General features: G+C 43.2%; 2 protein-coding genes across 2 annotated transcripts in view; one reads left to right on the top strand and one right to left on the bottom strand.

Moving 5' to 3' along the window:
• Positions 1 to 4,256: 4,256 nt before the first annotated feature.
• Positions 4,257 to 81,752, top strand: LOC100371834 (ankyrin repeat and EF-hand domain-containing protein 1-like). The gene is made up of 7 exons (XM_085495805.1): positions 4,257 to 5,013; positions 8,395 to 8,594; positions 17,710 to 17,983; positions 79,013 to 79,847; positions 80,059 to 80,285; positions 80,564 to 80,775; positions 81,307 to 81,752. Exons 1-7 carry the CDS (start codon positions 4,668 to 4,670, stop codon positions 81,583 to 81,585), a joined length of 2,373 nt encoding a protein of 790 aa, XP_085351931.1. The 5' UTR covers positions 4,257 to 4,667; the 3' UTR covers positions 81,586 to 81,752.
• A 32,789-nt stretch (positions 81,753 to 114,541) lies between these two features.
• The window catches only part of LOC144349284 (menin-like), a 59,155-nt gene continuing 51,306 nt past the window's right edge, over positions 114,542 to 122,390 (bottom strand). Inside the window, exons 6-7 of the mRNA XM_085507632.1 lie at positions 116,667 to 117,594; positions 114,542 to 115,250 (exon numbers count right to left, since the gene is read on the bottom strand). Coding sequence (XP_085363758.1) covers positions 116,676 to 117,594 — 919 coding nt within the window. The 3' untranslated portion in view covers positions 114,542 to 115,250; positions 116,667 to 116,675. The remainder of the gene's footprint in view (positions 115,251 to 116,666; positions 117,595 to 122,390) is intronic.

Below are 122,390 nucleotides of genomic sequence, written 5' to 3'. Positions count from 1 at the left end.
TTACAATTTTATACCCACAACAGTTAAGTTTATATCGGTAATTGTAAAAACACAAAAGTATACAACTATTGACTTGTACCGCAAGAAACCAAATAAAAAGTAAAATTTTGGTTACATCTCTCACATGACCGACCAGTACATAATTTATCAAAAGGTTTTTTAGGGATGCTTTGTCGTGTGCTCATTAATTCAGCACCATTGAAAAAATTACTTGATTATGTAAATTGTTCATGAATAATGAACCAAATCTCCAATAGCTTATTAGTCCCCTGTTTGGACGAAGTCCGAAAACGGGGACTTATAATTCGGTCTCTGTGAGTCGGTGCGTCAGTCCATTCGAAGTCATATCTCAGAATCCCTTGGACCGATTCCGTTCATTCTTTGCATGTGCCTAGTAATTTATGTGGGACATATGCACATGCAGTGGTTTAGCGATTTAATTTAAAATGGCCGACTGGCAGCCATCTTGTTTTTTAGCTCCGCTGTCGACTTTGTCGAGCGGAGCTTATCATACGAGTGATTGTCCGGCGTCGTCCGGCGTCCATGTCAATGTTTTACTTTTTCGACATCTTCTTGAAAGCTACAAGCCTGAATGCTTTGATACTTAGTGTATATGTACCTTGGGTAGACCTCTCTCAGATTTGTTCATTTCATGATCATATCTTCAATTCTCTAATTTTGGTGAATATTTTTGTAATTTTTGGTAAAAAGTGATATTTTCGACTTCTTGTTAAAAACTGCAAGTCCAATTGCTTTGATATTACATATATAGGTACTATATATGGATCTCTCATATTTGTTCATTTTGTAATGATATCTTTAGTTCTCTAATTTTGGTGAATATTTTTGGTAAAAAGTGATATTTTCGACTTCTTGTTAAAAACCGCAAGTCCGATTGCTTTGATACTACATATATAGGTACTACATGTGGATCTCTCTCAGATTTGTTCATTTTGTAATGATATCTTTAATTCTCTAATTTTGGTGAATATTTTTGTCATTTTTGGTAAAAAGTGATATTTTCTTCCTGTTAAAAACCACAATCATTTATGGTTAAAAATTATATTTTTAAATTCTTGTTGAAAACAGCAAATCCCATAGCATTGATACTATGCATATTGTTCATTTTCTAATGATATCTTCTGTTCTTTAATTGAAATGTGCATTGCTAACAGCGGAGCTATCTCAGCCGAGAGGCTGCTTGTTTAAATATGTTGTTTTTTGGACATGCTTTGTCAGTTTTCATTCAAACTTGGTACATAGATTATACATGTTAGGATACATGTCCTTGACGATTTATTTCGCAATTGGATCAAAGATGGTCGACTGGCAGGCATCTTGTTTTTTTTTTATGCGGTATCTTGCATGTCCATGACAATTTGTTTCAAAATCTGGTCAAGGATGGTCGATTGACAGCCATCTGACTTTTTGGCCTTACTACTATATTTCCACAATTTATGTACCATTTTCATTTGTATTTGGCACATACATCATACATATCAGTGTGTTTCATAATCAGATCAAAGATGGCAGAATAACGGCTGTTTTTATTTTTGGCCATATTACTACTACACGGAACATGTGTTTTGATGTAAATGAACAATCTGTTGTATACGCCACTTGGAACTCAAGTTTCAAGGACACACTCAGAACAACCCCTCCGCTTTAATATGACGAGCACAAAGGGAACTTTCAGAAATTTAACGGGGACTGTGTCATATTCAATGACTTGTAAATTAGATGCTCACCTGCTGTTGTTGCTATTGTGAGTTTGAATCCTAATCTCATTTACTAGTTACAATTACACCTCTGTTAAAGTTTCAGTCTTAAACAATGTCTTGTCTATACAAGTGTGATTTACTGTAGCAGTCTACAATCTTCATATAAATAGTGTGAGCAGAGTTACAGAAAAAAAATTGTATTTTTTTTGCTGTGTACTTCAGTTTTACCAAAAACAATAGAATTTATTTCAGTAAATCTCTGAATACGAGTATGTTTACTATATTTTATAAATTGCGGGTGTTTTACTAGCTTTTATAGTCAGGAAAATGATTACAGCTTGGCTGATAAGAAGAAACGTGGTTTGCCACAAGTCATTGGTCTTGCCACTGGAAAAAAATGTTTCTTTCAAATAATAAGAAATAAGTTGCACTTGTGTGCACGTGTTCATGATGAGAGAACAACTTTGAACTTATCGGTTCTTATTACCCAGTTAATGTGAGCAGTTTTGCAACAAAGAAACTTTTGGATTTACTAGTAGTCAAAACGTTTTGAAAAAGAAACTATTCAATTTATGAGTAAATCAGACATTTAATTCTGGGAAAACTCTGTTATGGAAAATAAACGGCATATTTAGAACAATAGCATCAAGGCAAACAATAGTACAATAAACATATGGCCAGAACAAAAGTGGTATAAGGTTTATTTCTAAATGAGTTGATGTGTGATTCTAGTGTGTGTATGTGAACTATAAAACATGGCCTGTGAAACCTACATGTGTGATATCAATGATCACTAATTTAACAAAGTTTTATACAGTACTGAGGTAATGGTAGAGGATAGTTTTGATTGAATCAAAGTGGTATCGAATGCAAATCACAAAGCTATCCCTCAATGCACTAAAATTAGGAATTGCGATATAGTCTCATAAAGTGAGTGCAAATTGCTCAAGCCTAAGTTGCTATCTGATACAATGTTACTACTACTGCTAGTATGGTTATCTGATCTGAAAAGACTTTGGTACTTGGCAATGTCTGATGGTTGGCTGTGCTCATCTATGCTAATGAAGGTTATTGTTCCAAAATGATCTACATGTACTTACTATTATGCAAATTAGATCTACTGTTATGTGTGGGAGCCATCACGCTGTCCAACATGACTGGCAATGCAGTGCCTTGAGTGTTTGAATTTTGTGTAAACAATGTATTTTGCATGTGTTGTTTATGTTGCTGTGGGACATGTATCGTGCACGATGAGGCGCAACGTCCACTGGTGTTTAATGTTGGTGGATGCAGTGTTTGGTTATTGGTGAAAATAGGCTCCATGGTTAGAAGCGTGGCAAATGCAACAGATGTTCTGAGTTTAAATTGTCTAAGGTAAGATCTTGTATACTATACACACTGTGAGAAAGTTCCTTTCATCGTATACCGACTTGTTTCAAGTAGACAAATTCTATTTTTTATTTTAATTAGATCATTGTAATAAAATAAAACAATGATTTGATTTGCTAAAGAAATCATAAAGAAATACCCATGATTCTTTGCAGGTTTTCTTCAATTATTTGCTACCATACATGCAAAAGAAAGTGTAGGTGGGCAGTATGTATCTACTATTGTGCGGTGTGATTGGTTGTTTCAAACATTCATGCCTTTATGAAACAGTGTATAATGATTTATAAATTCATGGGGAAATAAAATAATTGCCTAACACATGAGCAAGACTTGTTTTGTTTTTGTGAAGTACCGTAGTACAATAACAATGTACAGTGTAAGCATGAGATTTGATAATTCACTATTAAATTTACTCTGTTCACACTCGCAGATTATAAAGTTGATCATTAAAGAGCAGTGTTCAGCGTGCCGCGCATGTGCAACATTTTTGTTGATAAACATTGATTTTCCCACAATCCAGTGCACTCTTTTAATGGGAATCATCAGTATGTGTTTTGATGAAGGCTAGTGTCTTCTTCGATAACTTCCAATCACTAAAGAAATGACATAGTTGAAACTTAGTAAAGTTTCAGTTTATACTTATTTGTCTGCGCAAAAGTCAAAGTCGCCATCACCCTTTAAGATTTGCAATGAAATAAGGAATGTTCGATTATCCAGTAATCAAAAATATATCTAAACCATGAACAAAAACGGTAATATTTATGTGGGAAGATGCTGTTTTCTTAGTTCAAAATAATTATTTAAATGCTATCCAAGAGGGATTGAACTATTCTTGTTTTAAAGTGCGGTAGTCTCGCACAGCGCGTGTTCGTATTTCATGTAAATAAACAATGTATTTTACACACGTTGTATACGTCGCTATGAGTCCTATATCGAACAAGACGCGGCACGACGACTGCCGCCATTTAAATAACAACAAATAAATTTGTATAAATTTTAATCGCGGTGACGGTAGCATCGAATATGTGGCACATAATTTGGCCGTTAGAGGGCGTGATGTTTATGAGCATGGCGATCAGTGAAAGAATAATAATTAACCCGATCACCACCATTGATAGTCAAATCATCTTGTAGTGTACGGCGACCATAGTAACAAGCACCCATTGCTCCATGTCTATTTCCGTGAGGTCCTAAATGCAAACTTCTAACTTCTATCTGTTTTTCACATCTGAACTTGAGTTTTACCTTCCTAGTATATCGATGCTACAGCATTGAAAGCCAGGAAACAGTTATTGGCGAAATTACCGGCCGTGAAATGGCGATAGGAAGTAACTATTTCTAGTTGTACGCTTCATTTGTTGTGTCGACTTGTGCCAACACCTCTGACGGCAATTTTGGCAGCCAAGTGTGAACATCGTGGATTATATAAACGTATCACAACGGAAATACGCAGATCCGTGGATGACGTTTTTTGACGAATTTAGTCGGAACCAGACGTTTGGGTAAATAGAAACGTCGTGATCACACAGGTGGTTGTAGTGACCAGTGGCAGTGACAATGCCGATTGCCGAGTCTAGACTCGAAATTCTCCAGGTACATAAACTTTTGCAATGTGTCCGACACGAGGACAAGGAACAAATCGAGAAACTCTGTTCCAATGGTGTTCCACACTTAGTAAATTATAGCGAACCCACAAATGGAGAGACGGCCTTGCATTTGGCGGCGATCAATAACAACGAAGACATGGTGCGTTATTTGCTAGATTTGGGAGCTCATCCTAATGTAGTGGATTTGAAAGGTCGAACTGCAGCCATGAAGGCGACAGAATATGGACACGTACAGACTCTAGAAGTACTTGCAACTAGTGGTTCTGATATGAAATTAAGAGACACGGAAGGCAAAGGTAAGGCGTAATTTTAATCGTAATAATATACAAAGAGGTATCAACACAAATTACTTCAAACAATAGTCTTTATATATGTCTGTATTCATTTAGTGTGTTTACTCGGCTTGCCAACCAATCTACTTAGACTGATGGGGTTCCATGTTAAGGGAGTATCTGGGATGGTGGTAGGGCTGTGGGTGTCTGCCTTCTTACCAAAGTTTGATTTTCAATGTGAACTGTATAATTTATCACCATAAAGAAAAATTCCATTCATTTTTTTGGCTATATAAATGAGAATAATATTTTTGTTGATGTATATTAATAAAAAAAAATGCACAAAAATAATGTTGATCACACTGCATTCGGTTGAATTTGAGTGCTTCACAAAATGTCTGGTTGGTTATGAGAATCTATATAATCAGTGCATCACCTACCCCATCCCATGCATGAAATTGAGGCAATGTGTTCATATGCTACCCATCAGAAAAACTGAAAGGAAAAAAAGCCTTACATATTTAAACCATTACAACATATGATAGTCATACGATATATATAAAATGTAAGGTGCCTAACACAACTACCTTCTTTATCAAATTTGTTTTTGGTTGTTGACAAATAAAAGTTAATAGTTGATCAAAGTAGTCAGTTTATGGATATTCTGAGTTGTTCATAATATGCCATAACCAGGTATAACCATGACAATTCCGCTAACTGTGGTATGAACCAGATATCCTAGGATTATTACAAACTGTTGTCTATATCGTCCTTGAACTTTGTTAGTCTCCATATAAGCCATAATAATCATGTTGCCATGGTGAATTACACAAGTGTGGTTTAATATTATCCTTTAGATTGAAAAGAGCAGATGAAATGTATGCTTATAGCTGGCAGACAGGGTTAGTGAGGTCACGTAAAGTGAGAACACATCAATTGTGTTTGGATTGCAGTCTTTGCAACCTTGTAGAAATTAGCTGAAACCTTAAGTACCTGACTCAAAGGCAAAAGCTATTATTTAGTGACATATGTCATAGTTAATAGTACAGAGAATGGAATTAAATTATTGGGTCATTATATGATATGTTTGATGTGGAAAATGAAGTGAAAAAGTATGTTTTGTTGGTTTTAAGGGCATTTTATATTCATTTTCAATAGCAAGGACTTACATATCTCAAAATAATGCTCTACACAGGCTAGATAGATGAGTTACTTATTAAGGTCACAAGGTTATTAAAAAGACATTCTATTTATATTGAAATAGACATTAAATTGTCACTGGTATATACACCCATATGAAAAACACACAAGTACGGAATAACAGCACATTGTCAAATAAATATTTTGGTTTCTGATGGGGGTATAGCAAATAATAACTTATGTTGCAGTAAAAATGAAATGCAACAATCAAGTACAAGCCATATTCAAATGTAGTATCTATTGAGCATGTTTTGAGAAAATGTACATTGCATTTTGATAACAAATTTCCATAGAATATAAAACACTACATTAATTAAATTTCTGAAACTTTGTTAGAATACTAAGATTTGTATCAGTTATATTCAGTGACTGGGTTGGTGGGTGTGTGCACGTGCGCTCGCGCGTGTGTTTTATTTAAATGATCTAATATAGATTTAGATGTGCTTCTATTGGAGATAATAAAACAAATACATTATTTCAGTCTCTGTATCTCATAATATAAACCCAATTATTAGAATTATGAAGATTGTTACACTATACATCAAACCTGTATAAATTTTCACAAATCTGTCAGAACATTTTAAAATGACACTCTTATTGATTAGCTGGTTGTATTTAACTGCCATTGAAATTTATAAATATTTATAAAGATGGAGGGAATGGGTTAGTTGTGCTGAGAGTACTGGTAGTGTCTTTCATATTAGTATATTAATAAATTCACTAATCATGCATTGCACATATTGACTAAATATTTCATTTATTTAACGAATAATATGTGAGAATTGTCGAACTATAAGTGAAGAATTGTATGTCGGGCAATAACTGTGTTTATTATTGAATAATAGTCACAGACATGTATCAATAGAAAGTTGAATTCTATTATTTCATGTAGACATCTCTAAATATAGTACAGTAATGTAGTGTAAAAGTACACAAGCCTTAAATGACAGAGGAAATATTTGTAAATCAATTATACATATTGAGACGACCTAGAAAAAAATGCATTGGATTTAGCGTAAGCAACATTGTTGCTATTGAAAGGCACTAGTGCACGTAGTTGCTTAGCAACATAACATTATATTCCATTGACTGCGTCATTTATTGTCTATTTCAATCATAGGTCACTGTGAACAGCAGCATATACAGCATACATTTCCTTCAACTAGGAAAATTACCGTGACAGTAATTTAAATAAAATTGGAATGAAAATATATCTAATGAGTTTTTTATTATTTAGTTTCCACTTTTAATAACACCTTATTAATGTTATATTAAACTATTGTGACTATCATGAATTAACCAATTTTTTTCTTGGTTATAGTGTGAAAGAGAATATTTCCTACTTTGTTTTTTTACTAATATTCATAAGTGATATTGTGGCAGCTATTCATGCAAGCAGTGTTTAATAATTTGATGTATCTGGTTCCACATGACATAGAATACATTGTTTTCTTTGTTTCTAGCTGTGTTGTATAAACAACATAGAGGCAGTCTACCCTGCAGCAATATTAACTCATGTGTATGTAATTGCACCATGTAATAGAAAAAACAATCTCAGTATTTAGCTGGTGCTGAATTCAGAGTAGTCTATGCAACAAATACTTGGAGGGAGTAAAATATGGGATTTCAAAATATAATTGTTAAATTGACCTTTGACAATTGTTAGTAACACAAAGGACTGACTTGGGACGAGACACAGCATACTGCATAAGACGAGTCTTGGTAGAAGTATAATATGCCTCACAGGTAATGAAGAGCAGTAGTAGTACCGGTAGTATTAACACAAGACACAATGTGTCAGCCACTGCATATTTAAAAATGAAATCACTATTGCCATTTTAATGACTTTGTTTTTTAATTGTATTTTAAATGTAACTTTTAATAGTGATAATTTACCCAAACCTTACAGTGATACTCCAATGGTAGCTTTTACTTATCTGTACAAATATAGACAATAATGTCTATGTAAAAATACTTTTTTTTTCACTCAAAAAATAAGAAACTACTCCTTCTCTTTAACCATGGAAGTTAACATATGGTTCAATTTACATTATAGTATAGCGATATACACTTGAGATCTGATCATATTCTTTGCTGCAATCACCTATATACTAGTATGGGTGAACACCATACGTGTTTAATACAAAACCAAAAATATGCTGTTTTATAATTTTCTAATTTTTTCTAATTTATTGTTTTTTGTAGATATATTGTTTTACTGTTTGACGCCCACCAGTAGGCATAGTAAATGTGCTAGTATTGTCTTGGAATGTGGAGCTGATAGCAACAATAAGAACATTAATGGTGACCCAGTATTTCTAGTTGCTTGTGAAACTGCTGCTGAAAACGAAAACATATGTTTATCACTGTTGGAGAAGGGAGCCGATGCAAACAGTAAAAATATGGTACGTTCCTTAATGTAAATATAGTAAATGCTCTACTATATACTTTATAGCACCAAAATTCACTATGTGAACACTGTATGTCACGACCATATTGTACATCATATTGTGCTATATGAACACCATACATTAACCACTATAAGAACATCACATCTTATCACTACGTAAACACCACATCTTATCACTATGTGAACATCACATCTTATCACTATGTGAACATCACATCTTATAATTATGTGAACATCACATCTTATCACTATGTGAACATCACATCTTATCTTATCACTATGTGAACATCACATCTTATCACTATGTGAACATCACATCTTATCACTATGTGAACATCACATCTTATAATTATGTGAACATCACATCTTATAACTATGTGAACATCACATCTTATCACTATGTGAACACCACATCTTATCACTATGTGAACACCACATCTTATCACTATGTGAACACATCTTTTCACTATATAAACACCACTTTTATCAGTATGTGAACATCACTTCTTATCACTATGTGAACACTACATCTTATCACTATGTGAACATCACATCTTATCACTATGTGAACATCACATCTTATCACTATGTAAACATCACGACTTATCCCCATGTAAACGCCACATCGTATCACCATGTTAACGCCACATCTGATCACTATGTGAACACCACATCTTATCACTATGTGAACACCACATCTTATCACTATGTGAACACTACATCTTATCACTATGTGAACACCACATCTTATCACTATGTGAACACCACATCTTATCACTATGTGAACACCACATCTTATCACTGTGTGAACATCACATCTTATCACTGTGTGAACACCACATCTTATCACTGTGTGAACACCACATCTTATCACTATGTGAACACCACTTTTATCAGTATGTGAACATCACATCTTATCACTATGAACACTACATCTTATCACTATGTGAACATCACATCTTATCACTATGTGAACATCACATCTTATCACTATGTGAACATCACATCTTATCACTATGTGAACATCACATCTTATCACTATGTAAACATCACGACTTATCCCCATGTAAACGCCACATCTTATCACCATGTTAACGCCACATCTGATCACTGTGAACACCACATCTTATCACTATTCGAACATCACATCTTATCACTATGTGAACACCACATCTTATCACTATGTGAACACCACATCTTATCGCTATGTAAACACCACATCTTATCACTATGTGAACACCACATCTTATCACTTTGTGAACATCACATCTTATCACTGTGTGAACATCACATCTTATCACTGTGTGAACACCACATCTTATCACTGTGTGAACACCACATCTTATCACTATGTGAACACCACTTTTATCAGTATGTGAACATCACATCTTATCACTATGAACACTACATCTTATCACTATGTGAACATCACATCTTATCACTATGTGAACATCACATCTTATCACTATGTGAACATCACATCTTATCACTATGTGAACATCACATCTTATCACTATGTAAACATCACGACTTATCCCCATGTAAACGCCACATCTTATCACCATGTTAACGCCACATCTGATCACTGTGAACACCACATCTTATCACTATTCGAACATCACATCTTATCACTATGTGAACACCACATCTTATCACTATGTGAACACCACATCTTATCACTATGTAAACACCACATCTTATCACTATATAAACACCACTTTTATCAGTATGTGAACATCACTTCTTATCACTATGTGAACATCACATCTTATCACTATGTGAACACTACATCTTATCACTATGTGAACACTACATCTTATCACTATGTGAACACCACATCTTATCACTATTCGAACATCACATCTTATCACCATTCGAACATCACATCTTATCACTATGTGAACACCACATCTTATCACTATGTGAACACCACATCTTATCACTATGTAAACACCACATCTTATCACTATGTAAACACCACATCTTATCACTATGTAAACACCACATCTTATCACTATGTAACACCACATCTTATCACTATGTGAACACCACATCTTATCACTATGTAAACACCACTTCTTATCACTATGTGAACATCACATCTTATCACTATGTGAACACTACATCTTATCACTATGTGAACACTACATCTTATCACTATGTGAACACTACATCTTATCACTATGTGAACACTACATCTTATCACTATGTAAACAACACATCTTATCACTATGTGAACACCACATCTTATCGCTATGCGAACACCACATCTTATCACTATGTAAACACCACATCTTATCACTTTGTGAACATCACATCTTATCATTATGTGAACACCACATCTTATCACTATGTGAACACCACATCTTATCACTATGTGAACACCACATCTTATCACTGTGTGAACATCACATCTTATCACTGTGTGAACACCACATCTTATCACTGTGTGAACACCACATCTTATCACTATGTGAACACTACTTTTATCACTATGTGAACATCACATCTTATCACTATGAACACTACATCTTATCACTATGTGAACATCACATCTTATCACTATGTGAACATCACATCTTATCACTATGTGAACATCACATCTTATCACTATGTGAACATCACATCTTATCACTATGTAAACATCACGACTTATCCCCATGTAAACGCCACATCTTATCACCATGTTAACGCCACATCTGATCACTGTGAACACCACATCTTATCACTGTGAACACCACATCTTATCACTATTCGAACATCACATCTTATCACTATGTGAACACCACATCTTATCACTATGTGAACACCACATCTTATCGCTATGTAAACACCACATCTTATCACTGTGTGAACACCACATCTTATCACTTTGTGAACATCACATCTTATCACTTTGTGAACATCACATCTTATCACTATGTGAACACCACATCTTATCACTATGTGAACATCACATCTTATCACTATGTAAACACCACATCTTATCACTATGTAAACACCACATCTTATCACTATGTAAACACCACATCTTATCACTATGTAAACACCACATCTTATCACTATGTAAACACCACATAGTGATAAGATGTTCACAAAGTGATAAGATGTGGTGTTTACATAGTGATAAGATGTGGTGTTCGCATAGTGATAAGATGTGGTGTTTACATAGTGATAAGATGTGGTGTTTACATAGTGATAAGATGTGGTGTTCACATAGTGATAAGGTGTGGTGTTCACATAGTGATAAGGTGTGGTGTTCACATAGTGATAAGATGTGGTGTTCACACAGTGATAAGATGTGATGTTCACGCAGTGATAAGATGCGGTGTTCACATAGTGATAAGATGTGGTGTTCACATAGTGATAAGATGTGGTGATCACATAGTGATAAGATGTGGTGTTCACACAGTGATAAGATGTGATGTTCACACAGTGATAAGATGTGGTGTTCACATAGTGATAAGATGTGGTGTTCACATAGTGATAAGATGTGGTGTTCACATAGTGATAAGATGTGGTGTTCACACAGTGATAAGATGTGGTGTTCACACAGTGATAAGATGCGGTGTTCACATAGTGATAAGATGTGGTGTTCACATAGTGATAAGATATGGTGTTCACATAGTGATAAGATGTGGTGTTCACATAGTGATAAGATGTGGTGATCACATAGTGATAAGATGTGATGTTCACAAAGTGATAAGATGTGGTGTTCACATAGTGATACGATGTGGTGTTTACATAGTGATACGATGTGGTGTTTACATAGTGATAAGATGTGGTGTTTACATAGTGATAAGATGTGGTGTTTACATAGTGATAAGATGTGGTGTTCACATAGTGATAAGATGTGGTGTTCACAAAGTGATAAGATGTGGTGTTCACATAGTGATAAGATGTGGTGTTCACATAGTGATAAGATGTGGTGTTCACATAGTGATAAGATGTAGTGTTCACATAGTGATAAGATGTGATGTTCACATAGTGATAAGATGTGATGTTCACATAGTGATAAGATGTGATGTTCACATAGTGATAAGAAGTGGTGTTTACATAGTGATAAGATGTGGTGTTTACATAGTGATAAGATGTGGTGTTCACATAGTGATAAGATGTAGTGTCACATAGTGATAAGATGTGGTGTTTACATAGTGATAAGATGTGGTGTTTACATAGTGATAAGATGTGGTGTTTACATAGTGATAAGATGTGGTGTTTACATAGTGATAAAATGTGGTGTTCACATAGTGATAAGATGTGGTGTTCACATAGTGATAAGGTGTGATGTTCACAAAGTGATAAGATGTGGTGTTCACATAGCGATAAGATGTGGTGTTTACATAGCGATAAGATGTGGTGTTCACATAGTGATAAGATGTGGTGTTCACATAGTGATAAGATGTGATGTTCGAATAGTGATAAGATGTGGTGTTCACAGTGATCAGATGTGGCGTTAACATGGTGATAAGATGTGGCGTTTACATGGGGATAAGTCGTGATGTTTACATAGTGATAAGATGTGATGTTCACATAGTGATAAGATGTGATGTTCACATAGTGATAAGATGTGATGTTCACATAGTGATAAGATGTAGTGTTCACATAGTGATAAGATGTGATGTTCACATAGTGATAAGAAGTGATGTTCACATAGTGATAAGAAGTGATGTTCACATACTGATAAAAGTGGTGTTTATATAGTGATAAGATGTGGTGTTCACATAGTGATAAGATGTGGTCTTCACATAGTGATAAGATGTGGTGTTCACATAGTGATAAGATGTAGTGTTCACATAGTGATAAGATGTAGTGTTCACATAGTGATAAGATGTAGTGTTCACATAGTGATAAGATGTAGTGTTCACATAGTGATAAGATGTAGTGTTCACATAGTGATAAGATGTGATGTTCACATAGTGATAAGATGTGATGTTCACATAGTGATAAGAAGTGGTGTTTACATAGTGATAAGATGTGCTGTTTACATAGTGATAAGATGTGGTGTTTACATAGTGATAAGATGTGGTGTTCACATAGTGATAAGATGTAGTGTCACATAGTGATAAGATGTGGTGTTTATATAGTGATAAGATGTGGTGTTTACATAGTGATAAGATGTGGTGTTTACATAGTGATAAGATGTGGTGTTTACATAGTGATAAGATGTGGTGTTTACATAGTGATAAGATGTGGTGTTTACATAGTGATAAGATGTGGTGTTTACATAGTGATAAGATGTGGTGTTCACATAGTGATAAGATGTGGTGTTCGAATAGTGATAAGATGTGATGTTCGAATAGTGATAAGATGTGGTGTTCCCATGGTGATCAGATGTGGCGTTAACATGGTGATACGATGTGGCGTTTACATGGGGATAAGTCGTGATGATTACATAGTGATAAGATGTGATGTTCACATAGTGATAAGATGTAGTGTTCACATAGTGATAAGATGTGATGTTCACATAGTGATAAGAAGTGATGTTCACATACTGATAAAAGTGGTGTTTATATAGTGATAAGATGTGGTGTTCACATAGTGATAAGATGTGGTGTTCACATAGTGATAAGATGTGGTGTTCACATAGAGATAAGATGTGGTGTTCACATAGTGATAAGATGTGATGTTCACACAGTGATAAGATGTGGTGTTCACATAGTGATAAGATGTGGTGTTCACATAGTGATAAGATGTGATGTTCACATAGTGATAAGATGTGGTGTTTACATAGTGATAAGATGTGGTGTTTACATAGTGATAAGATGTGGTGTTTACATAGTGATAAGATGTGGTGTTTACATAGTGATAAGATGTGGTGTTCACATAGTGATAAGATGTGGTGTTCACATAGTGATAAGATGTGATGTTCGAATAGTGATAAGATGTGATGTTCGAATAGTGATAAGATGTGGTGTTCCCATGGTGATCAGATGTGGCGTTAACATGGTGATACGATGTGGCGTTTACATGGGGATAAGTCGTGATGATTACATAGTGATAAGATGTGATGTTCACATAGTGATAAGATGTAGTGTTCACATAGTGATAAGATGTGATGTTCACATAGTGATAAGAAGTGATGTTCACATACTGATAAAAGTGGTGTTTATATAGTGATAAGATGTGGTGTTTATATAGTGATAAGATGTGGTGTTCACATAGTGATAAGATGTGGTGTTCACATAGTGATAAGATGTGGTGTTCACATAGTGATAAGATGTGATGTTCACACAGTGATAAGATGTGGTGTTCACATAGTGATAAGATGTGGTGTTCACATAGTGATAAGATGTGATGTTCACATAGTGATAAGATGTGGTGTTCACACAGTGATAAGATGTGATGTTCACATAGTGATAAGATGTAGTGTTCACACAGTGATAAGATGTAGTGTTCACACAGTGATAAGATGTAGTGTTCACATAGTGATAAGATGTGATGTTCACATAGTGATAAGAAGTGATGTTCACATACAGATAAAAGTGGTGTTTATATAGTGATAAGATGTGGTGTTCACATAGTGATAAGATGTGGTCTTCACATAGTGATAAGATGTGGTGTTCACATAGTGATAAGATGTGATGTTCACACAGTGATAAGATGTGGTGTTCACATAGTGATAAGATGTGGTGTTCACATAGTGATAAGATGTGGTGTTCACATAGTGATAAGATGTGGTGTTCACATAGTGATAAGATGTGGTGTTCACATAGTGATAAGATGTTGTGATCACATAGTGATAAGATGTGATGTTCACAAAGTGATAAGATGTGGTGTTCACATAGTGATAAGATGTGGTGTTTACATGGTGATGAGATGTGGTGTTTACATAGTGATAATATGTGGTGTTTACATAGTGATAAGATGTGGTGTTTACATAGTGATAAGATGTGGTGTTCACATAGTGATAAGATGTGGTGTTTACATAGTGATAAGATATGATGTTCACAAAGTGATAAGATGTGGTGTTCACATAGCGATAAGATGTGGTGTTTACATAGCGATAAGATGTGGTGTTCACATAGTGATAAGATGTGGTGTTCACATAGTGATAAGATGTGATGTTCACATAGTGTTAAGAAGTGGTGTTTACATAGTGATAAGATGTGGTGTTTACATAGTGATAAGATGTAGTGTTCACATAGTGATAAGATGTAGTGTCACATAGTGATAAGATGTGGTGTTTACATCTTATCACCACATCTTATCACTGTGTGAACACCACATCTTATCACTGTGTGAACATCACATCTTATCACTGTGTGAACATCACATCTTATCACTGTGTGGACACCACATCTTATCACTGTGTGAACACCACATCTTATCACTATGTAAACACCACATCTTATCACTATGTGAACACCACTTTTATCAGTATGTGAACATCACATCTTATCACTATGAACACTACATCTTATCACTATGTGAACATCACATCTTATCACTATGTGAACATCACATCTTATCACTATGTGAACATCACATCTTATCACTATGTGAACATCACATCTTATCACTATGTAAACATCACGACTTATCCCCATGTAAACGCCACATCTTATCACCATGTTAACGCCACATCTGATCACTGTGAACTCCACATCTTATCACTATTCGAACATCACATCTTATCACTATGTGAACACCACATCTTATCACTATGTGAACACCACATCTTATCACTATGTGAACACCACATCTTATCACTTTGTGAACATCACATCTTATCACTATGTGAACACCACATATTATCACTATGTAAACATCACGACTTATCCCCATGTAAACGCCACATCTTATCACCATGTTAACGCCACATCTGATCACTATGTGAACACCACATCTTATCACTATTCGAACATCACATCTTATCACTATGTGAACACCACATCTTATCAATCTGTAAACACCACATCTTATCACTATGTGAACACCACATCCTATCACTATGTGAACACCACATACTATCACTATGTGAACACTACATCTTATCACTATGTGAACACTACATCTCATCACTATGTGAACACAACATCTCATCACTATGCAAACACCACATCTTACCACTATGTAAACACCACATCTTATCACTATGTGAACACCACATCTTATCACTATGTAAACACCACTTTTATCAGTATGTGAACATCACTTCTTATCACTATGTGAACATCACATCTTATCACTATGTGAACACTACATCTTATCACTATGTGAACATCACATCTTATCACTATGTGAACATCACATCTTATCACTATGTGAACATCACATCTTATCACTATGTAGACACCACATACATCTTATCACTATGTAAACACCACATACATCTTATCACTGTGAACACCACAAATCTTATCACTGTGTAAACACTACATACATCTTATCACTGTGTGAATATCGCATCTTATCACTATGTGAGCACCATGTACATCTTATCACTGTGAACACCACATCTTATCACTATGTAAACACCACATACATCTTATCACTATGTGAACACCACATCTTATCACTATGTAAACACCACATACATCTTATCACTGTGTGAACACCACATCTTATCACTATGTAAACACCACATACATCTTATCACTGTGTGAACACCACATCTTATTACTATGTAAACACCACATACATCTTATCACTGTGTGAACACCACATCTGATCACTATGTAAACACCACATACATCTTATCACTGTGTGAACACCACATCTTATCATTATGTGAGCACCACATCTTATCACTATGTGAGCACCACATATAGCCTTTCACTATGTGAACACATATTACTGTAGTTTGTGGACTACAGACATTGCTACTATGTGAACCCTATACACCACTGTGCCATGTGCACATGTATCATGTGGACTCTACTGCAACAAGTATGTGAATACTACATGGTACTTCTACTTTTGATTCACTGGTGCATTAGCTGATAGTGCTGATGAATATTTTCCTAATTACAATGTACAATATTGATATCATGATATAATGTGATTTGGTAACCATGTCAGTACCTAGGTAAACACGTTGGTGCTTTGGTAACCATGTTAGTGCCTAGTATTGTAATTATTGATTGATTTGTACCTTTGTTATACAGAATACAAAGAGGACTGCTTTAATATCTGCTGCTGGTAGTGGAAGTGTGGTTGTAGTTCGTGCAATACTGCAGGCAGGAGGTCAAGTTGATGCCGAAGACAGAGAGAAATTAACAGCAGTACATCTTGCAGCAGGTGGTGGCCATTTTGAAGTGTTGAAAGTACTTGCTTCTTATGGTGCAAATTTTGATGTTTTATCTGTTATTGGTAACACACCAGTACATCAGGCAGCTAAAGGTGGACATGCAATGTGTTGTAAATATTTAGGACAGAGAGGTCAGTTAAATTAATTATCACATATATGTACATGCATACAATTCTCATATTAAAATAGTTCCTGTTTTTTTCACACTGACATTGCATAAATAAAATGAAATGCATTGGTACTTTTGTTTCAGATATTATGAACTTGACTTGATGATTGATCTTAGTGTTCTAACAGTTTAAGGTTAATTGATTTGTGTCAGATGTTGTTCAATAAATGAGTCTATATAGTTTTTGCAGTATTAGTTTATTCCCATCAAAGCAATTATTGTAAGAGATGAAGTACACAGCTGTAATGTGTGATAACTTGTACCCAATGTTTACATTACAACCAGTGTATTGTGTACTGCTAGTAAATGCAAATGCACCAAAAATATTGTGAAGATAATGGACTGACAGATCACCCTAGCCTAAGACTATCAGATCACCCTAGCCTAAGACTGTCAGATCACCCTAGCCTAAGACTATCAGATCACCCTAGCCTAAGACTGACAGATCACCCTGGCTTATGACTGTCAGATCACCCTAGCCTGAGACTGTCAAATCACCCTTACCTAAGACTGTCAGATCACCCTAGCCTGAGACTGTCAGATCACCCTAGCCTAAGACTGTCAGATCATCCTAACCTGAGACTGTCAGATCACCCTAGCCTAAGACTGTAAGATCATCCTAATCTAAGACTGTCGGCTCACCCAGGTCTAAGACTGTCATATCACCCTAGCCTGAGACTGTCAGATCACCCTAGCCTGAGACTGTCAAATCACCCTTGCCTAAGACTGTCAGATCACCCTAGCCTAAGACTGTCAGATCACCCTAGCCTAAGACTGTCAGATCATAATAATCAAAGACCGTCAGGTCACCCTAGCCTGAGACTGTCAGATCACCCTAGCCTAAGACTGTCAGATCTCCCTAGCCTGAAACTATCAGATCACCCTAGCCTGAGACTGTCAGATCACCCTAGCCTATGACTGTCAGATCACCCTAGCCTAAGACTGTCAGACCACCCTAGCCTAAGACTGTCAGATCACCTTAGCCTGAGACTGTCAGATCACCCTAGCCTAAGACTGTCAGATCACCCTAGCCTAAGAATGTCAGATCACCCTAGCCTAAGACTGTCGGATCATCCCAACCTGAGACTGTCAGATCACCCTAATCTAAGAATGTCAGATCACCCTAGCTTGAGACTGTCAGATCACCCTAGCCTAAGACTGTCAGATCACCCTAGCCTAAGAATGTCAGATCACCCTAGCCTAAGACTGTCGGATCATCCCAACCTGAGACTGTCAGATCACCCTAATCTAAGAATGTCAGATCACCCTAGCTTGAGACTGTCAGATTACCCTAGCCTAAGACTGTCAGATCACCCTAGCCTAAGAATGTCAGATCACCCTAGCCTAAGACTGTCGGATCATCCCAACCTGAGACTGTCAGATCACCCTAATCTAAGAATGTCAGATCACCCTAGCTTGAGACTGTCAGATCACCCTAGCCTAAGACTGTCAGATCACCCTAGCCTAAGAATGTCAGATCACCCTAGCCTAAGACTGTCGGATCATCCCAACCTGAGACTGTCAGATCACCCTAATCTAAGAATGTCAGATCACCCTAGCTTGAGACTGTCAGATTACCCTAGCCTAAGACTGTCAGATCACCCTAGCCTAAGACTGTCAGATTACCCTAGCCTAAGACTGTCACATCACCCTAGCCTAAGACTGTCACATCACCCTAGCCTAAGACTGTCACATCACCCTAGCCTAAGACTGTCAGGTCACCCTAGCCTAAGACTATCAGGTCACCCTAGCCTAAGACTGTCAGATCACCGTAGTCTAAGACTGTCAGATCACCCTAGCCTAAGACTGTCAGATCACCCTAGCCCAAGACTGTCAGATCACCCTAGCCCAAGACTGTCAGATCACCCTAGCCCAAGACTGTCAGATCACCCTAGCCTAAGACTGTAAGATCATTCTAATCTAAGACTGTCAGATCACCCAGGTCTAAGACCGTCAGGTCACCCTAGCCTGAGACTGTCAGATCACCCTGGCCTAAGACTGTAAGATCTCCCTAGCCTAATACTGTCAGATCACCCCACCTCAGACTGCCAGATCACCCTAGCGTGAGACTGATCACCCTAGCCTAAGACTGTCAGATCACCCTAGCCTAAGAATGTCAGATCACCCTAGCCTAAGACTGTCGGATCATCCCAACCTGAGACTGTCAGATCACCCTAATCTAAGACCGTCAGATCAATCTAACCTAAGACTGTCAGGTCACCCTAGCCTAAGACTGTGAGATCACCCTAGCCTAAGACTGTGAGATCACCCTAGCCTAAGACTGTGAGATCACCCTAGCCTAAGACTGTCAGATCATAATAATCAAAGACCGTCAGGTCACCCTAGCCTGAGACTGTCAGATCACCCTAGCCTAAGACTGTCAGATCTCCCTAGCCTGAAACTATCAGATCACCCTAGCCTGAGACTGTCAGATCACCCTAGCCTATGACTGTCAGATCACCCTAGCCTAAGACTGTCAGACCACCCTAGCCTAAGACTTTCAGATCACCTTAGCCTGAGACTGTCAGATCACCCTAGCCTAAGACTGTCAGATCACCCTAGCCTAAGACTGTAAGATCATCCTAATCTAAGACTGTCGGGTCACCCAGGTCTAAGACTGTCATATCACCCTAGCCTGAGACTGTCAGATCACCCTAGCCTGAGACTGTCAGATCCCCCTAGCCTAAGACTGTCAGATCACCCTAGCCCAAGACTGTCAGATCACCCTAGCCCAAGACTGTCAGATCACCCTAGCCTGAGACTGTCAGATCACCCTAGCCTAAGACTGTCAGATTACCCTAGCCTAAGACTGTCAGATTACCCTAGCCTAAGACTGTCAGATCACCCTAGCCTGAGACTGTCAGATCACCCTAGCCTAAGACTGTCAGATTACCCTAGCCTAAGACTGTCAGATTACCCTAGCCTAAGACTGTCAGATCAACCTAGCCCGAGACTGTCAGATCACCCTAGCCCGAGACTGTCAGATCACCCTAGCCTAAGACTGTCAGATTACCCTAGCCTAAGACTGTCACATCACCCTAGCCTAAGACTGTCACATCACCCTAGCCTAAGACTGTGAGATCACCCTAGCCTAAGACTGTCAGGTCACCCTAGCCTAAGACTATCAGATCACCGTAGTCTAAGACTGTCAGATCACCGTAGTCTAAGACTGTCAGATCACCCTAGCCCAAGACTGTCAGATCACCCTAGCCCAAGACTGTCAGATCACCCTAGCCTAAGACTGTCAGATCACCCAGGTCTAAGACCGTCAGGTCACCCTAGCCTGAGACTGTCAGATCACCCTGGCCTAAGACTGTAAGATCTCCCTAGCCTAATACTGTCAGATCACCCCACCTCAGACTGCCAGATCACCCTAGCCCAAGACTGTCAGATCACCCTAGCCCAAGACTGTCAGATCACCCTAGCCTAAGACTGTAAGATCATTCTAATCTAAGACTGTCAGATCACCCAGGTCTAAGACCGTCAGGTCACCCTAGCCTGAGACTGTCAGATCACCCTGGCCTAAGACTGTAAGATCTCCCTAGCCTAATACTGTCAGATCACCCCACCTCAGACTGCCAGATCACCCTAGCCTGAGACTGTCTGATCACCCTAGCCTAAGACTGTCAGATCACCCTAGCCTAAGAATGTTAGATCACCCTAGCCTAAGACTGTCGGATCATCCCAACCTGAGACTGTCAGATCACCCTAATCTAAGACTGTCAGATCACCATAGCCTGAGACTGTCAGATCACCCTAGCCTAAGACTGTCAGATTACCCTAGCCTAAGACTGTCAGATTACCCTAGCCTAAGACTGTCACATCACCCTAGCCTAAGACTGTCACATCACCCTAGCCTAAGACTGTCACATCACCCTAGCCTAAGACTGTCAGGTCACCCTAGCCTAAGACTATCAGGTCACCCTAGCCTAAGACTGTCAGATCACCGTAGTCTAAGACTGTCAGATCACCCTAGCCCAAGACTGTCAGATCACCCTAGCCCAAGACTGTCAGATCACCCTAGCCCAAGACTGTCAGATCACCCTAGCCCAAGACTGTCAGATCACCCTAGCCCAAGACTGTCAGATCACCCTAGCCCAAGACTGTCAGATCACCCTAGCCCAAGACTGTAAGATCATTCTAATCTAAGACTGTCAGATCACCCAGGTCTAAGACCGTCAGGTCTCCCTAGCCTAATACTGTCAGATCACCCCACCTCAGACTGCCAGATCACCCTAGCCTGAGACTGTCTGATCACCCTAGCCTAAGACTGTCAGATCACCCTAGCCTAAGAATGTCAGATCACCCTAGCTTAAGACTGTCAGATCATCCCAAACTGAGACTGTCAGATCACCCTAATCTAAGACCGTCAGATCAATCTAACCTAAGACTGTCAGGTCACCTTAGCCTAAGACTGTGAGATCACCCTAGCCTAAGACTGTGAGATCACCCTAGCCTAAGACTGTGAGATCACCCTAGCCTAAGACTGTCAGATCACCCTAGCCCGAGACGTCAGGTCACCCTAGCCTGAGACTGTCAGATCACGCTAGCCTAAGACTGTCAGATCACCCTAGCCTAAGACTGTCAGATCACCCTAGTCTAAGACTGTCAGGTCACCCTAGCCTAAGACTGTCAAGTCACCCTAGCCTAAGACTGTCAGGTCACCCTAGCCTAAGATCGTCAGATCACCCTAGCCTAAGACCGTCAGGTCACCCTAGCCTGATACTGTCAGATCACCCTAGCCTAAGACTGTCAGATCACCCTAGCCTAAGACTGTGAGATCACCCTAGCCTTAGACTGTCAGATGACCCTAGCCCGAGACGTCAGGTCACCCTAGCCTGAGACTGTCAGATCACCCTAGCCTGATACTGTCAGATCACCCTAGCCTAAGACTGTCAGGTCACCCTAGCCTAAGACCCTCAGATCACCCTAGACTAAGACTGTCAGGTCACCCTAGCCTGATACTGTCAGATCACCCTAGTCTAAGACTGTCACATCACCCTAGCCTAAGACTGTCGGATCATCCCAACCTGAGACTGTCAGATCACCCTAATCTAAGACCGTCAGATCAATCTAACCTAAGACTGTCAGGTCACCCTAGCCTAAGACTGTGAGATCACCCTAGCCTAAGACTGTGAGATCACCCTAGCCTAAGACTGTGAGATCACCCTAGCCTAAGACTGTGAGATCACCCTAGCCTAAGACTGTCAGATCACCCTAGCCCGAGACGTCAGGTCACCCTAGCCTGAGTCTGTCAGATCACGCTAGCCTAAGACTGTCAGATCACCCTAGCCTAAGACTGTCAGATCACCCTAGTCTAAGACTGTCAGGTCACCCTAGCCTAAGACTGTCAAGTCACCCTAGCCTAAGACTGTCAGGTCACCCTAGCCTAAGATCGTCAGATCACCCTAGCCTAAGACCGTCAAGTCACCCTAGCCTGATACTGTCAGATCACCCTAGCCTAAGACTGTCAGATCACCCTAGCCTAAGACTGTGAGATCACCCTAGCCTTAGACTGTCAGATGACCCTAGCCCGAGACGTCAGGTCACCCTAGCCTGAGACTGTCAGATCACGCTAGCCTAAGACTGTCAGATCACCCTAGTCTAAGACTGTCAGGTCACCCTAGCCTAAGACTGTCACGTCACCCTAGCCTAAGACTGTCAGGTCACCCTAGCCTAAGACCCTCAGATCACCCTAGCCTAAGACTGTCAGGTCACCCTAGCCTGATACTGTCAGATCACCCTAGTCTATGACTGTCAGGTCACCCTAGCCTAAGACTATCAGATCACTCTCGCCTAAGACTGACAGATCACCCTGGCTTATGACTGTCAGATCACCCTAGCCCGAGACTGTCAAATCACCCTTACCTAAGACTGTCAGATCACCCTAGCCTAAGACTGTAAGATCATCCTAATCTAAGACTGTCGGGTCACCCAGGTCTAAGACTGTCATATCACCCTAGCCTGAGACTGTCAGATCACCCTAGCCTGAGACTGTCAGATCCCCCTAGCCTAAGACTGTCAGATCACCCCAGCCCAAGACTGTCAGATCACCCCAGCCCGAGACTGTCAGATCACCCTAGCCTGAGACTGTCAGATCACCCTAGCCTAAGACTGTCAGATTACCCTAGCCTAAGACTGTCAGATTACCCTAGCCTAAGACTGTCAGATCATCCTAACCTGAGACTGTCAGATCACCCTAGCCTAAGACTGTCAGATCACCCTAGCCTAAGACTGTAAGATCATCCTAATCTAAGACTGTCGGCTCACCCAGGTCTAAGACTGTCGGCTCACCCAGGTCTAAGACTGTCATATCACCCTAGCCTGAGACTGTCAGATCACCCTAGCCTGAGACTGTCAAATCACCCTAGCCTGAGACTGTCAAATCACCCTTGCCTAAGACTGTCAGATCACCCTAGCCTAAGACTGTCAGATCACCCTAGCCTAAGACTGTCAGATCATAATAATCAAAGACCGTCAGGTCACCCTAGCCTGAGACTGTCAGATCACCCTAGCCTAAGACTGTCAGATCTCCCTAGCCTGAAACTATCAGATCACCCTAGCCTGAGACTGTCAGATCACCCTAGCCTATGACTGTCAGATCACCCTAGCCTAAGACTGTCAGACCACCCTAGCCTAAGACTGTCAGATCACCTTAGCCTGAGACTGTCAGATCACCCTAGCCTAAGACTGTCAGATCACCCTAGCCTAAGACTGTAAGATCATCCTAATCTAAGACTGTCGGGTCACCCAGGTCTAAGACTGTCATATCACCCTAGCCTGAGACTGTCAGATCACCCTAGCCTGAGACTGTCAGATCACCCTAGCCTAAGACTGTCAGATCACCCTAGCCCGAGACTGTCAGATCACCCTAGCCTGAGACTGTCAGATCACCCTAGCCTAAGACTGTCAGATCACCCTAGCCCAAGACTGTCAGATCACCCTAGCCCGACTGTCAGATCACCCTAGCCCGAGACTGTCAGATCACCCTAGCCTAAGACTGTCAGATTACCCTAGCCTAAGACTGTCAGATTACCCTAGCCTAAGACTGTCACATCACCCTAGCCTAAGACTGTCAGGTCACCCTAGTCTAAGACTATCAGGTCACCCTAGCCTAAGACTGTCAGATCACCGTAGTCTAAGACTGTCAGATCACCCTAGCCTAAGACTGTCAGATCACCCTAGTCCAAGACTGTCAGATCACCCTAGCCCAAGACTGTCAGATCACCCTAGCCTAAGACTGTAAGATCATTCTAATCTAAGACTGTCAGATCACCCAGGTCTAAGACCGTCAGGTCACCCTAGCCTGAGACTGTCAGATCACCCTGGCCTAAGACTGTAAGATCTCCCTAGCCTAAGACTATCAGATCACCCTAGCCCAAGACTGTCAGATCACCCTAGCCTAAGACTATCAGATCACCCTAGCCTAGGACTGACAGATCACCCTGGCTTATGACTGTCAGATCACCCTAGCCTGAGACTGTCAAATCACCCTTACCTAAGACTGTCAGATCTCCCTAGCCTCAGACTGTCAGATCACCCTAGCCTAAGACTGTCAGATCATCCTAACCTGAGACTGTCAGATCACCCTAGCCTAAGACTGTCAGATCACCCTAGCCTAAGACTGTAAGATCATCCTAATCTAAGACTGTCGGCTCACCCAGGTCTAAGACTGTCATATCACCCTAGCCTGAGACTGTCAGATCACCCTAGCCTGAGACTGTCAAATCACCCTTGCCTAAGACTGTCAGATCACCCTAGCCTAAGACTGTCAGATCACCCTAGCCTAAGACTGTCAGATCATAATAATCAAAGACCGTCAGGTCACCCTAGCCTGAGACTGTCAGATCACCCTAGCCTAAGACTGTCAGATCTCCCTAGCCTGAAACTATCAGATCACCCTAGCCTGAGACTGTCAGATCACCCTAGCCTATGACTGTCAGATCACCCTAGCCTAAGACTGTCAGACCACCCTAGCCTAAGACTGTCAGATCACCCTAGCCCAAGACTGTCAGATCACCCTAGCCTGAGACTGTCAGATCACCCTAGCCTGAGACTGTCAGATCACCCCACCTCAGACTGCCAGATCACCCTAGCCTGAGACTGTCTGATCACCCTAGCCTAAGACTGTCAGATCACCCTAGCCTAAGAATGTCAGATCACCCTAGCCTAAGACTGTCGGATCATCCCAACCTGAGACTGTCAGATCACCCTAATCTAAAACTGTCAGATCACCCTAGCCTGAGACTGTCAGATCACCCTAGCCTGAGACAGTCAGATTACCCTAGCCTAAGACTGTCAGATTACCCTAGCCTAAGACTGTCACATCACCCTAGCCCAAGACTGTCACATCACCCTAGCCTAAGACTGTCAGATCACCCAGGTCTAAGACCGTCAGGTCACCCTAGCCTGAGACTGTCAGATCACCCTGGCCTAAGACTGTAAGATCTCCCTAGCCTAATACTGTCAGATCACCCCACCTCAGACTGCCAGATCACCCTAGCCCAAGACTGTCAGATCACCCTAGCCCAAGACTGTCAGATCACCCTAGCCTAAGACTGTAAGATCATTCTAATCTAAGACTGTCAGATCACCCAGGTCTAAGACCGTCAGGTCACCCTAGCCTGAGACTGTCAGATCACCCTGGCCTAAGACTGTAAGATCTCCCTAGCCTAATACTGTCAGATCACCCCACCTCAGACTGCCAGATCACCCTAGCCTGAGACTGTCTGATCACCCTAGCCTAAGACTGTCAGATCACCCTAGCCTAAGAATGTCAGATCACCCTAGCCTAAGACTGTCGGATCATCCCAACCTGAGACTGTCAGATCACCCTAATCTAAGACTGTCAGATCACCATAGCCTGAGACTGTCAGATCACCCTAGCCTAAGACTGTCAGATTACCCTAGCCTAAGACTGTCAGATTACCCTAGCCTAAGACTGTCACATCACCCTAGCCTAAGACTGTCACATCACCCTAGCCTAAGACTGTCACATCACCCTAGCCTAAGACTGTCAGGTCACCCTAGCCTAAGACTATCAGGTCACCCTAGCCTAAGACTGTCAGATCACCGTAGTCTAAGACTGTCAGATCACCCTAGCCCAAGACTGTCAGATCACCCTAGCCCAAGACTGTCAGATCACCCTAGCCCAAGACTGTCAGATCACCCTAGCCCAAGACTGTCAGATCACCCTAGCCCAAGACTGTCAGATCACCCTAGCCCAAGACTGTCAGATCACCCTAGCCCAAGACTGTAAGATCATTCTAATCTAAGACTGTCAGATCACCCAGGTCTAAGACCGTCAGGTCTCCCTAGCCTAATACTGTCAGATCACCCCACCTCAGACTGCCAGATCACCCTAGCCTGAGACTGTCTGATCACCCTAGCCTAAGACTGTCAGATCACCCTAGCCTAAGAATGTCAGATCACCCTAGCTTAAGACTGTCAGATCATCCCAAACTGAGACTGTCAGATCACCCTAATCTAAGACCGTCAGATCAATCTAACCTAAGACTGTCAGGTCACCCTAGCCTAAGACTGTGAGATCACCCTAGCCTAAGACTGTGAGATCACCCTAGCCTAAGACTGTGAGATCACCCTAGCCTAAGACTGTCAGATCACCCTAGCCCGAGACGTCAGGTCACCCTAGCCTGAGACTGTCAGATCACGCTAGCCTAAGACTGTCAGATCACCCTAGCCTAAGACTGTAAGATCATCCTAATCTAAGACTGTCGGGTCACCCAGGTCTAAGACTGTCATATCACCCTAGCCTGAGACTGTCAGATCACCCTAGCCTGAGACTGTCAGATCCCCCTAGCCTAAGACTGTCAGATCACCCCAGCCCAAGACTGTCAGATCACCCCAGCCCGAGACTGTCAGATCACCCTAGCCTGAGACTGTCAGATCACCCTAGCCTAAGACTGTCAGATTACCCTAGCCTAAGACTGTCAGATTACCCTAGCCTAAGACTGTCAGATCATCCTAACCTGAGACTGTCAGATCACCCTAGCCTAAGACTGTAAGATCATCCTAATCTAAGACTGTCGGCTCACCCAGGTCTAAGACTGTCGGCTCACCCAGGTCTAAGACTGTCATATCACCCTAGCCTGAGACTGTCAGATCACCCTAGCCTGAGACTGTCAAATCACCCTAGCCTGAGACTGTCAAATCACCCTTGCCTAAGACTGTCAGATCACCCTAGCCTAAGACTGTCAGATCACCCTAGCCTAAGACTGTCAGATCATAATAATCAAAGACCGTCAGGTCACCCTAGCCTGAGACTGTCAGATCACCCTAGCCTAAGACTGTCAGATCTCCCTAGCCTGAAACTATCAGATCACCCTAGCCTGAGACTGTCAGATCACCCTAGCCTATGACTGTCAGATCACCCTAGCCTAAGACTGTCAGACCACCCTAGCCTAAGACTGTCAGATCACCTTAGCCTGAGACTGTCAGATCACCCTAGCCTAAGACTGTCAGATCACCCTAGCCTAAGACTGTAAGATCATCCTAATCTAAGACTGTCGGGTCACCCAGGTCTAAGACTGTCATATCACCCTAGCCTGAGACTGTCAGATCACCCTAGCCTGAGACTGTCAGATCACCCTAGCCTAAGACTGTCAGATCACCCTAGCCCGAGACTGTCAGATCACCCTAGCCTGAGACTGTCAGATCACCCTAGCCTAAGACTGTCAGATCACCCTAGCCCAAGACTGTCAGATCACCCTAGCCCGACTGTCAGATCACCCTAGCCCGAGACTGTCAGATCACCCTAGCCTAAGACTGTCAGATTACCCTAGCCTAAGACTGTCAGATTACCCTAGCCTAAGACTGTCACATCACCCTAGCCTAAGACTGTCAGGTCACCCTAGTCTAAGACTATCAGGTCACCCTAGCCTAAGACTGTCAGATCACCGTAGTCTAAGACTGTCAGATCACCCTAGCCTAAGACTGTCAGATCACCCTAGTCCAAGACTGTCAGATCACCCTAGCCCAAGACTGTCAGATCACCCTAGCCTAAGACTGTAAGATCATTCTAATCTAAGACTGTCAGATCACCCAGGTCTAAGACCGTCAGGTCACCCTAGCCTGAGACTGTCAGATCACCCTGGCCTAAGACTGTAAGATCTCCCTAGCCTAAGACTATCAGATCACCCTAGCCCAAGACTGTCAGATCACCCTAGCCTAAGACTATCAGATCACCCTAGCCTAGGACTGACAGATCACCCTGGCTTATGACTGTCAGATCACCCTAGCCTGAGACTGTCAAATCACCCTTACCTAAGACTGTCAGATCTCCCTAGCCTCAGACTGTCAGATCACCCTAGCCTAAGACTGTCAGATCATCCTAACCTGAGACTGTCAGATCACCCTAGCCTAAGACTGTCAGATCACCCTAGCCTAAGACTGTAAGATCATCCTAATCTAAGACTGTCGGCTCACCCAGGTCTAAGACTGTCATATCACCCTAGCCTGAGACTGTCAGATCACCCTAGCCTGAGACTGTCAAATCACCCTTGCCTAAGACTGTCAGATCACCCTAGCCTAAGACTGTCAGATCACCCTAGCCTAAGACTGTCAGATCATAATAATCAAAGACCGTCAGGTCACCCTAGCCTGAGACTGTCAGATCACCCTAGCCTAAGACTGTCAGATCTCCCTAGCCTGAAACTATCAGATCACCCTAGCCTGAGACTGTCAGATCACCCTAGCCTATGACTGTCAGATCACCCTAGCCTAAGACTGTCAGACCACCCTAGCCTAAGACTGTCAGATCACCCTAGCCCAAGACTGTCAGATCACCCTAGCCTGAGACTGTCAGATCACCCTAGCCTGAGACTGTCAGATCACCCCACCTCAGACTGCCAGATCACCCTAGCCTGAGACTGTCTGATCACCCTAGCCTAAGACTGTCAGATCACCCTAGCCTAAGAATGTCAGATCACCCTAGCCTAAGACTGTCGGATCATCCCAACCTGAGACTGTCAGATCACCCTAATCTAAAACTGTCAGATCACCCTAGCCTGAGACTGTCAGATCACCCTAGCCTGAGACAGTCAGATTACCCTAGCCTAAGACTGTCAGATTACCCTAGCCTAAGACTGTCACATCACCCTAGCCCAAGACTGTCACATCACCCTAGCCTAAGACTGTCAGATCACCCAGGTCTAAGACCGTCAGGTCACCCTAGCCTGAGACTGTCAGATCACCCTGGCCTAAGACTGTAAGATCTCCCTAGCCTAATACTGTCAGATCACCCCACCTCAGACTGCCAGATCACCCTAGCCCAAGACTGTCAGATCACCCTAGCCCAAGACTGTCAGATCACCCTAGCCTAAGACTGTAAGATCATTCTAATCTAAGACTGTCAGATCACCCAGGTCTAAGACCGTCAGGTCACCCTAGCCTGAGACTGTCAGATCACCCTGGCCTAAGACTAAGATATCCCTAGCCTAATACTGTCAGATCACCCCACCTCAGACTGCCAGATCACCCTAGCCTGAGACTGTCTGATCACCCTAGCCTAAGACTGTCAGATCACCCTAGCCTAAGAATGTCAGATCACCCTAGCCTAAGACTGTCGGATCATCCCAACCTGAGACTGTCAGATCACCCTAATCTAAGACTGTCAGATCACCATAGCCTGAGACTGTCAGATCACCCTAGCCTAAGACTGTCAGATTACCCTAGCCTAAGACTGTCAGATTACCCTAGCCTAAGACTGTCACATCACCCTAGCCTAAGACTGTCACATCACCCTAGCCTAAGACTGTCACATCACCCTAGCCTAAGACTGTCAGGTCACCCTAGCCTAAGACTATCAGGTCACCCTAGCCTAAGACTGTCAGATCACCGTAGTCTAAGACTGTCAGATCACCCTAGCCCAAGACTGTCAGATCACCCTAGCCCAAGACTGTCAGATCACCCTAGCCCAAGACTGTCAGATCACCCTAGCCCAAGACTGTCAGATCACCCTAGCCCAAGACTGTCAGATCACCCTAGCCCAAGACTGTCAGATCACCCTAGCCCAAGACTGTAAGATCATTCTAATCTAAGACTGTCAGATCACCCAGGTCTAAGACCGTCAGGTCTCCCTAGCCTAATACTGTCAGATCACCCCACCTCAGACTGCCAGATCACCCTAGCCTGAGACTGTCTGATCACCCTAGCCTAAGACTGTCAGATCACCCTAGCCTAAGAATGTCAGATCACCCTAGCTTAAGACTGTCAGATCATCCCAAACTGAGACTGTCAGATCACCCTAATCTAAGACCGTCAGATCAATCTAACCTAAGACTGTCAGGTCACCCTAGCCTAAGACTGTGAGATCACCCTAGCCTAAGACTGTGAGATCACCCTAGCCTAAGACTGTGAGATCACCCTAGCCTAAGACTGTCAGATCACCCTAGCCCGAGACGTCAGGTCACCCTAGCCTGAGACTGTCAGATCACGCTAGCCTAAGACTGTCAGATCACCCTAGCCTAAGACTGTCAGATCACCCTAGTCTAAGACTGTCAGGTCACCCTAGCCTAAGACTGTCAAGTCACCCTAGCCTAAGACTGTCAGGTCACCCTAGCCTAAGATCGTCAGATCACCCTAGCCTAAGACCGTCAGGTCACCCTAGCCTGATACTGTCAGATCACCCTAGCCTAAGACTGTCAGATCACCCTAGCCTAAGACTGTGAGATCACCCTAGCCTTAGACTGTCAGATGACCCTAGCCCGAGACGTCAGGTCACCCTAGCCTGAGACTGTCAGATCACCCTAGCCTGATACTGTCAGATCACCCTAGCCTAAGACTGTCAGGTCACCCTAGCCTAAGACCCTCAGATCACCCTAGACTAAGACTGTCAGGTCACCCTAGCCTGATACTGTCAGATCACCCTAGTCTAAGACTGTCACATCACCCTAGCCTAAGACTGTCGGATCATCCCAACCTGAGACTGTCAGATCACCCTAATCTAAGACCGTCAGATCAATCTAACCTAAGACTGTCAGGTCACCCTAGCCTAAGACTGTGAGATCACCCTAGCCTAAGACTGTGAGATCACCCCAGCCTAAGACTGTGAGATCACCCTAGCCTAAGACTGTGAGATCACCCTAGCCTAAGACTGTCAGATCACCCTAGCCCGAGACGTCAGGTCACCCTAGCCTGAGTCTGTCAGATCACGCTAGCCTAAGACTGTCAGATCACCCTAGCCTAAGACTGTCAGATCACCCTAGTCTAAGACTGTCAGGTCACCCTAGCCTAAGACTGTCAAGTCACCCTAGCCTAAGACTGTCAGGTCACCCTAGCCTAAGATCGTCAGATCACCCTAGCCTAAGACCGTCAGGTCACCCTAGCCTGATACTGTCAGATCACCCTAGCCTAAGACTGTCAGATCACCCTAGCCTAAGACTGTGAGATCACCCTAGCCTTAGACTGTCAGATGACCCTAGCCCGAGACGTCAGGTCACCCTAGCCTGAGACTGTCAGATCACGCTAGCCTAAGACTGTCAGATCACCCTAGTCTAAGACTGTCAGGTCACCCTAGCCTAAGACTGTCACGTCACCCTAGCCTAAGACTGTCAGGTCACCCTAGCCTAAGACCCTCAGATCACCCTAGCCTAAGACTGTCAGGTCACCCTAGCCTGATACTGTCAGATCACCCTAGTCTATGACTGTCAGGTCACCCTAGCCTAAGACTATCAGATCACTCTCGCCTAAGACTGACAGATCACCCTGGCTTATGACTGTCAGATCACCCTAGCCCGAGACTGTCAAATCACCCTTACCTAAGACTGTCAGATCACCCTAGCCTAAGACTGTAAGATCATCCTAATCTAAGACTGTCGGGTCACCCAGGTCTAAGACTGTCATATCACCCTAGCCTGAGACTGTCAGATCACCCTAGCCTGAGACTGTCAGATCCCCCTAGCCTAAGACTGTCAGATCACCCCAGCCCAAGACTGTCAGATCACCCTAGCCTGAGACTGTCAGATCACCCTAGCCTAAGACTGTCAGATTACCCTAGCCTAAGACTGTCAGATTACCCTAGCCTAAGACTGTCAGATCATCCTAACCTGAGACTGTCAGATCACCCTAGCCTAAGACTGTCAGATCACCCTAGCCTAAGACTGTAAGATCATCCTAATCTAAGACTGTCGGCTCACCCAGGTCTAAGACTGTCGGCTCACCCAGGTCTAAGACTGTCATATCACCCTAGCCTGAGACTGTCAGATCACCCTAGCCTGAGACTGTCAAATCACCCTTGCCTAAGACTGTCAGATCACCCTAGCCTAAGACTGTCAGATCACCCTAGCCTAAGACTGTCAGATCATAATAATCAAAGACCGTCAGGTCACCCTAGCCTGAGACTGTCAGATCACCCTAGCCTAAGACTGTCAGATCTCCCTAGCCTGAAACTATCAGATCACCCTAGCCTGAGACTGTCAGATCACCCTAGCCTATGACTGTCAGATCACCCTAGCCTAAGACTGTCAGACCACCCTAGCCTAAGACTGTCAGATCACCTTAGCCTGAGACTGTCAGATCACCCTAGCCTAAGACTGTCAGATCACCCTAGCCTAAGACTGTAAGATCATCCTAATCTAAGACTGTCGGGTCACCCAGGTCTAAGACTGTCATATCACCCTAGCCTGAGACTGTCAGATCACCCTAGCCTAAGACTGTAAGATCATCCTAATCTAAGACTGTCGGGTCACCCAGGTCTAAGACTGTCATATCACCCTAGCCTGAGACTGTCAGATCACCCTAGCCTGAGACTGTCAGATCACCCTAGCCCAAGACTGTCAGATCACCCTAGCCCGACTGTCAGATCACCCTAGCCCGAGACTGTCAGATCACCCTAGCCTAAGACTGTCAGATTACCCTAGCCTAAGACTGTCAGATTACCCTAGCCTAAGACTGTCACATCACCCTAGCCTAAGACTGTCAGGTCACCCTAGTCTAAGACTATCAGGTCACCCTAGCCTAAGACTGTCAGATCACCGTAGTCTAAGACTGTCAGATCACCCTAGCCTAAGACTGTCAGATCACCCTAGTCCAAGACTGTCAGATCACCCTAGCCCAAGACTGTCAGATCACCCTAGCCTAAGACTGTAAGATCATTCTAATCTAAGACTGTCAGATCACCCAGGTCTAAGACCGTCAGGTCACCCTAGCCTGAGACTGTCAGATCACCCTGGCCTAAGACTGTAAGATCTCCCTAGCCTAAGACTATCAGATCACCCTAGCCCAAGACTGTCAGATCACCCTAGCCTAAGACTATCAGATCACCCTAGCCTAGGACTGACAGATCACCCTGGCTTATGACTGTCAGATCACCCTAGCCTGAGACTGTCAAATCACCCTTACCTAAGACTGTCAGATCTCCCTAGCCTCAGACTGTCAGATCACCCTAGCCTAAGACTGTCAGATCATCCTAACCTGAGACTGTCAGATCACCCTAGCCTAAGACTGTCAGATCACCCTAGCCTAAGACTGTAAGATCATCCTAATCTAAGACTGTCGGCTCACCCAGGTCTAAGACTGTCATATCACCCTAGCCTGAGACTGTCAGATCACCCTAGCCTGAGACTGTCAAATCACCCTTGCCTAAGACTGTCAGATCACCCTAGCCTAAGACTGTCAGATCACCCTAGCCTAAGACTGTCAGATCATAATAATCAAAGACCGTCAGGTCACCCTAGCCTGAGACTGTCAGATCACCCTAGCCTAAGACTGTCAGATCTCCCTAGCCTGAAACTATCAGATCACCCTAGCCTGAGACTGTCAGATCACCCTAGCCTATGACTGTCAGATCACCCTAGCCTAAGACTGTCAGACCACCCTAGCCTAAGACTGTCAGATCACCCTAGCCCAAGACTGTCAGATCACCCTAGCCTGAGACTGTCAGATCACCCTAGCCTGAGACTGTCAGATCACCCTAGCCTAAGACTGTCAGATTACCCTAGCCTAAGACTGTCAGATTACCCTAGCCTAAGACTGTCACATCACCCTAACCTAAGACTGTCACATCACCCTAGCCTAAGACTGTCACATCAACCTAGCCTAATACTGTCAGGTCACCCTAGCCTAAGACTATCAGGTCACCCTAGCCTAAGACTGTCAGATCACCGTAGTCTAAGACTGTCAGATCACCCTAGCCCAAGACTGTCAGATCACCCTAGCCCAAGACTGTCAGATCACCCTAGCCCAAGACTGTCAGATCACCCTAGCCTAAGACTGTAAGATCATTCTAATCTAAGACTGTCAGATCACCCAGGTCTAAGACCGTCAGGTCACCCTGGCCTAAGACTGTAAGATCTCCCTAGCCTAATACTGTCAGATCACCCCACCTCAGACTGCCAGATCACCCTAGCCCAAGACTGTCAGATCACCCTAGCCCAAGACTGTCAGATCACCCTAGCCTAAGACTGTAAGATCATTCTAATCTAAGACTGTCAGATCACCCAGGTCTAAGACCGTCAGGTCACCCTAGCCTGAGACTGTCAGATCACCCTGGCCTAAGACTGTAAGATCTCCCTAGCCTAATACTGTCAGATCACCCCACCTCAGACTGCCAGATCACCCTAGCCTGAGACTGTCTGATCACCCTAGCCTAAGACTGTCAGATCACCCTAGCCTAAGAATGTCAGATCACCCTAGCCTAAGACTGTCGGATCATCCCAACCTGAGACTGTCAGATCACCCTAATCTAAAACTGTCAGATCACCCTAGCCTGAGACTGTCAGATCACCCTAGCCTGAGACAGTCAGATTACCCTAGCCTAAGACTGTCAGATTACCCTAGCCTAAGACTGTCACATCACCCTAGCCCAAGACTGTCACATCACCCTAGCCTAAGACTGTCACATCACCCTAGCCTAAGACTGTCAGGTCACCCTAGCCTAAGACTATCAGGTCACCCTAGCCTAAGACTGTCAGATCACCGTAGTCTAAGACTGTCAGATCACCCTAGCCTAAGACTGTCAGATCACCCTAGCCCAAGACTGTCAGATCACCCTAGCCCAAGACTGTCAGATCACCCTAGCCTAAGACTGTAAGATCATTCTAATCTAAGATTGTCAGATCACCCAGGTCTAAGACCGTCAGGTCACCCTAGCCTGAGACTGTCAGATCACCCTGGCCTAAGACTGTAAGATCTCCCTAGCCTAATACTGTCAGATCACCCCACCTCAGACTGCCAGATCACCCTAGCCTGAGACTGTCTGATCACCCTAGCCTAAGACTGTCAGATCACCCTAGCCTAAGAATGTCAGATCACCCTAGCCTAAGACTGTCGGATCATCCCAACCTGAGACTGTCAGATCACCCTAATCTAAGACCGTCAGATCAATCTAACCTAAGACTGTCAGGTCACCCTAGCCTAAGACTGTGAGATCACCCTAGCCTAAGACTGTGAGATCACCCTAGCCTAAGACTGTGAGATCACCCTAGCCTAAGACTGTCAGATCACCCTAGCCCGAGACGTCAGGTCACCCTAGCCTGAGACTGTCAGATCACGCTAGCCTAAGACTGTCAGATCACCCTAGCCTAAGACTGTCAGATCACCCTAGTCTAAGACTGTCAGGTCACCCTAGCCTAAGACTGTCAGGTCACCCTAGCCTAAGACTGTCAGGTCACCCTAGCCTAAGATCGTCAGATCACCCTAGCCTAAGACCGTCAGATCACCCTAGCCTAAGACCGTCAGGTCACCCTAGCCTGATACTGTCAGATCACCCTAGCCTAAGACTGTCAGATCACCCTAGCCTAAGACTGTGAGATCACCCTAGCCTTAGACTGTCAGATGACCCTAGCCCGAGACGTCAGGTCACCCTAGCCTGAGACTGTCAGATCACGCTAGCCTAAGACTGTCAGATCACCCTAGTCTAAGACTGTCAGGTCACCCTAGCCTAAGACTGTCAGGTCACCCTAGCCTACGACTGTCAGGTCACCCTAGCCTAAGACCCTCAGATCACCCTAGCCTAAGACTGTCAGGTCACTCTAGCCTGATACTGTCAGATCACCCTAGTCTAAGACTGTCAGGTCACCCTAGCCTAAGACTATCAGATCACCCTAGCCTAAGACCGACAGATCACCCTGGCTTATGACTGTCAGATCACCCTAGCCCGAGACTGTCAAATCACCCTTACCTAAGACTGTCAGATCACCCTAGCCTAGGACTGTCAGATCACCCTAGCCTAAGACTGTCAGATCATCCTAACCTGAGACTGTCAGATCACCCCACCTCAGACTGCCAGATCACCCTAGCCCAAGACTGTCAGATCACCCTAGCCCAAGACTGTCAGATCACCCTAGCCTAAGACTGTAAGATCATTCTAATCTAAGACTGTCAGATCACCCAGGTCTAAGACCGTCAGGTCACCCTAGCCTGAGACTGTCAGATCACCCTGGCCTAAGACTGTAAGATCTCCCTAGCCTAATACTGTCAGATCACCCCACCTCAGACTGCCAGATCACCCTAGCCTGAGACTGTCTGATCACCCTAGCCTAAGACTGTCAGATCACCCTAGCCTAAGAATGTCAGATCACCCTAGCCTAAGACTGTCGGATCATCCCAACCTGAGACTGTCAGATCACCCTAATCTAAGACTGTCAGATCACCATAGCCTGAGACTGTCAGATCACCCTAGCCTAAGACTGTCAGATTACCCTAGCCTAAGACTGTCAGATTACCCTAGCCTAAGACTGTCACATCACCCTAGCCTAAGACTGTCACATCACCCTAGCCTAAGACTGTCACATCACCCTAGCCTAAGACTGTCAGGTCACCCTAGCCTAAGACTATCAGGTCACCCTAGCCTAAGACTGTCAGATCACCGTAGTCTAAGACTGTCAGATCACCCTAGCCCAAGACTGTCAGATCACCCTAGCCCAAGACTGTCAGATCACCCTAGCCCAAGACTGTCAGATCACCCTAGCCCAAGACTGTCAGATCACCCTAGCCCAAGACTGTCAGATCACCCTAGCCCAAGACTGTCAGATCACCCTAGCCCAAGACTGTAAGATCATTCTAATCTAAGACTGTCAGATCACCCAGGTCTAAGACCGTCAGGTCTCCCTAGCCTAATACTGTCAGATCACCCCACCTCAGACTGCCAGATCACCCTAGCCTGAGACTGTCTGATCACCCTAGCCTAAGACTGTCAGATCACCCTAGCCTAAGAATGTCAGATCACCCTAGCTTAAGACTGTCAGATCATCCCAAACTGAGACTGTCAGATCACCCTAATCTAAGACCGTCAGATCAATCTAACCTAAGACTGTCAGGTCACCCTAGCCTAAGACTGTGAGATCACCCTAGCCTAAGACTGTGAGATCACCCTAGCCTAAGACTGTGAGATCACCCTAGCCTAAGACTGTCAGATCACCCTAGCCCGAGACGTCAGGTCACCCTAGCCTGAGACTGTCAGATCACGCTAGCCTAAGACTGTCAGATCACCCTAGCCTAAGACTGTCAGATCACCCTAGTCTAAGACTGTCAGGTCACCCTAGCCTAAGACTGTCAAGTCACCCTAGCCTAAGACTGTCAGGTCACCCTAGCCTAAGATCGTCAGATCACCCTAGCCTAAGACCGTCAGGTCACCCTAGCCTGATACTGTCAGATCACCCTAGCCTAAGACTGTCAGATCACCCTAGCCTAAGACTGTGAGATCACCCTAGCCTTAGACTGTCAGATGACCCTAGCCCGAGACGTCAGGTCACCCTAGCCTGAGACTGTCAGATCACCCTAGCCTGATACTGTCAGATCACCCTAGCCTAAGACTGTCAGGTCACCCTAGCCTAAGACCCTCAGATCACCCTAGACTAAGACTGTCAGGTCACCCTAGCCTGATACTGTCAGATCACCGTAGTCTAAGACTGTCACATCACCCTAGCCTAAGACTGTCGGATCATCCCAACCTGAGACTGTCAGATCACCCTAATCTAAGACCGTCAGATCAATCTAACCTAAGACTGTCAGGTCACCCTAGCCTAAGACTGTGAGATCACCCTAGCCTAAGACTGTGAGATCACCCTAGCCTAAGACTGTGAGATCACCCTAGCCTAAGACTGTGAGATCACCCTAGCCTAAGACTGTCAGATCACCCTAGCCCGAGACGTCAGGTCACCCTAGCCTGAGTCTGTCAGATCACGCTAGCCTAAGACTGTCAGATCACCCTAGCCTAAGACTGTCAGATCACCCTAGTCTAAGACTGTCAGGTCACCCTAGCCTAAGACTGTCAAGTCACCCTAGCCTAAGACTGTCAGGTCACCCTAGCCTAAGATCGTCAGATCACCCTAGCCTAAGACCGTCAGGTCACCCTAGCCTGATACTGTCAGATCACCCTAGCCTAAGACTGTCAGATCACCCTAGCCTAAGACTGTGAGATCACCCTAGCCTTAGACTGTCAGATGACCCTAGCCCGAGACGTCAGGTCACCCTAGCCTGAGACTGTCAGATCACGCTAGCCTAAGACTGTCAGATCACCCTAGTCTAAGACTGTCAGGTCACCCTAGCCTAAGACTGTCACGTCACCCTAGCCTAAGACTGTCAGGTCACCCTAGCCTAAGACCCTCAGATCACCCTAGCCTAAGACTGTCAGGTCACCCTAGCCTGATACTGTCAGATCACCCTAGTCTATGACTGTCAGGTCACCCTAGCATAAGACTATCAGATCACTCTCGCCTAAGACTGACAGATCACCCTGGCTTATGACTGTCAGATCACCCTAGCCCGAGACTGTCAAATCACCCTTACCTAAGACTGTCAGATCACCCTAGCCTAAGACTGTAAGATCATCCTAATCTAAGACTGTCGGGTCACCCAGGTCTAAGACTGTCATATCACCCTAGCCTGAGACTGTCAGATCACCCTAGCCTGAGACTGTCAGATCCCCCTAGCCTAAGACTGTCAGATCACCCTAGCCCAAGACTGTCAGATCACCCTAGCCTGAGACTGTCAGATCACCCTAGCCTAAGACTGTCAGATTACCCTAGCCTAAGACTGTCAGATTACCCTAGCCTAAGACTGTCAGATCATCCTAACCTGAGACTGTCAGATCACCCTAGCCTAAGACTGTCAGATCACCCTAGCCTAAGACTGTAAGATCATCCTAATCTAAGACTGTCGGCTCACCCAGGTCTAAGACTGTCGGCTCACCCAGGTCTAAGACTGTCATATCACCCTAGCCTGAGACTGTCAGATCACCCTAGCCTGAGACTGTCAAATCACCCTTGCCTAAGACTGTCAGATCACCCTAGCCTAAGACTGTCAGATCACCCTAGCCTAAGACTGTCAGATCATAATAATCAAAGACCGTCAGGTCACCCTAGCCTGAGACTGTCAGATCACCCTAGCCTAAGACTGTCAGATCTCCCTAGCCTGAAACTATCAGATCACCCTAGCCTGAGACTGTCAGATCACCCTAGCCTATGACTGTCAGATCACCCTAGCCTAAGACTGTCAGACCACCCTAGCCTAAGACTGTCAGATCACCTTAGCCTGAGACTGTCAGATCACCCTAGCCTAAGACTGTCAGATCACCCTAGCCTAAGACTGTAAGATCATCCTAATCTAAGACTGTCGGGTCACCCAGGTCTAAGACTGTCATATCACCCTAGCCTGAGACTGTCAGATCACCCTAGCCTGAGACTGTCAGATCACCCTAGCCTAAGACTGTCAGATCACCCTAGCCTAAGACTGTCAGATCACCCTAGCCCAAGACTGTCAGATCACCCTAGCCCGACTGTCAGATCACCCTAGCCCGAGACTGTCAGATCACCCTAGCCTAAGACTGTCAGATTACCCTAGCCTAAGACTGTCAGATTACCCTAGCCTAAGACTGTCACATCACCCTAGCCTAAGACTGTCAGGTCACCCTAGTCTAAGACTATCAGGTCACCCTAGCCTAAGACTGTCAGATCACCGTAGTCTAAGACTGTCAGATCACCCTAGCCTAAGACTGTCAGATCACCCTAGTCCAAGACTGTCAGATCACCCTAGCCCAAGACTGTCAGATCACCCTAGCCTAAGACTGTAAGATCATTCTAATCTAAGACTGTCAGATCACCCAGGTCTAAGACCGTCAGGTCACCCTAGCCTGAGACTGTCAGATCACCCTGGCCTAAGACTGTAAGATCTCCCTAGCCTAAGACTATCAGATCACCCTAGCCCAAGACTGTCAGATCACCCTAGCCTAAGACTATCAGATCACCCTAGCCTAGGACTGACAGATCACCCTGGCTTATGACTGTCAGATCACCCTAGCCTGAGACTGTCAAATCACCCTTACCTAAGACTGTCAGATCTCCCTAGCCTCAGACTGTCAGATCACCCTAGCCTAAGACTGTCAGATCATCCTAACCTGAGACTGTCAGATCACCCTAGCCTAAGACTGTCAGATCACCCTAGCCTAAGACTGTAAGATCATCCTAATCTAAGACTGTCGGCTCACCCAGGTCTAAGACTGTCATATCACCCTAGCCTGAAACTATCAGATCACCCTAGCCTGAGACTGTCAGATCACCCTAGCCTATGACTGTCAAATCACCCTTACCTAAGACTGTCAGATCTCCCTAGCCTCAGACTGTCAGATCTCCCTAGCCTGAAACTATCAGATCACCCTAGCCTGAGACTGTCAGATCACCCTAGCCTATGACTGTCAAATCACCCTTACCTAAGACTGTCAGATCTCCCTAGCCTCAGACTGTCAGATCACCCTAGCCTAAGACTGTCAGATTACCCTAGCCTAAGACTGTCAGATTACCCTAGCCTAAGACTGTCACATCACCCTAACCTAAGACTGTCACATCACCCTAGCCTAAGACTGTCACATCAACCTAGCCTAATACTGTCAGGTCACCCTAGCCTAAGACTATCAGGTCACCCTAGCCTAAGACTGTCAGATCACCGTAGTCTAAGACTGTCAGATCACCCTAGCCCAAGACTGTCAGATCACCCTAGCCCAAGACTGTCAGATCACCCTAGCCCAAGACTGTCAGATCACCCTAGCCTAAGACTGTAAGATCATTCTAATCTAAGACTGTCAGATCACCCAGGTCTAAGACCGTCAGGTCACCCTGGCCTAAGACTGTAAGATCTCCCTAGCCTAATACTGTCAGATCACCCCACCTCAGACTGCCAGATCACCCTAGCCCAAGACTGTCAGATCACCCTAGCCCAAGACTGTCAGATCACCCTAGCCTAAGACTGTAAGATCATTCTAATCTAAGACTGTCAGATCACCCAGGTCTAAGACCGTCAGGTCACCCTAGCCTGAGACTGTCAGATCACCCTGGCCTAAGACTGTAAGATCTCCCTAGCCTAATACTGTCAGATCACCCCACCTCAGACTGCCAGATCACCCTAGCCTGAGACTGTCTGATCACCCTAGCCTAAGACTGTCAGATCACCCTAGCCTAAGAATGTCAGATCACCCTAGCCTAAGACTGTCGGATCATCCCAACCTGAGACTGTCAGATCACCCTAATCTAAAACTGTCAGATCACCCTAGCCTGAGACTGTCAGATCACCCTAGCCTGAGACAGTCAGATTACCCTAGCCTAAGACTGTCAGATTACCCTAGCCTAAGACTGTCACATCACCCTAGCCCAAGACTGTCACATCACCCTAGCCTAAGACTGTCACATCACCCTAGCCTAAGACTGTCAGGTCACCCTAGCCTAAGACTATCAGGTCACCCTAGCCTAAGACTGTCAGATCACCGTAGTCTAAGACTGTCAGATCACCCTAGCCTAAGACTGTCAGATCACCCTAGCCCAAGACTGTCAGATCACCCTAGCCCAAGACTGTCAGATCACCCTAGCCTAAGACTGTAAGATCATTCTAATCTAAGATTGTCAGATCACCCAGGTCTAAGACCGTCAGGTCACCCTAGCCTGAGACTGTCAGATCACCCTGGCCTAAGACTGTAAGATCTCCCTAGCCTAATACTGTCAGATCACCCCACCTCAGACTGCCAGATCACCCTAGCCTGAGACTGTCTGATCACCCTAGCCTAAGACTGTCAGATCACCCTAGCCTAAGAATGTCAGATCACCCTAGCCTAAGACTGTCGGATCATCCCAACCTGAGACTGTCAGATCACCCTAATCTAAGACCGTCAGATCAATCTCACCTAAGACTGTCAGGTCACCCTAGCCTAAGACTGTGAGATCACCCTAGCCTAAGACTGTGAGATCACCCTAGCCTAAGACTGTGAGATCACCCTAGCCTAAGACTGTCAGATCACCCTAGCCCGAGACGTCAGGTCACCCTAGCCTGAGACTGTCAGATCACGCTAGCCTAAGACTGTCAGATCACCCTAGCCTAAGACTGTCAGATCACCCTAGTCTAAGACTGTCAGGTCACCCTAGCCTAAGACTGTCAGGTCACCCTAGCCTAAGACTGTCAGGTCACCCTAGCCTAAGATCGTCAGATCACCCTAGCCTAAGACCGTCAGATCACCCTAGCCTAAGACCGTCAGGTCACCCTAGCCTGATACTGTCAGATCACCCTAGCCTAAGACTGTCAGATCACCCTAGCCTAAGACTGTGAGATCACCCTAGCCTTAGACTGTCAGATGACCCTAGCCCGAGACGTCAGGTCACCCTAGCCTGAGACTGTCAGATCACGCTAGCCTAAGACTGTCAGATCACCCTAGTCTAAGACTGTCAGGTCACCCTAGCCTAAGACTGTCAGGTCACCCTAGCCTAAGACCCTCAGATCACCCTAGCCTAAGACTGTCAGGTCACTCTAGCCTGATACTGTCAGATCACCCTAGTCTAAGACTGTCAGGTCACCCTTGCCTAAGACTATCAGATCACCCTAGCCTAAGACCGACAGATCACCCTGGCTTATGACTGTCAGATCACCCTAGCCCGAGACTGTCAAATCACCCTTACCTAAGACTGTCAGATCACCCTAGCCTAGGACTGTCAGATCACCCTAGCCTAAGACTGTCAGATCATCCTAACCTGAGACTGTCAGATCACCCTAGCCTGAGACTGTCAGATCATAATAATCAAAGACCGTCAGGTCACCCTAGCCTGAGACTGTCAGATCACCCTAGCCTGAGACTGTCAGATCACCCTAGCCTATGACTGTCAGATCACCCTAGCCTAAGACTGTCAGATCACCCTAGCCTAAGACTGTCAGATCATCCTAATCTAAGACTGTCGAGTCACCCAGGTCTAAGACTGTCATATCACCCTAGCCTGAGACTGTCAGATCACCCTAGCCTGAGACTGTCAGATCACCCTAGCCTAAGACTGTCAGATCACCCTAGCCCAAGACTGTCAGATCACCCTAGCCTGAGACTGTCAGATCACCCTAGCCTGAGACTGTCAGATCACCCTGGCCTAAGACTGTCAGATTACCCTAGCCTAAGACTGTCAGATTACCCTAGCCTAAGACTGTCACATCACCCTAACCTAAGACTGTCACATCACCCTAGCCTAAGACTGTCACATCAACCTAGCCTAAGACTGTCAGGTCACCCTAGCCTAAGACTATCAGGTCACCCTAGCCTAAGACTGTCAGATCACCGTAGTCTAAGACTGTCAGATCACCCTAGCCTAAGACTGTCAGATCACCCTAGCCCAAGACTGTCAGATCACCCTAGCCCAAGACTGTCAGATCACCCTAGCCTAAGACTGTAAGATCATTCTAATCTAAGACTGTCAGATCACCCAGGTCTAAGACCGTCAGGTCACCCTAGCCTGAGACTGTCAGATCACCCTGGCCTAAGACTGTAAGATCTCCCTAGCCTAATACTGTCAGATCACCCCACCTCAGACTGCCAGATCACCCTAGCCCAAGACTGTCAGATCACCCTAGCCCAAGACTGTCAGATCACCCTAGCCTAAGACTGTCAGATCACCCTAGCCTAAGACTGTAAGATCATTCTAATCTAAGACTGTCAGATCACCCAGGTCTAAGACCGTCAGGTCACCCTAGCCTAATACTGTCAGATCACCCCACCTCAGACTGCCAGATCACCCTAGCCTGAGACTGTCTGATCACCCTAGCCTAAGACTGTCAGATCACCCTAGCCTAAGAATGTCAGATCACCCTAGCCTAAGACTGTCAGATCATCCCAACCTGAGACTGTCAGATCACCCTAATCTAAAACTGTCAGATCACCCTAGCCTGAGACTGTCAGATCACCCTAGCCTGAGACTGTCAGATTACCCTAGCCTAAGACTGTCAGATTACCCTAGCCTAAGACTGTCACATCACCCTAGCCCAAGACTGTCACATCACCCTAGCCTAAGACTGTCACATCACCCTAGCCTAAGACTGTCAGGTCACCCTAGCCTAAGACTATCAGGTCACCCTAGCCTAAGACTGTCAGATCACCGTAGTCTAAGACTGTCAGATCACCCTAGCCTAAGACTGTCAGAGCACCCTAGCCCAAGACTGTCAGATCACCCTAGCCCAAGACTGTCAGATCACCCTAGCCTAAGACTGTAAGATCATTCTAATCTAAGACTGTCAGATCACCCAGGTCTAAGACCGTCAGGTCACCCTAGCCTGAGACTGTCAGATCACCCTGGCCTAAGACTGTAAGATCTCCCTAGCCTAATACTGTCAGATCACCCCACCTCAGACTGCCAGATCACCCTAGCCTAAGACTGTCATATCACCCTAGCCCAAGACTGTCAGATCACCCTAGCCTGAGACTGTCAGATCACCGTAGTCTAAGACTGTCAGATCACCCTAGCCCAAGACTGTCAGATCACCCTAGCCCAAGACTGTCAGATCACCCTAGCCCAAGACTGTCAGATCACCCTAGCCCAAGACTGTCAGATCACCCTAGCCTAAGACTATCAGGTCACCCTAGCCTAAGACTGTCAGATCACCGTAGTCTAAGACTGTCAGATCACCCTAGCCTAAGACTGTAAGATCATTCTAATCTAAGACTGTCAGATCACCCAGGTCTAAGACCGTCAGGTCACCCTAGCCTGAGACTGTCAGATCACCCTGGCCTAAGACTGTAAGATCTCCCTAGCCTAATACTGTCAGATCACCCCACCTCAGACTGCCAGATCACCCTAGCCTGAGACTGTCTGATCACCCTAGCCTAAGACTGTCAGATCACCCTAGCCTAAGAATGTCAGATCACCCTAGCCTAAGACTGTCGGATCATCCCAACCTGAGACTGTCAGATCACCCTAATCTAAGACCGTCAGATCAATCTAACCTAAGACTGTCAGGTCACCCTAGCCTAAGACTGTGAGATCACCCTAGCCTAAGACTGTGAGATCACCCTAGCCTAAGACTGTGAGATCACCCTAGCCTAAGACTGTCAGATCACCCTAGCCCGAGACGTCAGGTCACCCTAGCCTGAGACTGTCAGATCACGCTAGCCTAAGACTGTCAGATCACCCTAGCCTAAGACTGTCAGATCACCCTAGTCTAAGACTGTCAGGTCACCCTAGCCTAAGACTGTCAGGTCACCCTAGCCTAAGACTGTCAGGTCACCCTAGCCTAAGATCGTCAGATCACCCTAGCCTAAGACCGTCAGATCACCCTAGCCTAAGACCGTCAGGTCACCCTAGCCTGATACTGTCAGATCACCCTAGCCTAAGACTGTCAGATCACCCTAGCCTAAGACTGTGAGATCACCCTAGCCTTAGACTGTCAGATGACCCTAGCCCGAGACGTCAGGTCACCCTAGCCTGAGACTGTCAGATCACGCTAGCCTAAGACTGTCAGATCACCCTAGTCTAAGACTGTCAGGTCACCCTAGCCTAAGACTGTCAGGTCACCCTAGCCTACGACTGTCAGGTCACCCTAGCCTAAGACCCTCAGATCACCCTAGCCTAAGACTGTCAGGTCACTCTAGCCTGATACTGTCAGATCACCCTAGTCTAAGACTGTCAGGTCACCCTAGCCTAAGACTATCAGATCACCCTAGCCTAAGACCGACAGATCACCCTGGCTTATGACTGTCAGATCACCCTAGCCCGAGACTGTCAAATCACCCTTACCTAAGACTGTCAGATCACCCTAGCCTAGGACTGTCAGATCACCCTAGCCTAAGACTGTCAGATCATCCTAACCTGAGACTGTCAGATCACCCTAGCCTAAGACTGTCAGATCACCCTAGCCTAAGACTGTAAGATCATCCTAATCTAAGACTGTCGGGTCACCCAGGTCTAAGACTGTCATATCACCCTAGCCTGAGACTGTCAGATCACCCTAGCCTGAGACTGTCAAATCACCCTCGCCTAAGACTGTCAGATCACCCTAGCCTAAGACTGTCAGATCACCCTAGCCTAAGACTGTCAGATCATAATAATCAAAGACCGTCAGGTCACCCTAGCCTGAGACTGTCAGATCACCCTAGCCTGAGACTGTCAGATCACCCTAGCCTATGACTGTCAGATCACCCTAGCCTAAGACTGTCAGATCACCCTAGCCTAAGACTGTCAGATCATCCTAATCTAAGACTGTCAGATCATCCTAGCCTGAGACTGTCAGATCACCCTAGCCTAAGACTGTCAGATTACCCTAGCCTAAGACTGTCAGATTACCCTAGCCTAAGACTGTCAGATCACCCTAGCCTAAGACTGTCAGATCATCCTAATCTAAGACTGTCGAGTCACCCAGGTCTAAGACTGTCATATCACCCTAGCCTGAGACTGTCAGATCACCCTAGCCTGAGACTGTCAGATCACCCTAGCCTAAGACTGTCAGATCACCCTAGCCCAAGACTGTCAGATCACCCTAGCCCAAGACTGTCAGATCACCCTAGCCTGAGACTGTCAGATCACCCTAGCCTGAGACTGTCAGATCACCCTAGCCTGAGACTGTCAGATCACCCTAGCCTAAGACTGTCAGATTACCCTAGCCTAAGACTGTCAGATTACCCTAGCCTAAGACTGTCACATCAACCTAACCTAAGACTGTCACATCACCCTAGCCTAAGACTGTCACATCAACCTAGCCTAAGACTGTCAGGTCACCCTAGCCTAAGACTATCAGGTCACCCTAGCCTAAGACTGTCAGATCACCGTAGTCTAAGACTGTCAGATCACCCTAGCCTAAGACTGTCAGATCACCCTAGCCCAAGACTGTCAGATCACCCTAGCCCAAGACTGTCAGATCACCCTAGCCTAAGACTGTAAGATCATTCTAATCTAAGACTGTCAGATCACCCAGGTCTAAGACCGTCAGGTCACCCTAGCCTGAGACTGTCAGATCACCCTGGCCTAAGACTGTAAGATCTCCCTAGCCTAATACTGTCAGATCACCCCACCTCAGACTGCCAGATCACCCTAGCCCAAGACTGTCAGATCACCCTAGCCCAAGACTGTCAGATCACCCTAGCCTAAGACTGTCAGATCACCCTAGCCTAAGACTGTAAGATCATTCTAATCTAAGACTGTCAGATCACCCAGGTCTAAGACCGTCAGGTCACCCTAGCCTGAGACTGTCAGATCACCCTGGCCTAAGACTGTAAGATCTCCCTAGCCTAATACTGTCAGATCACCCCACCTCAGACTGCCAGATCACCCTAGCCTGAGACTGTCTGATCACCCTAGCCTAAGACTGTCAGATCACCCTAGCCTAAGAATGTCAGATCACCCTAGCCTAAGACTGTCGGATCATCCCAACCTGAGACTGTCAGATCACCCTAATCTAAAACTGTCAGATCACCCTAGCCTGAGACTGTCAGATCACCCTAGCCTGAGACTGTCAGATTACCCTAGCCTAAGACTGTCAGATTACCCTAGCCTAAGTCTGTCACATCACCCTAGCCCAAGACTGTCACATCACCCTAGCCTAAGACTGTCACATCACCCTAGCCTAAGACTGTCAGGTCACCCTAGCCTAAGACTATCAGGTCACCCTAGCCTAAGACTGTCAGATCACCGTAGTCTAAGACTGTCAGATCACCCTAGCCTAAGACTGTCAGATCACCCTAGCCCAAGACTGTCAGATCACCCTAGCCCAAGACTGTCAGATCACCCTAGCCTAAGACTGTAAGATCATTCTAATCTAAGACTGTCAGATCACCCAGGTCTAAGACCGTCAGGTCACCCTAGCCTGAGACTGTCAGATCACCCTGGCCTAAGACTGTAAGATCTCCCTAGCCTAATACTGTCAGATCACCCCACCTCAGACTGCCAGATCACCCTAGCCTAAGACTGTCAGATCACCCTAGCCCAAGACTGTCAGATCACCCTAGCCTGAGACTGTCAGATCACCCTAGCCTGAGACTGTCAGATCACCCTAGCCTAAGTCTGTCAGATTACCCTAGCCTAAGACTGTCAGATTACCCTAGCCTAAGACTGTCACATCACCCTAACCTAAGACTGTCACATCACCCTAGCCTAAGACTGTCACATCAACCTAGCCTAAGACTGTCAGGTCACCCTAGCCTAAGACTATCAGGTCACCCTAGCCTAAGACTGTCAGATCACCGTAGTCTAAGACTGTCAGATCACCCTAGCCCAAGACTGTCAGATCACCCTAGCCCAAGACTGTCAGATCACCCTAGCCCAAGACTGTCAGATCACCCTAGCCTAAGACTGTAAGATCATTCTAATCTAAGACTGTCAGATCACCCAGGTCTAAGACCGTCAGGTCACCCTAGCCTGAGACTGTCAGATCACCCTGGCCTAAGACTGTAAGATCTCCCTAGCCTAATACTGTCAGAGCACCCCACCTCAGACTGCCAGATCACCCTAGCCCAAGACTGTCAGATCACCCTAGCCCAAGACTGTCAGATCACCCTAGCCTAAGACTGTCAGATCACCCTAGCCTAAGACTGTAAGATCATTCTAATCTAAGACTGTCAGATCACCCAGGTCTAAGACCGTCAGGTCACCCTAGCCTGAGACTGTCAGATCACCCTGGCCTAAGACTGTAAGATCTCCCTAGCCTAATACTGTCAGATCACCCCACCTCAGACTGCCAGATCACCCTAGCCTGAGACTGTCTGATCACCCTAGCCTAAGACTGTCAGATCACCCTAGCCTAAGAATGTCAGATCACCCTAGCCTAAGACTGTCGGATCATCCCAACCTGAGACTGTCAGATCACCCTAATCTAAAACTGTCAGATCACCCTAGCCTGAGACTGTCAGATCACCCTAGCCTGAGACTGTCAGATTACCCTAGCCTAAGACTGTCAGATTACCCTAGCCTAAGACTGTCACATCACCCTAGCCCAAGACTGTCACATCACCCTAGCCTAAGACTGTCACATCACCCTAGCCTAAGACTGTCAGGTCACCCTAGCCTAAGACTATCAGGTCACCCTAGCCTAAGACTGTCAGATCACCCTAGCCTAAGACTGTCAGATCACCCTAGTCCAAGACTGTCAGATCACCCTAGCCCAAGACTGTCAGATCACCCTAGCCCAAGACTGTCAGATCACCCTAGCCTAAGACTGTAAGATCATTCTAATCTAAGACTGTCAGATCACCCAGGTCTAAGACCGTCAGGTCACCCTAGCCTGAGACTGTCAGATCACCCTGGCCTAAGACTGTAAGATCTCCCTAGCCTAATACTGTCAGATCACCCCACCTCAGACTGCCAGATCACCCTAGCCTGAGACTGTCTGATCACCCTAGCCTAAGACTGTCAGATCACCCTAGCCTAAGAATGTCAGATCACCCTAGCCTAAGACTGTCGGATCATCCCAACCTGAGACTGTCAGATCACCCTAATCTAAGACCGTCAGATCAATCTAACCTAAGACTGTCAGGTCACCCTAGCCTAAGACTGTGAGATCACCCTAGCCTAAGACTGTGAGATCACCCTAGCCTAAGACTGTGAGATCACCCTAGCCTAAGACTGTCAGATCACCCTAGCCCGAGACGTCAGGTCACCCTAGCCTGAGACTGTCAGATCACGCTAGCCTAAGACTGTCAGGTCACCCTAGCATGATACTGTCAGATCACCCTAGTCTAAGACTGTCAGGTCACCCTAGCCTAAGACTATCAGATCACCCTAGCCTAAGACCGACAGATCACCCTGGCTTATGACTGTCAGATCACCCTAGCCCGAGACTGTCAAATCACCCTTACCTAAGACTGTCAGATCACCCTAGCCTAGGACTGTCAGATCACCCTAGCCTAAGACTGTCAGATCATCCTAACCTGAGACTGTCAGATCACCCTAGCCTAAGACTGTCAGATCACCCTAGCCTAAGACTGTAAGATCATCCTAATCTAAGACTGTCGGGTCACCCAGGTCTAAGACTGTCATATCACCCTAGCCTGAGACTGTCAGATCACCCTAGCCTGAGACTGTCAAATCACCCTCGCCTAAGACTGTCAGATCACCCTAGCCTAAGACTGTCAGATCACCCTAGCCTAAGACTGTCAGATCATAATAATCAAAGACCGTCAGGTCACCCTAGCCTGAGACTGTCAGATCACCCTAGCCTGAGACTGTCAGATCACCCTAGCCTATGACTGTCAGATCACCCTAGCCTAAGACTGTCAGATCACCCTAGCCTAAGACTGTCAGATCATCCTAATCTAAGACTGTCGAGTCACCCAGGTCTAAGACTGTCATATCAGCCAAGCCTGAGACTATCAGATCACCCTAGCCTGAGACTGTCAGATCACCCTAGCCTAAGACTGTCAGATCACCCTAGCCCAAGACTGTCAGATCACCCTAGCCTGAGACTGTCAGATCACCCTAGCCTGAGACTGTCAGATCACCCTAGCCTAAGACTGTCAGATTACCCTAGCCTAAGACTGTCAGATTACCCTAGCCTAAGACTGTCACATCACCCTAACCTAAGACTGTCACATCACCCTAGCCTAAGACTGTCACATCAACCTAGCCTAAGACTGTCAGGTCACCCTAGCCTAAGACTATCAGGTCACCCTAGCCTAAGACTGTCAGATCACCGTAGTCTAAGACTGTCAGATCACCCTAGCCTAAGACTGTCAGATCACCCTAGCCCAAGACTGTCAGATCACCCTAGCCCAAGACTGTCAGATCACCCTAGCCCAAGACTGTCAGATCACCCTAGCCCAAGACTGTCAGATCACCCTAGCCTAAGACTGTAAGATCATTCTAATCTAAGACTGTCAGATCACCCAGGTCTAAGACCGTCAGGTCACCCTAGCCTGAGACTGTCAGATCACCCTGGCCTAAGACTGTAAGATCTCCCTAGCCTAATACTGTCAGATCACCCCACCTCAGACTGCCAGATCACCCTAGCCCAAGACTGTCAGATCACCCTAGCCCAAGACTGTCAGATCACCCTAGCCTAAGACTGTCAGATCACCCTAGCCTAAGACTGTAAGATCATTCTAATCTAAGACTGTCAGATCACCCAGGTCTAAGACCGTCAGGTCACCCTAGCCTGAGACTGTCAGATCACCCTGGCCTAAGACTGTAAGATCTCCCTAGCCTAATACTGTCAGATCACCCCACCTCAGACTGCCAGATCACCCTAGCCTGAGACTGTCTGATCACCCTAGCCTAAGACTGTCAGATCACCCTAGCCTAAGAATGTCAGATCACCCTAGCCTAAGACTGTCGGATCATCCCAACCTGAGACTGTCAGATCACCCTAATCTAAAACTGTCAGATCACCCTAGCCTGAGACTGTCAGATCACCCTAGCCTGAGACTGTCAGATTACCCTAGCCTAAGACTGTCAGATTACCCTAGCCTAAGACTGTCACATCACCCTAGCCCAAGACTGTCACATCACCCTAGCCTAAGACTGTCACATCACCCTAGCCTAAGACTGTCAGGTCACCCTAGCCTAAGACTATCAGGTCACCCTAGCCTAAGACTGTCAGATCACCGTAGTCTAAGACTGTCAGATCACCCTAGCCTAAGACTGTCAGATCACCCTAGCCCAAGACTGTCAGATCACCCTAGCCCAAGACTGTCAGATCACCCTAGCCTAAGACTGTAAGATCATTCTAATCTAAGACTGTCAGATCACCCAGGTCTAAGACCGTCAGGTCACCCTAGCCTGAGACTGTCAGATCACCCTGGCCTAAGACTGTAAGATCTCCCTAGCCTAATACTGTCAGATCACCCCACCTCAGACTGCCAGATCACCCTAGCCTAAGACTGTCAGATCACCCTAGCCCAAGACTGTCAGATCACCCTAGCCTGAGACTGTCAGATCACCCTAGCCTGAGACTGTCAGATCACCCTAGCCTGAGACTGTCAGATTACCCTAGCCTAAGACTGTCAGATTACCCTAGCCTAAGACTGTCACATCACCCTAGCCCAAGACTGTCACATCACCCTAGCCTAAGACTGTCACATCACCCTAGCCTAAGACTGTCAGGTCACCCTAGCCTAAGACTATCAGGTCACCCTAGCCTAAGACTGTCAGATCACCGTAGTCTAAGACTGTCAGATCACCCTAGCCTAAGACTGTCAGATCACCCTAGCCCAAGACTGTCAGATCACCCTAGCCCAAGACTGTCAGATCACCCTAGCCTAAGACTGTAAGATCATTCTAATCTAAGACTGTCAGATCACCCAGGTCTAAGACCGTCAGGTCACCCTAGCCTGAGACTGTCAGATCACCCTGGCCTAAGACTGTAAGATCTCCCTAGCCTAATACTGTCAGATCACCCCACCTCAGACTGCCAGATCACCCTAGCCTAAGACTGTCAGATCACCCTAGCCCAAGACTGTCAGATCACCCTAGCCTGAGACTGTCAGATCACCCTAGCCTGAGACTGTCAGATCACCCTAGCCTAAGACTGTCAGATTACCCTAGCCTAAGACTGTCAGATTACCCTAGCCTAAGACTGTCACATCACCCTAACCTAAGACTGTCACATCACCCTAGCCTAAGACTGTCACATCAACCTAGCCTAAGACTGTCAGGTCACCCTAGCCTAAGACTATCAGGTCACCCTAGCCTAAGACTGTCAGATCACCGTAGTCTAAGACTGTCAGATCACCCTAGCCTAAGACTGTCAGATCACCCTAGCCCAAGACTGTCAGATCACCCTAGACCAAGACTGTCAGATCACCCTAGCCTAAGACTGTAAGATCATTCTAATCTAAGACTGTCAGATCACCCAGGTCTAAGACTGTAAGATCTCCCTAGCCTAATACTGTCAGATCACCCCACCTCAGACTGCCAGATCACCCTAGCCTGAGACTGTCAGATCACCCTGGCCTAAGACTGTAAGATCTCCCTAGCCTAATACTGTCAGATCACCCCACCTCAGACTGCCAGATCACCCTAGCCTGAGACTGTCTGATCACCCTAGCCTAAGACTGTCAGATCACCCTAGCCTAAGAATGTCAGATCACCCTAGCCTAAGACTGTCGGATCATCCCAACCTGAGACTGTCAGATCACCCTAATCTAAGACCGTCAGATCAATCTAACCTAAGACTGTCAGGTCACCCTAGCCTAAGACTGTGAGATCACCCTAGCCTAAGACTGTGAGATCACCCTAGCCTAAGACTGTGAGATCACCCTAGCCTAAGACTGTGAGATCACCCTAGCCTAAGACTGTGAGATCACCCTAGCCCGAGACGTCAGGTCACCCTAGCCTGAGACTGTCAGATCACGCTAGCCTAAGACTGTCAGATCACCCTAGTCTAAGACTGTCAGGTCACCCTAGCCTAAGACTGTCAGGTCACCCTAGCCTACGACTGTCAGGTCACCCTAGCCTAAGACCCTCAGATCACCCTAGCCTAAGACTGTCAGGTCACCCTAGCCTGATACTGTCAGATCACCCTAGTCTAAGACTGTCATGTCACCCTAGCCTAAGACTATCAGATCACCCTAGCCTAAGACCGACAGATCACCCTGGCTTATGACTGTCAGATCACCCTAGCCCGAGACTGTCAAATCACCCTTACCTAAGACTGTCAGATCACCCTAGCCTAGGACTGTAAGATCTCCCTAGCCTAATACTGTCAGAGCACCCCACCTCAGACTGCCAGATCACCCTAGCCCAAGACTGTCAGATCACCCTAGCCCAAGACTGTCAGATCACCCTAGCCTAAGACTGTCAGATCACCCTAGCCTAAGACTGTAAGATCATTCTAATCTAAGACTGTCAGATCACCCAGGTCTAAGACCGTCAGGTCACCCTAGCCTGAGACTGTCAGATCACCCTGGCCTAAGACTGTAAGATCTCCCTAGCCTAATACTGTCAGATCACCCCACCTCAGACTGCCAGATCACCCTAGCCTGAGACTGTCTGATCACCCTAGCCTAAGACTGTCAGATCACCCTAGCCTAAGAATGTCAGATCACCCTAGCCTAAGACTGTCGGATCATCCCAACCTGAGACTGTCAGATCACCCTAATCTAAAACTGTCAGATCACCCTAGCCTGAGACTGTCAGATCACCCTAGCCTGAGACTGTCAGATTACCCTAGCCTAAGACTGTCAGATTACCCTAGCCTAAGACTGTCACATCACCCTAGCCCAAGACTGTCACATCACCCTAGCCTAAGACTGTCACATCACCCTAGCCTAAGACTGTCAGGTCACCCTAGCCTAAGACTATCAGGTCACCCTAGCCTAAGACTGTCAGATCACCCTAGCCTAAGACTGTCAGATCACCCTAGTCCAAGACTGTCAGATCACCCTAGCCCAAGACTGTCAGATCACCCTAGCCCAAGACTGTCAGATCACCCTAGCCTAAGACTGTAAGATCATTCTAATCTAAGACTGTCAGATCACCCAGGTCTAAGACCGTCAGGTCACCCTAGCCTGAGACTGTCAGATCACCCTGGCCTAAGACTGTAAGATCTCCCTAGCCTAATACTGTCAGATCACCCCACCTCAGACTGCCAGATCACCCTAGCCTGAGACTGTCTGATCACCCTAGCCTAAGACTGTCAGATCACCCTAGCCTAAGAATGTCAGATCACCCTAGCCTAAGACTGTCGGATCATCCCAACCTGAGACTGTCAGATCACCCTAATCTAAGACCGTCAGATCAATCTAACCTAAGACTGTCAGGTCACCCTAGCCTAAGACTGTGAGATCACCCTAGCCTAAGACTGTGAGATCACCCTAGCCTAAGACTGTGAGATCACCCTAGCCTAAGACTGTCAGATCACCCTAGCCCGAGACGTCAGGTCACCCTAGCCTGAGACTGTCAGATCACGCTAGCCTAAGACTGTCAGGTCACCCTAGCATGATACTGTCAGATCACCCTAGTCTAAGACTGTCAGGTCACCCTAGCCTAAGACTATCAGATCACCCTAGCCTAAGACCGACAGATCACCCTGGCTTATGACTGTCAGATCACCCTAGCCCGAGACTGTCAAATCACCCTTACCTAAGACTGTCAGATCACCCTAGCCTAGGACTGTCAGATCACCCTAGCCTAAGACTGTCAGATCATCCTAACCTGAGACTGTCAGATCACCCTAGCCTAAGACTGTCAGATCACCCTAGCCTAAGACTGTAAGATCATCCTAATCTAAGACTGTCGGGTCACCCAGGTCTAAGACTGTCATATCACCCTAGCCTGAGACTGTCAGATCACCCTAGCCTGAGACTGTCAAATCACCCTCGCCTAAGACTGTCAGATCACCCTAGCCTAAGACTGTCAGATCACCCTAGCCTAAGACTGTCAGATCATAATAATCAAAGACCGTCAGGTCACCCTAGCCTGAGACTGTCAGATCACCCTAGCCTGAGACTGTCAGATCACCCTAGCCTATGACTGTCAGATCACCCTAGCCTAAGACTGTCAGATCACCCTAGCCTAAGACTGTCAGATCATCCTAATCTAAGACTGTCGAGTCACCCAGGTCTAAGACTGTCATATCAGCCAAGCCTGAGACTATCAGATCACCCTAGCCTGAGACTGTCAGATCACCCTAGCCTAAGACTGTCAGATCACCCTAGCCCAAGACTGTCAGATCACCCTAGCCTGAGACTGTCAGATCACCCTAGCCTGAGACTGTCAGATCACCCTAGCCTAAGACTGTCAGATTACCCTAGCCTAAGACTGTCAGATTACCCTAGCCTAAGACTGTCACATCACCCTAACCTAAGACTGTCACATCACCCTAGCCTAAGACTGTCACATCAACCTAGCCTAAGACTGTCAGGTCACCCTAGCCTAAGACTATCAGGTCACCCTAGCCTAAGACTGTCAGATCACCGTAGTCTAAGACTATCAGGTCACCCTAGCCTAAGACTGTCAGATCACCCTAGCCTAAGACTGTCAGATCACCCTAGTCCAAGACTGTCAGATCACCCTAGCCCAGGACTGTCAGATCACCCTAGCCCAAGACTGTCAGATCACCCTAGCCTAAGACTGTAAGATCATTCTAATCTAAGACTGTCAGATCACCCAGGTCTAAGACCGTCAGGTCACCCTAGCCTGAGACTGTCAGATCACCCTGGCCTAAGACTGTAAGATCTCCCTAGCCTAATACTGTCAGATCACCCCACCTCAGACTGCCAGATCACCCTAGCCTGAGACTGTCTGATCACCCTAGCCTAAGACTGTCAGATCACCCTAGCCTAAGAATGTCAGATCACCCTAGCCTAAGACTGTCGGATCATCCCAACCTGAGACTGTCAGATCACCCTAATCTAAGACCGTCAGATCAATCTAACCTAAGACTGTCAGGTCACCCTAGCCTAAGACTGTGAGATCACCCTAGCCTAAGACTGTGAGATCACCCTAGCCTAAGACTGTGAGATCACCCTAGCCTAAGACTGTCAGATCACCCTAGCCCGAGACGTCAGGTCACCCTAGCCTGAGACTGTCAGATCACGCTAGCCTAAGACTGTCAGGTCACCCTAGCATGATACTGTCAGATCACCCTAGTCTAAGACTGTCAGGTCACCCTAGCCTAAGACTATCAGATCACCCTAGCCTAAGACCGACAGATCACCCTGGCTTATGACTGTCAGATCACCCTAGCCCGAGACTGTCAAATCACCCTTACCTAAGACTGTCAGATCACCCTAGCCTAGGACTGTCAGATCACCCTAGCCTAAGACTGTCAGATCATCCTAACCTGAGACTGTCAGATCACCCTAGCCTAAGACTGTCAGATCACCCTAGCCTAAGACTGTAAGATCATCCTAATCTAAGACTGTCGGGTCACCCAGGTCTAAGACTGTCATATCACCCTAGCCTGAGACTGTCAGATCACCCTAGCCTGAGACTGTCAAATCACCCTCGCCTAAGACTGTCAGATCACCCTAGCCTAAGACTGTCAGATCACCCTAGCCTAAGACTGTCAGATCATAATAATCAAAGACCGTCAGGTCACCCTAGCCTGAGACTGTCAGATCACCCTAGCCTGAGACTGTCAGATCACCCTAGCCTATGACTGTCAGATCACCCTAGCCTAAGACTGTCAGATCACCCTAGCCTAAGACTGTCAGATCATCCTAATCTAAGACTGTCGAGTCACCCAGGTCTAAGACTGTCATATCAGCCAAGCCTGAGACTATCAGATCACCCTAGCCTGAGACTGTCAGATCACCCTAGCCTAAGACTGTCAGATCACCCTAGCCCAAGACTGTCAGATCACCCTAGCCTGAGACTGTCAGATCACCCTAGCCTGAGACTGTCAGATCACCCTAGCCTAAGACTGTCAGATTACCCTAGCCTAAGACTGTCAGATTACCCTAGCCTAAGACTGTCACATCACCCTAACCTAAGACTGTCACATCACCCTAGCCTAAGACTGTCACATCAACCTAGCCTAAGACTGTCAGGTCACCCTAGCCTAAGACTATCAGGTCACCCTAGCCTAAGACTGTCAGATCACCGTAGTCTAAGACTGTCAGATCACCCTAGCCTAAGACTGTCAGATCACCCTAGCCCAAGACTGTCAGATCACCCTAGCCCAAGACTGTCAGATCACCCTAGCCCAAGACTGTCAGATCACCCTAGCCCAAGACTGTCAGATCACCCTAGCCTAAGACTGTAAGATCATTCTAATCTAAGACTGTCAGATCACCCAGGTCTAAGACCGTCAGGTCACCCTAGCCTGAGACTGTCAGATCACCCTGGCCTAAGACTGTAAGATCTCCCTAGCCTAATACTGTCAGATCACCCCACCTCAGACTGCCAGATCACCCTAGCCCAAGACTGTCAGATCACCCTAGCCCAAGACTGTCAGATCACCCTAGCCTAAGACTGTCAGATCACCCTAGCCTAAGACTGTAAGATCATTCTAATCTAAGACTGTCAGATCACCCAGGTCTAAGACCGTCAGGTCACCCTAGCCTGAGACTGTCAGATCACCCTGGCCTAAGACTGTAAGATCTCCCTAGCCTAATACTGTCAGATCACCCCACCTCAGACTGCCAGATCACCCTAGCCTGAGACTGTCTGATCACCCTAGCCTAAGACTGTCAGATCACCCTAGCCTAAGAATGTCAGATCACCCTAGCCTAAGACTGTCGGATCATCCCAACCTGAGACTGTCAGATCACCCTAATCTAAAACTGTCAGATCACCCTAGCCTGAGACTGTCAGATCACCCTAGCCTGAGACTGTCAGATTACCCTAGCCTAAGACTGTCAGATTACCCTAGCCTAAGACTGTCACATCACCCTAGCCCAAGACTGTCACATCACCCTAGCCTAAGACTGTCACATCACCCTAGCCTAAGACTGTCAGGTCACCCTAGCCTAAGACTATCAGGTCACCCTAGCCTAAGACTGTCAGATCACCGTAGTCTAAGACTGTCAGATCACCCTAGCCTAAGACTGTCAGATCACCCTAGCCCAAGACTGTCAGATCACCCTAGCCCAAGACTGTCAGATCACCCTAGCCTAAGACTGTAAGATCATTCTAATCTAAGACTGTCAGATCACCCAGGTCTAAGACCGTCAGGTCACCCTAGCCTGAGACTGTCAGATCACCCTGGCCTAAGACTGTAAGATCTCCCTAGCCTAATACTGTCAGATCACCCCACCTCAGACTGCCAGATCACCCTAGCCTAAGACTGTCAGATCACCCTAGCCCAAGACTGTCAGATCACCCTAGCCTGAGACTGTCAGATCACCCTAGCCTGAGACTGTCAGATCACCCTAGCCTGAGACTGTCAGATTACCCTAGCCTAAGACTGTCAGATTACCCTAGCCTAAGACTGTCACATCACCCTAGCCCAAGACTGTCACATCACCCTAGCCTAAGACTGTCACATCACCCTAGCCTAAGACTGTCAGGTCACCCTAGCCTAAGACTATCAGGTCACCCTAGCCTAAGACTGTCAGATCACCGTAGTCTAAGACTGTCAGATCACCCTAGCCTAAGACTGTCAGATCACCCTAGCCCAAGACTGTCAGATCACCCTAGCCCAAGACTGTCAGATCACCCTAGCCTAAGACTGTAAGATCATTCTAATCTAAGACTGTCAGATCACCCAGGTCTAAGACCGTCAGGTCACCCTAGCCTGAGACTGTCAGATCACCCTGGCCTAAGACTGTAAGATCTCCCTAGCCTAATACTGTCAGATCACCCCACCTCAGACTGCCAGATCACCCTAGCCTAAGACTGTCAGATCACCCTAGCCCAAGACTGTCAGATCACCCTAGCCTGAGACTGTCAGATCACCCTAGCCTGAGACTGTCAGATCACCCTAGCCTAAGACTGTCAGATTACCCTAGCCTAAGACTGTCAGATTACCCTAGCCTAAGACTGTCACATCACCCTAACCTAAGACTGTCACATCACCCTAGCCTAAGACTGTCACATCAACCTAGCCTAAGACTGTCAGGTCACCCTAGCCTAAGACTATCAGGTCACCCTAGCCTAAGACTGTCAGATCACCGTAGTCTAAGACTGTCAGATCACCCTAGCCTAAGACTGTCAGATCACCCTAGCCCAAGACTGTCAGATCACCCTAGACCAAGACTGTCAGATCACCCTAGCCTAAGACTGTAAGATCATTCTAATCTAAGACTGTCAGATCACCCAGGTCTAAGACCGTCAGGTCACCCTAGCCTGAGACTGTCAGATCACCCTGGCCTAAGACTGTAAGATCTCCCTAGCCTAATACTGTCAGATCACCCCACCTCAGACTGCCAGATCACCCTAGCCTGAGACTGTCTGATCACCCTAGCCTAAGACTGTCAGATCACCCTAGCCTAAGAATGTCAGATCACCCTAGCCTAAGACTGTCGGATCATCCCAACCTGAGACTGTCAGATCACCCTAATCTAAGACCGTCAGATCAATCTAACCTAAGACTGTCAGGTCACCCTAGCCTAAGACTGTGAGATCACCCTAGCCTAAGACTGTGAGATCACCCTAGCCTAAGACTGTGAGATCACCCTAGCCTAAGACTGTGAGATCACCCTAGCCTAAGACTGTGAGATCACCCTAGCCCGAGACGTCAGGTCACCCTAGCCTGAGACTGTCAGATCACGCTAGCCTAAGACTGTCAGATCACCCTAGTCTAAGACTGTCAGGTCACCCTAGCCTAAGACTGTCAGGTCACCCTAGCCTACGACTGTCAGGTCACCCTAGCCTAAGACCCTCAGATCACCCTAGCCTAAGACTGTCAGGTCACCCTAGCCTGATACTGTCAGATCACCCTAGTCTAAGACTGTCATGTCACCCTAGCCTAAGACTATCAGATCACCCTAGCCTAAGACCGACAGATCACCCTGGCTTATGACTGTCAGATCACCCTAGCCCGAGACTGTCAAATCACCCTTACCTAAGACTGTCAGATCACCCTAGCCTAGGACTGTCAGATCACCCTAGCCTAAGACTGTCAGATCATCCTAACCTGAGACTGTCAGATCACCCTAGCCTAAGACTGTCAGATCACCCTAGCCTAAGACTGTAAGATCATCCTAATCTAAGACTGTCGGGTCACCCAGGTCTAAGACTGTCATATCACCCTAGCCTGAGACTGTCAGATCACCCTAGCCTGAGACTGTCAAATCACCCTCGCCTAAGACTGTCAGATCACCCTAGCCTAAGACTGTCAGATCACCCTAGCCTAAGACTGTCAGATCATAATAATCAAAGACCGTCAGGTCACCCTAGCCTGAGACTGTCAGATCACCCTAGCCTGAGACTGTCAGATCACCCTAGCCTATGACTGTCAGATCACCCTAGCCTAAGACTGTCAGATCACCCTAGCCTAAGACTGTCAGATCATCCTAATCTAAGACTGTCGAGTCACCCAGGTCTAAGACTGTCATATCACCCTAGCCTGAGACTGTCAGATCACCCTAGCCTGAGACTGTCAGATCACCCTAGCCTAAGACTGTCAGATCACCCTAGCCCAAGACTGTCAGATCACCCTAGCCTGAGACTGTCAGATCACCCTAGCCTGAGACTGTCAGATCACCCTAGCCTAAGACTGTCAGATTACCCTAGCCTAAGACTGTCAGATTACCCTAGCCTAAGACTGTCACATCACCCTAACCTAAGACTGTCACATCACCCTAGCCTAAGACTGTCACATCAACCTAGCCTAAGACTGTCAGGTCACCCTAGCCTAAGACTATCAGGTCACCCTAGCCTAAGACTGTCAGATCACCGTAGTCTAAGACTGTCAGATCACCCTAGCCTAAGACTGTCAGATCACCCTAGCCCAAGACTGTCAGATCACCCTAGCCCAAGACTGTCAGATCACCCTAGCCTAAGACTGTAAGATCATTCTAATCTAAGACTGTCAGATCACCCAGGTCTAAGACCGTCAGGTCACCCTAGCCTGAGACTGTCAGATCACCCTGGCCTAAGACTGTAAGATCTCCCTAGCCTAATACTGTCAGATCACCCCACCTCAGACTGCCAGATCACCCTAGCCCAAGACTGTCAGATCACCCTAGCCCAAGACTGTCAGATCACCCTAGCCTAAGACTGTCAGATCACCCTAGCCTAAGACTGTAAGATCATTCTAATCTAAGACTGTCAGATCACCCAGGTCTAAGACCGTCAGGTCACCCTAGCCTGAGACTGTCAGATCACCCTGGCCTAAGACTGTAAGATCTCCCTAGCCTAATACTGTCAGATCACCCCACCTCAGACTGCCAGATCACCCTAGCCTGAGACTGTCTGATCACCCTAGCCTAAGACTGTCAGATCACCCTAGCCTAAGAATGTCAGATCACCCTAGCCTAAGACTGTCGGATCATCCCAACCTGAGACTGTCAGATCACCCTAATCTAAAACTGTCAGATCACCCTAGCCTGAGACTGTCAGATCACCCTAGCCTGAGACTGTCAGATTACCCTAGCCTAAGACTGTCAGATTACCCTAGCCTAAGACTGTCACATCACCCTAGCCCAAGACTGTCACATCACCCTAGCCTAAGACTGTCACATCACCCTAGCCTAAGACTGTCAGGTCACCCTAGCCTAAGACTATCAGGTCACCCTAGCCTAAGACTGTCAGATCACCGTAGTCTAAGACTGTCAGATCACCCTAGCCTAAGACTGTCAGATCACCCTAGCCCAAGACTGTCAGATCACCCTAGCCCAAGACTGTCAGATCACCCTAGCCTAAGACTGTAAGATCATTCTAATCTAAGACTGTCAGATCACCCAGGTCTAAGACCGTCAGGTCACCCTAGCCTGAGACTGTCAGATCACCCTGGCCTAAGACTGTAAGATCTCCCTAGCCTAATACTGTCAGATCACCCCACCTCAGACTGCCAGATCACCCTAGCCTAAGACTGTCAGATCACCCTAGCCCAAGACTGTCAGATCACCCTAGCCTGAGACTGTCAGATCACCCTAGCCTGAGACTGTCAGATCACCCTAGCCTGAGACTGTCAGATTACCCTAGCCTAAGACTGTCAGATTACCCTAGCCTAAGACTGTCACATCACCCTAGCCCAAGACTGTCACATCACCCTAGCCTAAGACTGTCACATCACCCTAGCCTAAGACTGTCAGGTCACCCTAGCCTAAGACTATCAGGTCACCCTAGCCTAAGACTGTCAGATCACCGTAGTCTAAGACTGTCAGATCACCCTAGCCTAAGACTGTCAGATCACCCTAGCCCAAGACTGTCAGATCACCCTAGCCCAAGACTGTCAGATCACCCTAGCCTAAGACTGTAAGATCATTCTAATCTAAGACTGTCAGATCACCCAGGTCTAAGACCGTCAGGTCACCCTAGCCTGAGACTGTCAGATCACCCTGGCCTAAGACTGTAAGATCTCCCTAGCCTAATACTGTCAGATCACCCCACCTCAGACTGCCAGATCACCCTAGCCTAAGACTGTCAGATCACCCTAGCCCAAGACTGTCAGATCACCCTAGCCTGAGACTGTCAGATCACCCTAGCCTGAGACTGTCAGATCACCCTAGCCTAAGACTGTCAGATTACCCTAGCCTAAGACTGTCAGATTACCCTAGCCTAAGACTGTCACATCACCCTAACCTAAGACTGTCACATTACCCTAGCCTAAGACTGTCACATCAACCTAGCCTAAGACTGTCAGGTCACCCTAGCCTAAGACTATCAGGTCACCCTAGCCTAAGACTGTCAGATCACCGTAGTCTAAGACTGTCAGATCACCCTAGCCTAAGACTGTCAGATCACCCTAGCCCAAGACTGTCAGATCACCCTAGCCCAAGACTGTCAGATCACCCTAGCCTAAGACTGTAAGATCATTCTAATCTAAGACTGTCAGATCACCCAGGTCTAAGACCGTCAGGTCACCCTAGCCTGAGACTGTCAGATCACCCTGGCCTAAGACTGTAAGATCTCCCTAGCCTAATACTGTCAGATCACCCCACCTCAGACTGCCAGATCACCCTAGCCCAAGACTGTCAGATCACCCTAGCCCAAGACTGTCAGATCACCCTAGCCTAAGACTGTCAGATCACCCTAGCCTAAGACTGTAAGATCATTCTAATCTAAGACTGTCAGATCACCCAGGTCTAAGACCGTCAGGTCACCCTAGCCTGAGACTGTCAGATCACCCTGGCCTAAGACTGTAAGATCTCCCTAGCCTAATACTGTCAGATCACCCCACCTCAGACTGCCAGATCACCCTAGCCTGAGACTGTCTGATCACCCTAGCCTAAGACTGTCAGATCACCCTAGCCTAAGAATGTCAGATCACCCTAGCCTAAGACTGTCGGATCATCCCAACCTGAGACTGTCAGATCACCCTAATCTAAAACTGTCAGATCACCCTAGCCTGAGACTGTCAGATCACCCTAGCCTGAGACTGTCAGATTACCCTAGCCTAAGACTGTCAGATTACCCTAGCCTAAGACTGTCAGATCACCCTAGCCCAAGACTGTCAGATCACCCTAGCCCAAGACTGTCAGATCACCCTAGCCCAAGACTGTCAGATCACCCTAGCCCAAGACTGTCAGATCACCCTAGCCTAAGACTGTAAGATCATTCTAATCTAAGACTGTCAGATCACCCAGGTCTAAGACCGTCAGGTCACCCTAGCCTGAGACTGTCAGATCACCCTGGCCTAAGACTGTAAGATCTCCCTAGCCTAATACTGTCAGATCACCCCACCTCAGACTGCCAGATCACCCTAGCCTGAGACTGTCTGATCACCCTAGCCTAAGACTGTCAGATCACCCTAGCCTAAGAATGTCAGATCACCCTAGCCTAAGACTGTCGGATCATCCCAACCTGAGACTGTCAGATCACCCTAATCTAAGACCGTCAGATCAATCTAACCTAAGACTGTCAGGTCACCCTAGCCTAAGACTGTGAGATCACCCTAGCCTAAGACTGTGAGATCACCCTAGCCTAAGACTGTGAGATCACCCTAGCCTAAGACTGTCAGATCACCCTAGCCCGAGACGTCAGGTCACCCTAGCCTGAGACTGTCAGATCACGCTAGCCTAAGACTGTCAGATCACCCTAGCCTAAGACTGTCAGGTCACCCTAGCCTGATACTGTCAGATCACCCTAGTCTAAGACTGTCAGGTCACCCTAGCCTAAGACTATCAGATCACCCTAGCCTAAGACCGACAGATCACCCTGGCTTATGACTGTCAGATCACCCTAGCCCGAGACTGTCAAATCACCCTTACCTAAGACTGTCAGATCACCCTAGCCTAGGACTGTCAGATCACCCTAGCCTAAGACTGTCAGATCATCCTAACCTGAGACTGTCAGATCACCCTAGCCTAAGACTGTCAGATCACCCTAGCCTAAGACTGTAAGATCATCCTAATCTAAGACTGTCGGGTCACCCAGGTCTAAGACTGTCATATCACCCTAGCCTGAGACTGTCAGATCACCCTAGCCTGAGACTGTCAAATCACCCTCGCCTAAGACTGTCAGATCACCCTAGCCTAAGACTGTCAGATCACCCTAGCCTAAGACTGTCAGATCATAATAATCAAAGACCGTCAGGTCACCCTAGCCTGAGACTGTCAGATCACCCTAGCCTGAGACTGTCAGATCACCCTAGCCTATGACTGTCAGATCACCCTAGCCTAAGACTGTCAGATCATCCTAATCTAAGACTGTCGAGTCACCCAGGTCTAAGACTGTCATATCACCCTAGCCTGAGACTGTCAGATCACCCTAGCCTGAGACTGTCAGATCACCCTAGCCTAAGACTGTCAGATCACCCTAGCCCAAGACTGTCAGATCACCCTAGCCCGAGACTGTCAGATCACCCTAGCCTGAGACTGTCAGATCACCCTAGCCTAAGACTGTCAGATTACCCTAGCCTAAGACTGTCAGATTACCCTAGCCTAAGACTGTCACATCACCCTAACCTAAGACTGTCACATCACCCTAGCCTAAGACTGTCAGGTCACCCTAGCCTAAGACTATCAGGTCACCCTAGCCTAAGACTGTCAGATCACCGTAGTCTAAGACTGTCAGATCACCCTAGCCTAAGACTGTCAGATCACCCTAGCCCAAGACTGTCAGATCACCCTAGCCCAAGACTGTCAGATCACCCTAGCCTAAGACTGTAAGATCATTCTAATCTAAGACTGTCAGATCATCCAGGTCTAAGACTGTCAGATCATCCAGGTCTAAGACCGTCAGGTCACCCTAGCCTGAGACTGTCAGATCACCCTGGCCTAAGACTGTAAGATCTCCCTAGCCTAATACTGTCAGATCACCCCACCTCAGACTGCCAGATCACCCTAGCCCAAGACTGTCAGATCACCCTAGCCCAAGACTGTCAGATCACCCTAGCCTAAGACTGTCAGATCACCCTAGCCTAAGACTGTAAGATCATTCTAATCTAAGACTGTCAGATCACCCAGGTCTAAGACCGTCAGGTCACCCTAGCCTGAGACTGTCAGATCACCCTGGCCTAAGACTGTAAGATCTCCCTAGCCTAATACTGTCAGATCACCCCACCTCAGACTGCCAGATCACCCTAGCCTGAGACTGTCTGATCACCCTAGCCTAAGACTGTCAGATCACCCTAGCCTAAGAATGTCAGATCACCCTAGCCTAAGACTGTCGGATCATCCCAACCTGAGACTGTCAGATCACCCTAATCTAAAACTGTCAGATCACCCTAGCCTGAGACTGTCAGATCACCCTAGCCTGAGACTGTCAGATTACCCTAGCCTAAGACTGTCAGATTACCCTAGCCTAAGACTGTCACATCACCCTAGCCCAAGACTGTCACATCACCCTAGCCTAAGACTGTCACATCACCCTAGCCTAAGACTGTCAGGTCACCCTAGCCTAAGACTATCAGGTCACCCTAGCCTAAGACTGTCAGATCACCGTAGTCTAAGACTGTCAGATCACCCTAGCCTAAGACTGTCAGATCACCCTAGCCCAAGACTGTCAGATCACCCTAGCCCAAGACTGTCAGATCACCCTAGCCTAAGACTGTAAGATCATTCTAATCTAAGACTGTCAGATCACCCAGGTCTAAGACCGTCAGGTCACCCTAGCCTGAGACTGTCAGATCACCCTGGCCTAAGACTGTAAGATCTCCCTAGCCTAATACTGTCAGATCACCCCACCTCAGACTGCCAGATCACCCTAGCCTAAGACTGTCAGATCACCCTATCCCAAGACTGTCAGATCACCCTAGCCTGAGACTGTCAGATCACCCTAGCCTGAGACTGTCAGATCACCCTAGCCTAAGACTGTCAGATTACCCTAGCCTAAGACTGTCAGATTACCCTAGCCTAAGACTGTCACATCACCCTAACCTAAGACTGTCACATCACCCTAGCCTAAGACTGTCACATCAACCTAGCCTAAGACTGTCAGGTCACCCTAGCCTAAGACTATCAGGTCACCCTAGCCTAAGACTGTCAGATGACCGTAGTCTAAGACTGTCAGATCACCCTAGCCTAAGACTGTCAGATCACCCTAGCCCAAGACTGTCAGATCACCCTAGCCCAAGACTGTCAGATCACCCTAGCCTAAGACTGTAAGATCATTCTAATCTAAGACTGTCAGATCACCCAGGTCTAAGACCGTCAGGTCACCCTAGCCTGAGACTGTCAGATCACCCTGGCCTAAGACTGTAAGATCTCCCTAGCCTAATACTGTCAGATCACCCCACCTCAGACTGCCAGATCACCCTAGCCCAAGACTGTCAGATCACCCTAGCCCAAGACTGTCAGATCACCCTAGCCTAAGACTGTCAGATCACCCTAGCCTAAGACTGTAAGATCATTCTAATCTAAGACTGTCAGATCACCCAGGTCTAAGACCGTCAGGTCACCCTAGCCTGAGACTGTCAGATCACCCTGGCCTAAGACTGTAAGATCTCCCTAGCCTAATACTGTCAGATCACCCCACCTCAGACTGCCAGATCACCCTAGCCTGAGACTGTCTGATCACCCTAGCCTAAGACTGTCAGATCACCCTAGCCTAAGAATGTCAGATCACCCTAGCCTAAGACTGTCGGATCATCCCAACCTGAGACTGTCAGATCACCCTAATCTAAAACTGTCAGATCACCCTAGCCTGAGACTGTCAGATCACCCTAGCCTGAGACTGTCAGATTACCCTAGCCTAAGACTGTCAGATTACCCTAGCCTAAGACTGTCACATCACCCTAGCCCAAGACTGTCACATCACCCTAGCCTAAGACTGTCACATCACCCTAGCCTAAGACTGTCAGGTCACCCTAGCCTAAGACTATCAGGTCACCCTAGCCTAAGACTGTCAGATCACCGTAGTCTAAGACTGTCAGATCACCCTAGCCTAAGACTGTCAGATCACCCTAGCCCAAGACTGTCAGATCACCCTAGCCCAAGACTGTCAGATCACCCTAGCCCAAGACTGTCAGATCACCCTAGCCCAAGACTGTCAGATCACCCTAGCCTAAGACTGTAAGATCATTCTAATCTAAGACTGTCAGATCACCCAGGTCTAAGACCGTCAGGTCACCCTAGCCTGAGACTGTCAGATCACCCTGGCCTAAGACTGTAAGATCTCCCTAGCCTAATACTGTCAGATCACCCCACCTCAGACTGCCAGATCACCCTAGCCTGAGACTGTCTGATCACCCTAGCCTAAGACTGTCAGATCACCCTAGCCTAAGAATGTCAGATCACCCTAGCCTAAGACTGTCGGATCATCCCAACCTGAGACTGTCAGATCACCCTAATCTAAGACCGTCAGATCAATCTAACCTAAGACTGTCAGGTCACCCTAGCCTGAGACTGTGAGATCACCCTAGCCTAAGACTGTGAGATCACCCTAGCCTAAGACTGTGAGATCACCCTAGCCTAAGACTGTCAGATCACCCTAGCCCGAGACGTCAGGTCACCCTAGCCTGAGACTGTCAGATCACGCTAGCCTAAGACTGTCAGATCACCCTAGCCTAAGACTGTCAGATCACCCTAGTCTAAGACTGTCAGGTCACCCTAGCCTAAGACTGTCAGGTCACCCTAGCCTAAGACTGTCAGGTCACCCTAGCCTAAGATCGTCAGATCACCCTAGCCTAAGACCGTCAGATCACCCTAGCCTAAGACCGTCAGGTCACCCTAGCCTGATACTGTCAGATCACCCTAGCCTAAGACTGTCAGATCACCCTAGCCTAAGACTGTGAGATCACCCTAGCCTTAGACTGTCAGATGACCCTAGCCCGAGACGTCAGGTCACCCTAGCCTGAGACTGTCAGATCACGCTAGCCTAAGACTGTCAGATCACCCTAGTCTAAGACTGTCAGGTCACCCTAGCCTACGACTGTCAGGTCACCCTAGCCTAAGACCCTCAGATCACCCTAGCCTAAGACTGTCAGGTCACCCTAGCCTGATACTGTCAGATCACCCTAGTCTAAGACTGTCAGGTCACCCTAGCCTAAGACTATCAGATCACCCTAGCCTAAGACCGACAGATCACCCTGGCTTATGACTGTCAGATCACCCTAGCCCGAGACTGTCAAATCACCCTTACCTAAGACTGTCAGATCACCCTAGTCTAGGACTGTCAGATCACCCTAGCCTAAGACTGTCAGATCATCCTAACCTGAGACTGTCAGATCACCCTAGCCTAAGACTGTCAGATCACCCTAGCCTAAGACTGTAAGATCATCCTAATCTAAGACTGTCGGGTCACCCAGGTCTAAGACTGTCATATCACCCTAGCCTGAGACTGTCAGATCACCCTAGCCTGAGACTGTCAAATCACCCTCGCCTAAGACTGTCAGATCACCCTAGCCTAAGACTGTCAGATCACCCTAGCCTAAGACTGTCAGATCATAATAATCAAAGACCGTCAGGTCACCCTAGCCTGAGACTGTCAGATCACCCTAGCCTGAGACTGTCAGATCACCCTAGCCTATGACTGTCAGATCACCCTAGCCTAAGACTGTCAGATCACCCTAGCCTAAGACTGTCAGATCACCCTAGCCTAAGACTGTCAGGTCACCCTAGCCTAAGACTGTCAGGTCACCCTAGCCTAAGACTGTCAGATTACCCTAGCCTAAGACTGTCAGGTCACCCTAGCCTAAGACTGTCAGATTACCCTAGCCTAAGACTGTCACATCACCCTAGCCTAAGACTGTCAGGTCACCCTAGCCTAAGACTATCAGGTCGCCCTAGCCTAAGACTGTCAGATCACCGTAGTCTAAGACTGACAGATCACCCTGGCTTATGACTGTCAGATCACCCTAGCCTGAGACTGTCAAATCACCCTTACCTAAGACTGTCAGATCACCCTAGCCTAAGACTGTCAGATCACCCTAGCCTAAGACTGTAAGATCATCCTAATCTAAGACTGTCGGCTCACCCAGGTCTAAGACTGTCATATCACCCTAGCCTGAGACTGTCAGATCACCCTAGCCTGAGACTGTCAAATCACCCTTGCCTAAGACTGTCAGATCACCCTAGCCTAAGACTGTCAGATCATAATAATCAAAGACCGTCAGGTCACCCTAGCCTGAGACTGTCAGATCACCCTAGCCTAAGACTGTCAGATCTCCCTAGCCTGAAACTATCAGATCACCCTAGCCTGAGACTGTCAGATCACCCTAGCCTATGACTGTCAGATCACCCTAGCCTAAGACTGTCAGACCACCCTAGCCTAAGACTGTCAGATCACCTTAGCCTGAGACTGTCAGATCACCCTAGCCTAAGACTGTCAGATCACTCTAGCCTAAGACTGTAAGATCATCCTAATCTAAGACTGTCGAGTCACCCAGGTCTAAGACTGTCATATCACCCTAGCCTGAGACTGTCAGATCACCCTAGCCTGAGACTGTCAGATCACCCTAGCCTAAGACTGTCAGATCACCCTAGCCCAAGACTGTCAGATCACCCTAGCCTGAGACTGTCAGATCACCCTAGCCTGAGACTGTCAGATCACCCTAGCCTAAGACTGTCAGATTACCCTAGCCTAAGACTGTCAGATTACCCTAGCCTAAGACTGTCACATCACCCTAGCCTAAGACTGTCACATCACCCTAGCCTAAGACTGTCACATCACCCTAGCCTAAGACTGTCAGGTCACCCTAGCCTAAGACTATCAGGTCACCCTAGCCTAAGACTGTCAGATCACCCTAGCCTAAGACTGTCAGATCACCCTAGCCCAAGACTGTCAGATCACCCTAGCCCAAGACTGTCAGATCACCCTAGCCCAAGACTGTCAGATCACCCTAGCCTAAGACTGTAAGATCATTCTAATCTAAGACTGTCAGATCACCCAGGTCTAAGACCGTCAGGTCACCCTAGCCTAAGACTGTAAGATCTCCCTAGCCTAATACTGTCAGATCACCCCACCTCAGACTGCCAGATCACCCTAGCCCAAGACTGTCAGATCACCCTAGCCCAAGACTGTCAGATCACCCTAGCCTAAGACTGTAAGATCATTCTAATCTAAGACTGTCAGATCACCCAGGTCTAAGACCGTCAGGTCACCTTAGCCTGAGACTGTCAGATCACCCTGGCCTAAGACTGTAAGATCTCCCTAGCCTAATACTGTCAGATCACCCCACCTCAGACTGCCAGATCACCCTAGCCTGAGACTGTCTGATCACCCTAGCCTAAGACTGTCAGATCACCCTAGCCTAAGAATGTCAGATCACCCTAGCCTAAGAATGTCGGATCATCCCAACCTGAGACTGTCAGATCACCCTAATCTAAAACTGTCAGATCACCCTAGCCTGAGACTGTCAGATCACCCTAGCCTGAGACTGTCAGATTACCCTAGCCTAAGACTGTCACATCACCCTAGCCTAAGACTGTCACATCACCCTAGCCTAAGACTGTCACATCACCCTAGCCTAAGACTGTCACATCACCCTAGCCTAAGACTGTCAGGTCACCCTAGCCTAAGACTATCAGGTCACCCTAGCCTAAGACTATCAGGTCACCCTAGCCTAAGACTGTCAGATCACCGTAGTCTAAGACTGTCAGATCACCCTAGCCTAAGACTGTCAGATCACCCTAGCCCAAGACTGTCAGATCACCCTAGCCCAAGACTGTCAGATCACCCTAGCCCAAGACTGTCAGATCACCCTAGCCTAAGACTGTAAGATCATTCTAATCTAAGACTGTCAGATCACCCAGGTCTAAGACCGTCAGGTCACCCTAGCCTGAGACTGTCAGATCACCCTGGCCTAAGACTGTAAGATCTCCCTAGCCTAATACTGTCAGATCACCCCACCTCAGACTGCCAGATCACCCTAGCCTGAGACTGTCTGATCACCCTAGCCTAAGACTGTCAGATCACCCTAGCCTAAGAATGTCAGATCACCCTAGCCTAAGACTGTCGGATCATCCCAACCTGAGACTGTCAGATCACCCTAATCTAAGACCGTCAGATCAATCTAACCTAAGACTGTCAGGTCACCCTAGCCTAAGACTGTGAGATCACCCTAGCCTAAGACTGTGAGATCACCCTAGCCTAAGACTGTGAGATCACCCTAGCCTAAGACTGTCAGATCACCCTAGCCCGAGACGTCAGGTCACCCTAGCCTGAGACTGTCAGATCACGCTAGCCTAAGACTGTCAGATCACCCTAGCCTAAGACTGTCAGATCACCCTAGTCTAAGACTGTCAGGTCACCCTAGCCTAAGACTGTCAGGTCACCCTAGCCTAAGACTGTCAGGTCACCCTAGCCTAAGACCGTCAGATCACCCTAGCCTAAGACCGTCAGGTCACCCTAGCCTGATACTGTCAGATCACCCTAGCCTAAGACTGTCAGATCACCCTAGCCTAAGACTGTGAGATCACCCTAGCCTTAGACTGTCAGATGACCCTAGCCCGAGACGTCAGGTCACCCTAGCCTGAGACTGTCAGATCACGCTAGCCTAAGACTGTCAGATCACCCTAGTCTAAGACTGTCAGGTCACCCTAGCCTAAGACTGTCAGGTCACCCTAGCCTAAGACTGTCAGGTCACCCTAGCCTACGACTGTCAGGTCACCCTAGCCTAAGACCCTCAGATCACCCTAGCCTAAGACTGTCAGGTCACCCTAGCCTGATACTGTCAGATCACCCTAGTCTAAGACTGTCAGGTCACCCTAGCCTAAGACTATCAGATCACCCTAGCCTAAGACTGACAGATCACCCTGGCTTATGACTGTCAGATCACCCTAGCCCGAGACTGGCAAATCACCCTTACCTAAGACTGTCAGATCACCCTAGCCTAGGACTGTCAGATCACCCTAGCCTAAGACTGTCAGATCATCCTAACCTGAGACTGTCAGATCACCCTAGCCTAAGACTGTCAGATCACCCTAGCCTAAGACTGTAAGATCATCCTAATCTAAGACTGTCGGGTCACCCAGGTCTAAGACTGTCATATCACCCTAGCCTGAGACTGTCAGATCACCCTAACCTGAGACTGTCAAATCACCCTCGCCTAAGACTGTCAGATCACCCTAGCCTAAGACTGTCAGATCACCCTAGCCTAAGACTGTCAGATCATAATAATCAAAGACCGTCAGGTCACCCTAGCCTGAGACTGTCAGATCACCCTAGCCTAAGACTGTCAGATCTCCCTAGCCTGAAACTATCAGATCACCCTAGCCTGAGACTGTCAGATCACCCTAGCCTATGACTGTCAGATCACCCTAGCCTAAGACTGTCAGATCACCCTAGCCTAAGACTGTCAGATTACCCTAGCCTAAGACTGTCAGGTCACCCTAGCCTAAGACTGTCAGATTACCCTAGCCTAAGACTGTCACATCACCCTAGCCTAAGACTGTCAGGTCACCCTAGCCTAAGACTATCAGGTCGCCCTAGCCTAAAACTGTCAGATCACCGTAGTCTAAGACTGACAGATCACCCTGGCTTATGACTGTCAGATCACCCTAGCCTGAGACTGTCAAATCACCCTTACCTAAGACTGTCAGATCACCCTAGCCTGAGACTGTCAGATCACCCTAGCCTAAGACTGTCAGATCATCCTAACCTGAGACTGTCAGATCACCCTAGCCTAAGACTGTCAGATCACCCTAGCCTAAGACTGTAAGATCATCCTAATCTAAGACTGTCGGCTCACCCAGGTCTAAGACTGTCATATCACCCTAGCCTGAGACTGTCAGATCACCCTAGCCTGAGACTGTCAAATCACCCTTGCCTAAGACTGTCAGATCACCCTTGCCTAAGACTGTCAGATCACCCTAGCCTAAGACTGTCAAATCACCCTAGCCTAAGACTGTCAGATCATAATAATCAAAGACCGTCAGGTCACCCTAGCCTGAGACTGTCAGATCACCCTAGCCTAAGACTGTCAGATCTCCCTAGCCTGAAACTATCAGATCACCCTAGCCTGAGACTGTCAAATCACCCTTGCCTAAGACTGTCAGATCACCCTTGCCTAAGACTGTCAGATCACCCTAGCCTAAGACTGTCAAATCACCCTAGCCTAAGACTGTCAGATCATAATAATCAAAGACCGTCAGGTCACCCTAGCCTGAGACTGTCAGATCACCCTAGCCTAAGACTGTCAGATCTCCCTAGCCTGAAACTATCAGATCACCCTAGCCTGAGACTGTCAGATCACCCTAGCCTATGACTGTCAGATCACCCTACCCTAAGACTGTCAGACCACCCTAGCCTAAGACTGTCAGATCACCTTAGCCTGAGACTGTCATATCACCCTAGCCTGAGACTGTCAGATCACCCTAGCCTGAGACTGTCAGATCACCCTAGCCTAAGACTGCCAGATCACCCTAGCCCAAGACTGTCAGATCACCCTAGCCCGAGACTGTCAGATCACCCTAGCCTGAGACTGTCAGATCACCCTAGCCTAAGACTGTCAGATTACCCTAGCCTAAGACTGTCAGATTACCCTAGCCTAAGACTGTCACATCACTCTAGCCTAAGACTGTCACATCACCCTAGCCTAAGACTGTCACATCACCCTAGCCTAAGACTGTCAGGTCACCCTAGCCTAAGACTATCAGGTCACCCTAGCCTAAGACTGTCAGATCACCGTAGTCTAAGACTGTCAGATCACCCTAGCCTAAGACTGTCAGATCACCCTAGCCCAAGACTGTCACATCACCCTAGCCCAAGACTGTCAGATCACCCTAGCCTAAGACTGTAAGATCATTCTAATCTAAGACTGTCAGATCACCCAGGTCTAAGACCGTCAGGTCACCCTAGCCTGAGACTGTCAGATCACCCTGGCCTAAGACTGTAAGATCTCCCTAGCCTAATACTGTCAGATCACCCCACCTCAGACTGCCAGATCACCCTAGCCTGAGACTGTCTGATCACCCTAGCCTAAGACTGTCAGATCACCCTAGCCTAAGAATGTCAGATCACCCTAGCCTAAGACTGTCGGATCATCCCAACCTGAGACTGTCAGATCACCCTAATCTAAGACTGTCAGATCACCCTAGCCTGAGATTGTCAGATCACCCTAGCCCAAGACTGTCAGATCACCCTAGCCCAAGACTGTCAGATTACCCTAGCCTAAGACTGTCACATCACCCTAGCCTAAGACTGTCACATCACCCTAGCCTAAGACTGTCACATCACCCTAGCCTAAGACTGTCAGGTCACCCTAGCCTAAGACTATCAGGTCACCCTAGCCTAAGACTGTCAGATCACCGTAGTCTAAGACTGTCAGATCACCCTAGCCTAAGACTGTCAGATCACCCTAGCCCAAGACTGTCAGATCACCCTAGCCCAAGACTGTCAGATCACCCTAGCCTAAGACTGTAAGATCATTCTAATCTAAGACTGTCAGATCACCCAGGTCTAAGACCGTCAGGTCACCCTAGCCTGAGACTGTCAGATCACCCTGGCCTAAGACTGTAAGATCTCCCTAGCCTAATACTGTCAGATCACCCCACCTCAGACTGCCAGATCACCCTAGCCTGAGACTGTCTGATCACCCTAGCCTAAGACTGTCAGATCACCCTAGCCTGAGACTGCCAGATCACCCTAGCCTAAGACTGTCGGATCATCCCAACCTGAGACTGTCAGATCACCCTAATCTAAGACCGTCAGATCAATCTAACCTAAGACTGTCAGGTCACCCTAGCCTAAGACTGTGAGATCACCCTAGCCTAAGACTGTGAGATCACCCTAGCCTAAGACTGTCAGATCACCCTAGCCCGAGACGTCAGGTCACCCTCGCCTGAGACTGTCAGATCACGCTAGCCTAAGACTGTCAGATCACCCTAGCCTAAGACTGTCAGATCACCCTAGTCTAAGACTGTCAGGTCACCCTAGCCTAAGACTGTCAGGTCACCCTAGCCTAAGACTGTCAGGTCACCCTAGCCTAAGATCGTCAGATCACCCTAGCCTAAGACCGTCAGATCACCCTTGCCTAAGACCGTCAGGTCACCCTAGCCTGATACTGTCAGGTCACCCTAGCCTAAGATCGTCAGATCACCCTAGCCTAAGACCGTCAGATCACCCTAGCCTAAGACCGTCAGGTCACCCTAGCCTGATACTGTCAGATCACCCTAGCCTAAGACTGTCAGATCACCCTAGCCTAAGACTGTGAGATCACCCTAGCCTTAGACTGTCAGATGACCCTAGCCCGAGACGTCAGGTCACCCTAGCCTGAGACTGTCAGATCACGCTAGCCTAAGACTGTCAGATCACCCTAGTCTAAGACTGTCAGGTCACCCTAGCCTAAGACTGTCAGGTCACCCTAGCCTACGACTGTCAGGTCACCCTAGCCTAAGACCCTCAGATCACCCTAGCCTAAGACTGTCAGGTCACCCTAGCCTGATACTGTCAGATCACCCTAGTCTAAGACTGTCAGGTCACCCTAGCCTAAGACTATCAGATCACCCTAGCCTAAGACTGACAGATCACCCTGGCTTATGACTGTCAGATCACCCTAGCCCGAGACTGTCAAATCACCCTTACCTAAGACTGTCAGATCACCCTAGCCTAGGACTGTCAGATCACCCTAGCCTAAGACTGTCAGATCATCCTAACCTGAGACTGTCAGATCACCCTAGCCTAAGACTGTCAGATCACCCTAGCCTAAGACTGTAAGATCATCCTAATCTAAGACTGTCGGGTCACCCAGGTCTAAGACTGTCATATCACCCTAGCCTGAGACTGTCAGATCACCCTAGCCTGAGACTGTCAAATCACCCTTGCCTAAGACTGTCAGATCACCCTAGCCTAAGACTGTCAGATCACCCTAGCCTAAGACTGTCAGATCACCCTAGCCTAAGACTGTCAGATCATAATAATCAAAGACCGTCAGGTCACCCTAGCCTGAGACTGTCAGATCACCCTAGCCTAAGACTGTCAGATCTCCCTAGCCTGAAACTATCAGATCACCCTAGCCTGAGACTGTCAGATCACCCTAGCCTATGACTGTCAGATCACCCTAGCCTAAGACTGTCAGATCACCCTAGCCTAAGACTGTCAGGTCACCCTAGCCTAAGACTATCAGATCACCCTAGCCTAAGACTGACAGATCACCCTGGCTTATGACTGTCAGATCACCCTAGCCCGAGACTGTCAAATCACCCTTACCTAAGACTGTCAGATCACCCTAGCCTAGGACTGTCAGATCACCCTAGTCTAAGACTGTCAGGTCACCCTAGCCTAAGACTGTCAGATTACCCTAGCCTAAGACTGTCAGGTCACCCTAGCCTAAGACTGTCAGATTACCCTAGCCTAAGACTGTCACATCACCCTGGCCTAAGACTGTCAGGTCACCCTAGCCTAAGACTATCAGGTCACCCTAGCCTAAGACTGTCAGATCACCGTAGTCTAAGACTGTCAGATCACCCTAGCCTAAGACTGTCAGATCACCTTAGCCTAAGACTGTCAGATCACCCTAGCCTAAGACTGTCAGATCACCCTAGCCTAAGACTGTCAGGTCACCCTAGCCTGAGACTGTCAGATCACCCTAGCCTAGACTGTCAGGTCACCCTAGCCTAAGACTGTCAGATCACCGTAGTCTAAGACTGTCAGATCACCCTAGCCTAAGACTGTCAGATCACCCTAGCCTAAGACTGTCAGATCACCCTAGCCTAAGACTGTAAGATCATTCTAATCTAAGACTGTAAGATCATCCTAGCCCAAGATTTACAGATTACCCTAGTCTAAGACCATGTCAGTTATGCTATTTGTGCAAATAATCCTTACTTACTGTATTCAAAGATGTGTAATGCTTTAAAATTAATTTTTACTTTACCTATTTACGTATTTAACAAAAATCAATTTCATGATTGTGTATTATTATTAAAGAAATTGAATCTTTTTATCAGGTTGTAAAGCTAACCAGAAAAACAATGATGGTCAACTACCAAGCCAGGTTGCTAAGGATAATGACAGCAAAGATGCCATGAAGGAATGTAAGAAAGTGGAGAGAATGTGGAAGAAGATTATGGGTGGCGGCAAACCACCTGTGGATACGTGGGCTATAACAATGTATGACTGGACCATAGAGCATGCAGATAAACTTAAACAAAGATTTGAAACTACTGACATAGATAACAATTCTGAACCAACAGGAAAGGTCAGCAAAGATGAGTTCTGTGAGATCCTACAATCTCAGAATGCACCCCTGACAGATGAACAATTGAAACAATTGTGTCAAGCACATGATAAGAACCGTGAAAATGAAATTGATTATGAAGAGTTCTTTAGCGGCAAAAAGTATTTAGCCAAAGCTTATCTCATGACAGCATTTGAGAAAAAGGAAAAGAAGAAAAAGGGAGGAAAGAAAGGAAAGAAAAAGAAAGGAAAAACGAAGGTTCCCATGCCAATTTGTACAGCTCCAGACGGACCTAGGACTGACGGTGGAGGACCACCTGAACATCTGATTGGTAGACATGTTCCTTTTTCAGACACTGGTCGTTTTGATCGTGATCATCCACCAGAACACCCAATACAAGATGATTCTATTTGGTATCTTGCACCCCCAGAGAAGGCCTATATGAATATTAATAATGCTGCTAAGATGGGAGATGTGGAGTCATTGAAAAGGGCATTCTGGGAAGGTAGAAATGTTGATACACGCGATAAGTACTTTAAAACACCACTCATGGTTGCTTGTCACTATGGAAACTTTGAAATGGTGCAGTTCTTAGTGGAAAATGGGTAGGTCATGATTAATTATTTGTTGTATTACTCAATTGCTATGGAAATAATTGTAGATGTGATTTTATGGCCAAAAACAGTAATAATTTAATGATTTAGTTGCAAAAAATGCAATTTTTCATTTATATGAACTTTTATCGGAGATGTGATTCTATTAATATATTTTATGTTATTCTTATGATATTCTTATTGTATAATTTATTTGATACAGGGCTGATGTTAATGCAAAGGATAATTTCAAGTGGACGGCTTTACACCATGCATGTCATGCTGGTCAGATGGATATCGTAGAAATGTTGGTCGAAAGAGGAGCTGAAATAGAAGTAAAAGCTATGAATGGTGGTACTCCATTGATGAGAGCAGTACAGAGTTCAAGACCAGATGTAGTACAGTATCTTATTGATAAAGGTGCCAAAGTTCAACAAGAGAATAGAAAAGGTAAATTAATGTATTTATATCAAGTGTTTATCATTCATTGATTGCATTAATTAGATTTATCATTGATGAAATGGGTGTTATTTTTGAGGAGTTAGGTGTTTGATGAAATCGAATGATATTGATGTAATTTGGTGTCATTGATGAAAATTATCTGGTGTAATTGTTTGGTGGATTCTAGTGACATGGATGAAATCTTAAAATGAATGATATTTTTGTGGTGTCATTGATAAAATATGGTAACATAGTCAATAGTTATTCATTTAATTTTACATTTAAAGGTGACAATGTGATGGATATTGCGATGTGGTGGGCTGATCCAAGAGTACTAGAAATAGTCAAGGAGAAATTTGATAGCTTACCCAAACCTAAAGAAGGCAAAGGAAAGAAAGGTGGTAAGAAGAGCGCCAAAGGAAAGAGAGATGCTCCAAGAGCATCATCAGTTCCACCATTGCCAAAAACTTCTAATCTGACCCAGATGCCCATGGGGGAGGTATGATTATTTTTTGTTTTCTCTTCATGTATTAAGGTTTAAAATAAGTTGCTGGTAGTTAAATATTTTTGCGTCAAACATATAATTATTAGTCACTGAAATATGAACTTTTTTGAGGTTTCGTCATGCCTGGACAGCTGAAAATTACACATAATAGACTAACTTAGACATATTGTTTTTTTTTGTGATTTTTATTCAAAATAGCTGACTGACGGCCATGGTTGTTTTATGTAACCATTTCTCAGATTTTTTCAGGACATTGGAGGAGTAGGATTTAATCTAGTACAATGACAAGACATAATAGTTTTCATACTTTCATCAATTATTATTTATCAATTATTTTTTGCGTTTGATGAAATTTAATGAATTGGCAGTAATTTTTGTCCAGTATCTCTGCTCAGTCCATTTTATTGCATTTTATATTCATGTCATTTTGTTTTGATAACATTTATTTGACATTCTTTCCATTTTGGGTTCTATGTCAATTCAGCTAAATACAAACATGGACTTTGACTTTCTTTCTTATATTAGTCATCTACACCACCTCCAAGACGTGAACGTAAAAGTTCTGTGTTACGTGCAGCATCGGCAATGGCGGGAGGCGTTGAACACATGGAGGACGTCACTTACACACCAATCAAAGCATGGACACATCAACATTCAACTTCAGAGCTTATCATTAAGAAAGAGCAAAGGCGGAAACGATTTGGTGATGAAGTGGATTTCCCAGATTTTATGATGCCATTTTCAAATAATTTCATGAAGAAGTCCAAAGCCCTTGGTGGTGTGAGTTCTGACGATGAAGATTAGTGTACAAGTATTACTGAATAAATAAATTGGAAACTTTGATTTTATTCAATCATGCAAATAATTTGGGCCGTCTTAAATCAGAAAATTGAATGTGTGCGAATCTAGTGTATATATCACTCATTAGAAATTCATGGTCATTTTTCCACCACTTGAATGTCAACCAAAAATTTATCAATTTCCTTTTATCGTCTCACACTCATACAATATTGTAAATAATTTAGAATTATCAAAGTTTGGCACTTTGTGATTGCATTAAATCTAAGATATTCTATTTCAAAACTACAACTTTTTATCATTTGTATTATGAATGAAATTTTACTCGTGATGAACATTTTTCTTAGAAAGTAATTTACAATACAAGGTTCTTGCTACTGACCTTCATATATAGTTATATAAAGTTATTTTTGTTTGTTCACAAATTGTGATATAAATTAGGATTTGTAAGATACTTGAATCTTGAATTTACAAAGATTTAACAAAAAAAACAGTCTATTTTGTTATGAATGACAAGTTTTCTTTTTGAATTGTCTTTCTAACTAGTGACAATCACACATATTACAAGCAAGTATAGATGTCATCCTTCCACACTTGGTGAAGGCTATAAGGTATCTATCAGCGTATGGATCTGAATATGTATTGTGATCACATGTTGTTGACCACTTAGCTCAGTATCCTTCCACCAATTTGTTTTGATTACAGTCTTGATATTGGCCACCTTTTTTTTGTTTTCCTCTAATCATATGTTAAAACAGGCATGCAATCTCCACTGTGTAAATGTAGAAATAACAATAAATATTGCAATAAAGATTATGCATACTGAATTAAATTTAATTAATTAATTACCTGTATACTCTGGAATCTTTTCTTCTTTAGTCACCATGGAAATGTCAACTGAATACATCATCATAAGGAGATGTAATATTTGAAGTCCACAATAAATAAATAAATTATATTAATATTTAGGCCAGACTTTTGAATCGGAACCGAAAATGAAATAAAAATAAAATTTTATTTCAGCGTAATTTCTCGCGCCTGCCGACTTGTAAGTGCAAAAAATTGCTAAAAAAATATTATTTTCATCTTCATTATTTTACCGCCCGCCGCATAACAAATCCAAGCTGCATTTTCGTGGGAGTACCCGGTGTCATGATCAAAGTATCGAAGTCTAGCACAGATGAGAAACAAGGTTATACATGGAAAATAATTTTATTTCATTTCTTCTCTCCGATCAATGATCTCACTTAAAATTTTTTGAGAATCACACAAATCTAATGAAAAAAAAAGAATTAATTTTATTTTTTTTCCCGCCCTCCTCAAAAAAATCGCCTTATAAAAACCCGAGAAACAAGGAATAAAAAAAGTCTGGCCTTATTTCCAAAATATGTAATCCAAAATACAGATTTGTTCATTACATGATCTCTGGTCTAAAATGTGACATTTATATAGTTTGGGTGATTAATTTGAGTATTCTATTTAAATGTTGTCAAATAAAATGTTCTAAACATTTATTACAAAGCTATATGTTATAATAGGTCAATATCAAATGTTTGTATCCCATTTATTACATGGACATGGTATAGTACATTATTCACATACCATAACTCATACACTGATATAAATCACAAAGCTATGTCTATGGTTTAAACAAATTATAATGATCTAACATAAGGTAATGCTATGTGTGCTGTATGAGATGAACTACTTTGGTCATGTGACTTTTATTATAAAAAGTGTCACATGGGAATTTTAAGTTGTTCAATTGGGAGGGCAGAGGTTAAACATATTTTTGTATTCATTCATGCATCAAATCACAATAATTTGTCCAAATGTAGTCCAATTGAACAAGGACAACAGACTTACTTTGACTATGTGAGACTTTTCAATGAAACTTGATACATAGATGCTCTAGAACAATCGAAAGACCTGATTAATTTTAAGTAAAAATGTATTAATATTGATCAACTAATTTGCATAATTATTTAATTTTTGGCTTTTACACTGATATCGCAAGTACTAATTATCCCATTTCAATGAATCTCGGTGCATATAAATGTTCTAGGACAATGCACAGACCCGCTCAGTTTTGGGTTAAAATCAGATCATATTAATTACCTAATTTGCATAATAAATCATAATTTTTGGTTCTAATATTGTTACGAACGGGAATACGAGATAGTCTCCCGCGAACCTGGCCGCCAATATCTCGCACTCCAGAATGCAACACTAAAGGTCAAACAAAGGCACACAGTTAGGATATGTCCAATAATACTAATTTAATAATACAATAAGCATAAACCAATAACAGGAGTGATATAAATCACAAACCCGTCAACAATATACATCACAATAATGATAACATTAATGATAATAGCCCAGCTCGGAATTGCCTACCCTACCTAAGTGCAGAACTCATACTGCGTAGCTTCAGCGATAGTACAGTTAATCACAGCAACGTCAACGGCGATATCAGTTATACAGCTCCAAACTACGAGGTCTCGGGGAATGCAAATTACACGACACTGACCGTAATGTTACACGACTTCCATACCGTCTGTGCAGAGAAAAGACCAAGCTCAGCAAACCACGCTTTCTGGCGCAGCACAGGTCTTTGGATAAAGTTGGTTTTACAGCGCAGAACCACAGCAGGCTGTTTTGCATCTATCAGTCCCACATGCCGAATTGGTCAGGCATTATCTTGAGACATACGTTGGCTGCCACGTTGACACTGCACTGGAGCTGAGCTGAACTGCACTGGTCGGGAGCTGGGTGACAACTGACTGAACTCGTGTTCACGTTCGTCTTGCACAAGCACGAACAAAAGAATATTAATTAGCAATGACAATACATGCTGTCTATTCTAATTCCGCAGCTGGGCAAGCCTCACTAGCTAATTGGGCATTATCAAAATACATTTATTTTACAGCAAAAATAGAATATCATAACAATATGTACTCTAACACAATGTGATGATCAAATTAGTTTTAGGTTTATATACATCTATAATATTTACCTAATTTGCATAATAATTTACTTTTCAGCTTTACACTAATTTTAGGATTAATCATCACATTATAATGAAACTTTGTACATGTGCACCCTGAAACAATTTACAGACCCAAATCTATGCATAATAATTGCTTAATTTGTACAAGAGTTGGCAGAGCCATCTTGGTGCTGGGAAAATAAGAATATTTAAAGGTGTGTTTTGGAGCAATGGATTGGCAAACAGGCAGAAAAGCAATTTCAAAAACTTTTACTTTTTTTTAATGAAAACTTGAAGTATACATGAGGGTACGTATTATTATTTATTTATTTTGGAAACTTAATTTTTAACTGAAGGAATTAAACTAAATTAAATAATTATGTTAGAAATGACTGCTGTTCAACTCCGGACGTTTAATTCACAGTCAGCTGGCATCGGTGTCACTGGGTGTATATGATGGAGGGAAGTTGTGCAACCAAATTTGCAGAGTTCGCAGTTTCGCAAGGCAAAAACTCACGGTGCTTCAGCATTTTTGTAATAAAGAAATTATTCTCTATCAATAATCCGCCCAAAACAGGAACATTTCTACTAATTCTTGTGTTTTTTCGACGTTTTTTGAAAAACCTGCGATTGGGCTGCGAAAGTAGAACATTCTATCATATACACCCAGCCAGGGGTGTCGATCCATTCTGAAAAGTGAGGGGGACACTTTTGTGTCCGCGTAAACGGCCAATGTCCACGCTTGCGCGAACAGGGGGGTGTCTGAGAAGGGGGGACTGCCCTATGTTTCGACATCTCTATGTTCCGACACCACTATGTTCCGACACCCCTATGTTCCGACACACAGTATACTTGTGTCAAACTTAATCTGACTAGCCGTGCGTGACCTTTTACTACCTTGATATAACCAGCATGTCCTGTGGGTTAATACTGGAAATCCAACTGTAGTGTAGTCCGGCCATGATGCTCGAAAGTCCGTGAAGGCGGGATCTTGCATAATGTTATCGGATAATTATCAGAGAATTATCAAACAATGTTGCCCATTGTATCATTCTAATACTTCGACAATTATTTGACAATATTCGTGTCTGTTGGATGTGGTTCCAACCTTAAATCCTCCGATTGCCTAACTATCGATGTTTTAGATCGATAATTATCGGAGAATTATTTTACCTATTTTATGAAAGTTGTACTTCGATATTCATCAGTCGCGGAATTGCAAGGTTGCCGTTTACATCCGGTAGCACCTTTCCAAGTTTATCTACATATTAATTAAAATCATTTATTTATTTATTTATTATGCGAGAGATGAATAGGCACTGCATTTAGCATTCCGTAGTGTTTGCATAAGTTTTTGAGATTGCAAAAAAATACAAAGGTTTCACACTATCTCTTTCCATTTCTATATTGTGTGTTTTTGGCCAACATTCCTTGTTTACCTCCATACGTTATACGTTTTCCTATCAATGTAAGACATTGATAGGTCTCAGAGAATTCCATGTTTAAAAAAATTAAACCACCACCCAGCTGTAGACCCTGTCTAATATCAATCTAAAACATCGAGAATTATCAGATATTTATCCGATAATTCAAATGTACAATAGGGCCGGCTTTCTCTAATGCGAGGGTATTGCACAAGTTTATACTACCTGCAAATTTGATGCATAATTCATCGTTCAAGGTTAAGGTCCATATTAGACAGATTTCCTTAAGGAAGTCAGAAAGCACTATTCTATTCTATTCTTCGTTGTTCCATTGCATTGTTCTGATATTCCTCTATATTCTGAAAATATAAATTACAGTTGGTATAATACACAATTTAAATACTTATCCTTATATCTGCCAAAACATGTATATCCCGTATTTATACTTTACATTATTTCTTTGTCAATATCCTTTGTGTTCTGCAGATGTATTTGAAACTGCCTATTCGCTCCATTGTGCAGTCGTCGATTTTGTATTTTACGTTTGTGTAAATTACCCAAACTTCTTTACTACATATGTTTAATTTACTTATGTAAATCTGAGGTCAGGCAACGTCTCGCCATCTATTTGAATTCCATTTTTATCTATATGTAATTTCTTGGCGTTTTCAAAAATAAATAAATAAATAAATAAATAAATAAAATATTGAGAAAGCATAAAAAGACTTATTTTCAAATAAATGAATATGTCATGATTAATTCATTTTATCATAGACAGGATTTGCCCAGAAAATGCCATTTGATGATTTTGAATAACATATAATAAAGTTAATGAATTCATAATGTCAATAAGTAATGAATTATACGATGTAATATCCAACGTAATACTTGTACCCTACACCAATATAGCTTTAATTTGATATATAACATGATGGTGTTTGTCTGAGGTATTCCTATTTAATATGTGACAGGCTATTACGTAATTATATCTTTGTATAAGATTGATGCCATAAAATTCCCTTTTATTTGACGCTGTGTATAATTTTTTAAAGCTAACATATTTACCCTGATTTTCGGGGGCAAAACGGCTCAGATTCTACAGCTAAAATTTACCAAATTAATTCCCACGTTTCTGTCTATTTTATGGCATGTAAATTTGACAGCCTTTTTTTAATTTTAATTGTACAGTCAATATTCTGTAACTAGACTGATCGCGCTGAACAGAGAAAAAACATGTTGCTTTGTTCTACCATGGGAAGGGGTATTTATCCAATTTTGGCTTCCTACCACTAGCGTACATATTTCCATTAAAAATATGGCACATTCTGGCCGTGTCAGAATTTATTGGATGATTGTCAAACCTAAAGTACTAAACAATGTAATTTAGGTCTCCCCGAGTACAAGTTGTCAGAGGCCCACATGAAGACTGTCAGGTACATAGTTTATTGTTGATCTGAACGGTTGGCAATAATTAAAAAAAAAAAATATTTTGCATCTGAAGCTTGATAGGATACATCACGTCTGAGAATATTGCCGAAGATGATCACAAAACATCTCCATGAAAGCCCATGGCCAGAAGAGTGGCAAGTATTATAATCCGGCATAGTTATTTTTTAATGTAAAGAAATGTAACATTGTGTTACTAAAGGTGAGCGTAGAATAATATTTGAAGAAGAATAATAGTAAAGTAATAAAAACACAGTGAAATGTCAAAAACGTTTCTAAAATTTCGTAGGTGTCAGAACCTATAAACATCTCAACATAGGGTTGTCGGAATATAGGAATGTCGGAACATAGGGGTGTCGGAATATAGGGATGTCGGAACATAGGGGTGTCGGAATATAGGGATGTCGGAACATAAGGGCGTAACCCCGAGGAGGGATGTGCCCCCCTCAGAATGTAGAAATTTTTGAAAAATTCAACCAAAATGAAGTCATTTGGTGCATACTTGGGGATTTTCATTCTAACTTGATCATTAAGAATACAGTACATGTACACAGAACCAAAGGCCTTACACAAACGCAGACTTTGATATAAGCCTATTATTGATATTTGGGTAAGTCTGGAAAGTGGAGGGGACAGTTGATATTGTGTCCCCCACCTTTCAGAAAGTGGGGGGACGTGTCCCCCTGTCCCCCCATGATCGACGCCCCTGCACCCAGTGAAACTAATGCCAGCTGACTGTGGTTTAATTGTACTTAGCGTATGTTACTATGACAATCAACCAATTCGAGAAAAACAGTTGACAATGACTAAATGCATGGTCACAGCCAAATCGCTGTTTAATTGAAATAAAAAAATTAAAGAAAACAGAGAACTCTAAGACAGGAAGAGAAACACGAGCCATGTATTCGAACAACAGGCATTGCGGCAGCCAAGTTTGTTTCACCTCGATCAATGCAGTAATACCCACGATGCACTATTCCCATAAGCGTTGGTATGTGGAAGTTCATAGCCAAGCGTACAATCTCCCAGGCAGAGTTTTAGATCCAGGTACACTTGTAACGTACATATCTAAAAACTACAAACTAAACTAATGGACTAAAGTCCCCCTTGAGGTTTAAAAGAGACACACTAATCAACCTGTGTTGATTATTAATAAAAGGCTAAAAGACAGCAATCAACCTGTGTTGATTATTGGAAAATTTTTAAAAGAAAACATAGTTCAACCTGTGTTGGTTCTTAATAAAGCTAATACAGCAATCAACCTATGTTGATCATTGGTAAAGTAAGAAAAAGCAATCAACTGGCTTTGACATTGCAAGACTTAGAAATAAAAGGAATCGCACACCCACGGTAAATATCATGACCTACATGTACTCATGTAAAAGAGGGTGTGGTGGGTGGGAGAGAAAAACACGACGTCTGTGGCTGGCTTGGCAATGCGAACTGAGTACTAAATTAAAAATTGCCGGCAAACGGATGGTTTATTTATTTATGCTAATAGGGCAGCATAGTCCATATGATTGGTCACAATTGAAATATGCAGATTTGACCTTTAAATCACTAACCTCCCAAAGGGCCCACTAGCTCCCCTGTATTTAAAACTCGTTAATATTTTAACTTTGCCTTAAATCCAGGTACGGCCTGTGAGGGCACTGCGTCACAGCAATAGGGACAGGCAGTTTGGGAGGTCAAAGAGAATAACACACACATACATATAGATGTCTTGGATCCATATAGGGGGTAGTTTATTACTAAAGCACTATGAACTAAGAAACCAGTGTTTTCACAAGGAATATGCAAATTTATGCAAATGCTATGTAAATGTGAACATGCTGACTTTGAAAACACTTGTAACGTACATATCTAAAAACTACAAACTAAACTAATGGACTAAAGTCCCCAAAGATCCAAGACATCGTAGTGAGAGTAGTTGTTACGTAGAAGGTAGTCTGGCTATGAATTGTTTTATTGTTTGGCGCCTCAGAGGAAGGGATGGATGCAGATATTTTCTGAAGGAGTCGCTCTGCCAGTCCCCCAGGAGTTTGATTAACTCAGTGGGTATACCTGAGTACAACGCCCATGAAGCACCACCCCGGCGAAAACTGTGGGTTGAATACTGATCAAAAAGCCGGATGGATGGGGGGAGAACATTTGATCTTTGCAGGAGACCAAAAAACATAACCAAACATATAGCCCAAAACACTATATCTGTTACATGTGAGTGATCAAGCTGAGCATGAATACTAAGAAGAAGCTGTGGCGTTATAGGTAGCTTACGAGTAACAGAGGTACCCTTAACCCGGGCAATTCCTTTCATCAGAGAATCAAGGGTGAAATTCTCTGTGAGTGGGGTTAGGGGATCCACATTCAGAATGCAAAAGTCCGATGACATTTAGATATTAGCGAATTGAGCTCGGCTTGAGGCGCCTTGCCAAGTGGGCCACATATCTATATAGAACCGCCGGGCTAACAGGGACTGGGCTGTAACCAAATTCCAAGCAGAATTCCAAAAAGGATTTCCTATAAACCTTGTATGTTCGTTTTGTGGAGTCTGTGAAGGTGCGGCTTCTATAGAAGGCGATCTCAGCATCCAGTTCTGACTCCATTTGTCGGAGTCGAGTACCTGCTGGACAAGAGAGAGCGCACGATGAGTCATATGATATGGTAATGACAGAATGAAGTTTCTGGGTTCCCAGTGGGTGTCACTGTGAAGTAAGGAGTAAAGGCGCTGTGCTTGACCAGGTTGGTGTAACCGGAATGTCATTTTGCTTTCCTGGGATGTGTATGGCATGTATATTAAAATTGTAAGAAACTGAAAGCCAAAATAACTCCCGAAAAGCAGACATTACTAGCGGGTTGCGAGATGTACCATGATTGATATTGGCCATTGCGACTGTGCTATCAGTAAATACATGCACTGCACAGTCTCGACATCTAGGGCCCCATCTCCTAGCTGCTAAAATAATGGAAAGAACTTCTTTATGATTGATATGAAGGGATTTTGCGGCAGGCCAATCAAGACCCCAAGAGGTGTACTGCCAATCCCCTCTATGGAATATACCTGATGCCTGCGTGGAGGCATCCATGAGTATGTCTGTGATAGGGCGAGGGTCAATAAATTTGGTTGAGCCGTTAAAAAGAGGGAAGCAGTTTAACCACCATTGAATGTTGGCAGCAAATTCAGTAGATAAAATGACCTTATGTGAAGGGCAGCGCAATTTGTTTAGCTGGTCTAGAATGCGGCGGAGGAAAGTTCTACCTCCCTTTATGACTCTGCATGCCCATGCGAGTTTACCCGCAAGGAACTCCAGCTGGCGGCGATTAGCACGTTTTCTCTTCGAAAACTTGAGCAGCAGCTCTTGCAATTCATTCAGTTTTTGCGTCGGCAGGCACAAAGTTAGCGTGGTGGTATTTATTTCAATACCAAGAAACGTAAGCTTTTGAGTGGGTCCCATAACCTTACCCCAAGCAATGCGGAAACCTAATTGGCGAAGTAGGCTGATGAGTGTGTTTAGGGCCATCCTGCATGTGGCGTAGCTTTCAGCAATGATGAGAAAGTCATCGAGGTAGACTACCATGGCCTCATAACTACGGCGAGCCGTCATACGTCTCACACTTTGGGTTAGCCTATGGAAGATACTTGGAGCCAATTTTGCACCAAACGGGAGGCGTGTATCATAAAGGTAGGTTGGTTGGCTGTCCCCCGCAAACGTCCATTCAATACTTGTGGCTTGATAGTTAGAGTGATGGATTTTTATGGAGCGGTAGGCTGACTTTAGGTCAACCTTAGCTAGGTAGTTGCCATGTGAAATTAATTTTGTTGTGTCATCAATTGTTTGGTATCGAAAATGTTCATGAGAGGCATAATCGTTGACTGCGCTGCCTATTGGTTGACTGCAGTCATGTATTAGCCTAACATCTTCAGAGTTAGGTTTAGGGATAGCACCTAGTGCGCTAACTATGGTAGGTCTATATGGGGTTGGTAAGTAGTAACCCTCCGCAATTTCTGAAAGTAGTTGGGACTCTACTTTCTGACGTGCCACTCCTGTAGCAGAGCGATAATTTTTTGTATATGCAGGGCGATATGCAACACCCTCAGTGGTTATGTGAAACCCATTTTTGATGCCTGCGAGGAGAAATTCAGCATCGAGGTCATTTTGCAGTTCATTTTGCTATATTTTGTAATTGAGAGCGTAATCTGGTGGGGCTGGTTTAGGGGTGGGTGGCGACTCCGTAATTAGTTTTTTGAAACCAGGGAAGGTGTGGCATGGCTAGTTTTAGGATGTGCCTTGCGACAAATAGGCTATAGGCACACATGTGCATAGGTGCATGAAGTACCAAATTTGCAATTACCTCTATTAAATCCCAGGCATATCGGTCTACCTGATTGACTGTCAACCGGAGCTGGTGTACGATTTACCAAGTGGAAGTGAGTAGTATTACCAGATTTGAATTTTCCACTTACATTGTCCATAGTTTTGTTAGAATGTGGGGCAAATGGCACTTTTTCCTTTAAATTGACAGTAGCAATATGTGGGATATCACTACCCCAAGGGAAGTTATGTATAGCCTGGAGTTGTCTATACTGACGATCATATAAAAGCACCGAGCTCCATGTAAACCAATGCGCAAGTTGGGAAATTTTGTCAGTATATGCCATATAATTTAGCAACGAATTTGAGTGGAGAGAACCCTCTTGGACTAACTCGTACATTATACGCACATTAGCCCCAAACAGATTCGAGACAAGGTTTCTTATTTTCGGAAGATAGAATTAATTGCATGCCATTTTCACCCGTGCTAAGTACTTGTTGGTCGGGGACATTGTCCGTATTTGATAAAAAATCACAGATGTCCAAGTATTTATGTTTCTCACCTTTGTTACAAGTTTGCATGTACACTAATGGTTGGAGGTCTGCCCTTAAATTGTTTGCAGAATTGTTTATCTGAGGGGTTGACTGTGGTCGAGTATTCAGCAGTTGGTGTAGTGGTAGTGAATTTTGGTCGGAGGAGTCTGAAAGCAGTTGATGCAGGAAATCTTCCGTCCTTTTGGCTGGTTCCCGCCTCAAGTGTCATGGCGTACCAAGCCACAAGAGGCCGGTAACTAGTAATGAATCTGGCATTCTGATTGGTCTGTCACTTTCTCGTTGCTTGTTCTATTTCCCTTGGTTACCTGACGACAGCGCTTACGCTCGTGGCCGTTCAGGGGTTTCCTTTTACTTTCGAAAGTTGGGTGAATTTTGTTATGAATTTTCACAGAAGCAGCGAGGAATGTCAAAAACATCTCAAATGTGTAAATCTAATCAGGCAGTATGTTTGAGCATGGCTTTATTGTAGACATGTTTACGCAGAACGGAACTTGGAATGTTTTCAAATTACGTCACTCAGTCACGTGCCTTCCGGCCGGAAAACCAGCCCAAATGGAACAATATGCCGATTACTAGTTACCTGCGTCCTACCTACCATTCGCAAAGGACGCTGGGAACTGGCGAATCGTCCTTGAGGGAGCGGCCATGTTCTTGTCATCTGCGGAGTCGTTGGTGGTGCTGACATCCGGTGCACTGACCACTGAAGTCTGTGCTTGTTGACATCTCGGATTAACAGGAAATGCACCACGCCGTGCTTGTTTGATGTCTTTAATGGCGTTGATCAAGAGGCGACGCTGTGCCCGCGGTTCAATTCCCATCGCATCAATATCGTCGAGCTCGATAAGCCTGACAGATTTCATGTTAATAAATCCACCAGTGGCTAGTTTTGCAAGAGTGAAGGAGGTGATGTCGTTGTTCACTGCCCATTGCTGTACTTCGAGAGTTATGTCAGAGTTGCCTTCGGGTTCCATTGTTCTCGGTGGTGTAAGGTCTATGTCGCTGGAGAACATGTCCGATTGTGTCAAGCTATCCATAGCTAGTAATATTGATCAATTGTTCGTAGATGAGTAAAACTGGTCGAGTATGTCGTTTTCGTGTTCTGGTCGTGGCTCAGTGTGTTGACAAAAATAACACCGTCTTTCTCCACAAGCGACGCTACAGTCTAGTATTCTGGCAAGTAGTGGATCCGATTCAAACAAAATGTAGTTAACGTACCTACGGATTTCGTCTCTAGATAGCTGGTACGTAATAGGTATCGGGAACACACTGCGGATTGTGATTTCAACGTAGCTGGTTGACATTTAGCAATAAAAAAGTACAGATGGTGAAGAAAAACGCAAGCAGAGAAAACACTGTGGCTACTATGAGTACTAAATTAAAAATTGCCGGCAAACAGATAGTTTATTTATTTACGCTAATAGGGCAGCATAGTCCATATGATTGGTCACAATTGAAATATGCAGATTTGACCTTTAAATCACTAACCTCCCAAAGGGCCCACTAGCTCCCCTGTATTTAAAACTCGTTAACATATTAACTTTGCCCTATTCCATGAATATATCTCTGCCACCACGCGATCTTATGCTTGTCGTTGAGTGGTCGATACGTCACAGCGGTATTACTTTCAAAGACGCTCACCAAAACATTGCCATGCAAGTGTTTGATTTTCGAACCCGACGAATGTGTATCGTTGTTTACAGATTTTGGCTGTTTTCAAAGTTAGAAGCTTCTTTTTTTCTTTCTGTAGCAAAAACGGTGTGACAGTGGGACGATTTAGTCGTTAATACTACAAAGTGCTTTCGTTTGTTCGTATTTCTTCGACAGGATGGTCAATTTGATTAACCGAGTAACACCTTTTCAAGACATTGGTCAAAATACAAAGACAAATCAAAGCCAACAGCTAATATTTGCGGTAAGGTATATATATTGTGCATAAATGTAAGACACAAATAGTTATAAGTTGAATAATAAATTCATTAAATAATCAGTTAATTAATTAATTGTAATATTAATTAATTAATTCGTTCATTCATTTGTTCATTCGTTCGTTCATTCATTCATTTATTCATGTGTAATGTATTTAATTTTTCTTTCAGTGATATGATTATTTCATCTACTTAGTAATTTGTTTCAGTTATATAAAAGTGATTTTTACTTCCCTTATGCATGGAATTCAATACTTTTGTTTTGTTTATTATTTTACATATTTATAAGTATACATTGTTGTATAAGTGTTTTCTTAACATTCATTGTAAGTAAACAAAATTGAATGTCATTGTAAAGTTCAATTCACTTTCATTACTTCCCAGTTTGCCAGTCAGTAATAGTTCAACATGTCTAATGTACACAACACTGATGAAAAACCTGTCAACTTGAAATCCTCCAGATTGAGAGCTAAACAAACAAACAAAGAACAAGGCTCTGCAATGCATAATCCATTATTCCAGAAACAAATCAGAGGAGAAAATTAGATCATTGACTGAAACAAGTTTTCAGAAGATCAAAAAATCTATTGAAGTTCGCCAGAAAAGAGGCACAACAAATGAAAAATTGCATGACATTTGCGCGAATGTACCATCCAATTTCAACAAGAACTTACATGGAACATATAAGTGGTGCTACAGCAATTTTATAAATGTATCAAAGATATTGAAACGACGATCTCTTCCTGATGAGGATGAAGGTGAGCCAAGTACTTCAAAGAGGCAAAGAACAACACAGTCTCCATGTGTATTGTTTCCTGCAAATGAATGCCTGTTCTGCCACAAAAATCGTATAAAAAGACAAGGCACAGAGGAAAAGCTGGTACAGTGTGTAACAAAGAGTGCAGAGATGTCCATTAAAGATGCTGCAATGAAAAAGCAAGACGAACTTATGTTGGTCAAAGTGCAGGATGTTGACCTAATTGCCAAAGAAGCACACTATCATCCCTCTTGTCGTAGAGATTATACTCGTACAGGGGATCGACATGAAAGGAACACTAAGGATAGAAAGGCCATAGAGGAACAAAAAGCTCATGACAAGGCATTTGAATACCTGTACCAGTATGTTGAGGATAGTATTATCAAAGGTTCCAATGTGGAACGAATAACCATGCTAAAGGAGAAGTACTTGGAGTTCATGTCCAGAATTCTACAACCCACAATACAAAACTGATAAGTTGAAAGCAAAACTCATGAAGAAGTTTGGTAGTAAATTGAAATTTTGGCAGCCGAACTATAGAAGTGACCTCGTTTATTGTTCAGATGTTCCACAATGTTTGGCTGTTGAGGTCGCATTTGAAACTGCAGCATCCAATGGAAAGAGATAAGAAGAAGCTGCAACAGTGTTACGTAGGATTATTATTGATGCTCAGAAACAATCTCCTGTGATGCCATGGCCACCATCCCAAAGTTTCCTACTTAGTGGTAGCATTCAACACCCACCTCTTTTATATGAATTTCTCTCATGGTTGATAACAGGTAAAAAAGGACCAGGCAAAAAGGAGAGATTGGCCAATTCCCTTTCACAGGATCTTTGTAAAGCTGTTACCAGGTCTCAATGGGTGATGCCAAAACATCTTCTTCTTGGTATGACACTTAGGCATCTCACAGGTCATTGTGCTTCATACTCAAGTATACTTGAACTTGAAACAGCAATGTGTAATGCTATAGTGGAAAGAAAAAGCCTTCTTCCGCCAAGTGTGATACGTGACAACAATATTGTGACACATTTGTGCTGGGACAATTTTGACCTCAATGAAGAAACACCAACCGGTTCAGATACAGCGCATTCAACACATGGTATCATCATGCAAGATGTTTCTTCTGACACAAGTGTTAGTTCTCTACATGACCAGGTTTCTTTGGCAAAAACAAAGAAACGATCTGTAGCATATATTTCTACTGAAATAGAACCATGCTATGCAAAAGGAAAAACAGAACCAAACCTGAAAATTGGTAGAACTAGTTCAACACACCCAGAGGCAGTAAATTATGCCAAAGTTTCTGACAGTCTGTGGGTGATCTGTAGGACTTTATTAAGGTAGCGAGAAGGGAAATTTTCACTTTTTTCTTGATTTTTCACAAATTGATAAAACGGTTACTTTAGACCTTGATACATCACCCCGGGTTTACAAAAGATCGAAATTGCGAAATAACGTTGCTCAAATTAGTGTTTTAAAACACTAGCAGAAAAGACTACAACTGGCGTTTCGTGGATATTTGCATAATGTTTATCTTTGAAAGGGTTTAAATGATAACATCTTATCTGTATACTCTGTTGTTGACGATTCTGATATAACGGGTGATAAGCTTCCAGTTGCAAACAATGCGTGTTTATCTAACGTCCATTGTCAGCATTATTGTCAGTCGAGACTTCGACCGAGAAACATGGTCATACAGTACTCATTTCGCCCAACCTTCCGCTTTTACATCGACCGCTTATCGCTTAATTTCCGACCACGCGGTCTTGTCCGACCGGAAACCGACCGCATTTTAATCGCGTTTTGTTTTCGCTCGCTCGCTCGCTCATTGAAAACATTGACCGCTCGCCCAAATACTGATCACTGGCATATGGGTGGTCGAAATGGTGGTTTTGATAGTAAAGTGTGAACATACAACTAGTATTAACTATTATTACATTCTGAACGACACTTCAAATCTAATAGTTGTATTACACTTGTATCGTGAAAGCAACTGAACTGGGACCTCTTGTTACGTGTTTTGGGTGCTTGTTCTAGATGTAATATTTTTTTTTTAATGAGACAGTTACGTGAAAAAAGCCTAGGTAACTCCTTTTGAGAGAGCAGAGAAACGAGGAAATGTTAGTGATTAATTCCAAAAATAACGATACCGAATCCACATCGATCCACGTCTGGTAAAATTTGACATTGAATTTTTAAAATTAAGTCACGATCATTGAACGAGTTCGGTCTATACCGTATACGTACCATAAAAGTGTTCCCACAACAAATATTTTCGACTAAAAACGGCCATATGCCCTGAAAGAATCGAACAGAGCTTGACATGTATGAATAATTTATTGGGCTTAAAAGAAAAACGTGTCAAATTTAGTTATAGCCATAACTTTTTTAGCGCGGAAGTTGTCAACAAATGTAAAAAAAAATCGTGAATTTCATAGATTCGAATAAAATAAAGCAAGCGATTGATAAGGATGATTATTAATATTTTCCCCGATGCTCTTCGAATTTTTATTTTTTTTTATTTCAAGGTAAGAAATGGCTAGTTGAAGTTGCATTGTCTTCAATGCGGTTGTTTCACCGCGAACAACTCTAGCTCTGTTTTTGCATGGTTTAGTTTTGCGATGTAAAATAAAATATATATTAAAATAATAATACTTGTTTAATTATTTGGGGTTTCAGCCCACAAATTACGGACATGATCCCCATGAATTACGGTCAATGTTTGTATTCTCTCGGCTGATTGTCACGGTGTTGATCGACGCTCTTCCTAAACTCAGCCTGAGTATGGAGAAACCAACGGGGATCGACATTCCAAACTAACAATCGAAATTATCAACGAAAGACGAGATTTTTCTAGATATTTACAAACATACTGTCATGACAAACATATGTAAAATTAACAAATACACAAAGAGGTGTAATATTAGGTTTTATTTTAGGCTTAGAAATATTTTCTTTCATTCAGCCCATGCATGTAACTGCCATTTAGATTTACGGTCCTTTAGCATCGGGGGGAAACAACAATAGTTATACAAAACACATTGCGAAGACTCAACAATCAGGAAAGAAACCTCAGACAACCATGTCGTACTTGTGTTGAAATACATTTTGTATTTCACGTCAGAATATTGTTTAAAATAAAATATTCAGTCCAGGCCAAATCGAGGTCAAAGGGTCAGGTTGCGTGCATATAATTATAGATAGTTAAAACAAAAAGTATTTGAACTTTTGTCAGCTGTTCAACATCTATAAAAAACAGAAAGACAATTATAAGACAATGTGAACCTCGGAAATTATTCTGTTAGTCCGAATTTTAAATGCGCGCGAGCGAGCAGGTGGGCGATGATATTTCAGGGTTTGCGCGGTCGAAAATGAAGCGGAAATTGTCTGGTCGAATTCAACAAGCGGTCGCAAAAGCGAGAGAAAAAGGTGATTGGAAAGCGGAAGCGGGCGGGAGGTAGTGCGAAAGGAGTACTGTAACTTTGCACAACTTTCTTTTAAATCGTTTTATTTTCCAAGTCAATATTCTATTTTACTAATACATTTTTTTTCTAACGCAATGGCGAAGAAAAGAAAGAAAGCGTTGACAGACGAGGCAAAGAAAAATCTGCCACTCAGTGTCGCGCTCTGACACAGCAATTTTTTTCAAACATCGGCCATTTTGTTTCACCATGAAAACCGTTTTATTAGATGTCTTATCAGAGACACTTGAAGGATTAGCTTGTTTGTAAACTGTCAGCATGTACAGTGGGACAGTAATGTTTGTCAGAGGATTATCCTTCGTTGTTCGTTTGCATAACAATGGAAAACCCGAACGTTCCTGAGTACGGACTCAAATGCCAACAGTTTTCTTCATTTTTCACGCTCGAGCTTGAAATTATTCATTATCTGACACTCTTTATGAGTTCTATGATATCAGTGGTTAATATGTTTGGCCGTTTTTAGTGTATATTTATAATAATGCAGCAAATCTACAGTGTTTTATTAACCAAAACTGTTTTTCGCGTTTTTCTCGAGTTGAAGTTTTGATCGAGTACGACTCATTGGGACCGCCGCCAAATCAAGTGCGTTCGGACTAGGACATTCAAACTCGCAGTTATCGTTCAAAAGATAATGATGGTGCGAAATATGTCTGGGTTTTTAAAGAAAATGCTTTGTCACAGAATAATAGTCTGTTAAAGGTGCCAAGTATGAAATAATTTAAGGACAAAAAAACAAACCTGAATAGAAATCGGAATAATAGCTCTTTTGATTATCGGAGACGCATTTCAATGGGCTTGATTACGGACAATGCATGACGTAAATTTCACCAGGAAATTCCGCAGTGTGCTCTCGCAATCGCGTACTTAGTCATTTTTACAAGGTTCGCCATTTTTGATGTCACGTGATAATTATGTAAACAATGACTGTCCAGTTTGTGCGAACTTGTACCTCTATACTTAGTCTTTTGATATATATAACCTAAATTACTGTTCTGAACGAGACAACAGACAGAGAATGTTTTATTTAAAAACGTCACAAAACCCTTCTCGCTACCTTAAAGGACTCTTCACAAACAGTGCCTGGATGGGCAGGATGGTTAACTCTCACAGGAAGCAACAATTATGAAGCAGATAGACAAACCACTGTAGATTATATGGCTCCCATAAATGCTCCTATTACTGAGAATTCAACAGTACAACACATTATCAGATTGTCACAGGCTGTATCAAGAGAAGATGGACAACAGTATACAATTGTCACTTTTGATTTGGCTGTAGCCAAGAAGGCCTATACAATTGTCTGGCAGAACCCAGTGCTTTTCAGTGATGTTCTAGTAAGATTAGGCGTATTCCACACAATATGTTCATATCTTGGTGCTCTTGGTCAACACCTGCAGTGCAGTGGCTTTGAAGACATTCTGGTTGAAGCAGACATTTGTGCAAGTGGGTCAATTGCAAAGGTGATGTCAGGCAAGCATTATAACAGATCCATGCGTGTTCATAAAATAATGCTTGAAGCATTTGAACGTTTGCTTCTAAGAGCATATGAAGAAACTGAGGGTAGAATACTAAACAAGGAAGCTATAGACAATTTGATTACTCTAGCTCAAGCTCCAAACCATGAATCACTGTCAGAAGTTATGGCCAGTGACACCTGTTTGACGATGATTTCACAATATGAAACGTTCAAAGATAAAATTCGCAGAGGAGAGCTTGGAAAAACAGCTCAATATTGGATCACTTACATGGATAACGTATGGCTCATCCTACGATTTATCGGAGCAACAAAGGAGAACAACTTTGATCTTCATTGTAATTGTCTCCAGGAGCTCATTCCAATGTATTTTAGCTATAATCATGTAAATTATGCCCGATATGCTACAGTTTATTTGATTATACTCCTTAATTTAGACAAGTCACATCCTGGTGCTGAACAACTTCTAAGGCAGAATGGATTTAGCGTGAATAGGTCAGATGTTCCATCCTCCAGGAATGCAGTAGACATTACTATAGAACAGATCATTAACCGGCATGCTAAATCACATGGAGGAATTGTTGGTTTCAGTCGAAATTATTCAGCTTAATATAGATGGTGTATGACAAGGCATACTAGAGCAGCTTATGTTCAGGCCACAATGGAAATAGCTGAGATGGATAGCCCTGAGAGCACATCACACAAGGATGTTAGAACGTCAGAAATACTTCACAGTGAAGAAGCTGTTAGTAAGGTCATTGATGCGATTGACAATTTCATCAACCCCTTTGAAGTTGACAATAAAAATGTTCTTTACTGTCTTTCCTCGGGTGCACCAGTACCGACTGGTGTAGAACGGGACCTCCTTTCAGCTTCAAGTCTTGGAAAAACAGCATATAATTCCTTTGTTGAAGAGCGAATGGTCAATAAAACAAAGTAATTCAATGACCCAATAAAGAAGTTGAAATTGAAGACATTTGCGTCACTTGCCAAAACTGTGACAGTGAAAGGAACACAGAAGAAAACAAAACAGATCACAGCAGAATGAAATGTTCTTGGCCAACTTGCATTGCTTGCAACTAGACATAACATCAACCCAGGAAAGGCACTTAGCTATCCACTAGGGCCTGTACCATGGTTTCTTGCCACATCTGATGGGTCTCCTGCAAAGACAGACAAGTCAAAACTGATGCACTACCTTGAGGAGAATGTAGCCTTAACAGAACGACCAAATCAATGTATTACATATTATGTCATTGATGGAAATGCACTTTTCCAATCCCAAACAGGTCTACCAAGCACGTTTGGAGACTTAGCAGAAACATTGTTCTCCCAGCTTCCAAAGGTACAACGTGTGGATTTTGTAACCGACACATATTTCCCTATGTCCATAAAAGATGCAGAGAGAACCCGCAGAGGCGTATCAAAATCATACATGATCAAAGGTGCCCTTACAAAAATACCACGAGACTGGAAGACGTTCTTGTCAAATGCAGAAAACAAGCCACAATTGATTAAACTGCTTCTAGAAGAATGGAAGAAGGACAAATATGCCAATAGGTTACTGGGAAGAAATGTACTGTTTGTGTGTGAGAAGATGTGCATATCTTTGTCGACTACAGATGGACTGACTACTGAAGCAGCAGAGGTAGAAGAGTTGCACTCAACACAAGAAGAAGCTGATAGTCGAATAGTCTTGCACTGCCTTCACATTGCCTCAAGTTCACCAGATAAAACAATTGTTGTAAGATCCCCTGATACGGATGTCTTTGTTTTGTTACTCAAATTTGGGCAATGTATTACAAATTCACTATTACTTTGATACAGGAGTTTCGAACAAAAGACGACTTATAGACCTTCATAAAGTCATTGCAGAAACAGGGAAAGACATATGTTCAGCTTTACCCGCACTTCATGCATTTTCTGGGTGTGACACAATCAGTGCTTTTGTTCGCAAAGGAAAACTGTTGCCTTTGAAAATTCTAAAGCAGCATCCAGAATTTATTGAGACATTCCTAACACTAGGAACCACACCTGATGTAGATGATCGTGTATATGAAAGTTTGGAGCATTTCACGTGTATTTTGTACAAGAGAACATATGCATCATGTGATATAAACAAGCTTCGACTTGAGTTATTCATGCAAAAGTTCAACCCAAAGCAGGGTACAGTTTTGTCAAGCTATAATGGAGTTGATATGAGTATCTTACCACCTTGCAAAGCAGCGCTTCAAATGCATATAAGAAGAGCTAATTACCAAGCTCTCATTTGGTGCAGAGCAAATCAAGCACATCCACAGGTACCAACACCAGATGACCATGGCTGGTATATAACTGATGAAAAGCTTGATTACAAATGGATTGAGGGTGATGTAATGCCACAAGAGATTGTTGATTTGATAGTAATGGATGACTCTCAGGACTCCACTGAGGAAGATGAATCTCCTGAAATTACCAACTTAACAGATGTAATATTTGATTGTGATGATTAATGATGTTTTCAGCTCAAGAAATCCAAATAGAGATATTGTTCAGTTACTGACAGTGCATTTAATATTGAATAAAACATAGAAGCAATTATTACAGCCAATCTCATTATATATTCAAAATAGATGATTTATTAACCACGCTCCTATAAGAAAGGTGTATGAGAAATAATGTATGTTGGCTATGGATATTGACAATGTAGCATACAATGTAAAACGTAAGGCTTAAAAATAATTTTCCAGTACCAGAGCCTGAAAACTGGTTTACTCATTATATATTCAAAATGGCGGCCTTGTGGCCACGCCCACCATTGGGAAGATGGCAGACAACCTAATTCTTGTCAGACACACCCTAAGGTATGCGAAAAACATCTTGAAAAATCCCTAAAGGGGGGGGGGGTTCCTTTTCTGGCCCATGGTCTATATGATTTCACAACTTTCTAAATACGTTCGCTTTTATCGACGTCCACTGTACAACAGTTTAATGTCTTCCCGTTCGCAAGAACACAAAATCTAAACTATCAGAAATTCGTAACACATAATTTGAGTGATGGAATAACAAAATTACACATCATTTGTAAATTCAATCCATCGAAAAAGTATAAAAAAATTTGTATTATATAACAAGACACTTCGCGATAAGCAACTTTGGCGGTCAGTAATATTTACGAACATTTTTGTTCACTATTGGCGATCCGCTCCGCTAGGATTGCCCTTAAAATCAATTTTGTGTGTCTGTATGTGTGATTTCCAGTGTTTTCACGTATTAATTCTTCTGTGATTTTTTTTGCTTGGCCTACTAGTATTTCCCTCAAACTTGGCAGGCAGGTCACACCATCACCCTAGTTATTAGGTAAAATCTGAAAAAAAATTGGCCCGCCGTTGCTTTGTGCCAAATGCATTTAGGATAAAACTCCTCAGACATTCATTCTACTCAGCTTGAGTGTGGGCACAAAGTTGAATTTTTGATATATTTTTTTATTACCGAGAAATTTGACTCATCTGTGATTTTTTGGCTGGGCCGATTTGGTTCAAATGTGGCAGGCAAGTCACACCTTCACTCTAGTTAGGTTATAAAATCTGAAAACAAATTCTGGCCCACCGTATCCATGGCAACAGCCAAAAAACTGATTTGTTTTAATACCTTCACGCCAAATGTGTCTCACCCTACAATTCTAGGATTAAGTAGCTCATTCTACTCAGCTTGAGGTGTGGGCATAAATTTACTTGTTGTTTTATGTCTATTTTCATTACAGAGAAACTTGACTTTACACTTTTCACCAGCAACGGCTTTTAACTGCTCTGTGGGTTTTTTGGCTTGGCTGATGTTGTTCATATTTGACAGGCAGGTCAAACACCGATTTTTGAATAATTTCGCCCCAAATTTATTACCTCCTACCAGTATTATATGATCATGCTTTTTTTTTATTTTGGCTACGTTGCACACTGGTAAGAGATCACCAGCGCGGCAACATTGTTACAGACTCTATCAACGCAATCCCAATTATTCATATCATAAAGGTCTATTGGGGGTATCACAAAGACAGGGTGTCATCACATTAATTGCCAAAAAAGGTAAAGATAAAACACATATTTCAAATTATCGGCCAATATCTTTAATAAACGTAGATGTTAAAATTGCATCCAAAGCTATTGCAAAGCGTATGCTTAATGTCTTGCCTTCCATAATTCATCCAAACCAATGTGCATTTGTAAAAGGCCACTACATCGGGGATGCTATACGAACAGTTCTTGAACAGAATGATATGAATAGGGTTTTAAAGGGTTTTGGGAGTAATATTATTTTTTTGTGTAACATTGAGATTAAAGAGTTGATAAACAAGGTCCCACTTTTCTATTATGATATTTTACAAGATTGGTCAAAAATTACCCATATAATTCCTGAAACTGTACAGCAAATTGATAGCCAGATACTTTGGAATAATAAATTTTTAAAGATTGCTAACCACTCAGTGTATTTTAGGGGATTGGCAAACAAAAATATTAATAGAATCGGGGATTTAATCGACACCAATGGAAACTTTTACAATTGGGGTTTTTGGAATACTAAAGGTATTTCTCAAGTAGAATTTTTCCAAATCCAGGGTATAATAGATGCTATTCCAAGGGAATGGAAAAGTATAATTCATAGAAACAGACATACAAAGGTTGATTATGGTGAAAGGATTTATTGCAAGTCCTCCTATATAGATATTAATTCAACTACAAGTAAACAAATTTATAAATTGTTATGCAGAGATATTGTTGAGACTCCAACCATTGTCGGCCGATTTCCAGAACTGTATAGTGTATCCTCAGAAATGAGTAATGTGATATTTTCACTTCTATTTCAGACAACTATAGCTTCAGCCATGAGAGCTTTTCAGTTTCAAATTTTACATAGATACTTACCTGTTAATGCAAAATTATTTGAATGGAGCCTTGTAAATTCTCCTTTGTGTTCACTCTGCCAATTGTATAATGAAACAATTGAACATCTTTTAGTTGACTGTCACCATGATCAAAAATTATGGAATGCATTGCAGGCAGGGTGTAGTATTATTCAACAAATACAGTGTAATAAAGTAAATATAATTTTAGGTATTTTAAATGATGACAATCTAATTTTGAACCATTTTATTTTACTGTTCAAAAAGTATATTTATAGCTGTAGAAGAAATGCTACAATCCCTTCTGCAAATGCGTTTAAATCACTAGTCCGTGAAAATAGAGTTGGAAATAGCCCTATATAATAGAAAGGAACAATATCACTATCGTAAATGGGAGTGTCGCATACGACTTGTTTACCACTTCCGTGTGGCTGAGAATGTTCTAGAACTGTACTGTGTCTGGGTGGAATTTTTAGAAGCTGGTTGAATAGGTAATAGGACACTGTAGAAGGCAATAGAAGGTAATGGAACATTCTAGAAATTTGTAGTAAATTCCAGACTAATTATGTATGCTGATGTAATGGTCTATTTATAGACAGTGTGGGTATATATAGGGGAGTTGTTCAGCACTGAGATCAGATCGGAGATCTCGTTGAATTGTATTGGAGTTTAAGTATCTAGTTATTGGAGTAGCGGAGTTTTACCACGTTATTGTACTTGATGTTTGCAGAGTATAATAATACCAGTACCAGTTGAAACCTCATCTGTTGGCTCCGTGTTCGTATTTTATCATCGCCGCCAGGGAAGTCTTTCTGTTACTGTTGCCATTTTGGTATTTGAACCATCACACCTGTACTATACCAATTACGGTAATATTACGTTGCGTGTGACAGGGAGCTCTTAAATAATTGGTTGGCTTAATACAAGTAAATTAATCTTGTTTTTGTTTCACCACCGTATACCAGACAGCGCTTTGTCATGTACTTTTTTTTTTTTTTTTTTTTTTTTTACCCCCAGGGGGGATTTTGTCATCTGCTCTGTATCTTTTTCTTTATTTTGGAATAAAAAAAAATTGTTATTAACACAAAAAAACGTAATCCCAACGCAACTTTGAACTATGAATGAACTGTAAATGCTGCCTTCAATCTAGAAAATACTATCGCAAAACAGTTGGAAATAATAAATTTAACAGCAGAATACGTTTAGTTATAAACCGACGTTAGCTTCACGTTCATGTCATATGATGGCAACAACCGAAAACATGATGTTGCTTGTTTTTGAGCGGAGCGGATCGCCAACCAGCCTACCGGCTTATTTTATAAACTGGCTTGGTAATTCCCACCACCAATTAGACCATGTCACAGCATTTCGTCTACTTTTACAACAAATCTAAAATCACTCGATAATTTTGTTTACTTTACATTTGTACTATGATTACATTTTAAGTTTTGATAATTTTAATGCATACATGTACACTCACAAAAATACCCCCAAAATAAGAGAATTTATTATATAGCCTTGACAAAAAAAGCATTATTTTTCCTTGGGTAATATTACATTTTTTTTCTATCTGTAACTTCCTGTGGAAATCCTGATGAGATTTAAAGTTCAGTTCAGTTCATAACTAACGGTTTTGCAATTATATTAGAGGCTGTGAACTTGTCCATGGAGGCTGCAAATTAATAAATATTGTATTCACAGTATCTTTTTCTTACTGGTGTGACCACAGTGACTGTGTAGTGTTTTTGTTTTGTCGATTGTTGTCAGTTGTTTGTTTTGTGTTTTTGTACAAAAATCAACAACGGTTAAATAGGTATGTTATTTCCATTATGCAGTATATCGTAGACAGTACTTGTATACTTTGTTATCCAACATAAATATCAGATTGTTCGGAAGCATGATATTGTAATGTAAATTTCGTTCATTAATGTTGTAAGATGACGCTTTCTCCAGGCGTTCAGTGTCCCATGTTGACTATGTCCTGGCCCGTTTACTTACTTGTTGTCAGTGTCTGAGTGGTATATACAAAATACGACCAAGTAAACATTAGAATATTAAAAAAACATGCCAAGAGAGCCGCAGAACCAAAACAATCTGTCAGCCGTCGCCGTCCACAGCAGCGATATGATTTTACACATCGAAATTGAGAATCGCATGTGTAGACATATTGCATAGAAATGAACACTAAATACATTGTCGATTGTTGTCAGTTGTTTGTTCATTTATTTTTTTCTTTCTCTATACTTTATTGTACACTTTTGTCAAGATCCTAATAAGGATACGATTACAATAAAGATTATTATTATTACATCTATCCCGGCCAGCAATCTAATCATCAATCTTCATGAGTGACGTAACTGGCATTTCCAACTATTTGCTTCTATTCCTACTATCATAAAACGCTCAAGTGATTGTTGTAAAATTCGCGAGTGTGCGTATTTTCGTACAGTGGCGTAAACATTGCTACAATCAAAAACATGCTGAACAGAAAGTCAATTCTGGGCTAGTACCATTGTCAAATTCTGGGAAGTAGAGGACTATTTATATAGGAGACGTTACAATAAGGAACTATTAAAATTGTTCGATTTGCATATCAAAATCCTTTATTGGAACAGAGCATGTTCTATATTCACCAGAAAACTAAGTTGTTATGTTTCTAAACACACAACAGACTCGAAACAATAGAAACCGTCCGATCCAAGCGACCTGCGTTCTTGAAAACCGAGTCTTATCGCCCTTGCGTTTCCGAGCAAGAAGACGTTGAGGCCAAAAACGACCAATTTTCACCCAATCTTCTATGAATTTTTCATAATTTAGCTAATTCAATCCAGCGGTTAAATAGGGTATTTATTAGAGACAACCGGAGAACCAAAATTTGGGACGTGAATCGCTCCGGCGACAAAAGATCGGCGAAAATAGCCAAGGGGGTGAGGGACTGCATTTAAAAAACATATTTTATATATAGGGTATATATAAATACACTTTGAAAAGAAACAAGATTCATCAACATAAATCTATTTGAATACATTCTCACTACAAATTACACAACACTTATTTTCTAGAAGTTTCTTCACAGAACAAACTATTGGAATCATGCACACGTGCGAGTACTTGGGTAACACATTTTATAGCTACGCCCATCATTGATTGCGCAACTGTGACCACACGACATCATTCTGTTAACATCCACACATTTTCATAAAATCTCCATGCACTTTTTGACCTTACATAAGTACAATACCCTACAATTTACTCCAGAAAAACAATTTTCTTGGTGCATTCCTACATTCTTGCATACTAATGAGGGATTCAGACACATTCCAAGCTGAACAATTTTCTTGGACTAATAACAAAACTGGGCAATTCATATTATGCATCTCAAATTGCAGACAAAAATTAGTTGCCAAGCTTCTTGTTTAAAAAGCAAATTCTGAATTAATTTTAATGTGTCTCCAATACTCTCAGCACACGGGAGTTCTTTCTACGCTTTCTTTGATTGATATTTGACATTCCCCAATTCATAAAATACTGCCTTGTAAAACAAGTTGGTGATAGAGGGCACCATTTCAGGTCAACCCAGATATTTTACACCATTGAGAATACGCATTTAGTTTACAATGTCAGTGTATTGATCAATTCCAAGAAATAGGTCAAAATATAAGCAGTGAACTATGATAATTTCTCATTGTTTAGAATGAAGGAATGCTATTCAATTCACACAAAGCTGCAATCCAGAAATGATTTTTCCAATTACACATGTGTACAGATTCAAATAGTTTAAATTCTACTTTTAAATTAGCCAATCAAATCTATGTTCATATTAAACCACAACAATTATTAATAGCCAACCAATTCTGGTGCTTAAACCTGCAAGATTCTTTCGTGACCTTTAAAATCATTTCTACCCAAAATGAACTAGAAATATTGCTTGATTTTGTCATTGACACGACCACAGTTTGTAACAAAATGGCAATGGTCATCAACTGTTGTAACCAAAACTGAATAATCACAACTTTGCATAAATTATTATTAGGGGTCCAGCTATTATCAGATTTTCTTCTTCTTCTTCAACCACTGCTTTGTTCGTGACCTTGTTTGAGAAACCTGTTGAGGGCAATCTGGGATGTACTCATGTGCAATAACAACTTGACTTTCCTGCAATATTTTGTTTTCATATGCATAAATTACATTTGATTTTGAAAAATTGCCATCGTTTGTCACATTTATCTGATTACTGTATTTTGAAATTTGCCGTTTTGCTTCTCTCTACCAAACTCTTTCAAGCAGCAAACAAATAATTCAAATCAGTCACAATTTCACCGCCATCTTGGATTATCAGCAAAATTAATAAAAATTTAGGCAATTTGAAAAATAAAATACTTTTGATCATGGTTTGGCAGCAATCGTGTGATCTGAAAAAAATGGCCCTAACCTATCATACAATGATATGTAGCTGGCAGTGGGAGCGACAGTGAGGAATTAGTGGGCTTACAAACAAACTAATAATGTAGAACAAAGCGACTGAGCTGTAAGATTGCTTTAATGTACTACTTTCAATAAAAGCTATACAGAACAAGAAGAAAATATATGCTCTATAAAAAGATGAGCTTAAATCTGTAAATGACAGGATGGAATCAACTTGATATATGAACAACCTTGTTTGTGCCTTTCAGCTGCAGTCTGGTTAAGGTGGGAATCAGTTTATTTTCAACACAAAGAGTGTTCATTGTTAGCTTTCCGGATAAGTACAAATCAAAACAGCTACCATAATTATTAATTACCATTATTGGGGATTTCATGGCTTTACTGTTTTCACAATAACCCTTTTCATTAATAGTGTCCATGTTAGTTTACAAACATACAGTTATGGTATATTGAAGATATACTATCCACTTTAGCGATGTATTCAGGCATGAACCGTTTTACCACTAGTTCCCTCTTTTTTTTAATCACAAATTTACAAAATAGTCCCGTTTATAGTCTGCACTTTCCTTCAAAAGATTGGGACAAAAAAAGCTAAATATTTTGAGTAAAAAATTAAAACTGACTCAATATTGTTCATTTCCAGAAATATTAAAGAATTTAAGAGACAAGCAGCCTGTCGGCTGAGATAGCTCTGCTGTTAGCAATGTACATTTCAATCAAAGAACTGAAGATATCATTAGAAAATGAACAATATGTATATGATCTTAGCAATCGGGCTTCAAAAATATCACTTTTCACCAATAGTATTCATCAAAATTTAGATAATTAAAGAGTACCTATATGTATAATATCAAAGCAATTGGACTTGCGGTTTTCAACAAAAAGTCAAATATATCACTTTTTAGCAAAAATGACAAAAATTAGAGAATTGAAGATATCATCATGAAATGAACAAATCTAAGTGAGGTCTACCCAAGGTAAATATACACCAAGTATCAAAGCATTCAGGCTTGTAGTTTTCAAAAAGAAGTCGAAAATGTAAAACATTGACATGGACGACGGAGACGGACAATCACTCATATGATAAGCTCCGCTCAGAAATGTCGACAGCAGAGCTAAAAAAAGTACAGAAAAATTTGAGAAAGAAAGTCTGGTGGTGAAAAATAAGTTGGTTGTCTTGCCGAATACTTCATTGGTCATTCTCATGATTTGGTTCCCAAAGGCAGCAAATGATTGCTACATAAATAAATCAACATATAATCTATAATATTTTCTATAGAATTGATAACATTTTTGTCAAAGTGGATATGAAATATGTGTTTGTTCCTTATTGCCAGACTGTGACAGCTCAGTAGAAACAGAAATCAAATAGCATTATGAAGAAAGTCCATATAATAATAATCATAATGATCAAATAATTAGTAAAAGTTTGTGACACCTGACAAAACCAATTTTGCATATATCACACATTCTTTCCAACATCCAACAAAACTAATATATACCTTTCACATTGCAGAGTCAATGCGTACAAAGTTACATTTTTCAATTGCTCAAGCTATGGTGATACATGCATCATTTTCTGCGCTCAAGCTACTGTGATGTCACTTCATAACAGTAACATACATCATCATTTTCTGTGCTCAAGCTACTGTGATGTCACTTCATAACAGTAACATACATCATCATTTTCTGTGCTCAAGCTACTGTGATGTCACTTCATAACAGTAACATACATCATCATTTTCTGTGTTCAAGCTGTATTGATGACAATTCATAATAGTAACATACACCATCGTTTTCTGTGGTTGGGAAACAAGCAATGCAAACTCCACAGACATTAGTGATGAAACTCTAACTATTAACTGTTATAATTTCAAGAAGTAAACATTAATGACATAGTCCCTGTTACATGGTTTACAATGTGGCACACAATAAGACAAATTCAGAGTATTGGTGAAAAAAAAAGGTACCATAAAAATTCTATTGCGTGATTGGTTACAGCATGATAACAACAGGCCGAGGTAATTTGTACATAGCAATACACGCATCTTTAAAACTCACTGAAAGTACCGGTATAAATAGGGACAGACAAAAAAATATATTTAAAATATCTTTCTAAGCTACCGTAAGTGTGAGATGGAATATTTGCAATCTGATTAAAACTTTGGAAATGTATAATTATTAAGTTGAATGGAAAAAAGCACTTTTGTGTACTAAATTCAGTACACTGAACAATCACATTAATAAAACTCATTGACTTAGTACAACATAGAATATAATATTTAGAAAAAATTTACGGCACAAGTACTTTTTTCCAAATCTAAATGAAATGCAAATAAATAAATACAATACACAAATAAAAAACAGTTTTCATTTTAAAGTCAATACAGAGCCCTGATGTACTTCAGTTGACAAATAAAAACATCTATTTAAAAAAAAAACGAGTACATACAATGTTGAATAAGATATGTTGATGGCAGTGAATTAAGTATATATATCAAGTACATACTTGTGTGTTGAGGGAGTATTGTTGGCCAGTTGTCAGCAGAGATGGACCGTCAAATATGCAAATGGTCATCAGAGATGGTCTGTCAAAATGCAAATGATCATCAGAGATGGTACGTCAAATATGCAAATGATCATCAGAGATGGTACATCAAATATGCAAATGATCATCAGAGATGGTACATCAAATATGCAAATGATCATCAGAGATGGTACGTCAAATATGCAAATGATCATCAGAGATGGTACATCAAATATGCAAATGATCATCAGAGATGGTCCATCAAATATGCAAATGATCATCAGAGATGGTACATCAAATATGCAAATGATCATCAGAGCTGGTACGTCAAATATGCAAATGATCATCAGAGATGGCACATCAAATATGCAAATGATCATCAGAGATGGTCCATCAAATATGCAAATGATCATCAGAGATGGTACATCAAATATGCAAATGATCATCAGAGATGGTCTGTCAAAATGCAAATGATCATCAGAGCTGGTACGTCGAATATGCAAATGATCATCAGAGCTGGTATGTCAAATATGCAAATGATCATCAGAGATGGTACATCAAATATGCAAATGATCATCAGAGATGGTACATCAAATATGCAAATGATCATCAGAGATGGTACTTCAAATATGCAAATGATCATTAGAGATGGTCTGTCAAAATGCAAATGATCATCAGAGATGGACCATCAAATATGCAAATGATCATCAGAGATGGTCTGTCAAAATGAAAATGATCATCAGAGATGGTACGTCAAATATGCAAATGATCATCAGAGATGGTCCATCAAATATGCAAATGATCATCAGAGCTGGTACATCAAATATGCAAATGATCATCAGAGCTGGTATGTCAAATATGCAAATGATCATCAGAGATGGTACATCAAATATGCAAATGATCATCAGAGATGGTACATCAAATATGCAAATGATCATCAGAGATGGTACTTCAAATATGCAAATGATCAACAGAGATGGTATGTCAAATATGCAAATGATCATCAGAGATGGTCTGTCAAAATGCAAATAATCATCAGAGATGGACCATCAAATATGCAAATGATCATCAGAGATGGTACTTCAAATATGCAAATGATCATCAGAGATGGTCCATCAAATATGCAAATGATCATCAGAGCTGGTACGTCAAATATGCAAATGATCATTAGAGATGGTCTGTCAAAATGCAAATGATCATCAGAGATGGACCATCAAATATGCAAATGATCAACAGAGATGGTATGTCAAATATGCAAATGATCATCAGAGCTGGTATACAAATATGCAAATGATCATCAGAGATGGTATGTCAAATATGCAAATGATCATCAGAGATGGTACATCAAATATGCAAATGATCATCAGAGATGGTACATCAAATATGCAAATGATCATCAGAGATGGTACTTCAAATATGCAAATGATCAACAGAGATGGTATGTCAAATATGCAAATGATCATCAGAGCTGGTATACAAATATGCAAATGATCATCAGAGATGGTACATCAAATATGCAAATGATCATCAGAGATGGTACATCAAATATGCAAATGATCATCAGAGATGGTACTTCAAATATGCAAATGATCATCAGAGATGGTAGTTCAAATATGCAAATGATCATCAGAGATGAACCATCAAATATGCAAATGATCATCAGAGATGGTACATCAAATATGCAAATGATCATCAGAGATGGTACTTCAAATATGCAAATGATCAACAGAGATGGTATGTCAAATATGCAAATGATCATCAGAGCTGGTATACAAATATGCAAATGATCATCAGAGATGGTACATCAAATATGCAAATGATCATCAGAGATGGTACATCAAATATGCAAATGATCATCAGAGATGGTACTTCAAATATGCAAATGATCATCAGAGATGGTAGTTCAAATATGCAAATGATCATCAGAGATGAACCATCAAATATGCAAATGATCAACAGAGATGGTACGTCAAATATGCAAATGATCATCAGAGATGGTATGTAAAATATGCAAATGATCATCAGAGATGGTCCATCAAATATGCAAATGATCATCAGAGATGGTACATCAAATATGCAAATGATCATCAGAGATGGTATGTCAAATATGCAAATGATCATCAGAGATTGTACGTAAATTATATGCAAATGATCATCAGAGATGGTCCATCAAATACAGGTCAACTTACGGGTTAACATACCAAGTTCATGTCAGTGTGAATTATTAGCCTACTCTCACCAAATTAACATTAAAAATTATCAACTAACTCTCCCCAAGTCAACAGTGAGAATTATCAATAAATTCGCACCAAGTTAACAGGGAGAACTAGCAACCCATTCACCATGTCAAGTGAGAACTAGCAACCTACTCACCAAGTTAACAGTAAGAACTAGAAACTTATTCACCAAGTTAACAGTGAGAATTATGAACCAACACTCACCGGGTTAACAGTAAAGAATTATCAACCAACTCACCAAGTAAAGGGAGAACTAGCAACTCACTCACCATGTCAAGTGAGAACTAGCAACTCACTCACCAAGTAAACAGTAAGAACTAGAAACTTATTCACCAAGTTAACAGTGAGAATCATCAACCAACACTCACCGGATTAACAGTAAGAATGATCACCCTAATACTACTCATCAAATCAACCAGCAGCAATGTGATAAAACATTAATTAATTACCATTTTACATGTTCATGTAAATATTATTGATTAACATAATTGCAAGGATAAAGAAGGGGTTAATAACCTAAACACCCACAAATCTGTAAACCTTCTTTTTATTTTCTCTGCTTTGTTTTTCTTACATCTTACAAGGTATTATACAATTTAGGATCCATCTCTGAAAAGCCCCCCCCCCCCCCAAAAAAAAAAAACTTCATACATGTTCAAGAGTGAACAATTGTCTGTGAAATCGTAGGATAAAGTGTGTATTCGGTGACTGGCATATCACCCAAATCCCTCTGTGCTTTCTACATTATAAATACATATAGTGAAACCAAAACATCATCAGAATCTCACATTATTTACAACACATGGAAAGTGTTACCATGGTTTCCATATAAGTTTTGTAACTATTATCTTATTGTGCTTATATATCATTCATGTATGATCCACATCTCATAATATGTGAACTCTTCACATTTTCTATAAATAGATACACACTAACCACATGGTGCATTTTTTTAGAATTTTTTTAAAATGGTTGACACCAAATAAAAAACAAACAGAATGTAACCAACACAAGAGTTAAATGCTCACATGAAATACAGTGGTTGACACTGACCTCTGGTTGGATCATAACATGTAAGACATCACTCAGTGAAAAAAGGTTAACACAGATAAATGAAAATTTGAATAAACACTTGTGGATAATATCTGCAATAAAATATTAATTAACATCAAAATCTTTAAGTCATTCACATGTCTCCATCTGTAACCACTGAAACGGTTGGCATGGTAATTAAAGTCATCTGAAATAAATTAATTAAACAATTAGTTTGATGTGTGATACCACATTTAAAAAAAAAACAAGATGCCTGCCAGTCGGCCATCTTGTCACTGACATGTATCCTAACATGTATAATCTATGTACCAAGTTTGAATGAAAACTGACACAGCATGTAAAAAATACAACATTTAAAAGCTGCCAGTCGGCCATTTTGAATTGAATCGCTAAACCACTGCAAGTGCATATGTCCCACATAAAGTATTAGGCACATGAAGAATGAATGGAATCGGTCCAAAAGATTCTAAATTATGACTCTGGACGCACGGACGGACGGACGCACAGATGGATGCACGGATGGTCGGAGGACATGTATCCTGACATGTATAATCTATGTACCAAATTTGAATGAAAAGCATGTCCAAAATACAACATTTTCAAAAAACAAAATGGCTGCCAGTCCGCCAATTTGAATCGAATTGCTAAACCACTGCATGTGCACATATCCCACATAAAGTACATGCAAAGAATGAACGGAATTTGTCCAGAGGATTCTGAAATATGACTCCGGACGGACAGAGACTGAATTATAAGTCCCTGTTTTCGGACTTCGTCTGAAGGGGCACTAAAAATACACTACAAGAAAAAGTAAGTTATGTAGTAATGAATTTACCGTAGAACAGGAGTTGTAACTAAAATGTGATCACTGTAAATCACAGAATCACATGCATGAGATGCAATGCACATTTCAATTAAAGAACTGAAGATAGCATTAGAAAATGAACAAATCTGCGAGAGGTCTGTAGTATCTATATATGTAATATCAAAGCATTCAGACTTGTTGTTTTTAACAAGAAGTCCAAAATATAATTTTTTACCAAAAATTACAAAAATATCAAAATTAGAGAATTGAATATATCATCACAAAATGAACAAATCTGAGAGAGATTTACTTGCAGTGTATATATGTATAATATCAAAGCAATCAGACTTGTTGTTTTTAACACAAATTTTCACCGAAAATTTTCATCAAAATCAGGAGAATTGAAGATATCATGAAATGAACAAATCTGAGAAAATCAAAGAGAACCTTCTTAACCTCAACTTTCCCTTCTATATATGCCTATATGCATAGGATTTGAGGTTTGTGTCAGCCAGTATTCAGACCTATATTCTTTTAAGGAACTTTTTTTATCTATCAAACCCATTGTCATGTCAGGTCAAGTGAGCGGCCATGATTGGGCCATAATCAGTATTATTGAACCATTCAACAGTATTTTTTACTATTGTTATTGACGTTCCACGACCTATCTACCTATTGGAATCTCAACACAAAACACGTCATATTTTATGTCTGACTCGGTAAATCTGATATACAAGCTTTTACGAAAGACCTCATTTCAACATAACTTTGAACAAATGTAGGATTTATAGAACTTACTGTACTGGCTTATTCTCTTCGTGGTCGTCTGCGCTGACTGACATAATCATATTCAGTAGCTGACCGACTTCTTTTCACAACTGTGGTCTGTGACTGTGCAGTTAATTGTAGCTGAATAGCACTGGTATTCACTTTGCCATGGGACGTCAACAAGTCTTTTAAACCTTTCATTTTGGCACTGGTGAAAGTGATGTTGGTTGGTATCATAACAGGCAGAGCATCACGACATGTCACACCACCCTCATCTGATGCTACACTATGTGGACCAGATCTACTCTGCCGATGAAGGACCATCTCAGCAGGACTTTCTGCTTTCATAACGGATTCCATTGTCATTCCAGGAAATGCACTACCATTCGATTGAGAGCTCAAGAAATCATAAAAATCCGTTTTGGCATCCCATGTACTTGTTGTGGTGAAGGGAGTGGCAGTGGTAGTGGTGACGGTGTCTAATAACTCAGATGGAACCTCACAGTCAGATCCTGCTATGGCTGCTATGTTACTTTCCTCTTTCTTATCATCTTTGCGACTTGCCTTCACATCTTGAGCCAAACCTTTTTCTGTAGACTGGTCTTTGTTACCATCTCCATTAGTTGTACATTCACTTTTGTCTTCCATATCCATGGTTTCTTCATCATTGGTTTTTATATGAAGATATTCTCGGACACGGGGAGAGAATTTGGCAATACAGGTGATGAAATGTTTGGCCCATCCAATATGAAGCACAGGTGTACAGCTGCCTTCTTCCCATTGACATATACCATCATAGAATTGTAAAACATATGCAAAACACTGTGGATCGCATAATATTGTCTTTTCTTGCAAACATTTGGATAGACTGGCTGTTTTCAACATATTTGGTATTAATTCATGAGCAATTTCGAGAAACTCCTTGTAGATCTCCTCATCTTCTCGATTATAATTATACCTGAAAAAAAATAATCTCTAGTTTAAAGATGCTATTTGAGAATTAACTGATTAGTTATGTTTTGTCAAATTATTATGCAACATTGAGTAACTAGCAAAGGGGTTTTCTCTTCATTCATTTGGAGTATGGATTACTGAGAAAGCGCTTCATCACCTGGCCATAAAGTAGTTCAACCATTTTTATCGGTTGGGGTTTTATTTTTATAAAATTAATTTGACTTCATGAGGTTGCTTGTGATAATGCTTTCTAAATTATACTCCAATCATCTTTTCTAAATTCATTAATTTTTTCGGGATCCCAACAATTCAGTCAAAGACAAATGTTGATTCTAAGATGACTTTGTTTTCTGATCTAAATTCATTGCTAACAGAAGGAGTCGAGATTACAAATGACTAGTGTTTTATAAATTGTAAACAAGCAGCCTCTCGGCTGAGATAGCTCCGCTGTTAGCAATGCACATTTCAATTAAAGAACAGAAGATATCATTAGAAAATGAACAATATGCATAGTATCAATGCTATGGGACTTGCTGTTTTCAACAAGAATTCAAAAATATCATTTTTAACCATAAATGATTGTGGTTTTTAACAAGAAGAAAATATCACTTTTTACCAAAAATGACAAAAATATTCACCAAAATTAGAGAATTGAAGATATCATCATAAAATGAACAAATTTGAGAGAAGTCACATGTAGTACATGTATATGTAATATCAAAGCAATTGGACTTGTGGTTTTTAACAAGAAGTCAAAAATATCACTTTTTACTAAAAATGACAAAAATATTCACCAAAATTAGAGATTTGAAGATACCCGGTATCATGAAATGAACAAATCTGAGAGAGGTCTACCCAAGGTACATAAACACCAAGTATCATAGCATTCAGGCTTGTAGTTTTCAAGAAGAAGTCAAAAAAGTAAAACATTGACACGGACGACGACGGACAATCACTCATATGATAAGCTCCGCTCGACAAAGTCGACAGCGAAGCTAAAAAAAGTCATGGTTTTTGAAGAAACACAAGGATTACATCTAACAGTTGCCTAAATTATGGTAACAATTATGGCATCATAGACAAGCCATGCATGGCACAGTGCCCATTAGTTATCGAATTTAAAATATATAGTTTCGTTTATAGTAATATAGCTGGAATATCAACATGTCAGGAATATGATTATGATGATTGTTTAACATTTAAATGTTTGACATTTGTATTTGATTGTCAAACGAGTATTGAGATATATTGCTCTTGGAACAGCATTAATTAAAACAAAATCAGCCATTTTGAATACATGTATAATGAATATATAAAATTTGAACATAGTCGGTCAAAGCATGTCAGATATATGGCTCTAGAAGCCCATTCATTAAAACAAAATGGCCACTTGTCAGCCATTCTGAATCCGATCTAAAAAATAAAATAACGTGCATCAGGAACCCGTAATGTCTAATGTATGTACCAAGTATGAACAAAATCCGTCCATAAATGCCAGAAATACTTGATAATTCATGATTTTTTAGCACAAAAATGGCTGGAATAATGGAATGAGATGTGATAGAGGGGTGGGGCTTATTGGTCTGACATAAATGGGCTGGAATAGTGAAATGAGATGTGGTAGATGGGTGGGCTTATTGGTCTGACATAAATGGGTTGGGACAATGGAATGAGATGTGGTAGATGGGTGGGGCTTATTGGTCTGACATAAATGGGCTGGAACAATGAAATGAGATGTGGTAGATAGGTGGGCTTATTGGTGTCACAAAAATGGGCTGGAACAAATTCATGAAATGAGATGTGGTAGATGGGTGAGACTTATTGGTCTGACAAAAATGGGTTGGAACAATGGAATGAGATGTGATAAGAGGGGTGGGGCTTATTGGTCTGACATAAATGGGCTGGAACAATGAAATGAGATGTGGTAGATGGGTGGGGCTTATTGGTCTGACAAAAATGGCTGGAATAATGGAATGAGATGTGATAGAGGGATGGGGCTTATTGGTCTGACATAAATGGGCTGGAACAATGAAATGAGATGTGGTAGAGGGGTGTGGCTTATTGGTCTGACATAAATGGCCTGGAACAATAGAATGAGATGTGGTAGATGGGTGGGGCTTATTTGTCTGACATAAATGGCTTGATACAATGGAATGAAATGTGGTAGATGGGTGGGGCTTATTGGTCTGACATAAATGGGTTGGAATAATAAAATGAGATGTTGTAGATGGGTGGGGCTTATTGGTCTGACAAAAATGGGTTGGTACAATGGAATGAGATGTGGTAGATGGGTGGGGCTTATTGGCCTGACATAAATGGGTTGGAACAATGGAATGAGATGTGATAAGAGGGGTGGGGCTTATTGGTCTGACATAAATGGGCTGGAATAATGAAATGAGATGTGGTAGATGGGTGGGCTTATTGGTCTGACATAAATGGGTTGGGACAATGGAATGAGAAGTGGTAGAGGGGTGGGGCTTATTGGTCTGACATAAATGGGCTGGAACAATGAAATGAGATGTGGTAGATGGGTGGGGCTTATTGGTCTGACAAAAATGGGTTGGAACAATGGAATGCAATGTGGTGTGATAGAGGGCTTGAGCTTATTGATCTGACATAAATGGGTTGGAACAATGGAATGAGATGTGATGGAGGGCTGGGGCTTATTGGTCTGACATAAATGGGCTGGAACAATGAAATGAGATGTGGTAGAGGGCTTGGGCTTATTTGTCAGACATAAATGGGTTGGTACAATTGAATGAAATGTGGTAGAGGGCTTGGGCTTATTGGTCTGACATAAATGGGTTGGAACAATGGAATGAGATGTGATGGAGAGCTGGGGCTTATTGGTCTGACATAAATGGGTTGGAACAATGGAATGAGATGTGATGGAGGGCTGGGGCTTATTTGTCTGACATAAATGGGTTGGTACAATTGAATAAGATGTGATAGATGGGTGGGGCTTATTGGTCTGACATAAATGGCTTGGAACAATGGAATAAGATGTGATGGAGGGCTGGGGCTTATTGGTCAGACATAAATGGGCTGGAACAATGAAATGAGATGTGGCAGAGGGCTTGGGCTTATTGGCCTGACATAAATGGGTTGGTACAATTGAATGAGATGTGATAGATGGGTGGGGCCTATTGGTCTGATATAAATAGGTTGGAACAATGGAATGAGATGTGGTAGATGGGTGGGGCTTATTGGTCTGACAAAAATAGGTTGGAACAATGGAATGAGATGCGATAAGAGGGGTGGGGCTTATGGTCTGACATAAATGGGCTGGAATAATGAAATGAGATGTGATGTGATAGAGGGCTGGGGCTTATTGGTATGACATAAATGGGCTGCAACAATGGAATGAGATGTGGTGGAGGGCTGGGGCTTATTGGTCTGACATAAATGGGTTGGAACAATGGAATGAGATGTGATAGATGCGTGGGGCTTATTGGTCTGACATAAATAGGTTGGAACAATGGAATGAGATGTGTTGGAGGGCTGGGACTTATTGGTCTGACATAAATGGGTTGGAACAATGGAATGAGATGTGATGGAGGGCTGGGGCTTATTAGTTTGACATAAATGGGTTTGTACAATTAAATGAGATGTGGTAGATGGGTGGGGCTTATTTGCCTGACATAAATGGGTTGGTACAATGGTATAAGATATGGTAGATTGGTGGGGCTTATTGGTCTGACATAAATGGGTTGGAACAATGGAGTGAGATGTAATAAGAGGGCTGGGGTTAATTGGTATGACATAAATGGTTTGGAATAATGAAATGAGATGTGATGTGATAGAGGGCTTGGGCTTACTGGTATGACATAAATGGGTTGGTACAATGGAATGAGATGTGGTAGAGGGCTTGAGCTTATTTGTCTGACATAAATGGGTTGGTACAATTGAATGAGATGTGATAGATGCGTGGGGCTTATTGGTCTGACATAAATGGGTTGGTACAATTGAATGAGATGTGATAGATGCGTGGGGTTTATTGGTGTGACATAAATGGGCTGGAACAAATTCATGAAATGAGATGTGGTAGATGGGTGGGGCTTATTGGTCTGACAAAAATGGGTTGGAACAATGGAATGAGATGCGATAAGAGGGGTGGGGCTTATTGGTCTGACATAAATGGGCTGGAATAATGAAATGAGATGTGATGTGATAGAGGGCTTGGGCTTATTGGTATGACATAAATGGGTTGGTACAATGGAATGAGATGTGGTAGAGGGCTTGGGCTTATTTGTCTGACATAAATGGGTTGGTACAATTGAATGAGATGTGATAGATGCGTGGGGCTTATTGGTCTGACATAAATGGGTTGGTACAATTGAATGAGATGTGATAGATGCGTGGGGTTTATTGGTGTGACATAAATGGGCTGGAACAAATTCATGAAATGAGATGTGGTAGATGAGTGGGGCTTATTGGTCTGACAAAAATGGGTTGGAACAATGGAATGAGATGCGATAAGAGGGGTGGGGCTTATTGGTCTGACATAAATGGGTTGGAACAATGGAATGAGATGTGGTAGAGGGCTTGGGCTTATTTGTCTGACATAAATGGGTTGGTACAATTGAATGAGATGTGATAGATGTGTGGGGCTTATTGGTCTGACATAAATGGGTTGGTACAATTGAATGAGATGTGATAGATGCGTGGGGTTTATTGGTGTGACATAAATGGGCTGGAACAAATTCATGAAATGAGATGTGGTAGATGGGTGGGGCTTATTGGTCTGACAAAAATGGGTTGGAACAATGGAATGAGATGTGATAAGAGGGGTGGGGCTTA

This window comes from Saccoglossus kowalevskii, chromosome 2, assembly GCF_978046115.1.
Source record: "Saccoglossus kowalevskii chromosome 2, keSacKowa6.1, whole genome shotgun sequence".
In the NCBI taxonomy this organism is placed as follows: domain Eukaryota; kingdom Metazoa; phylum Hemichordata; class Enteropneusta; family Harrimaniidae; genus Saccoglossus; species Saccoglossus kowalevskii.
Note: the sequence above shows the minus strand (reverse complement) of the source record. Positions and strands in the feature narration are given on the sequence as shown.

What these genes read in the sequence shown, in the direction of transcription:
- LOC100371834 (XM_085495805.1), top strand. Translation starts at nt 4,668, where the DNA reads ATGCCGATTGCCGAGTCTAGACTCGAAATTCTCCAGGTACATAAACTT. An exon ending in AAGAGACACGGAAGGCAAAG is followed by an intron (nt 5,014 to 8,394) that starts GTAAGGCGTAAT and finishes TGTTTTTTGTAG; the next exon opens with ATATATTGTTTTACTGTTTG. An exon ending in ATGCAAACAGTAAAAATATG is followed by an intron (nt 8,595 to 17,709) that starts GTACGTTCCTTA and finishes TTTGTTATACAG; the next exon opens with AATACAAAGAGGACTGCTTT.